Consider the following 144179-nt stretch of genomic DNA (forward strand, 5'->3'; position numbering starts at 1 on the left):
TCACCTCCTCAGAGCAGTCTCCCCGGATCTCCCTGCTACACTAGCTTCCCTCCAGCCCTATTCCTTACTTTGTTTTCTTGATCAGCCCTTGCCTGATGTAATATTCACATTTATCTGTGCATTGTCTCTTGCTCCTGGAATGTAAGCCTCATGAGCACAGGGACCTCTCCTGTCTCGCTCACTGATGTGACCCATCGCCTACGAAAACAACCGGCACAGAATATAACAAATCTTCATGGAATGAGAGAGTAAGCAAATTTCTTAGCACATACCTGACACTCTCAGGACCCAGTAAATGTTGGGGCTCTTGCGACTCTCAACATTATCATTATTGCTGTGGAAAGACAGTGGACTCCAAAGTAGAGTGCCTGGGTTTGAATCCCAGCCTTGCCTGTTTCCAGTGTAGCATGTAAGTATACCATGCAGCCCCCGGGCCTCGCCTTCACGGTGGTGAAGAGCCAATGGGTCGATCCGTGGGAAGCGCTAGGGCCGCGCCCGGACAGAGGAAGCCCACCATGTACGTGTTAGTCATCATTATGATGGCATCCGTGGCTCACACTTAGCCATAATCCACCAAAGCACTTAGGTTTTCAGATGAGCGGATGCCAAATTACATTTCTCCCCTCTTCTGCACTTTATGCTTTGTTTTTGCTTTTTCAAAAAACTGAGGTAAAGTTCCGGTAATTTAAAATCAACCGTTTTAAAGTGAACAATTCAGTGGGACTTAGTATATTCACAAAGTTGTGCAAGTGTCACCTCTATATAGTTTGAAAATAGTTTCATCAGCCCAAAAAGAAACCCTGTAATCCGTTAAGTAATCCCTCCCCAGACCCCTCTCCAGCCTTGTCCCTAGAAACCACTCATCTCTTTTCTCTTTCTATAGTTTGACCTATTCTGGAGATAGCGTATAAATGGAATCAGAGAATATAGGAACTTTTGCATTTTAGCCTCTTTCATTTAGTGCCTTCAAGGTTCGCCCACATTGTATCAACCACGTTATCAGTGGTTTATTTGTTTTTAATAGCTGAATAATATTCCATTGTAAGAATATAAGCATTTTGTTTGTTCATCTGTTGATGGACATTAAGTTGTTTCCACCTTTTGGCTGTCCTAAACAGAGCTTCTGTGAACATTCATGTACAACTGTGAACATTCATGTGCAAGTATCCGTTCGAATCACTATAAAAGGGCAGAGCTGGGATTCAGTGCTTTTGGGTGTATACCTACGAGAGGACTTGCTGGGTCATATGGTAACTTTATATCTAACTTTTTGACGGATTGCCAGACTGTTTTTCATCGCAGCCGCACCATTGTACATCCCCACCATCAGTGTACGAGGGTTCTCATTTCCCCACAGCCTCGCCAACACTTATTTTCTGTCTTTCTGATTCTAGCCGTCCTACAGGGTGTGAAGTGGTATCTCTTTGTGGTTTTGGTTTGCATTGCCCCAATGACTAATGACATTGAGCATCTTTTCCTTCCCTGGATGTTATTGAACCAGAGGCAGGACTTGGTTGGATCACTTCGTCTGGGGTTGTACTTCACAGGAAGATGCATCCAGAGAATGTGGTTCCTCCCCTTGGGACTGTGGTTCCCTCCCCAGGGCGCGGGGTTGGCTTCCTGCATCCTGTTTTACATCCCTGTGTGGCTGAGGAATCGGAGCCCACCTTCCTCTGTTAAACAGAGACATCAGTCCCTGACTCAGAGTGAGAGCAAGTGAGGAAGGGGAGTGGCTGGCAGTGTCGACTCTGAAACTCGCTTCCAGGTGTTTCAGTCCTGGCTCTGCGCCCCGGTGGATGTGACCTTGGGCTAAATGAGTCAATGTCTCTGTGCCTTCGTTTCTCATCTGTAACTGAGTTTATTAATAGTAACTGCCTCACAGGGTAGCTGTGAAGATTAGATGAGTTAATAAATGAAAGCCAGCATGCAGTAAGTGTCTGCTATTATTATCCTTAGCGTTCTGTATTTCGGCTTTAGCCGGACACGGGCTATCAAGCTCATGTTTGTTCTGCTCTGCTCACCAGCCTCCTCGGAGTTCTTTATGGACCGTCTTCCATTTGAACTACATAAGAACTTTCTCATCTGTTATTTGTCCGCCTCAGCCTTCAAAGCAAAAGGAGCATGGTCTCAGTTAATAGCTCCTCTTGGGTTCAAGCAACACTTGGCTGAAACACTTTACAATCTGTGTATCTCTGATCACCAGACTCGGGGCCAGGAATGGAAGAAGGAGAATCTGAAAAGGCAGTTTAGTCCCCCGGACCACAGCTGCCTGGGCACTGTGGGCAGAAAGGAAGACCAGCCTCTTCTTCCACCGTGGCCTCCCCACACCTCTGAATCCCACCCTGTCCCACCGGGGGACCTCAGTCCTTTTGGCATGAGACTTGGCCAACCTAACCCCAACACTCCAGAAAATCCTCCCAGGGAAATTCCCCTGGAACCTTTCCTCAGAATGGCTTCTTCTGCCTTATCTTCGATCCCTTCAGCTCCCTTGATTTTCTCATGCTCTCACTTCAAGTCTGAAAAAGCGTGAAATCTTGGCAAGAAATCTTACTTTGGGGGTGAGAAGAAAGTCACCTTGAATGACTTTATCCATTTTAAAGCCTTTCTTCCAGCACCACTGAGCAAAAGCTGTTTTAGATGGTGGAAGACAATTCTCACCTGGGGAGTGGGGGCCTGAGTGCAGGGTGGGCTGGAGGGCAGCGGGAGCCCCCGGGAGAGTGTCCCCTGTCCTGGTCTAAAGGGCGCATCTGGGCCCTCCATAGGAGCCATTCATGCTCATGGTGGGACAGCTTCCCCACTTAGGGATAACCCCTTCATCCAGCTGTAGGAACTCTAGGCAGGTCCTGAGAGCAAGGGCTCGGGTCCGAATCCCCGCTGCATACTTGGGGCTGAGCCCTCATCTGCACCGTGGATGAATGAATGCATTCTGTGATCAGCATGGCACCACCCCGGCTTTGACTGGCTTCACAAGATCCTGAAGCAGCCTGTGCCAACACTGACCCAAGAGAGTCCAGCCCAAGTTCTTAATTCAATGGATAGGTGTGGAAATCCAGCCTGGAGAACCCAAGCTCAAGGCAGGCTTGGCACATCTAGGGCAGGCTCAAGATTTGCATGGTACCCCCTACTCTACTCTCTGAGAAGTTCCAGAACTTCTTCCTGGGATGTTCCGCAGTGTCTATGCATCTCCAGTTTGGTAAATCGAGGGTGGGGTTTGCAAAGACTGGAAACCCTAGTTTCCCAGAGCTGTAAATTCAAGTTCTTCTACTAGGCCTCACCTCCAGCTACTTACTGGTTCAAACAAACGGATTATTCAGCCTGCTAGTCACTGCTCTTCTCACGTTGTCTACAAAAATTACCTGTGAGAGGCTGCAGGCAGAGGTGGGACAGGTAGATACCATCACTGAGGGGCTTCAGTACAGAATATTGTACTGCTGTATAATATTCCATTATATATATTTTATAAATATGTTTATTCATTCAACTGGTTATAGGTATTATTGTTGTTTCTAGTTTTTGCCTATCCAACTGATGCTTTCTTGAACCACATTCCAAGCAAGAATCATGTGTTGCACATCTCTTTATATTATCTTAATCTAGAATAGCCCTTCACCTTTATCATGACTTTCATAAGCTAATATACTTCCAGTGGCTAGGCCGGTTGTCTTGAAGAATGTCCCAAATTCTGAATTTGTCTATTTTTTTCTTCAAGACATTGTTTTAATCTGTTTGCTTCTCCCTGGTTTTCTTATAAAAAAGAAGTTAGGTCAAAACACTTATTTAAGTTCAAGTTAAATATTCTGGACAAAAATGCTTCATAGGTGATGCTGTATACTGAATATGCTTATCACATTAGGAGACATGTAATATCAGGTGGTCCCATTATAATTTGGTTAAGGTGGCAATGTGCTTGGTAACTGCCCGGAACAGAGCAAGCACAAAACAAATATTGTGTTTTATAACCCCATTTTACAGATGAGGAAACTGAGGCTCATACATTTTCGGCTAACATTCTCAGATAACCTCGCTTATGAGTGACAAAACTGGGACTCAAACCCAGGCCCTCTGATTCCAGATCCAGTCTTCTTTCCCTCTACTATCTAAATTCCCAGCTTCTTAGAGCTAAAAGGTACCTTACAAGTCATTCATTCTCTTATTAGTTCATTCAGCAAATAATTAACGAAATCGTACTATGAGATGTTCAGGCCCTGTCCCAGGTACTGGAGATATGTCGGTGACAAAGCAAATCCTCAGGGAGCTTACACTGTAGCACAGTGAGATGGGCAGTAAACACAAGCAGTAAGTAAAATCATCGAACATATTACATTATTTGGAGGAAAATAAAGCAGCACCAGGGGGATGGGGTGGGTCCAACTGAGAAGCTGACTTTTGGATTTATTTTGTTTTATTTGAGAGAGGGAGAGAGAGAGAGTGCATTCTCAAGCAGGGAGAGGGTCAGAGGGAGAGAATCTCAAGCCAACTCCCTATTAAGTGCAGAGCCTGACACAGGGATTGATCCCACGACCCACGAGATCATGACCTGAGCTGAATGAGAAGGTGACTTTTCACCAAAGACTTGCAGGAGGTGAGAGATTGATCCATGTATAAATCTGGGCAGTAGAGTGTTCTAAACAAAGGAAAGAGCTAGTACAAAGGCCCTAAGGGGGATGGATGGTAGACATATTTGAGGAATATTGAGGAATAGACCCTCCAGCCCCCAACCCTGAGCTTATCCAACAGAGGTGCCCCATCACAGCTATTCAATGGACAGATATGTAGATATATAAATATATTCCTTTGCTTCTTTAGTAGTCCATGTGTGGGTCTCCACTCAAACACCTGTAGATGCATTTGTGTGTCCCTCTTGCCAACCAAAGGGTCCCCTGAGGTCCAATCACAGAGTGTGATTCTCCCACATGATGATCAAAGAGGAAAAGAAGGAAGAGAACACCATGTCACAGAAAGCCAAGGGAGGTGGGCACAGATTTGGAGGTCAAAAGGTCAGAGCTTTAGGGCCAATGGCATCTTGAGATAAAGTGTCATGGTTGAAATGGTTCTGTAGGACAGACAGATGGATAGATAGACAGACAGATAGATGTAAATAAAACCAGTATAAAAAAAGGTTACAACTGTTGAAACTAGGTATATGGATGTTCAATGTACTATATGTTTTTCAACTTTTTGTGTATTTGCAATTTTTCATAATAAAAAGGTAGAAAAAAGATTCTATGGAGATTCTGTGCTTATGCAGTGGCAGGCGTTGTGGAGAGGAACATTTTGCCCTTGACGTCAGCATGTTCTGGTGTCTCTACATGTTGTCCCTCTCACTGCGTGGCCCTGGGCAGCCCCTTTGCCACTTCTGTAAAGCGCTATAGCTAGTGTGAGTTGCTCTTTGTAATGTCCTCGAGGGGAGCTTTGTGTGTAGAAGAGACACCATCTGTAGATACATTTAAAAAATTATACTTAATTTATTTAAGCAATATATTGAAAAAAACCCCTAATTTTCCTTAAGTTTTTGAGTTCAACCTGCAACTTTCATTATTTTACTTATAAATCTAGTAAATTTTAACAATCACTCTTAAAGGGGCTTTTTTTTTCATTTGGTTAATTAAATCCCCTTACATACTTTAAAGTGGATTTATAAATTTAATATATTTGGTTTTATTTATAAGCACTTCAAATACCTAACAATCAGAACATTCCCAAATGCTAAAACAATTCTAATAAGTATAATAAATTGAACTTAAAAATATAGTGCATCTCGGGCGCCTGGGTGGCTCAGTTGGTTAAGCAACTGCCTTCGGCTCAGGTCATGATCCTGGAGTCCCTGGATCGAGTCCCGCATCGGGCTCCCTGCTCGGCGGGGAGTCTGCTTCTCCCTCTGACCCTCCCCCCTCTCATGTGCTCTCTCTCATTCTCTCTCTCAAATAAATAAATAAAACCTTTAAAAAAAAATATAGTGCATCTCAAGTTCTCATAAACATTCCAATATTGTTTACAAACCTAGTAAAATCACAAATCTAAACAATTACTCAATTCCCCATTTTAAGTCAGAATCATGAGGCTGATAGATTAGATTCTTTAATGCCAGTTCCTCTTAACCATTACAAACACTCAGAATGCCCAGTATACACAAGTTGTTGCAAAATGTAACAGGAAAGTATTAATACTTAATTTGAACCCTTCCCAAGGTCAAAAGACAAGGTCAAAAGAAGCAGTAAAGTTGAACTAAGCAAGTTGTAGTTTGCATTCCAGCAGCCTGAGATGACACAGCAAAAAGGGATTTTTCTGTGGACACAGCATCCAGTTTTCCTTATGACACGCACCTCAAGTTGAACTACGGTCAGCAGGAACTCCATGCTTTTAGAGAGGTTGGAATCTCTGGGGTTGAAGGTAAGTGGTTGCCCCAGTATCCCACCTGATCTGATTCTGCAATGCCCCCTGCCCAGGTTGTTCCACCTTATTTATTTAATGCCTGATTCTGTTCAGAACCCCCCACCCCTGTATATTCTTTTGCCCTTAGAGCTATTTCATGACGCCTAATTGGATTCTATGCTTCTTCAATGGCATTGTCTAGCTCCATGGGCGGCCCACAGGGGTCCTGGTGGAGACTGACTGGGGCCCTGTCCCCACTTACAGCCACGGGTAAGGCGGTGGGAAGCCATACAACGTCCCTGGGAGAGGGACACAGGCCTCTTCTGCACTTAAATCCTAAAACACTGTCTTAACTGTTACCACTTCCCCAGGACTCTGCATGGGGGAGGAGGAAGAGGGATTCTTTATCCAGGGACCACAGAATCTACATTCTCTGTCATGGCTTCTCATCCATCTTTCTCCTATGTGTCCCCCAGCCCTGGGAGTATTTTCCTGGTGTAAGGGTAAGTGGGATCACTTTACCCTCTTAAACCCCCTGGTCCCAAAGACTTAGTCTATGCCTCTCTGTTCCTCTAAGGAATTTTTTTTAGGTTTGCAGGGTTTTAGAAGGCAAATACGGAAAGAGATCCATGCGTTTCTTTTCTCTTCTCTTTTATTCACCTTGGACTTTTAGAAAACTAAAGTATTTTAAGCATGGAGAAAAGAATAAAAGGCAAAATAGAGAACACCCAGGTATCTACTGCCTGTTTGTTAGAGCTTAGCACTTTTCTATACTTCATTCAGATACAGAGCCTTAGAAGGAAACGAAAACATGATACAATTTAAGCCCCTGTATCCTCAGACCCTATTCTTTTTCCTTCTCTGAAATGACCACCATCTTGAATTTGGTGCTTAACATTTCACGTATGTTTTTACACCTTTATTTAATATGTGCACCCAGGAAGGAACCTAAAATAGTTTTGCCTGTTTTTGAACTGCAAATTACGTCATATAATGTATCTTTCTGCAATTTACTTTTTGTATTCACCAGTACATTTTTTTTTAAAGATTTTATTTATTTATTTGAGAGAGTGAGAATGAGAGAGAGAGAGAGCATATGAGAGGGAGGAGGGTCAGAGGGAGAAGCAGACTCCCTGCTGAGCAGGAAGACCGATGCGGGACTCGATCCAGGGACTCCAGGATCATGACCTGAGCCAAAGGCAGTCGCTTAACCAACTGAGCCACCCAGGTGCCCCTCACCAGTACATTTTGAGATTTATCCTTGTGGGTGCAGATAGCAGTAGTTCATTCTTTTTTTTTTTTTCCACTGCTTTGTAATAATCCATTGAATGAACACATCACACTGTGTCCATTCTCCTCTTGATGGACATTTTGGTTGCTTCTAATTTGGTCATACAAACATCCTACAAGGGCATTCTTGTTCTGATTCTCTTGTGAGCACCTGTGAGAATTTCTCTAGGCTTTCTATCGAGGGTGGGGGTTGTGGGGTAACGCAGCAGGTATGACTTCAGTTTTGCCGGATGTATCAGAGTTTGTACATGCCCACCAGCGGTTATGAGAGTTCCTGTTGCTCCACACCCTGGACAACCACTTGTAGTGTCAGATTTGTTCCCTTTTTGCCAATCTGATAGACATGAAATGATATCTCTGGGGTGCCTGGGTGGCTCAGTTGATTAAGCATCTGCCTTCAGCTCAGGTCATGATTCTTGGAGTCCAGGGATCGAGCTCTGCATCGGGCTCCCTGCTCAGCAGGGAGTCTGCTTCTCCCTCTGCCCCTCACCCTACTTGTGTTCTCTCTCTGTCCCAAATAAATACATTAAAATCTTTTAAAAAAATTATTTAAAAAAAGAAAAGAAATGGTATCACTTTGCGGTTTAAATCGCTTTTCCCTGATTACCAGTGAGACTGAGCATTTGTTTACAGACCCTGGATGGCAAGGTAGTCTAGTCTGTGGCCTCCTTCCCCTGTGGCTGCAGGAAGATCCTATCACCACTGACATCATGTTGCCCCTTACATCTATCCCCACCCTACTAGCCCTGCACTGTCCCCACCAGCAAAGCTTCATTCTCCTGATCCTCCATCGCCAGCCTGGGAGCCTTAGGTGAGGCCCACTTACCTGGGCGATCCTTGACCCTGAAGGCTTGGTACTTGTATGGAAGGTCCTTTTATGTCCAGCCAGTGTGTTTTGTTTGGGTACGGATACCAGGCCGGAGCTGCCTTGGTGGAATGAACACTCCAAATCTAGACCCTCTGCTTCTAGATTTGTGGTGACTTCCTCCCTCTAAAAGCCAGGATTCCAAACTCACCAGACTCTCAGTATTTCCTGAGGAAACTCAGACTTCCTCATAAGTCTAATTAGTAGGCACCATCACATTTTCATACCTATTGACTTTATGGCTTCCCCTCCCCCTTGAGCAGGACCATTTTGCTCACAAAGAAACAGAATGGTATTAGAATTTCTACTATTTCTCTTTTATCTTCATGTATAAAGAACACTAATGCCACATGAGCGAAGGAATCGGGCTAGCCTCCGGTCTCCCAGTAGGCCCAAGGACTCCATCAGGTGTCCCAGCCAGCTTCTTGGCTTGTGGAATTGAAATTGGGCCCCAGCAAATTTGAAATGATGGTATGTCATGGACCACTGGGATAGTGCATGAATTTTGCAAACAAGAATGGAAAACTTGGATGTTAAAAGCTTATTAAAGACATTCATTTATTCTTTTTTTAAAAATATAATTTATATAGCATACAACTGACCCATTTAAAATGTGTAATTCAATGGTTTTTAGTATATTCAGAGTTGTGCAACCATCACCACAGTCAATTTTAGAACATTTTCATCATCCCAAAAAGAAACCCTGTACCCTTTAGCTATCACACCCCCATTTCCCACCCCTACCCCGTCTTAAGTAACTACTGATCAACTTTCCGTCTTTACAGATTTGTCTATTCTGGACATTTCATAGAAATAAAATCATAGAAGGTGCCTGGGTGGTTCAGTCGGTTAAGCCGGCTGCCTTTGGCTCAGGTCATGATCTAAGGGTCCTGGGATCGAGCCCCGCATCGGGCTCCCTGCTCAGCGGGGAGCCTGCTTCTCCCTCTGCCTGCAGTTCCCCCTGCTTGTGTGCGCGCTCTCTCTCTCTCTCAAATAAATGAATAAAATCTTTAAACAACAAAAAAGAGTCTGCTTCTTGGTCTTCCTCTCCCCTTTTTCTTCCATGATAGTTTGTTTTGTTTCTTAAATTCCACATATGAGTGAAACCATATGATATTTGCCTTTCTCTGACTGACTTATTTCACTTAGCATAATACTCTCTAGCTCCATCCCCACTGTGGCTGAGTAATATTCCAGTGTGTGTGTGTCTCTGTGTGTGTGTGCGCGCGCGTGTGCATGTGTGTGTATCTCACAACTTTACCCTATAATCCAGCAATTGCACTACTAGGTATTTACCCAGAGAATACAAAAATACTAATTCTAAGGGGTACATGCACCCCCATGTGAATTAGCAACAATAGCCAAATTATGGAAGGAACCCCAATGTCCATCAACTGATGAATGGATAAAGAAGATGTGATATATATATATTTATACACATACACAATGGAATATTGTTCATTTTTTAATTGGACTGTTTGGCTTTTTATTATTGAGTTGCATGCATTCTTTCAATAAACACTTTCTGAGCACAAATTGTGCACCAGGTGTGAGGTAATGGCATTTAGGAAGAGAAATACAAAGATGGATAAGGTAAGATCCTCGCTCTCCAATTGCTCTCAGGAGGGATGTGAATGGTGAGTGCCCCTAGCAAGAACTCGGGCCTTTGAGACCTCAGTGGCAGAAAAGAGACTGCATTTCTGGTGGGGCAATGATGGGGCCCCTGGGGGGAGTAAGACCCAAGGCAGGCCCAGGAGAAAGGGGGGTGAGTGAGCTCAGGAGCTGATGTTAGGGGTGGGAAAATAGTAGGAATGGCCCGGCCAGAGGTCAAAGATCTCCAGGGAGATAGTAAATCCGGGACAACGTTGGGAATGGAGGTGGGGAAGGCATGTGAGTGTGAGAAAAATGCAGGAATGAAATGATGCACAATCAAAAATGGACAAGGCCAAGCAAGAGGACGAGGAGGAGGAGGAGGAAGAATGGGAAGTTTCGCCCAGAGGTTCTCAGTGTGCAGAACCACAGGAGCGATCTGGCTAGAATCGTCCCTGGATGCAGCAACAGGTGGTTGTCGCAATCTGTCGTCAGGCTATGACTCGGGTGTGTGAGTGGCTGAGAAAAGGCAGCCTGAAGACGGGGGAGCCTAGGGCCAGCCTGTTCCTTACTAGATAACATCTGTGTTGGCCCCAGAGCCTGGGACTATCAGTCATTTGCCCTCTGCCACTGGGGTCTCCATTCAGTTTATCTGAGCCGACAGCCAGCAATGTGGACTGCTCATGGGCTGTCAGTCCCCCACCTCCCCCCCACCCCCCAGGACCTCAGCCTCGTGGTTTCTGGCTTTACCTCAGTCATCTACAACGGAGGTGAAGGATCAGATGACTTTTGGGAAAAGTCATTCTGATCTCCATTACTCTCTACCCCAATCCAGTTAGAGAGCTGGTTCCCCACTGGATCAACTCCTTCTTTTGCTCTGGCAGGAAGACAAGTGTCCAGTGCATTCACTCATGTGCCCTGACTGCCTCTGGGCGCCAAGCACTCCAGGAGGAGGGAAAAAACCAAGATGCAAGCCTGATTCAAGGAGAGCACCTGGTCTAGCCAGGATCAAACACACCATGAGGCATAAACAGCAGCTGCGTTCCCAGGGTTGCCCAGAACGGAGTACGCCTCGGGACTGAGGAGTGTTAATACTGACTGGGAACAGTCTGTGGCCACGGAGCACTTTTCTAGTGACATCTCGACATGGGGCTCAATCCTAGGACCCCGGGGTCAAGACCTGAGCTGAAGGCAGACGCTTAACCGACTGAGCCACCCAGGCACCCCTCTAGGCTTTTTTTTTTTAATTGTGGTAAAATACACATAACATAAAATTTATCATCTTGACGATTTTTAAGCATACCTCCCAAATTCTCCAGTGTGTAACTGGTTTGATTTCAAATGAATCTGATTTTAGGGGTCAGAGGCAATAAGAAAACACTAGAAACCCTAGGCTCATTAAGACATCGACGTCAGCCTACTGGCCTCCGCTGCCGGGGAGAGCCCGGTAAATCCTGACATTTTGCGCATTTTTCTCTAGTCCTCTTCCATAACCTCATCCTTTCCTCTTTAGCTGACACTGAACTGATCTTTAAAATTACGTGATTTTTCCTTCCCTCTCATACATAAAATACTACTTCTTCCCTTCTAAGAGAAATCATTTCGAATGGATAGCTCTTCATGGAAAATAGACCCAAAGTGCCCAAACTGCACAAACTTCTTCTTCTTGCGTGGCTCACTGAGCTAAAGCCTAGAGGCAAGCATGAAACTTGCTCCCAAACGCTGGGTCCCCGAGAGGGAAGCCTGGCCAATCCCTCTTCTCCAGAACATACTCTCCTGCATCTGTAGCAGGTAAGGGGGAATGGTTCCTGGGCTTTCAGCTGGCCGCGGGAATGTCTTTGGGGACAGACTCCAGGCGGTGGTGGAGCAGGAAGTCCGAGCAGCTGGAGGAACTGTGGTTAGGGAATCTCCCCCGGGGCTGCAGCTTTTGCTCCATCTAGTTCCTTCCGTGACAGCCGTATTCATTTCTTTACTCCCTGGCCAGGCTCTGCGTTTCCCAGCTCGCAGTCCTCGAGGGCCTCCCTCTGCTTCAGGAATGCTGAGGGCAGAGCACTGGGCTCCAGAGGCCGTCATGAGAAAGACATCTTAGGTCCACTTCCGGGATTATTGCAAAGACCCTTCAGTATCCATCCTGCAATAAATCCCCTAAAACCTGACAATGCCATTGCCAAAGTCAGAGCAAAGGGGTAGAAATTAAAAGGCAGCTTCTGGGGGCACCTGGGTGGCTCAGTCGTTGGGCGTCTGCCTTCAGCTCAGGTCATGATCCCAGGGTCCTGGGATCGAGCCCCACCTCGGGCTCCCTGCTCCACGGGAAGCCTGCTTCTCTCTCTCCCACTCCCCCAGCTTGTGTTCCCTCTCTTGCTCTGTCTCTCTCTGTCAGATAAATAAATAAAATCTTAAATAAAAAAATAAAGGGCAGCTTCTGGACAATAGAGACTTCTATGTATTTATTTTTATTTTATTTTATTTTCCCCAAAGGACAAGCTTTCCATTGTCAATTGAGCCAGAAGAAAATGGTGTTATAGGGGTCAGATTAAAGTTCTCTGTGTCTGCGTCAACGCTCATCCTTTTCAGGACCCAGCTAATTTTTGTTGTCTCTCTCGCTCCTTCTCTCCAAGACTGGCCAGATGTCCTGAAGGGCTGGAGGACCAGCATCTGTAGGGCTGCCTCACAGTTTTTTCTGGTCTTCAGTCACCTCTGCATACCGGTGAGGTTGGTCAGAGAAAAGATTCGAAGGGCACATAAATAGAAATTTCTTCTGTCCTCGCAGTTCCTTCAGAAGCAACAGAACAGGGAAAAAAAAATCCTTTCGAACACAGAAGACTTGGGAAAGTCCCTTTCTATTTCCCAGCTGAGACCAGCAGGTATTATGTGATGAGCACAAAGGTCATGCAGGTCAACATTTATTAAGCATCTATTGTGTGCTTAGTATTATATGAGGAGTAGGACTGGAACCACATGGGATGAATGAAATAGGACACTTGTCCTCAGATGTACAAATAAGTCATTGCAACACAGTAGGTGCTTGTGGTGTCATAAAAAATATGTATAACTGGTCTTTACCCCCAGTTCCTGGCACAGAGCTCCTAAAACCCTCGGAATTTCCTAAGTGATGGGAGTGTCTTTTGTTATTCATAAAAGCCTTTTTCTACCATACCTGAGTTCCTGCTACTGAGATGACACAGGGTGGGCATGTAGTTAGTTTCAAGGGAGGGGCTGGCCACACTTAGAGGGTTGGGATTTTCGACCACCCCTCTTCCCAACCTCCAGGGTAGGAAGAGGGGATGGAGATTATGAGTTCATTCACCAGTGGCCAATGGTGGCCAATCAAACAAGCCTAGGTAATAAAACCACCATAACAACTCTTGACCTCTGAGATTTGGAGAGCCTGTGGGTGGGTGAAGACATTAAGGTGCTGGGAGGGTAGTGTGTCCCCAGAAGGCATGGAAGATGTGTGCCTTGACCTACATACCTCTTCATCTGGCTAGTCATGTGTATCCTCTATAACAAACTGTAATCATAAGAATAGCGTTTACCTGAGTTCTGAGTTGTTCTAGCAAATTATCAAACCTGAGGTGGGGGTGGTGGAAAGCCCCCAATTTATAGTCAGCTGGGCAGATGTGTGGGAAGCCTGGGGCCCCCATTAGCAGTTGGCATATGAGGTGGGGGCAGTCTTACAGGACTGAGCCCTTAACCTGCGGGGTCTGTGCTGACTCTGAGTAGTGCCAGAATTGAATTGAATTGGTGGACACCCAGCCAGTGTCAGTGAATTGAGGACCGTTGGAAAAACCAAGCAGGACCATCCACAAGGACTCGGATAGCAGCACTGCCCCCCGCCACCGCCATGGCCCTCATTGCTGTTGGGCTCAACTGTTCAGTGGGGTATGGCTCTTGTTTAGGTCCAAGATGGCTGAATAACAGCAGGTTCGTGTGATTCCACCCCATGCCATCTCTTTGTGCTTTCTGTGCGTCCTCTCACAGGACGAGTTTCCCGGGGATAGCCCTCACAATAACCTTGAGATGGGGCCTGCTATCATCATTGCCCAGTTACACACCAGAGACTTCTGGAGGCAAGGCTGCAGGCCCCGGGTGTGTGTATTGCCTGGGGCTGCCCTCACGAAGTATGGCAAACTGGGGGCTTAAAGCAACAGAAACTTACTCTCTCACAGTCCCAGAGGCTGGAAATCTGGAATCAAGGCTTCCACAGGGTTGATTCCTTTTCAGAGGCCCCGAGGGAGAATCTGCTCTTTGCTTCCTCCTTGCGGGCACCCCTTGGTTCCCCTTGGCTTGTAGCTGCATCACTCCAGTCTCTGCCTCTCTCTTTACATGGTGTTCTCCCTGTGTGTGTCCGTCTCTCTTAGACAGATGCCGGCGCTGGACGCAGGGCCCATCCTAATTCAAAATGACCTCATCGTGATTACACAGCAAAGACCCTATTTCCAAATATGGTCATACTGCCAGGAACCGGGGGTTAGGACATCAGTGTTACCTCTTTGAGGAGGACGTGATTCAATCCACAACACTGAGCTCTCAAACGGGAACTCTACAACTGGGGGACACTATGTGAGGGTGTCGGGGCCAAGACCCCCACCTGCCCGCTAGTCTCTTGGACCAGGCAGGCCGTGCACAGAGCCAGGCTGGCCGGGGCCAGGGTGAGAGGAGCCCGGCGCCCCCGCCGTGAGGGAGGGGAGGCCTGCCGGGTGGCGTTCACGTGGACCACCCAGGACGTGCGGGCAAGGTGAGGGGGCATTTTTCATGGCTGCTCTGAACATTCAGCATGGTTTAAATCACCTTGTCAGGAAAACCTCAAACTTAGAATCTGGGCTGAAGATGCTTTGTTTTTCTTGCTAATCAATGCTCTTGCTTTTGGCTAGTAGGTTAGAAAGGTTTCAATAATTACAGCTAAAAAGCTTGTTGGGAGCTCCTGGAAGACACTATATACATGCTCTACAGAAACAGAGCGAGTGAGATAGAAATGATTACTCAGCAAGTAGGATTCTGGACGACGCAAGTGCACATTCCCAACAGTTCCCAAAAAGATAGTCAGGAAAGCGGTTCAGTGCTCTGAAATATCTGAGTGTGACGCAGGAACCGCGAGCACCCGGAGTCGTCCCAAAGAACACCTAGAACCGTGGTCGCCCACACAACTGTCTCGACCTTCCCAGGGAGAGCCGGGGAGAGCAGAGGGTGTCCATCCTGACCTAGGGACGTGCCCGGAGCAGGCTTGGCTTGTGCTGAGTTCAGTACTTGAGGGAAGCCCCTAGGAGACATAGGAGACTGTCCCGTTGAGCTCTCAGATGGAGGCAGGTCCTGTCCCATCTTTTTGGCAAGTAAAAAGAGTTCATTCGAGCTAACATGTATCCATTCGATGATACTGGAAATGTACTTTGTTTTTCCTCTAGGGTTCTCATGAAACGCTGCCTGCACATTTAAGCAAGTCATGCTTCCGAGGCCAAGCAAACAAAACTGCCCAACAACGGTTTCTAGGTTTCACCGAGGAAGAAATTTCCCTTTGGTCATTTAAACAATGGATTCAGTTACTAGAAACCCGAGTGCTCGTTTAAAGACTCCATGTGCTATCTGTTAACACTGCCCTTCACCTTTTGCGTCTCTGCCCCAGGGCTGGCCACACAGACGCTTTTCCTTGGGCCAGACTGAGCTTTCTTAAGTGTGACTCAGGCTGGAGATTAGGTCCAGGCAGAGGAGATAATTGTTTCTAGTCTGGATTCTTCTAACTTTTCTCCAACGTCACCTCTTAAGCCTTTTCCTTCGGCAGCTCCCTCATGTTCCCCAAGTTGTGGTCCCTGGCCCTTCTTATCCTATGCTTCCCCCTCCCCCACCAGCTCTACTGCATGGCACAGCCTCTTTGCAGATGTCTCCAGAATCTTAGCACCAGCCTCCTTCCCGAGGACCAGATCTGGATGTCCACCTGTGGGCCAGAGATCGTCACCCAGCATCTCCAAGATGCTTCTCAGATCAGGTTCACTGTTCTGCTGCTGCCACTTAAATACAAGCCGGCTCATGAGTCGTTATGAAGTCATTAGGCTCCAAAGTGGGACTCTAGCAGCCATCTCTTCCTTTTCATGCTCATCGCTTCTTACGCCTGACTTTTGCAATAGCCTCCCTCCTACCTCGTCTCCCAGCTTTCCTGTATTCCAAAAGTCTTGATAGCAACTGAATTGATTCTGTTAACTTCACAACTCTGCACATGTCCTTTCCTAGGGCTTCTCTCTTCTCCACCCTCAGCCTGGAATGGAGGCTATCCTCAAGATGGGATCCACTTAGGGAACGCATGGCATTCTCCTCGTGTGTCCTATGTCAGGCACAATGAGTATAATCTTTCTTTTTCACCCTCTGAGCCTTTCCTGACCTTCAGTTCCTTGGAACGCACAAGCTCCCATTCTCATCTCCATCTGCTACATCCTCAGTCTTCAAGGCTTCTCTCAAATGCCACCTTGCTGAGAACTCGTCACACGCTGAGGCTTCATTTGTAGCGTACTCACATAGTTACTGGTATTCGAATGGGTGAGTCAACAGCAAGCTACTCGAGTCCCTCAGCTAGGCCCTCAGGCTTAGTAGATGCCTCTTAACTGTGGGTGGCTGCTGACTATGCTCCTGGCCCCCTGGCCCCGTGTCCCAGCCTTTCTGGCTCAACACAGCCTCGCTTTCCCTCCTCCTCTTTTTAATCAGACACAGGCAATACATTTGGCATGGGAAGAACTACCCTCCTCCCCCAAACCCCACTGATTTTAAATTTTGTTGGAGGCAAAAGCAAATTTCCAAGATTCAGATCAACACCAATTTAGAATTATTTCTGCCAGTTGGAAAAGAAAACTTTGAAAACGACATTTGACTTTTTTAACTTGGAAAAAATTTGAAAGCTATAGTCTTTCAAGGAAACAGGATACACACACACACACACACACACATCCACATCCACCCCCCCCCCCCACCCCCCAAGGCTGGCTTTATGTAGTTCAATCCTGTCAAGCTAATCTAATCTTTTGTGACAGAGTGGCAGACCTGGTAGATCAAGGGGGAAAAAATAGTTGGAATTTATCTTTGCTGGCTTCACAACTTTTGATTCCACTCAATATGATTATCATTAAACTGGTTGAAAGGTTGGGGGGGGTGGGAAGGAGGGCACAAATCAGTTATAGGTGAGGGACAGAAGTGCTCCCTGGGTGCTAGCACAGTGGCCCTGAACGTTGGCCTGAAGGGGCCAGATGACAAAAAAGAGAACAGAGAGTCAGCATGAATGACGAGGTGGGGCGGGGGGCAGGGGGCGTAGTTTATTAATCAGCAAGAAAAGTAACTTCGGCAATTACTTATGTGATCAACACTAGTATGTAGGTTTGACGAGGGGAGAGTTCATGTTTAGAGAAAACAGCAATCATCGTCAAAGTAGCATTATATTTAGAATGTGATACTTTTTAGAGAAATTCAAACATAAATGAAGCTATTCCTTAAGACCAGCTTTGGGGACACTCGCAGTGAGCAGGACTTTCCTGTATGTGGTTACAGTGCTGATTTGCTCTGTGGGGCAAACTAACCGAGGTAATGAGACGGTATTTTCCCACTTTCAGGATAAACAAGCCCCTGATACAGCATCTCATCTAAGTAGATGGTAACAATGGGAATTTGAGTGTATGGCACCCTAAGTTGTTAATGGCTGTTCCCGAACATTACCCCATTTAAACATTTTTTTTCTTTAAGGTGTAATATGAAAAAAAGGGAACACAATGCTTTTCTCTACAATATTGGTGATCACTAAGAATCACACTGTCAGTGGCATGTAAGTTAATTCTTTAAATTTAATCAGTCCTTTATAAAACTTCCCAATTAATTAGTAAAAGGTGGCTTATTTTAATAGCCTTAAACATCGGTCGCTATTTAAACAAGACATTCTAAAAAAAAAAAAAAAGCAATCACATAATAGTTTATAGTAATTTACAAGTGGATGGTATACATTTAGATACAGAGGTAGAAGTCCACTTTAACAACATTTCACTAAAACACATTTACCAAATTCAAGGCACAAAATAGTTTGCTTTACAAAAAAATACTGTAAAAATGTCAATTGCTGTTCTACAATGTGAATAAAACTTTCAAAAGAATCTTTACAACCTTCCATACGTACTCCATAGAATATGATTTTTTCCCCCTCACTAATCATAGTTGGCACAAAAATGGGGACTTTTTTTTTTTAATGCAGAAGCTCCCATTTTTAGAAACTGTTCCTTTGCAGAGCTGCTATGTATTCTAGATAAAAGTCCATTCAAATAAATGAAGCACAGCAACTTCCTGAGGAAAGGGCACTTTCTGGATGCAGCAAAATTCACAGGTAGAAAATGTATGACCTTTGTGGATAACTAGGTCTCCAGAGGAATAGAGCCTTAAGGAAAGATTTCAGAGACAAAATTAAAAATTTGGCTAACACTTTAGTCCTTATGACTTTAAAAAAGAAACCTGATCCCTGTTAATGTAACAATCAAACATCATTTACTTCGAATTGATGGAGATTTCAAAATTCCTTTTTAAAAGAGCTGTACCCACAAACACCACAAACAGCCACACGGGCTTTGCAAAACTGAAACTTCGAAAACATGAGAAAATATAGCACTATCAGTCCTTGAAGTTGCAAGGGTGTCAATTGGCTAGAGTTTAATTACAGGAATTAATAAACTCTATGGAGATTAAAAAAAAAAACACCACACAGGTGAAACACACTGTCGTTATCATCTCTAGACTTTCTGCTCTTTAAGAAAAATAATGGTAGCCTGGAGACGTCACACAGTGCTTGTCTAAAAGATTTGACTCGTTTTAGGGTTCTGCCTCAAAGGACCCTGTTGGCAACAACGTAAGCTCACTTTTGCTGATCACATTTTCCAAGTATTCTAGTCGGTTAATTTGCACTTTATTTATTTTTTTAAAGTTGATTAAAAAAAAAAGTCAACATGGGTTTAGAATCCAGAGAATGTCAGTAATGCTGATGTGGATCAGACAAACACCTTGATCGTCTTCTGGTAGAAATGATATTCCGTACAAAAAAGATCCTTAGATGCCATTTTTCGCTTCATTATTGTTTGTGGCTTGTTTTCTTTGAGCAATAAACGGGTACATACACTTGTCTGCTCCTAGGAACCGATACATGCACACAACTGCTTCAAAAGGGAGGATGCTGAAAAAAGAAAGGGGTCTGTTAGTGAGTGCACTCCGGCTCTTGGTAGGTTCTGGGGGTGGGCACGGGGAGACCTGACCCAGGAGGGAACCCACAGAGTTACCTCTTCATGAAAGTCACGATGTACATGAGGCGGGGGGTGCAGATCATGGGCTGGTCGGTGAGGATGGCCTTCATGGCCTGCTTCACACAGTAATCAGGCTTCAGAGGGGGCAGAAAAGGCTCAATTTCTTTCCTGAAAGTTAAATATTAAAAAAATGAAATTAAGCGTAAACACAAAGCAGGGAAGACTGGAAATACACATCCAAACATTAACAGTGAGGTTATCTAAGTGTCAGGATCTTAGGTCCATTTTGTTTTCTGCATTGTATTTTTCTGTATTTTCCAAATTTTCCTACTATGAATATATTTTATTTGCATAGTCTAGAAAAGGGGTTAAAAAAAAAAAAAGCAAAATTGGTCTGCTTTTCTGTAAGGTGAGACAATGTTTTTATTTTATTTTTTTTAAGATTTTATTTATTTATTTGACAGACAGAGACACAGCGAGAGAGGGAACACAAGTGGGGGTGGGTGGGAAAGGGAGAAGCAGGCTTCCCGCCGAGCAGGGAGCCCGATGTGGGGCTCGATCCCAGGACCCTGGGACCATGACCTGAGCCGAAGGCAGACGCTTAACGACTGAGCCACCCAGGCGCCCCGAGACAGTATTTTTAAAATGCCTTAAAATGTATTTCATATTATTTTTCTATTTTTTTCAGTAGAAAAAGAAGAGGGTGTCTGGCATAACAAACACTAAACCCAAACACGATACCAAACTTTTAGTGCTGAGTGTTGTTAGAATGATGGCGTGTAACACTGGCGTAACTTTTCTGAGTGAAGTAAGTCAGCGATATACCTTCCTGGATGCCCCAAGAGGGAAAACCAAGGTATTTTCTCTCAGGGGTCTCTGAAATAAAGTGCATATAGACATCCTACCTTCAGCTGAATTCATTACATGACACGTTGAAATAACCTAATAGTATAATTTATTCCTTTCACTTTTCATTGTCCCACCACAGCTTTGGACACCTGTCATATGCTAAATAGGAAGCAACTAAATAGGAAACAGGGCTCCTTAGACCCTAGGCAATTGGCTCTTAAGTATACAAGATGAAGAGACAAACCAACACACACACACATGTGCGTGCGCTTGGGAAAAGCGGCAGAGCTCAAGTCCGTTCCCAGTCCAGACTTGGAGTCAGCCAGAGATTGGAATGACTCAAATGGAGCTCCACCTACTTCACAGTGTGGCCAGCTTCAGGATGTGTTAAGAACGGCCCTGACCAACGGGGAACTGGTTCGGTTATCTACCCTTGCCTTGCAAATTCATCCAAGCAAAGATCTCAAGTAAGCATGTCTTTACAAGTATCCTTTTAATGATTCGTGGTTTTGTTTACTCTGCTAGTTCAAGTCAGACGTGACCTGACATTTATATTCCCATATGCCTCCTTTCAAAGTGTGTGGGTATTTTATTTCGTTTTTAGTAAATCTAAATAGTTCTTCTCATTCTGTTACAGTGAATCTACCTACATATACTCTCTGTGAAAAGAAAGCTCCCAAATCTGGAGGGCAATATTCAAAGGGCTTTTTAGAAGAAAGGCTTACTCTTTTGTGACAGTCACATTGTTTCATATCCAAATCAAAGTCACATTCATTTACCAACACTAATACTAAAGAAACAAAATAACTCCTAAGGAAGTAGCTTCTAAGGGAAACCCTGGATATTTATGTTTCCTCCTTGAAGGTACAAAGAGGCCAATTCCTGACTGATGCTTCCAGATTGACTTCCTCACATTAGTATCAGCATGGTACCAGACCCTCACTCGTTAATCTTATTCACCTGAATTTTACAAACCTTGATCAATGAGGTTTGTAACAGGTTTAATTGTCAAATGATAAAGTGCAAGATCCAATTCTACGTATTCTCCCAATATGGAAAGATGGTTTCTAAAACAGCTTTTTATCAGTAATAAGACAGGTTCTCACTGACCTGATTCGGCAGCCTCGGAACATGCCCGTGTCTACAAGGTAAGGGCAAACCAACGTTGTTTTAATTCCATCCTTTTCAGCAGCCTTTAACTCATGGCTCAGGGATTCGTGAAAACCCACCACTCCAAATTTACTGGCACAATAATCCTGAGTTAGAGGGGGAGAGAACAGAAACACTGAGTATGTGCACAGATCTCCCACCAAACCGACCAAACCCAAGCTTCCCTGATCCTATTACTTTGGTTGCATGTTTGATACAGAAGGTTACAGGTGACTAAGCAAAGAAAAGGAAAGCATTTTCAAAGACAGATATCTGATGTGGTTCAGTGCAGAAATAATATTTTCAAAGCAACAGCAGAAACAGACGAACACTTTTTGCCACATTGACCAAGTATCGTATTACTTTGGGGAAGTTACCATAAAGGATTTTATAAAAGCTAACAAGCTGGAGCTAAAAATGGAGAGAGGTTCACTTTGAAGTGTCTGGAAAATTTACAAATGGTCTCTTGTTCAGTAAAGGAGAATGAAAATCCAGTTTGCTTCATTATCGCTAGGAGAGAAAGGCAAATCTAGCTTAGGTTATAAGTTATTATGATCTGATTTTCTCTTTAGGGTAAAGTAAAAATGGAAATGGTAAGTATACCTTGTAAACTTAAGCCAGACCTTAATCTAAGAGCACATGGTATAGAAAGTTCTTATCCCTTACCCCACCTTAAATGTAGGAATGGCAATGTAGAACGTGGAAGCCATCTATTCTGTGTCCTTTTGCCTATTTGCATGGGGGTGAGGTTTTCAATTTTATGCTAGAAGCACCCAGAGGACAAACAACACAGAACGATATACATACACATGCTTTACTATTGGAATATGGTAAAGAGTGGGGTTTGATTAAGCCCAGTTCTGCAAACTTAACAATGCAAGACACCTCACATCCACCATAACCATCTCCTCTGATGGACTGATACAAGATAGTTCACTTTTGGCAAGTTGACCCAAACAGGACGTCAACCTTTGGCCTCACGTATCTGTTTCCCGGGGTACTGCCACTGCCCTCCACGGTTTCATTCTTGACCCTGTGCCTCCCCGCCATCATCAAGCAAAACTGCTAAGGAAAGTGGGGCATACCGAGGACTAGCAGTTCTACTACTTTTCCTGCTGCTGAGGCTTTGTCAAACTAGGGTAAGTGATTTTATGGCAGCAGGTATTAGAGGTACGCTTCAGCAGCTGGCCCTGGGCTACTGCAGAACATTCCACACACAGCACACAGGTCGAGCAGAGTGCTCTCATGAATGTATGGGCAGCAGGCACTCTTCGGAGGACTTTGGTACACTCGACACAAGATAAACCGATTGAAGGAAGGAAATGCTTTATATCTCACAAACCTCAACTCCAGCAGTACTGAACAATCCCAAGGAACTTGCAACTGTCACAATATGACCATGATTAATCTCCAGCATGGTAGGAAGAAAAGCCTTTGTGGTCTGAAAGAAAAGTAAGAGTAAAGCTTTAGAACAGACACTGTGAATTTCATTTAAAAGCCAATCCTACCTAATGTTTTAGCGACATAACGAAATCAGTTTTACCCACATAATGGTACATTTTCCAATTTGTTTCAAGATCTTACACATCTACTAAAAGAGACGATCCTTTGATTGTCTGGTTAGCATAACACCATATCATTGGTGTGGCAGGCCTATTAGAAGCCGTGACCAACAAGACCCGTAACACAAGAGTTTTGGGGGACAATCGCCAGAGATGAAAAGAAAGCCATTAGTCGAAGGCTCTTTATCACCTTTCAAGTGATAGTTATCTGCTAATCTAAACTACTCCCAGGTCAGGGATCTTTTTATGCTCATGACACTTTAACACAGCTATCTCACGGTCTGTGAGGGGCCTCCAGCTTACCCACGAATAAGTGCCTTGTATTAATGTCTCCCTTATGGCTATGTCTAAACAGGAAGAGACCCCCGAATGAAGAGATCGTCCAGCATCATCTTCCAGCATCCGAAGTTTTACCGAAGTGTACTAACAGGAGGTAGAGTATTTCAGGATGTAAAAATGCAGGATAAAAGTACAGGATCATTATAATGAGAAATGTGTCCTATGCTAACAGACAGGAGCTTCCAGCATTCTGAATGACCACACTCCCCTGGGGGGCTTAGAGGGCAGTGACTTTCCCACAGAAGCAGGTACCCGGCCACTCAGTGTAGCTGAGCACGTGGCAGTTCCAGGGCAATAGACCCTTATTTCTTATTCACTAAACTCTTTCTTCCCCCTCTGGCTCTTTCACCTTCAAGACACAAGGCTGTATTTAAAAATAAAAAAAAAATTACTTCAAATTGCTTAAGATGATCTATTAACTACTCTACCAGGCTCCCAACAGTTTTATAACCTGCTTCTTAAAAGAAAGCAGCAAAGAGCAATCTGTCTACTGTTGAGTTATATCCCATTGCCAACACAGCTTCCCCATGATTTATGAAGTTAAAAAAACCCAAACAATACACAGTGGACTTAAAGAAGACTTGCATGCCCTTCTCTAAGGACTTCCTGGCTAAGGGATCACTGAAGTTTTGCATAAATATCTGATTTGTTACAATAACTTATGCATGTACAAGATCAAAAACAGTCACTCCATTTATTTTGAAGTTTCTCCGCATTCCAATCCATGATGCACACAGTTGCCAGATGAATGTCTGTGACGTGTCCCAAGGTCTTTCCCAGTCCGACTCCTGATCATCACGCAATCCCCCTCACCACCGACTCATACCCCATCTGTCTGGGCCTCCTCACTGTGGTTATCCAGGGCACACTTATTCTCACCTGTGAGGTTTTACCCATGAACTCTTCTCTTCTCTGACAATCTACTCCCAATGCCCTCATACGTAATTCAAAGTATAATATTAATCACATGTTTACAAAGCCTCTTACACTTTTCAATGTGCTTATGTTACAGGGGCTTCCAAATAATTCTTTACTGAAGGTGTTGAGCCTTTATGTAATTCTACACCACCTTGACTTTGTATTTCTTTAAGACATGGTCAGTACCATTTGCAATTATACGTTTTGTGGTATTTTGATTTTAATTGTTTATATTTATTTGCCCAGCTGCCTCAGACTAAGCTGGAAGATATTGACTATTTTTTCAAAGATTATGGGAGGACTACTACCCTGTGATGGGCACTGTGGAGGAGAGAATGTGAATAACATTCCTTGTGAACTTTGGAGAGCTGGCTTACTGCTGGAGTGTCTTTCTTCCAAGAGACATATGTTTCAGCTGGATTTTACTTCTTTGCAGAAGTGGGAATGGTTAGGGTAATTAGGATAGTAATTATTATTTTGGTGTGCTTGTTAGCCAAAAAAGGCAAGAACTGGTACTTTAGGTAATTATATGTTCAATTTAAAAAAAAAAATTTTTTTTATTGTTATGTTAACCCCCATACATTATATCATTAGTTTTAGATGTAGTGTTCCATGATTCATTGTTTGTGCATAACACCCAGTGCTCCATGCAGAACGTGCCCTCCTCAATACCCATCACCAGGCTAACCCATCCTCCCACCCCCCTCCCCTCTAGAACCCTCAGTTTGTTTTTCAGAGTCCATAGTCTCTCATGGTTCGTCTACCCCTCTGATTTCCGCCCCTTCATTCTTCCCCTCCTGCTACATTCTTCTTCTTTTTTTTTCTTTCTTAACATATATTGCATTATTTGTTTCAGAGGTACAGATCTGAGATTCAACAGTCTTGCACAATTCACAGCGCTTACCAGAGCACATACCCTCCCATTATATGTTCAATTTTAAGCTCTACATCTTATATATGGCCATCATATCACAAAACTGCAATAAAGTAACATCATAAAGAAGGATATATATTCCAATTTAAATAAGAAAACATATCCTTAAGTAATCAAGTCTATAAGTCCTCTTTTAAGTATCTGGTTAACTGTTCCCAGGTTAGCTAAAAAAAAGTATAAAATGTATTCTTGATGCGACTCAGAGATCATTTCTCAGTATTAAAAGTTTGCCTAGTCTTGAAAGACAGGGATAGATTTAGTACAAAGGATCCTACCGTTAAGTTCTTAAGTGGGGAGTCTCAATATTAAATCCCAAGAAATTACACACAATATAGAACACCAATAAGAACTTGCTGCTTAATTACCTGGCGAGTCCGCATCCCTGATCCTGCTTTTTCACATCGCCAGTGACCACTCGCTCTAGCTGGTGGCTGGCCCTGGCTGGAAACACATGGGCACCGAGCAGGTTGGTGCTAATGACTTCCCCGGACTCATGTGCGATGCTGCTGCCTGCAGGTGTTAAATGACTAATCCAGATCCCCAGTACTACATAAAGGTAGGTGATAGAAGATTAACAAGTTCTTAACTGTTTTTTAAGTTTAATTTGTTGCACGGTTCTGAAACTGATTAATGACCCCTCCCGTTTTCCTGAAATTAGTTTGTGGTATTAACTTACTCCTTCAACGATTATTTCTTGAACATCTATTACATGCAGGTACTGTTTTATGATCTGGCCAAGCAATGACGGCTAAAATGGGAGCTGATTCTGTGCTTGTCTCTAAGCAGAATTTACATTTACCAGCACTTAATTGTGTTAAATCAGTATATCAAGTATAATAGTTCTAGTTTATGCACAGGGTACTCTGGCTGCATATTCTAAAAAATGTGACTTGGGTCTGCTTTCCTCACTCCCTGCCCTCCCTCCAATTAGTTTGGAGGAACATTTAAGCTACTGGTTTTGTATTTAAAGGAAAAAAGAAACAAAGAGAAGGGAAACAAAAGAATCCAAATATGGCTTAGTGACCAAAATCTTCTCCAGTTGTGGGCTGTAAACATTTTTCCAGGAAATATGCTTCACTTTGAGTAACTAAGTAAAGTGTGACACAGTTTTGTTTTAATATAAAGCTTTCTTTAGAGAGGGAGAGTTAAAAAAAAAAAAAAAAAGGCAGTGGCAGGGCAGTGTCTAGTTTAAAATGTGATTTCTTTGCCTAATAAGGGACAAACACAGCTTTCTGTATAAATGAAATCCAACGTGTCACTGCATTTTCTACATCCTAAGACAAAGGCCTATATTCTTTGTTTAGGAAGTGCGCCGATCATAGGTCTAATACTACAATTACAACAACGGCTACCCATGTTGAGCACAACAAACAAGGTTCAGGAAACTAGGAGCTGAAAAAAGCCATCCAAGGCCAGGGTCAGCCTGGGAACGCAGACTCATTGTCTTCTAAGGCTGGGGTCAAACACTCAGCTCCTACTGTGTGCCAGGCAAGCCTGGGATAAGAGCATTCACATTAGGACATTCGGGTTTCTTTTTAAACTTGGGTTTTCAGGGCTCACCCTGGAGCCGGATCCACGTGACTGAGCACGAAGGCTGTTAATCATTTCCTTTGCTGCCTGAATGCAGGCGAGCAATTACTGCTCGCGCCGTATCTCCACAACCCCAAGTCCTGCCTTATGTCTGGGGCACATTACCAAATAAACTTTGATCAACACTCATTCTATCCCTTACTTTACAGGAAAAATGCTATAAATAGGTGGCTAGAAAAGCATCACATTTTCAGGAATTTTCCCAAGAAACCTGACTAGTTTTCTTTTCTAATTACTCTTGCCCTCAACAGTCTGGTAGATGACATCTGAGATACAGCATATTCCGTCCCTGACACAGTTTGACAGCACAAAGAAATCTGGCACTTTGCAATGAATTATTAATGCGCACAAATATTGCAGCATGTACGAGATGGGGACCAGCAAAAGGTGAAGTGCTAGTTGCCATGACACCAGTCAGTTCAAGCTAAGGTTCATGATCTTTAACTTTGTCTCAAAGAGTCATTAAAAGAACATCAAGGGCAAATCTAAGCGCACACCCAAATGGCTTAAGTAGAAATTCACGCGTGTGCTGCCATCAGTGAATCTGAGAGGGGCAACTCAGATCACTCACCGAACACCTGGACTGCCGTGTTATCTTCACTAGAAGGATGGATTACTTGGATCACAAGTGACCACCTAGTACAATGACCTCTAAAGTACAGAGTTAGTTGGTGCCAGAGGTGGCTGGCAAGGTTAGCTAGATGCTTAACCTAAGCCAGAGAACTGCACTCCATCGCTGTGTCCTTTTGTTCAAATGTCTGTGAAACAGAGGAGGCCTTACAGTTCTTCATCAGGAAAAAATGGCTGACTCTTGATCTAGGGGGGGGTCTCAGAGTCAGCAACCCATATGCACTAATTGGTATGGTCAGTGGGAGAATTTAAAGCTGGAATGGACCTAGGGATCACTTTATCTGCAAAAAGAGAGCACTCGTACTAATGAACTCTGGCTAAAAAGTGTGGAGATAGACCTTTGCACACCCATGAGTAATTTTATCACAAGACTCCCAATACCATAATCGGCCACCAGCTGACTGGGTTGCTATGTGACTAAAAAGAAAAAAAAGAAGGGGGGGGGAGGACATTGAAATGGACCCTGACATTCTTATGAAACATACTTAAGTCTAATGTCGCTATAGCTCCTCAGGGTTCCTCTTCAAAGCCCTGGGCACTTTGAAAGATAATGTAAAGGTCATATTTCTAATATGAACAAGAATTTCTTAAACAGAAGTGTGACTGGACATAGACATGACATGTCCTATCTCGAGAAATCTTTGAAAGTTAGGTTTACGCCAAATTAACTTCCAACAGTTCTAACCCTCTAGATCATTCTTGGTGCTCTTAATGACACACTGGGATGCAGGGCCTGCAGCTGCACTGTCAGGGCAAATTAGCCTAAAGTTAAACAAAAGAGAATGTGAAGAAATGTGGTATCCGGCAAAGTCTGGCTTTGAAATGTTTGAGACTGATGACATTTTAAAGGTGTAGCTAAAACACCCAGAATGTGTTCTCTGTATTTGTAAGCCATTCCAGGTTAATGGACACCAAGGAAAAAGCCAAGTTAATTTCTCGAAGAAGGAAAAGGCCCCATACCGTACTTTTGTGTGTTCATGTAACTGTCTTATGGTCAATTCCAGAAAAGGCATCTTTTAAAAAGAATCCTTTTAAAATGTTTAATTCTCATTTGAACACCCAAGAAACAGGAGACTTTTGTTTCTAAGGAGGGCCATAAATCATATTATGATGGGAAAAGGATTAATACCATCAGCACATGTATAATAGTTTTCTGATGTGTAAGTATTTTCAGAATCTCCAAATAAGAGCAGTATATAAACAATCTGAGAAAAAAGAAACCCAAAAACGACAATCAAGACTCCACTGAACAAAGAACATCTAACTGGACATCCTTATAGTACCCCTCCAAGTAATTCAATAATTCTACTTGGTGTTTTGCTCCTTCTGCCTCTGTTGCTACCAGAGTAACTTATCTTTATCAGAATCACAAAGGAACGTACTGTTTATTTACAAGGCTAAAATGACATCTGGTGGCACTCTTCTCTGAACACTCAAGTCACTGCTCCTGGAAAACTGTGATTCAGTAGTACACACTATTGAAGGCTCTGTGCAAATAGAGGGAACGGTGTTAAAAAGGCGAATAGGATAGGGGCACCTGGGTGGCTCAGTCATTAAGCATCTGCCTTCGGCTCAGGTCATGATTCCAGGGTCCTGGGATTGAGCCCCACATCGGGCTCCCTGCTCAGCGGGAAGCCTGCTTCTCCCTCCCCCACTCCCCCTGCTTGTGTTCCCTCTCTCGCTGTCTCTCTCTGTCAAATAAATAAATAAAATCTTAAAAAAAAAAAAAAGACAAATAGGATAAATCATTAGCGTGTTTAAAGATGGAAAAATGGTGACATACCCCCAAGCTAACCTGGGAAAGGAACATATGGCTAGATAAATCCTCTTAATTCTGTAGATCTAAAGGCTATCTGCTTAGTAAACATACTGACCACCAAACTAAGAAATTTCACTTTGACCACAGAATGTGATAGTTGAAATTTTTCACTAAAAAATTATCTTTAATTAGGAAGTAAAAACTAAATCTATACTTGCTAGCAATGTACTGACTTTAAATCTTTTAGTTGCATTTGACAGCACAAATTCTGAAATTCATGTAACTGAATGACAGCTTTTTTTCCCTCTTTCCTAGTTGGGTGTGTTTGTGGAGACAGAAAAGTCTCCCGACAAACTGTGCAACACAGCCCCAAGACAGTGAAGCCTGGAACTACTCTCTCAGACTTCACAAAATCTCCTATCAGATTGACACATACCGCTCTGTCTTTAGCCAAGAGGAGAGACTACAGAGTATGTCCTAACTATTGAATTCTTACCAATGTGACATCTACCATACTTTTATTATTTTGAGGCTACAGGGATTAGTGTAATACTTGAAGGCATCAGCAGTTAATGCTTAACACACATGCACTGGTATACTCCTACAGTTCCCCTACAACCAAGAAGCTAATAAAAGAGCTAGGCTTTTCAAAGGAACACCTAGATGATGACTCCATTAATTATCAGCAAAAATAAATGCTTCATTAACTTGCCTTCCCACTGCTAATGCATGGGATGAATCTAGCCCAACGCAGCCACTCAGACATCGACATTCCCTTGCATTTTAGGGTTTGCTAAGCAGAAATACCAGAAAGGAGGTGACTGAAAACTCAATCTGTCTGGAAAGGATACTGGTCTTTGGAGTCCAAAAACCACATGGTCCCAGCTGCCAATCAACTAACCATCCTTGTTACTTGACCTCTTTGAATCTTGATTTTAACTCATTTGTGAGACAAAAAGAGGAGGTTCTCCAAGGTTTCTTTGTTCAAAGATGTTATGACGACTTACGTCCAATAATTCTTTCTTCGATTCCTACCACGCATTGGAAATACAAGTTGTAACACTGAGGTGTACCTTGCATAAGACTCTCGTAAATGACTCAGCAAGGTATCAGGTCCATTAGTGCAGAGGCCAGCAGCTGGTGAACAGTAAAAATCTGTTCATTAAACATTTATATGATGTCATGACTCTGCCTTTTAAAATAAATTAACTTGAATTCATGCCTCTTACATATTAACGAAGTTACACATTCTCTGCAAAATAATCATTTTTCTGTGTTTTAGAGTTCATGGAAGTTCAGGATGTTAAAAGAAACTGAATGCTGAACACAGTTTCTGAAGTGCTGTTTTCCTGGACCCTCCCCCTGGCTGAGCCCTAGATCATCAAAGGAGTGTTCCATGATCTTCTTCAAGCTCAGGCCCCTTTCCCTATTTAATAACGCTTTATAGAATAATGAAAATAACCCACAAAATTGCAGCCAAATAGTCTGCTAAACATGTTGTCATTAATCCCTTTGCTTTGCCCCAAACTCAAATCACATCCCAGAAACTGTAATAAAGACAGATCTTCCAAAGGGCAGAGGCTCCGGTTCTGCTCTAGTGACTAGTAACCACTTCCATGAGGCATAAACACTGCACACAAGCTCAGCCACTGCTCAGGCCATCTGAAGGGGCAGGACTCCTTTGTCCCTTCTCCCCCATTCCAACAGCATAGCCCAACAGTGTCCTCAAGATCACCTTCCATCATCCTTTGTATTTTGTATGTCTGAACAGTTTAAATTCTCCCTCACTTCCTAGTTTGCTTACTGTGGAGTCTTTAAAAAAATTATAAGATTGCGGGGCACCTGGGTGGCTCAGTCGGTTAAGTGTCTGCCTTTGGCTTAGGTCATGATCCCCGGGTCCTGGGATCGAGTCCTGCATCGGGCTTCTTGCTCAGCGGGGAGCCTGCTTCTCTCCCTCTGCCTGCCGCTCCCCCTGTTCGTGCTCACTCTCTGTCTCTCTCTGACAAATAAATAACATCTTAAAAAAAAATAAAAATTAAAATCTTTACCTAAATGAAAGGTAAAATAATCAAGAGGTCACTCCTGAAAACTTATTTGATTCTTAAGCTTGCACGGTAGCAACACAGAATTTACTCATTATATATGAGAGTCTGAGGGGTACCTATATTGTATTAGGCACTGTTAAAGAGAAAACTTTGTGAACCTCTGAAAGAACATGCACAGTAGCAAATCAAGTTCCATGCAGTCCAGTGATGATTTTTTCTAAGCTTTGGTTCTCATAGCATAATGACATTTTTCTAGGTTCGGAAGGCATCCTGGGCTTTAAAAAAAACCTCACAACTTAAATTTGGGCTCAAAAGCCTATTAGTTTTGGTTTATATGTCCATACCTTCGAACTACCACTCCACTACTAAATTAAGAAATATCTTCAAGGACAGTAATTGCAGATCCAGCAACTGGTCTGGCATATTCTAGCTTCCTCATGGGAGAACAGTACTAAAGTGGAATAGAAGACAGCAGTAATCACTTGTCAATCACAATTCTGGCTAAACCACCTAAGACATTACTAAATTGTGAAAACTAAAAAGGAAGACTTCCCCTTAGGTATCGCAAGTGTATGAGACACCATGCCCTCTGTTATCCAATACTGGAAGCCAACGATACGCCAGGGGCCAGGAGTGGAGGAAGGGGGTATACACAACAGGCAAGGTGGTAACTTACTCCCTGGGTGGGAAGAATGTAGCTCTTCACTGCAGGGTCTTGACTTTGTTTCATGATGTTTATGGCTTTGGAAACTCCACCCTGGGGACAGCCACCAAGGGGAATAGTGAGCAAGATAGCACCTGCACTCTTCCTTTTAGATACCAGACCGGAATCCAAAAAAAAAAAAAAAAACCCTAGACTAGGATTGGAACACAGAGTGTGTGGTCTGGCATTTTTCTTGTCTATGAGATTCCTAAAGGGCTGATTAGCTCAGGAAAGAAAAACAAAAAGGCAGCAGGAAGAAGAATATTGAGAAAGTGGAAAGGAAAATGCATATTCAAGACCAGTTCCTCTTCAAACTCTGATGTGCCAAAGAATCACCTGGGATCTGGAATCAACTAGATTCTGATCCAGTAGGTCTGGGAGGGGGCCTGAGGGTCTGCTTTTCTAACGTGTAGCTTGCCTGGTGATGCTGTTGATGCCGCTGCCCTGGCCCACAGGCTGAGCACAAGGTTCTAGGGTGGGCTGGGGACTCTGTCTACTTGAAACCTTAAGTGGCCTCACATCAATTTCTCCTAGAAACTCAGCAAAACGGCAAGATTTCACTACCCTCTAGCCTACCCGTGTTCTCTGAACCAGCATATTAGAGGTTGGGAAGCCCCACTCTCCACACCCTTTCCCCAACAATGTTTATAAGCTAAGGGCTGGTTCAAACCAACGTCAAGCTCACCCAGAATCTTCTATGGACAACTATGAGAGTTTACGGACAGATTCTCTGTATATTTGCATTGGATCCATTTTTAGCACTAGCAAGCCCCTCTGCTGTGGTTTGAATGCTTGTGTCTCCAAAATTCATGTTGAAATCTAATGCTCATTGTGATGGGTTAGAAGGTGGGGCCTTAGGGACCCCTCAGGAATGGGACCAGTGTCCTTCTAATAGAGTCCCCAGAGAGGCCTCTCACCCCTTCTGCCGTGTGAGGTTTTAGCAGACAGTGGTCTACCAACCAAGTGGGTCCTCACCAGACTTGGAATCTGCTGGCACCCTCATCTTCTTGGACTTCCAACCTCCAGAATAGTGAGACATACATTCCTGTTGTCTGTAACACAGCCAGTGTCCAGCATTCTGTTCTAGCAGTGCAGATGGACTAAATGGACTAAGACACCCCAGAGCCATTAGAACAACCTCACAGATGCAGATCGAGGAGGCTTCAATGTCCTCTCCCCACATCCATAGAGGCTTTGAAGGCTCAGCTTTCAAGACAGGGCTTTCAGCCTTAGCCTTTACCTGTTCCGTTTTTCTCATTTACTTTCTGAAGCTTTCATGCTTTGGTAAGCCTGCGAGGAAATCATGCGTAGGAAAAACTTAGCCCTTTACAAATCAGATGCTTGGGCCATTAAGTTTGGACGCCATCAACTGGGCAAAAGTGCATCATTTTGAAAATCCATAATTAGTATTTCCAAAGGAAAAACTTATGGAGTTATCTGGAATTCTAATCCCATAAGATTATTATGTAACAGAATAAAGGTTTTATACATTCTAGGAGATAAGCTTTTACAAAAAAATAACAACAGCAAAAAACAAAAAACTAAAGCCATCCTGTTACTGACATTTTGGTAACAAGTATTTATAGAACTTTGTGCAGCCAATCCTTGTTGAAGTGCCCTGTTTATTCGCTTTTTGTGTCCAGCTTGTCAGTGTTGACATGTGAACTAGGAAAAGCAAGGAAGCTAAGTGACCAAGGATATCCTACAGTCTTCTCAATTAAGTAACCACCTCAGATGTGAACCATGGAAAATTACAGAAAAAGCATGGAAAAACACATGAATTGGCCTGTAGTAATAAAATTCTAATGTGGTATTGGCTCTTTAGTCTAGAATTTTACATTCTTGTCTAATTTATGGAGCAAACTTTCTGGTGGTATTAAGCTAGGTGTTCATTAGTCATTGCTAAATGAACTATGCTAGTAAAAAAAAAAAAAAAATCAACATTTGAAGGTGGATTCTTTCATTATACCAAAGAGCAAAAGCATAAGTGACTCATAGGAAAATCTACTAGGAGCTTTGAACATGTAACCCAGGTGAGTATTTGTAGAGATTCTAAACTACAGTCCTAGGATAAGGGACTGGGTCCTAGCTTCTTTCCCCAGGGGTGACCTTAGGCAATTCCTATAACCTCTCTCGTTTGTTTCCTCATCCATAAAAATGGGGATAATGGCTTTACTTAATTCAGAGTTGCTTTGAGGCTCAAATGAGAGAAGAGTGTTTATGAAAGGGTCTGTAAAATTTAAGTGCTATATAAAAGTACGGTAAATGCACTCCAGGCTCATTAAGCATATATTTATAGGCTCTTTTGGTTATAAGTGCTATCTATTTTTGGTTATATTGTTTCTTCAAGTTTCTGCAATACCTGGTTCTTCTTTTGTATGGCTCCCAGGCCTCCCTGCCCTCCAGGCAGTGCCAGACTACGCTTCCGGCAGAAACCCACTACCTGACCACCAGAAGAAGCCTCAAAACCATAGTGCTGAGCAGCTGCTTCGGCTGCCCAACCCCTTTCATCCAGAATCCTAGCCGATGCTGGGAAACAACGCTTTCCAGTAACACCTCTTCTCTAATCCTTTCCTTTAGTCCTCTTTTACTAGGAGCAGGCAACAACAGTTTTAAAATATAAATTATAACGCTCAACAGAGAAGAGTCCAGCAGACATAAAAATACTAAAAGCACAGAACTATTTTAAGGTAATTTATTATACCTGATGTTTCTTTTTCCCAAGAGACTGTAGAACTATCCCATTTTTAAAAATCCTTGAGAAATCAGTAGGGGGCAGTATGTTAAGTGCAATTTGCAGGTGGGAAAATTCAGGCTTTGAATTTTAAGTTTCACTTGTCCTCAAAATACCCATGTGCTTACATAAGTTACACCACAAATATTTTCCCACTTACACTGATTTGGGAAGTGTTATTTTGAGCCCCATTGTTTAGAATAACACTAAGAAGCTGAACCTTGTTAATATTTAAAAATTCCAGTACTAAGCTATTTGAAAGAAAGGCAAGAAACTCGTATTTTACGCAAGCAGCAAATGAGAAACACCACGGTTTCCCCAAACCAAAACCAAAACCAAAAAAACCACACACAACAAAATACAACCTTTACAATGTTAACACAGTTGCCATCTTTTCACACATAACTTTGTGTGATCTTTGAGTTTCACAGACCAAGTAATGTTTTGTTTCCAAATGTGAATTCATTGTAAGTGGCTTGTCAGTTGCGCTAATTTGACAGCACTCAAGGTTGCGGCAGTAATTGCCCTCACTTGTTAAATATTCTAGCAGCATTTGCTGCAGTGTTGAAAGTTTTATGATCATTATGAGAGGATATTCAATTTTTCCCCGTGGTTCACTTAATTTTAGTTTCAGAGCATTTAGGAAAATGGTCCCTGACAGGTGTGAACTTGAGTTTTAAGAGAATTGACAAATAAAGTAAAAAGAAAAAGGAATTCAAGAATGGGCCATGTTGGGTAAAATCAAGTAAACGATGTTAGCATTGCTCGTGTTGAAAGGCATACCCTCCAGTGCTGGGATGGCGTAAGCCTGCAAACCCAGGCGGACGGGGACTGACTGGCTGGCCAAAAGTGTCAGGGTAATCGTGATTAAATCCCAAGGCCATGCTCTGACAACCTTTACTCTGCACAATGGTATCTTAACAGTGTTAGGTCACAACACAGGGAAGTTCCCTAAGGCTGCCCTACCACAAGGACTGGCTGTATGCTCTACCTGTCCACCCAGTATTTTCAAAGAAAGAATTACAAGATTCCATTCTCTGGGTTATTTTCCCATTACGTTTACAAGAGGTCGCAGCCTAAAAGGAATTTTTTAGGTCAGTTAATAGAAACTATAAGAAAGGGTTAGTTCTGTGAATAGCTAACTCCTATAGTAAATTCTGAGATAAAAAAATCACTAATTAAACCAAGAGAGATTAACACATTTTAATCGGATCCCCAGAATTCCGGGCTCAAAACATCGGATTTAACTCATTCAGTTGATACAGGGAGTAGTTCCTTATTTCTTAAGGACTATCAGAGTTTGTCATACTCCAAAGATTAGCTACAAAAGGCCCTTTATCTTGGGAAAATTACTGCTTGTGAGTGCAGGAGGAAATAAGATACAAATCCACCCTGCCAGGACACCCCCTAGTGGAAATTCAGCATAGTACAATTTGGGGTTCCAAAAACATCCTGGGTATTTAGGACTTAAACAGTGGCTCAAATTGGCTTTTTCCAGTCTGTTGGCTATAACTGCACCATAGTAACGAGGCTTTTATTCACTGAGCATTCTAAAACAAGCAAACAAACATGTCATCTACACATCTATCCATATAGGCCGGTATCTGGATTAAATGGAGGCAAACTGGCTATTTATCATAAATGAATGAGGCTTAATTTTAGTTTCTGTTTCAGAAAGTTCAGATGAGTCTGCTATTAATATTCCTTAACTGAAGGAACTTAAAAAAAAGGGGTTTCCTACTTTATTTTTTTTAATTTAAATTTTAGCTAGTGAACATACAAGGCATTTCCTACTTCAAAAAATTATTCTAAGTCCCAAATGAGGTTATTAAACTTCTTGAAAATAATTTTATTCAAGTTAACTAGAGTCAATTCACTAGAATTTGCCAAAGATCTTAAAAATCTGAAAAATGGTTAGGGTAAAAACAAATTTAAGGGCAGAGAATAAATCGGGAGAATGTGAACAGTTCAGTATTTGGCCATGGGGCTTGTAGCTCTTCTCTAGGCCCCGGTCACCCAATCCTGCAATAAATGGCTGAGGACCCCACCTGGGGAACACTCCTCCATTCAGCCTTTCTGAAAAAACTATTCAATCAGTGTTAGCACAGGTTAAAGAATGCTTTCACTTTGACGTGTCCTATAGATTAATTTCTACTATGCTACCTACAGATAATGGATAAAGTCCTAGATGTAGAAATAACAAGGGAGAAAAGAACAAACACCAACTTCGCTTCTAGGAATCGAGATAAATAGCACACAATCAAACAAGAGTGGGCCATTCCCCGAACTGGGACTTTTAAACTTTTAAACTACTCTACAAGGACCGCCCCTTTAATCCATAAAGATACCATTAAGTCAACATGAAAGTATTTTGAATATTTTCTCCCTCTCCCAGAAGTAGTGATACATGTTTAAAATATTCAACTTCTTTTGTCTCCCAGTAAGACAGGTCTCAGGTGGCAGAACAGCCGAGTGCACAGGGCTCCATCAGGGCACAGTGAGGTGTCCAGCCCACCCGGAGTTTAGGGTTGACCAGGAGATATAATAGGCGATGAATTTGGAAGGCAGGTGGAAATCAGCTTTAGAAGATCTAAGCTGCCATGCTAATGAGCTTGGACTTCATGCTGTGAACAATATGGCTACCCAAAGGTTTGGAGTAGGTTCTTAGCATAATCCTTAAGCACGCATGTAATAAATTCGAGTCTGCTTAGATAACCATAGGTTGAAGAGCAAAAGCTGGGAACGGGGAAAGAAGTTCAGAGAACTTTCTTTCCAAAGTCCAGGCAAGAGGTGATGGAAGCACAGGGGAGGACACAGGACTGGGAAGGAGGGGATCAAGTACATGGTAGCAACACAACAGTCAGGACCCATGGATGTGGGTAGGATGGAGAATTAAAGATACTGCTGATGTTCCCAAGCCTGGTCCTGGCCATACCAGGGGATTCAAGAAGGGGCAAAAAGTTCTGAAACTTGTTGATTCTAGGGAATGAGTGAAACAGCCAAGATAGTTGTGTGAACTTGGGAACTATCTCAGAAATCAGACGAAGCCACTGAAATCAACAAATTACCCCGCTAGGGGTACACAGTGAGAAGAGGTTTGAGCATGTAGTACTAGTCATTCCATCTCAGAAGCAGGGAGGCCGAGAGGACTGGGAAGACAGAAGAGAAGCAGGAGAAAGTGGGCTTATCATGGAAACTAAAGGCTGGAGTTTCAGAGATGGTTAACAGGATCACATTCTGTAGCAAGATGAAGCTGCATACTGGGTTTGGCAGTGAGGGGGGCACTGCTATTTCTTCATATGATCTTGGTTACTTAGCAATATTTTCTAAACAACTGAGATAACCGGACACAAGTTCAAACACACATCAAAGATGTTGCAAAGATTTTTATAGGATGGTGCCCTGCTCATACCAGTTACGTAAAGTGACATTTTATCATGTCATAGATGTTGATTTCTAGTAGCAATAGAAGCAATTTGGGCCTACCATGTAACCTACCAAATTTAGAAACTCGATGTTTAAGGGGCAGGTGATCTTATTTTGTGTTAGGAAACAAGGCTATGAAAAGACCCTGTCAGGGATACAGTCCCAAGTATCCGAGTAGTTGCTACCTGAGAGATGTTTTTAAATGGTACCACAAGAATTAATAAGATAAAGCATGCTTACTCCATGTCAATTTACAGTTCAGTTCAAGACCTAGAAAGTCTTCCTGAAGCTTGATTATTATGCACATGATATTTATTTAACAACAGAAGCCAGTTCTAGTGTAGACTTAAAAACTGGCCGTGAATTCCAACTTTTTAGTAGCTATCCTAAGATAGGAAAATAATACTTCATAAAGTATATGGTATAACAGTTCTTAATATTATGGTTTGAAGGAGGAAGTACTGGCCAAGTAGTTTTATAGGAATACCTAATGATTTTTTTTTTTTTTTAAGATTCGAAATCTAAGAGGCCTCGAACAAAACTAGGTTTCTCTAACCAGAGAACAATACAGCATTTGAGATTAGAACCCAGTAAATCACACAGGAACTTAAACATTAATGATTAGGGACCATTCATGAGATCTTAGGTACCATAGCACTAATGTCTTTAAGTGCTACATTACTCAGATCTAGCTGGTGGGCTTTTACTTTTCCTGGATGGATTTTAACTAAAGAGACTTTAGACATTTGGATATAGATAAATGCCTAATTCAGTAATTAGTATTTTAAAACTGTGAAACCTTTTAAGTTAAGTGGTCTATTAATTAACTACCAATTATCTTGTCTGACTACCATATCAATAGAAGTAAATTACCGACTAGCTATTTGACAGATTTAGCCCTTTACCGTGCAAAATTTCTTCAGAACATAAAAGGCCTGGAGTTAAATGCTTTGGCTTCCCCCCTTTGGTTAATCAGGGATCAATCTGCTGCTCACGTATAAAGGCCAAATGCAGCTCTTTGGTCAAAAAGGATCTACAGATAAACTCTGTCTTGTAAAAGTAGCAAGGTAAGATTCTTAAAAAATAACAAGCAAAGCAATATTCATGTTTTGGGGAAAATACAGGCTTGCAATTCCTGTATGGAGGCCAACTTGCCACATTTCAAAGGAGACGAGCAAGGTATTTTCAAGCTTTTGTATCACACAGAGCCACAGAGAGCGCCTAAGTGAATGGGTGCTATGATTATGCCAACATTAAAGTGCATTGCATTGCATACATTCTTCTTGGTCTTGTGCTAACCCTGACGTGAATGTTGCACAACAGATTATACTAACTGGAGCCTACCCCAAACCTATCACTTCTTGACTGGTGACCAAGAGAAGGCTCCTAGGAGAGCTGCTGGTGATAGAGGAATCCTGGAAGGTGGAAGCATCACAGCAGACTGGAGGGCTGTGTAGAACAATGCTGAGCACAGCCAAAACTTTCAATGTGCAGGGAAAGAAATCGTATGAGGTTAAGAATCAAGGAGGGAATTGCAGTGGGAATCCTCTCCTTGAGGCCCAGCCATTGGGATGTATGAATGGTTGCCATACATTCGATTTGAGCTTGATTCCAACTGGGTTATCAACACCAGCCTTCTCAAAGTCGCTAGCCTCGCATCAATGAGCAGAGTTAATACACTACAGTAAATGTGAGCACGCGGGTGGGGCAGGGAGAATGGAAAAATTGTGTAGCAAAACAAAAGGAGATACAAACCATTATGAATGTGAGCCAGCCCCATTTTGAGATCTCCTCAGTCTTGCACGGCATTGAGTTAGTTCACCATAAGGCTTACCTTTTGATATTTCAGAAGACAGGCTTCTGTGAGCATCCTGAGTAGGTGATCTTCTGAATCTTTAAGCAGAAGTCTAGCCTATTGAACACTCGTTTATTGACTGTTCATTGAGTCTTAGGAGTGGAGTTCTATTCCAAGCAGGGGAAAACAAATAGGAAGAATAGAACAAACTGCCTTCAGACAGCTTGCCATCTATTTTGGAATTTCAGGGCACAATGCATAAAAAAAATTATACCAAAGAGCACATACTATGCCACAGAGGGTGAGAATGAACAGATGCTGCAAGAGATTAATGGCAAGAAGAGAGAAAGCTTTAGACAAGCCATTTAACTGCAGCTTCATCAGAAAACAAGGGATGCAACAAAATTAACTCTAAGGATCCTTGTAGCTCTAATATGCAACAATGCCAGACAAGGGCTGGAGTGGGGAGGGAAGACTGTATTAGGAAATGTGCTAGGCCTTAAAAGGTACAGGAGTGGAGGAAGAGGGTCTTGAAGGCAAAGGCAGTAGTAGAAGGGTTTGGAAGTAGGAGCGCCCTCAGCTTTTCAGTGGAAGTCCACATGGTTTTCTATGTCATTGCACAGGACTTTAACGCTGAGTCAGGATCAACATACCATTCAGTATTTTATGAAAACAGAGAGCAACTGCTACTTACAAGTCTGGCTCAAGACTACCCATTCAAATGACTAAATGACTCTTTGCTCAGCTGATCTACTTTTTAAATAAAATGTATGGGGCAACTTCTTCTTCCCACCCAGATACAGTAAAAAGACACACTGGTTATTTTCTTTGGAAGGAAAACAGCACATGCTAATGTATCTTTAGACAGTTGTTGCAGACATTTTTGCCTAAGAGGACTACTGGAAGGGAAGATGAATTCAGGTAGCTCTTACATCATTTAACACCCCCCCCAACCACCAAATCGCTGTAAAAATTATAGTAAGTCTTCTTCTAAATTTTAGTTGCTAGAACTCAATTTCTTTTTTTTCTTTTTTTTTTTTTATTCATGAGAGACAGAGCGAGAGAGAAAGGCAGAGGGAGAAGCAGGCTCCCAAGGAGCAGGGAGCCCGATGCGGGACTCGATCCCAGGACCCTGAGATCATGACCTGAGCCGAAGGCAGACGCTTAACCATCTGAGCCAACCAGGCGCCCTTTAGTTGCTAGAACTCAATTTCTTAAAGGGTTTGTCAGGCTCGGCAAGAAGTCAGAAATTCCAACTCTAAAATGAATTTTCTGACTCAATATTGAAAATAAATTCTTCAGTTTAGATGCTTAGGGGAAAAACAGCTGGAGAATTCAGGAGCCTCCCATATTTTAATATGAAGTGACGTCATTACTGTCAAGGCTTCCAAGAACTCCCTAAATTGTGTAGTTAAGCAACATCTCAAAGCAAAGTAAGGACTCTGGGAAGGTGGTATGTTCCTGCTTAGTATATAGATTCAATTCCACAATAATTTTTCTATTGGAGATTTGATTCAATTTTCTCCTTAGGTTTTAGAAAGTAGTCTAATGTTAAGATACAGTTTATCAACTGATGTGCATTTTCAAAGCCAAAGCTATGGATTTTCTGTGCTTAACACACTCTCAATTAGCTCTCATTTTACAGAATGTCTAGTGAAGAGAGGCTGCTTTCCTCTTAAGTCTTTAACTGCAGATGATTGTATGAGTTTCTTTAAAAGTGTGGTTACATTTGAAATTTTATAATTCAGCAAAATAATCATGCAGAAAAAGTAGACAAGATGGCTAAACTTTAGAGCATCGTTTATATTTCAGAAACCAAGGGTCATCTCAAAGATTATTGGAAAAAAAACAGTCCTGGTGTTGGTGGTCCGCAACTAGCCTGCCAATGGCTGTATATCTATTTAAAGATGACAGGTTGACTAAAATCAACTGGAGTTTCTAAGGCAGCTTCATCCTTACCATTCCACTATGAAAACTCCAAGTCCATCTGCAATTCACATATGTCTTATTTCAAATGGTGGTTGTTTTACTCAGAATTAAAAATACATAAGATTCTTGATAAACCATATTGCCAAGTTTATTCATTTGTACCGGCCTTTACTCACCTGATCCACCCCCTTGCCACTTGCTCTTATGGACCCCATGGCAGCAAGGACTTCTATTCAGTTCCCCACCCCCACTGCACACAACACACACACACACACACACACACTCTTTCTCTCTCTCACACACCTATGCACACGCCCACATGCACAAGCACACTTAAATGCCCCCAAACTGTATTTGGTAATCACCTTACTCATTTAAAACATCCATATGAGTTAGCTCATATCACTTGTGTGTTCATTTCTAGAGGTTTGGAAATGAATTAAATAAAGCTCATGTTTTAAAATAAAACATTAAGCTTCTTTCAGGATCAGAGAAATGGTTTGATGTTCAAGGAACAACATTTGAGTAAGTACTTCTAAAGCCAGATTAAGTTTTTAAGCAGTTGCTAAAAAATTAATGAGGTTTAATGTGACCTATTTAGAAGAAACAGTTCTTTGTTGTGTTCCATTAGAAGGCTAATCCGCCTATGGAAAATACAAAAACGAAAATCCTATCTCCTTACCCTTTCTTTATTGGCTCTTACCTATCTACAACAGTAAAGGGGAATTACTGTGGAGGAAGAAGAGAATAAAGAAGGTCAACAGGGTAGTTATAGGGGAGAACTTCACAGCTACCATTATTGGAGTTTAGCTGAAAAATTGGGGTCCCCAGAGCAAGAAGGCCCTCCTTCCCTCTCATCCTTAGATGTTGTAGTAGCTCTGATGGTTAGAAGCTGATGTGGTTTAAGTCCCTGGTTCCCCAAGTCTCACAGTCCTCCTGCCCCTTATATAGTGACTCTGTGGTCCTATCAGGGTGACCTCTGTTCTCCTAAGAGAGGCATCTTGTAAGCTGAGAAAATTCTGAGATGTACTCCATCAGGACAATGCCACAGACCCTGTGGATGGTCAGTGGATGTTAAGTGACTGCCAGGGTGGCCTGACCACTCCCAATGGACCACAAATGCTGATCTCAGAATCTCTGGCACTTTCTAAAATGTGGCTGAGCAGTAATTTGGAAGCCTAAACTCTGACTTCAGGAATTCATAAGAACAAGCAAGGTTTTACAAACTCAACGGAAAGTAAAATAAACAAGCCCAGGGTTTTATGCTCCCTCTTGTTATTTGTATGGCAATCTTTCAAAACTAGTTCAAAATGTTCAGTCCTTTACCCTCTTCAGAAAGACTGCATGGACAGGGCAGAAAATAATTATTTGACAGTAACTGGCCATACAGTGTAATTTACCACGAGGAAGTAACAAATGAGAAGGAGGCTGTCTCTCAGGCTGGTACTGAAGTCGGGCTCCTTCCCAACCTTCTCACTGAGGAGGGCCTAGTAATAAAAACAAGGATGTTTATATTTACCCAGAAGTGTGCGTGGCAATTGACCATCATGGTTCTCTCAATGAGCTCATCGGGACATTCCAGAAGGTGATGCCCAGAGACCACGCCGGCATTATTGACCAGGACTGAGACCTCGCCGACCTCCTTGCGGACTCTTTCCGCCGTTAGGTAGACATTTTCCCTCTTTCCCACATCACAGGTGTAGGTAAAAACCTGCAAGTTACAGTGGGGCAGAATTTCTTCCTCACCATTCCCAGCTGTCCTCAGAAGTCCAGATGAAGGGGAAAAAAAATGGAACAGAGAAGGGGGTGGGGGGTGCAAAATGTGAGTCACATGGCAATCAGTAGGACAAAGATCACACAAAACAAAAATACTACAGTGAGCTTCACATTTCTAACACCCTGAGGCTTGCCAATGACTGAACTTACAGCTGCCTTCCTCCCCCAAAAGTCTTTGGGAATTATAGCAATTTACTAGATAACTTTGCTTAGGGGAAAATCATGTAATTGTGACAAGCCCCATACAAGTCAGACCTCATGGGATCAGCTTCCTGGAGCTAAAGACACCTGGAAAGAACTGATCTCAGCCCAGAGAGTAACAACCCCCCCTCGCCCCAAACACAAACACTACACACTCCTCTCTTTTGAGGAATAGTGGCCAGAACCGGCTTTCACTCTTAGTACCAGCACCCTCAAAATGGAAACTCTCCTTAAGGCTCACAAATCAAAACTGTAGTTGACAATCTGAAGTCATCCAAAGCCAAGAAATGAACCTAAAGTTTCTCATGAAAGAATGGAGATCACTGGTTTGTTCTAACTGGAATAGCTGAGCTCTCCTAAGAAGCACCTCACATAAATCAAACTTAAAGGTAAATATGCAATTTTACCACATAAGATCTCAATTTAAAAACCAAAATTCTCTTTCCTGGTTTTTGAATACCTTTCTCTCTTAGGTTTTGGAAGGGAGCACAAAAATCTGTATTTGCTACCCCTCCATACCACTGTTGAAAATGTCACATTTTTGACCTTTGATTTTCTGACCTAAAAGGCAGGTGCCAATAGTTTTGGTGAAAAATGATCGATACAGGGCAGGGGTGGTGTCCCAAGTTAATCTTCTCAGTATAGTTCATATGTTTTCTCTGGAAATGAAAAATTTTATCAAAGAGTAAGAGCCATTATCAAATTTCTTAGACCAATATTTATGGCTGGTTATGGTCTCCGCTTTGGCTTTAAAAAAAAAATCTCAGATTCAGATTATTCAATAAATACACAGCGAGGCAGATTTCCTGAGGTTATCAAAAACATGAAATAAGTTTACAGTGAGGCTTAAATCTTCCAAGCGCTTTGAAAGAGGTAGGACATCTTTCAATCAGGCTGAGTATATAACTAGAGCACTTACTTGTCTCTGGTGAAACAATGTTAATTATTTTCTTGTGGCTAAAGTTATAGTGAAATCATCAATGCTGCCCGAGCCTCAGCGGTTCAGACCACAGTAACATAGATACAGGCATCAGTGGAGTGTGAGAACAACTTCCCAGACACTTCAGTTCCCCACCGCAAACGGGAGTGAGGCATTTCTTTAGGATTCAAACCTGTGCTAGCAAGTTCCCTCTGCCTTCCCTATCCTCAAAGCGTTTAGGAAACCCGACATTCGTCCCCAGAGAGACAGGACCTCCGTAAAGACGGTTCACCCCACCTTCCCGTGTTCTAAAACAGAGGTGACCGTGTTCCTTTCTCACGGGGCAAATTCCACTCGCAGGAGACGAGGGGGTGGTTCTCTTCCTCGAGAGCGGGGCTGACCCGGGCAGTGGGGTTTCGGGCCCTCCCGGGGTCGGCTCGGGGGTGGGGAGAGGCTTGATCCCGCGCAGGTCCGAGTTACCTTGCAGCGCCGCGGCGTCGGCCGCCTCCAGGTCGCGGTAGATGTGGCGCACCATGCCCGCGGTCTCCTCGTTGCTCTGAGTGTTGATGTCCCAGAGCACCAGCAGCGCCCGGCGCCGGGCGAACTCGAGCGCGAAGAGGCGGCCCAGGCCGCTGCCGGCGCCCGTGATGAGGCACACCTGGCCCGCCACGCTCTTCTCCTTGGGCCGCACCAGCCAGCGCGCCGCGGCCAGCACGAACGCCCAGAGCACTTTGAAAGTGACCACGAAGAACTCGACCACGATGTTCATCGCGACGCCCGGAACCCCGCGCGAGTCCAGCGTCCGCGCCCACCCCGCTCAGGGCAGCCCGGCTCCCGGCCCCCCGGGCGTCTGTCAGAGCCGCCGAGACCAGAGGGCTGCGCCCCGCGCCCTCCCTCGAGGTGCCCTCCGGGCTGGAGTGCGCGGCGCCGCTCCCTGCTTGCGCGGGGCCACTCCCGCCCGGGCTCGGCGCGGTGGCCCCGGGCTGTGCCCGCCGCGGCAGCCGCCCGGCTCGGCGCCTCCTGCCGGCGGCCGCCCGCCCGTCCCGCCGGTCGGTCGGTCGGTCCCGCTGCAGCGGCGGTGACAGCCGCGAGTTAGGCGGCGCGCGCTGCCCTCATGGCCAAGCCGCCGCCGCCCGAGCGTCCCCGGAGCCGGCGCGGCGGCTCCCTCTCACCCCGGGGGAGGGGCGCGCAGCGGAGACCGCACGGGCCCGCCGGCCGCCGCGGGAGTTGTCAACTTGACCCAAGTTGCGAAAGGGTGGGAGAGTGGGGTGCGGGGCAGCGGGAGCGCCAGGAAGGGGCGACTCCTCGCTCGGTGCAGTCGAGCGCTGCCCAACGGCTTGCAGCTGCCCCCGCGGTCTCGTGTCCCCTGCCCTGCACTCCCCACGGCTGTCACTTGGGCACTGGGCTCCGCAGCGCAGCGCCGCTTGCAAGTCGGAGCGCTCCCGGCCGCCTCTGAGCGGGCTCCACGCTCCGCGCTATATAACCCTCGACCGGGAAGAGCCGGCGGCGGCATCGGCCCTCCCTCCGCTCGGCCCTCCCCGCCCCCGGGCGCACCCCGCCCCCGGCCCAGCCCCCAGCCCGCCGTCCGCCGAACCGCGGCGGGGCAGCCCCTCTCACATGGCCGCGGCCGCAGCCTCCAGCCCTTGTCGCACCTCCCTTCACAGCTTACGCCCTTGCCGTGGGGTGTCCCGGCCTCCGCCTGCCAGGCCTGGCGGTCGGCAGTGTCCGGGCCATCCTCCTCCTGCCGTCGAGTCCTCGCTAGTCCCTATGTCGCCACTTTCGTTGAGCTTGGGACTCTGGACGGCCCCTTCTGCGATCAGGCGCTGAGGAAGACAGCCCTGCAGGCTGGAGGAGCCAAGAGAAGGACCTCGGCAGCGCGGCAGTAGGGTGCCGGTTTATGGCTAGGGCTGGCAGAGAGCCGAGAAGGCCGTCAAAAGCCGGGTCTTGGCAGCAACTTAGAATCGCAGCTAGCTCTCTGGAACGTGGGCCGAAAGGCTCTCATTTTTCCTGGCTGAAATCACCACCGCTGGGTGCCCACAGTCCCAGTCAAGCGTTGCCCTCCCTCCTGGCTGGCAATGAAAGTGCTGCATGCCGGGATTTGTAGTTCGCGCTGGTGCGGCGTGTCATTTGCGTACATTACTGGGTGGAATTCGAGGAGTACCCAGTCAACGCAGCCTAGGGACTAGGACCCCGAGTAGTCAAGGTGTCAGCACTCTTTGCTCTTGTGCTATTGATTAAAGAGTCTATTCAATGCATGCATTTTCTCATACAAATTTTACCCGAAACTTGATCGTAAGGGGCAGAATCCGGCAGTACTTAATTTTGCGTCTGCAAGACGAGTTCTCAGTTCCGAGTTCTTTTCTGGCTTATCCTGGGACACCTATGAATTATGGGGCTTCGCTCTTGTCGTCTTTAAGTGGACCGCGCGCATGCGCTGACTTCCTCTTTTTCCGGCTGGAACCATGGAGGGTGCTGAGTAAGTTGCTCTTCGTCCGCTTGAGAATCTTTCTCCATCCGCGAAACCAGAGATCTTTTGTCTCACTTTCCCTCGATCCGGCGGTAGCCTGTATCTTTACCCATTTGTTTGTGTGTTTGTGACGCTCTGTGACACTAGTGGGGGCGCCAGGCTAAGGTGGGATGCAGGCGGCCTTGGGGGGGGGGAGGTTTTGGAGATGAACCCGGAACGAGGTGTGAGAGCCGAATGTGTGCGGGACCGGTGGGTATTCCTGTCTTTCAAGAGAGGCGCAGAACGTCTCAGTTGGGTTCAACCTTAGTTGGTATTTGGTCCAGTCGTCCCTGTCGTCAGGCCTTTGCTTTTAGCATGTGGAACTTCAGACCTGAATCAGGGTGGTAGTTGGGAGGTGTTTTAAAATTTCTTTTCCTGAGAATTCTAAGCCCCCTTACACTCAGCCTCGTTAAGAGTCTAGACATAGTGTCTTGCAGCCGTTTCTGAGTCTGTACGTTTTGTTAACTTTGCTGTAGGTGTTTTAATTATCGGAGGCCGGGGCTGATCGTGCATTAGATGTGAACTTATTGTGGTCTCCGACTGCTATTTAAGTGAAGGGGTCAGTATTAAAAGGCGAGGATTCCTGGCATAGAAACTCCCTAAAATCTGCTAGAGCAGCTAAAGATACAAACTTTTAGAGCCAGTGACAGTAGTAGTGCTAAATGACAAAGCGTGCTCAGTACAGATTAGGAGTAATGTGGTGTTGTGTGCTTTTTGAACTATTAATAAAGTTCTGTTCATTGATGCCAGAGAGAAGAAAAAGAAGGTTCCTGCTGTGCCAGAAACCCTTAAGAAGAAGCGAAGGAATTTCGCAGAGTTGAAGATCAAGCGTCTGAGGAAAAAGTTTGCTCAGAAGATGGTAAGTAAACTTTTGAGGTACTTTCCATGTAAAGGCCTTGTGGTTGGATTGAAAACAGGTGTTCTTTCTCAGCAAGACTTGTTAACTTCACCCACTGTACCAGTGAGCTTGGTTATTAGCTCTTAAAAGTGATATTAAATGAAGGTAGTATCTGCACTTTGAAATATTAATGCATGCTGTGGCCAGGAAAAAGTTTCAAGGGAACATTTTTTAATAGAATTGGTGTTGCAATAAATAAGCTAAAAAACTGGAATTGCTGATTGGGTTTGGGAGCTAAAAATCAGATGAATAACTGGTATTGGTTTTCAGCTTCGAAAGGCAAGAAGGAAGCTTATCTATGAAAAAGCTAAGCATTACCACAAGGAATATAGGCAGATGTACAGAACTGAGATTCGAATGGCAAGGATGGCAAGAAAAGCTGGCAACTTCTATGTACCTGCGGAACCCAAATTGGCATTTGTCATTAGGATCAGAGGGTAAGTTCAGTTTTAACTGCACTCTGGTTTTGAAGGGAAAGCTACATGGTCTCAGCAAGACTTCACATTACTTCTAAAGGCTTTGGTTTTGAAGCGCTGGAATAAAGATATTTTGGGTATAGCTTGAACATGGACGGTGGTGTCTTAATGGTTTAGTTGCAAGGTCTGTGCCTAAAGCTCCTATCCATTCTCTAATTGAGCATTTGAATTTTAATTCAGTGTCCTGGAGATTAACTTCAAAAGAAGATGACATGTAGGCTCATAAGTGCTCTTACAAAGATGAATACAAAACGAGGAAGTGGTAAAAGGATCAGGGGATAAGACAGCAAGTTGTCAGTGTACAGAACATGGGTGTAGCTATGGTCAAAGCAAGAGCAGCTGAACCAAGCCAGAAACCCACAGAAATTGTATCTTTAAGCTAATAGAAATAGGTTCCAACGTTGAATTGTTACTCGGAATATCTGTTAGACAAGGTATTCACACAGACCACAGTACATTGAAATTGGTCCCTAGGAAAGAACTCCTTATAGAAAATGTGCCATATTGTGATGCACCAACTCAGAAGCAATGAGTTTTCTAGGATAAAATCAAGTCTTTGTAGTTTTTAATCTTAAATAAATTAAATCTAATCTTAAACCTTAAAAGTTTTGGAAGTGCAAATATTTCAGAACCAGCCTATTGAAAATGAATGAGTTAGGGCGCCTGGGTGGCTCAGTTGGTTAAGCGACTGCCTTCGGCTCAGGTCATGATCCCAGAGTCCTGGGATCGAGTCCCACATCGGGCTCCCGGCTCAGCGGGGAGCCTGCTTCTCCCTCTGACCCTATCCCCTCTCATGCTGTTTCTCTCTCTCTCTCTCTCTCTCAAATAAATAAAAAAAAAAAAATTAAAAAAAAAATGAATGAGTTAAAGTATCACTTCATAATTAAATTTCACACTGAAAGGACATTGCTGAAAACTGCAGAACATAGTTAAATATTTCTAGACAGCATTAGATAAGACATGTCATTTGCTTTGAAAATCAAACTTTATAAAATAAATGCTCAGGAGATCAAAAAAGGGGGGGTTGTAAGTTTTAAATGTCAGAGTAGCTAACTAAAGGAAAAATGCCAGTGGTCATTGTAACAGGAGATGATTTCTATTTATTTAGGTGAGACTTGGGTGGTTTTAGGTGGGACTTGTGTTGTCCAAAATTCATAATTGTTAGTTTCCTATTCTTAATAAAAATTCTGATAGCTAAGTAAATTTTGTCTTTTTTTCCCACTGCAGTATCAATGGTGTGAGCCCAAAGGTTCGAAAGGTGTTGCAGCTTCTTCGCCTTCGCCAGATCTTCAATGGCACCTTTGTTAAGCTCAACAAGGCTTCAGTTAACATGCTAAGGATTGTGGAACCTTATATAGCATGGGGGTAAGTCTGTCCTTTCCTAAGAGTTCCTTTTGAACTGGCTGTTAGCAAGATGGATTTTAGGTGTTCTGATGGTGATAACCCTATTCTTTGGTCATTCATGTCTGGTTTTTCCTATTTCAGGTACCCAAACCTGAAGTCGGTGAATGAATTGATCTACAAGCGTGGTTATGGCAAAATCAACAAGAAGCGAATTGCCCTGACAGATAACACATTGATTGCCCGATCTCTTGGTAGGTTCTGCCTATTTTAGGAGAAATTTGATATTAGACAAAGTTGACATTTTCTGGCATCTTGTGGCCTTATATTCATTCTATTACGAATTTTCCCATGGAAAATGTAAGTTATGATTTCATGGCTCAAGCCTCATCTTTGTAAAGACAGCCATGAATTTCCCTCTTTGTTGCTTTACTCTTGATTTAAAGTCTCATGGCCTGTAATTGTCCTTGCTGAATATCCTAAAATCTGTAAAAACAGTTAACGATTTTAATGATCTTAAAATGTTCAGGTAAATATGGCATCATCTGCATGGAGGATCTGATTCACGAGATCTATACTGTTGGAAAACGTTTCAAAGAAGCAAACAACTTTTTATGGCCCTTCAAATTATCTTCTCCACGAGGGGGAATGAAGAAAAAGACCACCCATTTTGTAGAAGGTGGAGATGCTGGTAACAGGGAAGACCAGATCAATAGGCTTATTAGAAGGATGAACTAAGGTGAGCGGCTAAGGCTTGATAGAATTTTACTTCATAATAAGAGTAAAAGTGGTGGTAATCTTTAAATATTGATAAGGGGTTGGGTTCTAATATTTTTTGGCGGGGGAGCCAGTCATCTGATTACAGCTGGTTTGATTACTCCTTTTGAGGGCGTTTATGGAGGAAAGAAAACCTGTGGGTTTTTTTCTTTTTCTTTTTTGTTTTAAGATTTTATTTATTTATTTATTTATTTGAGAGAGAGAAACAGCATGAGGGGGAGAGGGTCAGAGGGAGAAGCAGGCTCCCTGCTGAGCCGGGAGCCCGATGTGGGACTCGATCCCAGGACTCTGGGATCATGACCTGAGCTGAAAGCGGTCGCTTAACCAACTGAGTCACCTGGGCGCCCTGTGATTTTTTTCCTTAAGAATGGAAACTGAAGCACTTTCTTAAAATTTCTTGATTTATGTTAATTGTAATCTATTAAGGTGGTTTTTTTTTTTTCCCTTTTCAGGTATCTACCATGATTATTTTTGTAATCTGGTCAGTTAATAAATGGCTACTCTCAAATGGAAATGTGTTGTTGTCTTGGTGACTTTTTGCTAGCCTGACTCTGCTGTCCCTTAACTATTAAAGCAAATCTTGGTGTGTGATAAAAGTCATCAGCCTTTGCGTGCAAAACTAGGGTCTAGTTTGTATCTTGGTGGAAAACATTCCTTGGGTTTATTAAAGACTCTTCTGTACAAAGAATATGTCTTTAATTTTTCACTTTTGAATTGTGCCACTGAGTTAGCCAAGATGGGTCTGTTCTAAGAAAACCTATTTCATAGGCCTTTGTGCATGATTTACAAATAGAAATACTGTTGCTGAAATTCTATCCTGTGAGGCTTTGGCTTTTCTATAAAGTACTGTGTGAACATGTTTTCCTTGCATTTCCATTTTTGGTTTTTTGTTTTGCATCTTCTGTGCTTATTTAGGTGAGATTTTAATTATTCCATTATACATTGTGTATGTTATAAAGGAGGAAATGAAACTGGTGCCCATAGATGCAAGTTGTTTTGTAGCACCTATAGCAGTAGTGAGCAAAACATGAAACGTTTTGTAATTTTATAAATAACATTCCTATGTGTTGTATGTATCTCACTTAGATTAGTGAACTGATAGTTTTCAGGGTAGAACATAATACGAAGTATATATAAAAAGTTTTTGTAGTCCTCATTGATTGTGCCAGCGGTGTGATGCGGTATGAAACAGGTGCCCTGTTAATTCTTTTGACACTTGGACCAGAATCATTACAGTTAATATTTGAAAGCTGCTAGACAGATATGTTTAATAATTTTTTAAAATTCTCTAGTCTTAGAAACTATCTCTCTGGTTTAGTGAGTTTATGGTCAATGAATTCTGGAAATACAGAAGGTTCTTTATATAAAGTCAGTGTTACATGTTACACACTGAGTGTGCCAGTGTTTTGCAAGAAACTTGTTTTTAGTAAACGCCCACTCTCAGTAATTAGTGGTACATTTGTTTATAGCCCACGAATGGACACATTACCCAAAGAAGCAAAGCTTTTGAAGCTGGTGAGGGATAGGAACATCTTTGGGAATACGTAGGATAAACAGTGTATTGACAATACATGTCCTCTGTGGACGTGTTTGTTTTCAGTCTGGGAAATTCAGTTCTCCATATAAATTACTTTCCGAGTGGGGCCAGGGGCCCAGAGGATGGGGAAACAAATGGGTGAGAGTTTGGGGGTAGGGAGGAGTTGCAGACATTTAATATTGCCATAGAAAAGTCTAAAGCGCTTGCTTCAGAGTAAAGGAACCTAGGCAGTTTCAAAGAGTGGGAATAGAGGAAGGCATGTCAGAGTGATAATTTCTGCTGTTAGATTCTAGGGAATAAAGTAGGGTAATTGGTCTGCCTTCACAGGATTGTGAGGACTAAAAGGGTGTGAAAAGGTTTTGTGAACTGTTAGAACCTACTGAAGTGCAGGTTAACACCTTGTTTAGAAAACCCACCTCCTAAAAGATGGTGTCACCTATAAGGTACTGTCCCCTAGAAGGCTAACCAACCTTTGAAAGTCTGGGCCCCACCCAACTGGTTCTACAAAAATTCACCTCATGTAAATTTACATTTGTGCCCTTCAGTGTTCCAGCATTATAAGATCTTACACTAGCTACCCTGGTTTTCTTTTTCTTTTTTTTTTTTTAAGATTTTATTTATTTATTTGAGAGAGAATGACATAGAGATAGCATGAGAGGGGGGAGGGTCAGAGGGAGAAGCAGACTCCCCGCTGAGCAGGGACCCTGATGTGGGACTCGATCCCGGGACTCCAGGATCATGACCTGAGCCGAAGGCAGTCGCTTAACCAACTGAGCCACCCAGGCAGCCACTACCCCGGTTTTCAAGTCATGAAGCTTAGTTACTGCATTCACTGATCTTTAGCAGGTGTTACCTCATATTGCTTATCTTTGGAAGTTCCTTTACCATAGGCTGGATTGAGTGCTGACTCTGGAGCCAAAATGGGTTCGTATCCAGCCTTCACTTAATAGCTTGGGCCAGTGAATCTTTATCAGTAAAATGGGGGAGATTGTCATGCCTAATCTAGGATTTTGATGAAGATGTTAGGTGTTTAGAGCAGTTCTGGCTCAAAGTACAAGTAAATACTATTTACTACATATTGTAACTTGAGCACCTAGCAGGGTCGTACAAAGGAAAAGAGCCTATGCTTTCATGTGTCGGTCTAATTGGTAAGCTAGACATAACACAAATAGTGTGAGATAAGTGCTACAGGGATGTCTAGGATGTGTCAGCTTTTTGGGGTGTCTGGAAACCACCTGTAGGGGAAGACTGACAACATTCTGCCCCCACTGCTTTCCTTTATAGATCGGTATCGAACCAGGCAAAACATTGCTTTCATATGGTTGTCTCCCTTTGCTTGGGTAAAACTTTTTAAGGCCAACCTTTTAATCCTTTCAACCTAGTATTTTATATGGAGTAGGCAATAGATTTTTGTTTCCTATTGCTGTTTTAACAAATTACAAACTTGAGTGACTTAAAACACAGATTTATTGTCTTTAACAATTTCAGAGGTAAGGAGTCCTAAATTGGTTTCCCTGAGCTAAGTCAGGGTGTCATCAGGCCTGCCTTCCTGCTCTCTGAAGGCTCTACAGGAGAATCCTTTTTTTTTTTTTTTTTCCAGTTTCTGCAAACCACTTGTATTTCTTGGCTTATAGCCCCTTCTTCCATCTTTGAAGTCTTAAGGACCCTTGTGATCAAATTGAGCCACCCAGATAATCCAGGATAATCTCTCCATCTCAAATTCCTTAATTTAAGTACATCAGCAAAGTTCCTACCTAGTAGTCCCTACTGTAGGCAGCATATTCCAGGAATAATGGCAGGGAAATGTTAGGGAGGGCCATTCTTTGATCTTTAATTTATAGTTCCCAGCTATATTTGTTCTTGTTTCTCAAAAATGACAAGCTTCTAATGTAGGGTCTTGGCCCTTGTAATCTTGTGTCTGAAACACAAGGCCCTCGGGTCTGTGTATTTCACTTCTTAATTCTGGAAAAATGTCTTTTCTGACACATCTCTTAATATAACCCTGTATTTTTCACAGCATCTCTTACTTCTGGAAATACTTTTTCCATTTGTTCTTGTTGCTTTTCACAGCCACTCCTCAAGGTTTTGAGAATATGTACTGAAACTGCTATAAGGTTTGAGTGTTTGTCTTCTCTGTTCTAGCCCTAGAATAATGCGTGGTGCATTGCAGTCCTTATGTTTTTGATTGAGTGAATCAAGCCTCTTAAGAGCAATAGGAATTTAAATTTTTGATTTTCCAGTTGTTGGCACATTGTCCTTGGTGAATGGTGAGAGGAGTTGGCAGCACTGTGGTGGGTTCATGGAGACTGTATGTATGTATGTGTGTATACACACATATTACTGTAAAAGACTCAAAGATGAGTTTTATTGTGTAGGAATCTATTATGTGAAAATAGAACAGCATGTTAGGGGAATATAGGAGATGGTTCATGCTGTGCAGATTGGGAAATTTCACAAAGGAGGTAGAATTTGGACAACTGGTGATAGAACAGCTAGAGTCAAGAGTTGGGAGGCAGTGTCAGTGGCAGCTGTGATAGCTCAGGATATGATAGACTCAAAAGCAGACCATTTAATAATAAACATTTGATCACGCATTGACTGCTAGTGTACACTTAATCTACATAGTCCTTGGTTGGTTCTCCACTTTGAGAGCAATCCCAGAACCGATTGACTGGGGGGATGGGTCCCAGGCCTTTCTTTAAATTCTCCATGTCATTTTTAATGTGCAGCCTATTCTATTAGGTAAGTATACCACTATCTCCATTTTTTAGATGAGGGGTTAACTTTCCGTCCCCCAGGATCACACAAGTGGTGGGGCAAGTATTAGGTTCCAGATCTAATTTGAGTTTTCTTAACCAGAGAAGCTAGGAAATGTGAGTGTGGAGCTTGATGAAAACAGAAAGTGTGTTTGAGAGCAGCTTCAGTTTTGTCGGACCTGAAACCATCGTTCCTAGGGCTAAACTTGCAGCCCTATTTGGGGTCATGAAATGGAAGCAGAGGGTTTAGAACATAATTTGGCAAAAGTATAGATGCTAAGGTCCTACCGCACAAGTCAGGGTGCTAGGCTTATTTACTGGGGAGGGGACACGCACCTAACCTTTCACCAAAGAACCTAGACAAAGGAGACAGAACGTGGAATTCGGGCGGGCATGGTGAGGGAACTCGGGGATGACTATGTCACTTAACCTAAGATTGGGATAGGCAGGTATTGCTGGGCTGTTTGAAAGTTCCAGACTCATCAGTACTCTGGAGAACCTGGTTAGTTTGAATCTTAAAAATGCAATCCAGGGAATTGAACGTCAACCCTGTCTAACTGCCCACTACCCACCCTACAGGCGCATGGCGCAACTTTCGTGCCCCACTGAACTTGTGCCACGTCTGACTCCCGGACACCCAACCTCATTTCAGCACCCCCCCCGCCCCCCCCGTAGCAGTGACCCCAAAGGCGGTGGCACCTATACTAGTTGTCGAGTGAGTCCTAAGCGGCCTTCTAGCCGCCCAGGCGCCTTCCTGGCGCGGCACCCTAACCGTCGGTCCCTGCCGTGGGAAGACTGCGGCAGGTGACCGCGCGCGGAAGGCGGTCCGGAAGCTCCGGAAGCTCCCGGCGCCTGGCAACGCGCGCGCGTCGGGCGGGCAGGGCTGCAGCCACCGGAGCCGGTCGCCGGGCCGGGCGGGGCTGAGCGGCGGGCGTGCCGCGCTCTCGAGCGTCGCCGGGCTGCTGGCAGCCGAGCATGTTCGCCCCGAGAGCGGCGCCCGTACGAGCGCCAGGCCGCCCTCCCTGCCCTGCCCTGCCGCCGCGGCCAGCCCCGCGCCCCGGCCAGGCTGGGCCGGGGGCTCGGCTCGGCTGCGGGCCGCCCCTGGCTCCCGCGCTGTCCGCTGCCCCCGTTGACCCCGCTGCCGGAGCCTCAGACCTGGGCACCACCGCCACGGTCCAGGCACTCGAAGAAGCCCCTCTCCTCCGAGGTGGAGCTGCGGGGACAGTGAGTGCGGGTGGTCTCCGGAGGACCCCCGGCCTAGCGGGAGCGGGGTGGGGGGGTAGGGTGGGGCGGAGGCCAGGGGACCTTGCAGGGGCAGGGCTGAAGGGGAGGTGGGGCCGAGAGATCAGCTGGTCAGGCCCCCTTCCAGGCAGGGGGAACTAGCCCAGTGAGGCACATGGGTCACTCCAAGGATTCTCTTGACCCTGAGGGGAGCTGCCGGGCGGGGTCGGGTGAAGCAGAGAGATGGGAACGAGTCCCGGACTCGAGGACCTGCCTGCCGGATCTGTATGTTTCCGCACTCCTCAAGCTGGGTCAGGCTAGCACGCGCGTCCCTGCGTCAAGTGGACACGCCCTTACAGGGTCTCCCTCCAACCTGCCCAGGGTTTAAACTGAAGCGGGGTGTGGGCTAGGTGTTTCCCCTCTACCTTTGACTGCCACTGTACTTGCACCCAGCCATGTGGAGCAGGACTTGGGACACTGACCGTGTTAATTAGCTCTGGCTCCGTTTTCACAGCCAATTTAGCTTTGTGCCATTTCTGATTTACCTATAGTTTGTGTGTTTATTACTTTTTTCATGAGGGGTTACAAATACTAGAAAAGATTTGTGTAATACAGGTAGTCTGTTCTATTGTATGGGTCATTCTACCCCTACAGCTTTTGGGGTGCCATAGACATGAAAACTGGAGCCTCTGTCTAGAGAAATGCAACTTTGCAACCATTTTCAGGGTATTGTACTCTCTGAAGCACAAGAATCCCTGCTCTTCCATCTTCATTGGCTTTTTATCTACATTGCTAATGGTGAGTTTAAATCCTCTGTTACAGAGATGTTTCTTCAAAAATACTTTTGACATTTCTTTTTTTACATTTTTAAAATTACATTATAACACATTAGTAGTTCTCATTCAAACAGAAGAATATAGAGTTAGAAGTGAAAGCCCTCTCTTTACCTTTTTCTCCTTTCTTTCTAAATCTTCTTAGAGTTTATTTAGTGTTTATCCTTTTACTCTTTTTTCATTTTTTTAATCATCATTGGAATCATGTGGATTCTTTTGAGAAATTGTCTTTTTCACTTAAAAGGATGTGACAAATAACTTCATATCAGTTTACTTAGGTCTGCATTGATATGGTAGATGTATCATGCAGATGTATGACCATATGGTATGGATGTATTGTAATTTATGTAACCATTCCTCATTAAGATTGGTTCCAGTTTTTCCTTATTGCAAACAATGCAACAATGAACATTCTTATACATGGGAACAGTTCTATAAAATGAATTCCTTGAAGCAGAATTGCGGGGTCAGGTGTATGTATGTGAAAAATATTTGATAGAATCTTGTGTTCTGAAAAGTCTTTACTGATTTACATTTCCATCAACAGGCTGTGTTGAGAAAAATCTGTCTTTATTATTATTTAAAACAGCTTCCACTCACTGAGTATTTATTACATGTCCAGCACCATGCTGAATATTTTACATGCATTTTGAAATTGAATCCTCACTAACCCTGTGAGAATCGGAGGCACTGTTATTTTCTTCATGACCCTATGGTTATGCAGCTATTGAAGGGCAGAATCAAGATTAGAATCCAGGCTCATTTTACTCCGATGAATAAAATGTGTTCTTTGTTGGGTGGGAATTCCTGGTCAGTAATTGACTGGGAATTGTATTTCATTGGGTTCTTTGAGGATTAAATGAGATTGTGCTTTTGGTGTTGCTGTGTTATTAGTAGTTTCTTCCACTACCAACTTCTATAGAATTGGACACGGTCCAGTGCTTCCCGTAATTCTGGTTCCTCTGTATTCTCTGCCTCTCCAGTCACCTCTCAGCCTCTTCTTTATCTTCCTGCTTTGTGGACATTTTAAGGAAATCTGGCTTTCTTCTCCCTCTCAAGTCTTCTTTGGCAACTTTAATCCAGTCTCTGGCCTTAATTCTCACTAGTGAATAGATGACTCTTAAAATTTCTTCTCCCAAACGAAGCTACGGTCCTCAATTCCTACAGCTTAGATCCAGGTTCTATAGCTCCACCTGGATGTCCTCCATTCATTTTATCTAAAACCGAGCTTTTTGTTTCTCTCCACCCCCAGACTAGCAATTTCCCTTTGAATGTAATTCATCATTCTCTTAGTCACCCTAGTTCGCAGTCTCAGGCATCTTTGACTCTTTTTTCTTTGCTGAACCTCCTAAATTCAATCAACTGTTGGATTCTGACTGCTGCTACTCTAATTTAAGCACTCTGGACTATTAGTATTGTAGTGGCTTCTTAACTTGGTTCCAATCTCTGCCAGATTAATCTTCCTAAAGCATACCTGTGAATGTGCCACACCTCGGTTCCAAACCCGTGTCAGTGTCTTCCCGTTGCTCGAAGAAGTAAGTGCAAACCACTTTGGCTAGCATTCAGATTTGTCTGTGATCTCGCCCCAAACTGTCATTTCGTTATCTCTCACAGCGCCCTTATCTGAAGCCCGCTCCATTCTCCGTGGCAACTTTCACATCTGTATCTTTTCCTGGAATGCCTATACCCGCATTTCTGCCTGTCTAAATTCTATTCGTTATTTTCTGGCTTCTTCCAAGGCTTTTTTGAACTTCCCTGTGAAAATAACATCTGCCTTCTTTTAACTCCCCTGATGTGAGACATCGCTCCCTCCTTGGGCTGTAAGGTCGCACTTTGCCTTATATTACAGTTGTGTGAGTGGCTGCTCTTTTTCCTTTTGCATTGGAAATTCTGTAAAGGCAGAATCTCTGTTTAGTTCTTGACATCTTCATCTAAATCTCTGTTTAGTTCTTCAGATATGAAGATTTGCACATAGTACATGCTTAGTGAATGTATTTGAGTAAGTGAGTTAATAATCACCCTTGGGAATAAAAAATTGCATCTATTAGTCTGTTCCTAGCTGTAATGACAAATGGACCTCAACATCTTAGTGACTTAACATGTAACAGTTTCTTTCTTGCTCACATAACAATTCCAAAGCAGATAGTCCTGGTCAGCAGGGAGCTTTCTCCCAATTGGTTGTAGGACCAGGCTCTACCATTCATTAACACTTCCCTATTATCTTACTGTAGCAAGGAGAAGATCGGAAAAAGCAGACTTGCTTCTTAAAGGCGTTACACATTACACTCACTCACGTTCCAATCACGGGGAGGTAGGCATTTCTTAGGAACACTGTATTCTCTGGAGGAGCAAGAATTTTAGTAAACATTTAGCCTACTGACCGTCACAGTCAATTTCTACTTGTGAAAACCCATGGGACTTGGCTTGAACATCCGTCGCTGAAAAACAAAAGCAAAACTCCTACTTCCCCCATCTGGCTAGGTTAGCAAACCCTCTGTTATACACAGAATTAAAACATACCTTTATCACTAATATTTATCATAATGAACTCTAATTATTTGTTTACTTTGTTCCCCCCCAACATACTGTACGCTTTTGCATCTTCATCATTTTTGTATTTCAGCTCCTAGCACAATGATCTGCATTATGGATAAATAAATAACTAGCTTTCTCAATGAATCCACAACCTGTCTTTCTGTTCACTTGATAACTATTTTGCTTTAAACAAAGCTAAAAATAAAGATAATCTTACCAACTGCTCTTTGATGTTTGGGTTATTTTCAGCCTTTTTTCTTTTCTATTATAAAAAAATACAGGATTTGACATCCCTGAAGATAAATAATTGTATGTATCAATGATTATTCCATTGGGATAAATTCCTGGAAGTGGACCTGCTGGGTCAAAAGTATATAAAATTATTAGGACATATATATTGCCAAATTGCTTTCTGGACATATGATACTGATATATACACTGAAACCTTATTATGAGAGTGCCTATTTTCCTTGAACCTCATCTTACATTGTCTAGTATTAAAGAAAAATCCTTGCCATTTTGATTGGCAAAATCATAGCTCATTATATTATTTTGCTTTTATTTGAGAACTAGTGAGGATGAACTTTTATTGGTCATTTGTATTTTTTTTCTGGAATGAATTATCTGTCCTTTAATAAATACATTTTTCTATAGGGTTCATTCTCTTTTTTATTTTTAAGTATCTTTATATGTAAAAGGAATTAAAAGCATCAGTTTTTTATGTCCTCATTTGAAAAGTTATGGGAACTTCTGGATGGTGTGGCAGAAGAAGCTGACATGGATGGGACTCCATTCTACTTTGGTATATTTCATATGCCGGATAAAATATAATAAGATAATTTATGGAAATGTGGCTGAGCTAGGGACCAAGAGAAGGAAATCCCCAGGTGCCAGAAATGAAGGAACATTCACATAGGAAGCCACTGTTGAGCATCTGCCGAAAGCTGGAAGTCACAAAGGCGTACTGTTTCCAGTTACTATGACTGCATCACAAATTTCTCCAAAACTTAGTCGTGGCAAACAACCATTTATTGTGCTCTGTGGGTCAGGAATTCGGACAGTGCACAGCAAGGACAGCTTGGCTCTGCTTCATGATGTCTGGGGCCTTGGATGGAAGAATCACAAGCTTGGGGCTGGAATCACCTGCAGGCTCATTCATTCCCATGTCTGGTGGTTGATGCTGGCTGTGGACTGAGACCTTAGCTGTGGATGTCAGCTGGATCCTTTGTATGGGGTGGCTTCTTCCTGTCACCCGGCTTCCTCACAAAATGGTGGCTGGATTTCATAGGTGAGTATCCCAAGAGAGAGCCAATTGTATCGCCTTTTATGCCCTAGCCTTGGAAATCACACAGTGTCACTTCTAAGGCACTTTATTTACTCAGGAAGTTAGTTTCAGGGAGAGGGAACACAGACCTCACTTCTTGAAGGAGTGTCAATATCACATTGAAGGAAGAACGTGTAGGAATGGATATGTATTAGTGCATCCTTCTTTGAAAAATACAACCTGCTACAGACACTGAGGTGATAATAGAAAAATATGCCCCCATTGGCCTGAGGAGACTGCAAGGAAGCTTGCCATCCACTTGGACTATGGCAGGAAAAGGGTTAGCTGTTAAACCCGGCACATAGACTCTGCACAGCTTCATACACATACAGCTCAAGTCTGGGGTCTGAATTCACATGACTGCATGCTTTGGGGACCACCATCCAAGAAACTGACATACCAACTGCTCTGGCACCTCCAAAACCCAGGGCCAAGCGGAGACCAATAGAAAAGTCCGTATAGCAAAGTTTCCAGAGCTCAGGGAGTACTGGACTCCCATAGGTAGCAATCTCTCTGAAGATGAGCTCACAGTCAAAGTGTACAAATTATATGAGGAAATGAACACAAAGAAGGAGACTTGGCAGATGCAGTGAGTGGGGGATGAGTACCACAAAACTGAATAGAACATCATGGGAAAATATTTAAATTTGTACTATGCAAGGAGATGAAGGGTATGGAAAGCAAAAGGCAAGAACAGGTCAGTATGAAGAAAAACAGGAGAGTTCTAGGGGTGCACCTTTCCCCCGAAAGGAAAAGAGGAAGAGAGGAAAAGGCATTGAGTCAAGCTGTACCTCTCGTACCTAGCCATTAGCTGATTCTTGGCCTAGGGTAATAATCATGATGATTATAATAATAGCAGCCATCATTTGTCTCTGTGTGTAAAGCTACCTTACTGCAGTCTGAACTGAAGATTCTTGTTTGAGAATTAAAGCAGCATACTAGGCATTTAGCTAGATGTTTGTCTTAAATCACCTTCAAACTTCATAATAACTCTGTAAGACAGAGCTTATTAGTTCCCTAGGTAGGGAGACTGAGGCACAGAAAGGTTAACAAGAAAATAAATATTTTGTCCCACCCAGGAACGGGTGACAGGAAAGGGGAAGTAACAAAGGGCTCTGGGATGTATAGGTGGATGGGATGTATTGTAGGTGCCATTGCTCCTATATTTCTTCATTTCTCAATTCACAGCCTGGGGTTTCTTAACTTAGGGACTGCTTCCATGTAATTCTTCCTGTGAATTGAATATATAAACACAAACTGGCAAATTGGCTGCTTATGAATTTTAGGATATGGGAAGTCCCCTATTGTCCAGATGGGAAATTTGTCTATAGCTTTTAAAATTGTTTTTCCTAATATTTTACATGCTTAGTTTTAATTTTGTTAGAGCTCAATTTTAATACTTCTTTAATCACTTTCCTTTGTCCATTTCTCCTTTCCATTAAGAGAGTTTGATAAATTAATACTCTTGTTGTTCCTTGTTGTATAACATTAGAGGCAAACCATTTAATAACCCTGCTAGACCTTAGTTGTTTAATTAAAAAATTCAGAGATCAGTTCTCTTACAGGCCTATAAACCAGCAATTTCTGTTGTACTCAGGCATGAAAACAACATTAATCTCCTTGGCCATCTCCATCAGAGCTCTTGGGTGACCAGGTGCATTTTCAACGAGCAGTCATATTTTGAAAGGAATCTTTTTCCTGAGCAGTAGGTCTCAACAGTGGGCTTAAAATATTCAGTAAACCATGTTATACACAGGTGTGCTGTCATCCAGGCTTTGTTGTTTCACTTACAGAGCACAGGCAGAGTGGATTTTAGCATAAATCTGAAGGGCTCTAGGATTTGGGGGATGGTCAATGAGCATTGGCTTCCAATGAAAGTCACCAGCTGCATTAGTCCCTGATAACGGAGTCAGCCTGTCCTTTGAAGCTTTGAAGCCAGGCACTGATTTCTCTTCTCACCTCATCTAGTCCTAGATGGCATCTTCTCCCAGTAGAAGACTGTTTCATCTCCACTGAAGATCTGTTGTTTAGTGTAGCCACCCTCGTTAATTACCTTAGCTGGATCTTCTGGAGAACTTAACTGCAGTTTGTATATCAGCACTTGCTGCTTCACCTTGCATTTTCATGTTGCGGTGATGGCTTCTTTCCTTAGCGCTCACGAACCAGCCTCTGCCAGCTTTCGGCTTTTCTTCTGCAGCTTCCTCACCTCCCTCAGCCTTCATAGAATTGAAGAGAGTCAAGGCCTTGCTCTATATTTGGCTTAAGGGACTATTGTGGCTGGTTTGATCTTCTATCCAGACCTCTCAGACTTTCTCCATGTCAGCAATAAGACTATTTCACTTTCTTACCATAAGTGTGTTCACTGGATTAGCACTCTTAATTTCCTTCAGGAACTTCCCCTTGCATTTAAACTTGGCTGTTTGGCACACAAGGACTAGCTTTCAACCTGTCTCAGCTTTTGACTTGCCTTCCTTACTAAGTGTAATCATTTCTAATGAAAGACATGTGACTCTTCACTTGAAAAATTAGAGGCCATTGTAGGGTTATTAATTGGCTTAATTTTGGTATTGTTGTGTCTCAGGGAATAGAGAGGCCCGGGGAGAGGGAGAGGGGTGGAGGAACAGCTGGTCAGTGGAGCAGTGAGAATACACACAACACTTACTGATTAAGTTCGCTATCTTATATGGGCACTCTTCATTGCACATCAAAACAGTTACAGTAGTAACATCACAGACTACTGATCACAGATCACCATGACAAATATGACAAAGAAAAAGTTTGAAATATTGCAAGAATTAGCAAAATGTGACAGATGTGAAATGAACAAATGCTGTCAGAAAAATTGCACTAAGAGACTTGCTCCACGCAGGGTTGCCACAAACCTTCAATTTGTAAAAAAACAAAAAACCCAAAAAAACACACAAAGAAATCCTCAAACCACCCCCCCAAGCCACCAACAACAAAACAATTATCTGTGAAGTGCAATAAAGCAAAGCACAGTAAAACAAGGTATGCCTGTACATATATATATATACATATATATATATATTTAATATATTTCAATTCATTGCAGTTAATGTTTTTATTAATGTTTATAACTCTCATTATTGGTCAGCTTGGAGCCTTTTTAAGTTGATGACTACCATGGTTATAGTCTTCATTGATAGATTACTAGATCTCTGGAATGACAAAATGTTCTAGGCTCATCTTGGACATTTCCTTCGACAGACCTGGAATCAGCTATTTCTGGTTGGTTTTTGTGGTTTTCTTTTTCTTTCTTTCTTTTTTTTTAACTTTAGTTATTAGGTTTAGTAAACAGAGCTAGGAAACACTTTTTTTGGGGGGGGGGTCTTTTTTCTTTTTTAGATGAAAGTCTTATACTTCCAATTCATAGTTAGGACTTCAAAGTCTTTGTTTACTCTTTATTGCTGTGAAATCTGTATCTTTTTCTCTCTCAGTGAAAACTCTGGTTCCATCAATGCCAGTACGAATGTTCATTTACTCAATCAGCTATCTTGAACTATAGATAGTATGTGTTCAGGGCAATGGAGCAGTAGAGTAGAGAAGTAGGTGGGGTCTCTGATAGCTTAGAACCAGACTTGAGATGTCTGGCCAGGCTTTTATTTGAGGGCAAATCTTGTTTAAGCACATATTTTGGATTTTCTGTCCTTTGAAGCCCAAATAATACAGGGAAGTACCAGGGATTTCCAATTTTTAAATGATTAGTATATGGTAAATGCATTTAATACCAAAATCTTACTGAATTTATTATTGTCTTTGATACAGAAGGCTTTTCAGAATATTTTTCTCCCTCAAATATTACCCAGAATATCAATAGTTATTATTATGCTGTAGAATTGTGTAGGTCTCAATTGTTGTATATTATCCTTTTTTTGATTTTAGAAATTGGTTTTAAGAGAGTGAATAAATTTTTATCCCACTTATTTAAGTGGAATTTTAAAAATTACCTCCAACACATATTTTATTTAGGCTATGATGTAGTGTTATGTATTGAATTTTGCCCCCCCCAATTAATACATTGAAGTCCTAACCCCAACCTCAGAATGTGACCTTACTTGGAGATAATCGAGTTAATATGAGGTCATTAGAGTGGACCTTAACCTAATTTGACCAGTGGCAAATTAAGTAAAATACATAATTATTCTTCTGTGTCCATGTTTAGAATAAAAGTAATGGCTATCATGAGGACATATTTATTTCCCATGGGACATAGAAACTATCTTTTTTTTAGGCACAAATGCATATTATCATGGTAATAATTTTTAAAATTTTAATTTTTTTTGTGGCAAGAGCACTTACCATGAGATTTACCCTCTTAACATATGTTTAGGTGTACAATCCAGTATTGTTGTCTATAGGTACAATGTTGAAGAGCAGATCTCTAGAACTTGTCTTGAAACTTTATACTCACTAATTAGCAACTCCCTGTTTCCTCCTCCCTCCAGCCCCTGGAAACCACCATTTTATGCTTCTATGAGTTTGACTGTTTTGGATACCTCATATAAGTGGAATCTTCAGTATTTGTCCTTCTGTGATTGGCTTATTTCACTCAGCATAGTGTCCTCAAGGTGCATCCATGTCATTACATATTTCAGGATTGTGTTCTTTTTCTATAGATGATTAATATCTCACTGTATATCTATACCACATTTTCTTTATTCATTCATCTGTTGATGGACATTTAGATTATTTTCACATCTTGGCCATCATGAAAAGTGCCACAGTGAATATGGGTGTGCTGGTATCTTTTCGAGATTCTGATTTCAGTTCTTTTGGATAAATACCCAGAAGTGGGATTGCTGGATCATATGGTAGTTCTATTTTTACTTTTTTGAGGAACCTCCATACTTTTTTCCATAGTGCTGCACCATTTTGTATTTCCACCAATAGTGTACAAGAGTTCCAGTTTCTCTACCCTCATCAACACTTGTCTTTTTTTTGTGTGTGTGTGGTTTAGGTTTTATTTCATCATCATAAACTGAACTCTGCAATCCAGCTAGACCTGGGGATAAAGAACCTTGGAGCCCGCAGAACTGCAGCAAGAGCACAGAGATTCTGGGGTATTTCGAGCAGGTGGGGGTAGAGGGGCGCTTTCCCGAGCTACAGAAGGAATGGTCTGGTAGTTAAGATAAAACACAAGTCAGATTTATTAGATCTGTCCACAGTCAGCAATGGTGATCTTCTTGCTGGTCTTGCCATTCCTGGACCCAAAGCACTCCAAGGCCTCCACGATGTTCATGCCTTCTTTGACCTTGCCGAAGACCACATGCTTGCCATCCAACCACTCGGTCTTGGCAGTGCAGATGAAGAACTGGGAACCATTCGTGTTGGGTCCAGCATTGGCCAGGGACAGGATGCCAGGACCCATGTGCTTCAGGATGAAATTCTCATCATCAAACTTCTCCCCATAGATGGACTTGCCTCCAGTGCCCTTATGGCATGTGAAGTACCCCCCGCCCCGGCACATAAATCCTGGAATATTCCTGTGAAATCAGGAAACTTTATAACCAAATCCTTTCTCCCCAGTGCTCAGGGCAGGAAGTTCTCTGCTGTCTTTGGAACTTTGTCTGCAAACAGCTCGAAGGAGACGCGGCCCAAGGGCTTGCCGTCCACAGTGATGTCGAAGAACACGGTGGGATTGACCATGGCTGGGCATTGTGGGCAGCTCCAGGGCAGCCGCGTCTGCCCAACACTTGTCTTTTAAAAAAAATTTTATAAGAGCCATCATAACAGGTGTGAGGTGATATCTCACTGTGGTTTTGATTTGCATTGCCCCAATGGTTAATGACATTGAACATCTTTTTAAAAAATTTTTATTTAAATTCTAGTTAAACATATAGTGCAATAATTGGTTTTAGGAGTAGAATTCGGTGATTCATCACTTACATACAACACCCAGTGCTCATTACTTCAAGTGCCCTCCTTAATACCCATCACCCATCTAGCCCACCCCCCACCCACTTCCCTCCATCACCCCAGTTTGTTCTCTATCATTAAGAGTCTCTTATGGGTTGTTTCCCTCTCTCTTTTTACTCTCCCCCCATGTTCATCTATTTCATTTCTTAAATTCCACAGATGAGTGAAATCATATGGTATTTGTCTTTCTTTGACTTATTTCACTTAGCATAATACACTTTAGCTCCATTCACATTGTTACAAATGGCAAGATTTCATTCTTTTTGATATATTATAATATATTCCATTATATATATATATTCTCTCTCTCTATATATATACTCTATCTATCTATCTATCTATCTATCTATCTATCTATCTATCTACATCACATCTTCTTTATCCATTCATCAGTTGATGGACATTTGGGCTCTTTCCATAGTTTGGCTATCGTTGATAATGCTGCTATAAACATCGGGGTGCATGTACCCTTTTGAATCTGTATTTTGTATCTTTTGGGTAAATACCTAGTAGTAAAATTGCTGGAGCATAGGGTAGTTTTATTTTTAACTTTTTGAGGAACCTCCATACTGCTTTCCAAAGTGGCTGCCCCAGTTTGCATTCCCACCAACAGTGCAAGAGGTTTCCCCTTTCTCCACATCCTTGCCAACACCTGTTGTTTCTTTTGTTAATTTTAGCCATTCTGACAGTTGTGAGGTGGCATCTCATCATGGTTTTGGTTTGTATTTCCTGATGATGAGTGATGTTGAGCATCTTTTCAGGTGTCTGTTAGCCATCTGGATGTCTTCTTTGGAAAAGTGCCTATTCATGTCTTCTGCCCATTTCTTACCCAGATTATTTGTTTTTTGGGTGTTGAGTTTGATAAGTTCTTTATAGATTTTGGTTACTAGCCCTTTTTCAGATAAGTCATTTGCAAATATCTTCTCCCATTCCATAAGTTGCCTTTTAGTTTTGTTGATTGTTTCCTTCACTGTGCAAAAGCTTTTTATCTTGATGAAATCCCAATAGTTCATTTTTGCTTTTGTTTTCTTTGCCTCTGGTGGTGTGTCTAGTCAGTTAGAAGTAGACTTACTAGTCTAGTAAGAAGTTGAAGAAAAGTTAATACCTATTCTTCTCAAACTATTCCAAAAAGATAGAAATGGAAGGAAAACTTCCAAACTCCTTCTACAAGGCCAGCATTACTTTGATTCCAAAACCAGACAAAGACCCCACTAAAAAGGAGAACCACAGGCCAATATCCCTGATGAACATGGATGCAAAAATTCTCAAGAATATACTAGCAAATTGAATCCAACAATACATTAAAAGAATTCTTCACCACGACCAAGTGGGATTTATTCCTGGGCTGCAGGGTTGGTTCAGTATTCACAAATCAATCAACATGATACACCACATTAATAAAAGAAAAGGTAAGAACCCTATGATCCTCTCAATACATGCAGAGAAAGCATTTGACAAAATACAGCATCCATTCTTGATAAAAACCCTCAGCAAAGTAGGGATAGATGGAACATTTCTGTATACCAATAATGAAGCAGCAGAAAAAGAAATCAAGGAATCAATCCCATTTGTAATTGCACCAAAAATAATAAGATACCTGGGAATAAACCTAACCAAAGAGGTAAAAGATTTATACTGTAAAAACTATAGAACACTTATGAAAGAAATTGAAGAGGACACAAAGAAATGGAAAAACATTCCATACTCATGGATTGGAAGAACAAACATCGTCAAAATGTCTATACTACCCAAAACAATCTACACATTTAAAGCAATCTCTATCAAAATACCGTGAGCATTTTTCACAGAGCTAGAACAAACAATCCTAAAATTTGTATGGAACCATAAAAGACCCTGAATAGCCAAAGCAACCTTGAAAAAGAAATGCAAAGCTGGAGGCTTCACAATTCTGGACTTCAAGCTAAATTACAAAGCTGTAGTCATCAAGACAATATAGTACTGACACAAAAACAGACGCATAGATCAATGGAACAGAATAGAAAACCCAGAAATGAACCCACAACTATATGGTCAACTAACCTTCAACAAAGCAGGAAAGAATATCCAATGGAAAAGAGACAGTCTCTTCAACAAATGATGTTGGGAAAACTGGAGAGCAACATACAGAAGAATGAAACTGGACCACTTTCTTACACAAAAAGAAATTCAAAATGGATGAAAGACCTAAGTGTGAGACAGGAAACCTCAAAATCCTAGAGGAGAACACAGGCCTCTTTGACCTTGGCCAGAGTATCTTTTCATATACCTGTTGGCCATTTGTATGTCTTCTTTGGAGAAATGTCTATTCAAGTCTTTAAGCCTATTTTTAAACCAGGTTATTACGGTTTGTTTGTTTTGTTTTGTTTTGTTGTTGTTTTGTTTTTTGCTTTGGAGTTATATATTTTGGATATTAACCCCTTATCAGATATATGATTTGCAAATATTTTTCCCAGCCTATAGGTTTCCTTTTCACTCTGTTGATTGTTTTCTTTGCTGTGCAGAAGCTCTTTAGTTTGATGCAGGTCCCACTTGTCTATTTTTGCTTTTGTTTCCTGTGCTGTTGGTATCATATCCATAAAATCATCGCAAGACCAATGTCATGAAGCTTTTCCCCTATGTTTTCTTATAGGAGTTTTAACTTTTAGGTCTTAGGTTTAAGTCTTTAATCCATTTTGAGTTGATTTTTGTGTGTGGTGTAAGATAGGGTTCAGTTTCATTCTTTCACATCTGGATATCTAGTTTTTCCAATGCTATTTGTTAAAGAGACTATCCTTCCCCTATTGTGTTCTCCTTGGCATCCTTGTCAAAGGTCAGTTGACTGTGTATATGTCTATTTATTTCTGGATTCTATTCTTCCAGTTGTTTATGTGTCTGTTTTTATACCATTATCATATTGTTTTGGTTACCTTAGCTTTGTGATGTATTTTGAAATTAGCAAGTTTGTTGCCTTCCAGCTTTGATCTTCTTTGTCAAGATTGTTTTGGCTATCTGGGGTCCTTTGTGAATCCATATGAATTTTTGAAATTTTTTTACTATTTCTGTAAAAAAAAATGCCATTGGGATTTCAGTTGCATTGAGTCTGTAGATCATTTTTGGTAGTATGGTTATTTTGACAAAATTAAGTTTTCTAATTTGTGAACATAGGCTATCTTTCCATTTGTGTCTTCTTTAATTTTTCATTGTGTTTTTCAGTGTATAAGTTTTTCACTGCTTAGTTAAGTTTATTCCTAAGTATTTCATTCTTTCTGATGCTATTGTAAATTGGATTGCTTTCCTAATTTCCCTTTCAGGTAGTTTATTGTTAGTGTATAAAAGTGCAAGTGATTTTTTGGAGTCTGTAGGATTTTCCACATATTTAAGATCATGACATTTGTAAACAGGGACAGTTTTACTGCTGCTTTTCCAGTCTGGACTCCTTTTCTTTCCTAATTGCTCTGGCTAGGACTTATAGTTGAATAGAAGTGGTAAGAGTGGTCATCCTTGCCTTATTCCTTATCTTAAAGGGAAAACTTTTGATTCTTTACCATTGAGTATGACGTTAACTGTGGGATTTACATGCCTTTATTATGTTGAGATAATTTCTCTCTATTCCTAGTTTGCTGAGAGTTTTTATCATGAAAGAGTGTTGAATTTTATCAAATGCTTTTTCTGCATCTATTGAGATGATCATGTGACTTTTTAATCCTTTATTCTGTTAAAGTGGTATATCACATTAATTTTTGTGTGTTGAGCTAACCTTTCATCCCAGAGATAAGTCCCACTTGGTCATTGTGTGCAACGGTAATATATTTGAGAGAATCCTAAACATTTTCTTGTCTCGTGCACCATAACTTGCTGTTGGACTTTAATTTTTTTTTTTATATTCCTAAATATCTGTGACCAGGGATTTGAAAGAACTTATTAAAATATTTAAAAGAAAAAACTCTTACTACCAATTTTAGCTCTATTATTAACGGCCTCTTACTTTAAAATCCCAAGAATATGTATTTACATGTTGTAAGTGAACTTTCCATGTAAGCCTATGTTAGTATTTAATCTATATGATGGAAAACAAATTAGAAAAAATATCTATCTCTGAAATACTTTTTTTTTCATTTTGTGTCCTGAATCTGAAGCAGCATCTCACTTTCATCAGCACTGTTGAAAGAAGAAGAAAAAATGCCAGTCCTCTCTCCTGAAATCAAATTTGCTACTTCTAACGTCACCAGAAATTCCCTTGACAGTTGTTTTCTTTTTGAGAGTAGTTGGAGGAAAGCAGTTTTAGAAACACAAAAGATGAAGAAAGGTAACTTCATTTTTACAATTATTTTACTGAAGAAAATATAGAAATAGTGCCTTAAACAAACACATGTACTTTTTTAAGCAGTCAGGAGACATCTTATAATTTCTGTAACATTTATGGAAGGATAATATCCTAAGTTTATGGAAAATAAAAATGGAAGCAAATTAAAATTAATTTACTTTAATGTAATTCTGTAGCTCATGATGGAAACAAATTTTAAAGAACTACTTCTCTTGGTATCAGTGCAGTGCTATCTCTGTTGGGTCATATTACTTTTCACAAATTGTGTTTGTTTTTAAATACCTCAAGTTGGTTTTTATGTTTTAAGAAAGCCAAATCTTTAACAGCATCTTTTTGTATTCATAATTCTAACCAAAACATTATGTGGAAAGTATCTTATATTCTACCGTTGCTCAATGAAGACTAATCTGAGGACTTTTGACATGTGTATGAATATATTAATAGCTTAATCTCAATTTATATTTCAAATTTCAAATTATAATTGTATCTCTTGTTTATGCTGAATTCTGCCTTCAGCTTTATAAATAGAGATGTAATTCTTGAAAATAGTAAAATCCAAACTCCTCAACCCATTTCATTGCTCCTGGTTTTGAGTGTGTTGCTCTATTTTTTCAACTTTTCACTAGATTCCCATTAAAGATACTCAGAAGACATAAATTTATCTGTCCTTTACCCCCAAATACAATTGCGGAAAAGAGAATTTGTATGTTTTTTGATCAGGAGAAACTTTTTTTTTTTCCAGAAGAAGAAAAATTAAAGGTTGCAAAATAGCATTTGGAGCATTTAATATAACTCCAGTCCCATTAGATACTATTTTTATTGCTGTGTTAGACTTGCTTAGTAGAGAAAGCTTAAGAGACAATTCTCTACAATTAGTTTAATGATCACCTGAACCTTTAATTTCTTAATCTGTTTTTGCCCATTTATTGCCTTCATTTTGAAGTTTTGTTTTGTTTTTAAATAATTTGATAATCTCTTTTATGTGAGGTCAGTAGGAGAAGCAATCTTGATGCTTCAATATTAGTGTTTATAGATTTGTGTGAAATTTTGCAGAGAGAAAATTATTATTATTTTTTTAAGATTTTATTTATTTACTTATTTCACAGAGAGAGAGAACAAGCAGGGGGAGCAACAGAGAGAAAAGGAGAGAGGGAGAAGCAAACTCCCAACTGAGCAGGGAGCCCAATGCGGGGCTCCATCCCAGGACCTTGGGATCATGACCTGAGCTGAAGGCAGACACTTAAGCAACTGAGCCACCCAGGCACCCCTGAGAAAATTAAAATCAATGCCTGAAATAAAATTCTTTAATGTCTCATTGCTAACTCAATAATCAAGTATTTATACCTCTTATTTACATAAAAGCAGGAAGGTAGAAAGGTTTAAAATAGCAGATAACACAAGACTCTTAAAAGTGCTTTTAAACTCTTTCAATGTGAATTTCTTTAATATTCTGGAAATTCTAATTATATAAAATAATGAGGGTGGAGGACAGTGACAACTGTGGGAGATCTGTGAAGCTGTCCTTTTTCCTTGTTCTACTTCTGAATCAGCCCCTGAATCAACTCCTCCCTACAATCCCTATGGTAGGAATTGAAAGGTATTCTCTTGGGAAAGATACTAGATAAATTACAGTAGCTTTATTTTCTTTACTTAATGACTGATTAAGTATATTGTATTATGCATTTTAGTATGTGGTAAAAGAAGTTATATACATTTCATCAAGAATTAATACCATTGGGGTACCTGGGTGTCTCAGTCGTTAGGCGTCTGCCTTCAGCTCAGGATATGATCCTGGGGTCCTGGGATCGAGTCCCGCATCGGGCTCCCTGCTCGGCAGGAAGCCTGCTTCTCCCTCTCCCACTCCCCCTGCTTGTGTTCCCTCTCTCGCTGTCTCTCTCTCTGTTGAAAAATAAATTTAAAAAAATCTTAAAAAAAAAAGAATTAATACCATTGATTATGATACTATTTTTAATTAGAATATACCACAGCATTTGGTCTAGAAGAGTTCAAAGAATGTGTCAAAATGCCGTATTTACCAGGACTGCAGAGTTGCCCAAAAAGTGTAAGTTCACCTCCACTGGAAGTTCATCCAAGACTGCTTCATGCTGCTACCGAGATGCCTCCAGTCAGGTAGACCATTGCTCTTCAGTTCTCTTGTGTTCGACACGTATCTGTAGTAATACTGCTCAAGGTAGAGGTTTTCCTGCCTAGTGAATTGAAGGCTTTCTTGCCCACTGATATTTTTTTCATAAAGGATCTCACGTTTTAATCTAGGTAGCAATTTTATTTGGTTTGACAAGTACGCCCTTTTCTCAGTTTTCGAGGGACATTGCCAGAAAGGACTTAAGGACTTCCTTTTAAAAATATTTGTTGCCCTAGTATGGATTGCCCATGAGAATATTGGAATTTTTAGCAATAAAAATAAATGAACTCTCTGCAATATTAACAGATTTCCGTATGCTGAATATAGTGCCTTGGGTTTTGTTTCTAGTCTGACTGACGTAGTGTGAGGGGAGGTTCTAAATGAGATGACAGCCTGATGAAGAATTGCGCTGACAATTGGACAAGGAGTATGTCAAAGAAAAGTCCCACTCACTTTGAATATTGGCATTTAAAACCATTATCATAATTACCTTCCTTTTTATAAATCAGACTGGCTGACATACTGTTAAAAGAAAACCCCTTTCTCCAAAGGGATCTATAAGTTAGTAAGACAGTCTCATATTCTATTTGGTGGCTGCTTTGGTTTATCTATTTATCCATCAGGGATTTATCGAATGTCCAGGACTTGTTCACTTTGCCAGCCTAAAAAAAAAGATGATTCATTTATAGTAGTCTGAGTTGCTACTCTCCTTAGGGGAAAATTGGTATTTTCATATTCCCTGAGCTTTAAAGTCAGCCAGTTACACACAGCACACAAATATAGGAGTTTTAAAATATACTTATTGAGTTTCCTACTAGTATTATTGTTCTTGTTAATTACTCTTGAAATAAGTTTTGGTCATATGAAAATACACTAAAAATGAAAAGTTGTGCATAATTTACGAAATTATGAAAATAGATAAGAACTTCGCAGAAAATTTGGAGAAAAAAGATAAACAATATTTCGATAATTTACCCATCCTAAAATATCCATTTTTATTGTTAGGTGTTCATTCTCTTCTTTTCTTCTTCATTTTTGGGGACTTTTGTTTTCACTATGATTTTAGTGTACTTACAATTTTTTATTTTGCCTTTTTAACTTATTATTACACATAGTCATTCTTTTCATGTCACTGCATCATCTTCAAACAGTCTTTACCGGTTACATTGTATCTCATTAATGGATCCATAGTTTACTTAACCACACCTTATCATTCTTAATATTATCTGAGGACAGATTTCCAAGCTGTAAAAATATAAAAAGCAAAATCACTCTTTCTTCCATGAGATTATAATGAAATAAGGCAGAATCAGGGATGGTGGAAGAGAGCGAGCGAGTTGCTAGTGGAGTAGATGGTAATAGGTACAGAGGAGGGATGGCAGGGATGTAGAAAGAACAGAGACAGTTGGGAACATGAAGTATAAAACCTACTTAAGGACAGTGACTTTCCATCCTTACGGAGACACCCTTGTCCCTAACAGTCCCCTCACCCTTGTCATTTTAATCGGGAGTCTCAGGGCTCTCTGAGGAGGGTGTAGGGATGGGTCTGGCAATGGACTTGTCTCAGTACAGATCAGGCTTGTTACCCTTCTTTCATTGCATATGCTTATCTTTAAGAAACTGGAAACCCAGAAAGCACCCCCTAAATTAGCCCAGCTACCTCTTAATCTTCCTTTTGCTTCCTACTGTTTTCACTCTATTTCAGTTTTTTGGTTTTTTTCATTTGCAATTTGGCTGTTTGTGAAATGATTCCTCGCCATTTTACATCGACTTGAGTGTGAATTTACCTAGCCAGTGAAGGATAATTTGAATATATTAAATTCATGTTATGACAAGTGTTGTTCATATACAAAGTGGAAGAGTGGTGGCTATGTGCCATAATGTTTATGAAGTGCTTGGCAAACGTAAATGTTAGTTCTTTTCCCTGTTTTTGAAACAAGTGTCTTTATTTTAGCCAGTCTAGTGAGAACATGTTGAATTGCGTGCAAGTATTTTATTCTCCTCTGCATATTGCACAGCGCCCCGTGAATGAACAGCCATGGCAAACCAGGAAAGTAACGCATTTTTGTTTGTCTTGTGTACAACCCCTTACCCCCTCTTTTCCCTCCATATGTGAATATTTATTTTTAAAATGCTGATAAAAGTTTGTTTTTTCAAATTTCTTTTTTTTTAAAGATTTTTTATTTATTTATTTGACACAGAGAGAGAGAGAGAGCCCAAGCACGGGGAGTGGCAGGCAGAGAGAGAGGGAGAAGCAGGCTCCCTGCAGAGCAGAGATCCCAGGACCCCGGGATCATGACCTGAGCCAAAGGCAGTCGCTTAACCAACTGAGCCATCCAGGCGCCCCTCAAATTTAATTATAATCATACACTTTCAGTGACTCTCAAGGCACGCTCTGGTAATATAACTATAGTAGTAATCCTAGAAGTGAAGGGCATTTAAGAGTTCCGGCTGACTTCTAAAGTTTAATATAGTTACAGGAAATTTGCAATTCTTATAGATTATCTCACCTATAGCAGGTTCGGTCAAGACATACTTCCTCTAATAGCCCACTTGTTATGTAGGTCTGTTCCAGTAGGAACAGAAGTTAATTAAGATAAAGTTCAGATTGTGGTGGTTAATAGGTAAAATGTGCACAAGTAGGCAATAGTTGATATTGGCCTATCTAGATACCCTCTTAATCTAATCTTGATTCCCTTCCTCTTAGCATTCCCTGAATCAATCTTAGAGAAAGTTAAGATAAAGATAAATATGGGAAAAGTTAGACATAACACTTACCTACAGGTAAAATTTATTAGCAAAAACTGAAATGTTGAGTTGTTCCTGTCTGCTTCTGATTGGATTGGTTATGATGGAATGAGTTTACTTTAATGTTTATTTACTTTCCATGTGATGTCCTTCACCAAGTGAGTTTTGCTTAAAGCAGCTTCTTGTCTCTTATTGTATTTTTTAAATTAACGTACCCTGGGTTTATGTAAAAGTGATTTTATGATAATACGTAATTTTAGGATAAGGAAGACTAAGAAGGCCTGTACTGTGGTACCACTTCAGGAGAAACCAAAGAGTAAGTTGGCTCATTTTTTTCTCCTGCCACATGTCTTATGAGGTTGTTATTCTTTTTAACTTCCTTTCTTTCCACTGATTTAACTGCTTTGTTCTTTTTAAAGTTTCTTTTAAGCTTTGTTTATTTTATAAACGAAGTGCATGTTATGTTCACTATACACACACCTTTATTATCTCAGGACCTTGGGATAGTCCCTCATCATCTCTCATGTGGGCCATTGCATGGCCTGCATACTAGTCTTGCTTTGAGTTTCTGACCTTTGAAATTTTTGAAAGCTGTGGCAGCTTGATGCTGAGTGTAGTTCAGGAAGGAGCTTGATGGTGCCACCCTCACTGTTCAGGGTGCATGCTACCTCTATAATGGCTCGCTGCAAAACAAACACTGAACGCTATTTTCAGTTTTTACCTTTTTAAAATCAAAGTGAAAAATCTTTATTGGATTTCTTGGCAGTTAGCAAAAACAGATACTAATGTAGATCTTTCATAGAAGTAAAATGGCTTAACATGAACTTTTGAAAAGCTGGGATACCTATATTATATAGCAGTAAAAAAGGAAATCTGTTGTTTGTGACAATATGGTTAAACACACAGGGCATTATGCTTAGTGAAATAAGCCAGACAGAGAAAGACGAATGCTGCATGAGACTTTGTTCCTAATGGAATCAATCACTTATATGTGGAATCTTAAAAAAAAAAAAAAAAAGTCAAACATACAGAATAGAATGGTGGTTACCAGGGTTTTGAGTGGGGCAAATGGGGAGATGTTGATACAAAATTACAGTTCTAAGATGAATAAGTTCTGGGGATCCAATGTACAGCATGGTGACTATAGTTAATAATACTGAATTGTATACTGAAATCTGCTAAGAGAGTAGGTCTCAAGTGTTCTCATCTTCCCAGATGAGAACCCAGTTACTTTCCCAGAAAAGATAACTATGTGAGGTGATGGATGTGTTAATTAACTTAATTGTGGTAATCATTTCATAATATATACGTATACCAAGTCATTGTGTTGTAAACCTTAAATATATACAACTTTTATTTGTGAAATATACTGCAATAAAGTTGGGGGAGAAATGGAAAGCAACAGATGAAAGGATTTGTAAAATGAAAGATCATTAGAAAATACCCAATTAAAGTGAAGGGAGAAAAAAGATAATACAGAAGAGAGTGTGCAAGTCATTATGTGACAAGGTAAACCTGCTTCACACATGTGTAATTCTAATTCCAGTATAAACAAGGTAGGACAGAAACAATATTTACATACTGGCTGATAAGTTCCCAATTTTGATGAAAAATACAAAGCCAACAATACAAGAAGTTCTGTGAGCCCTCAGCAGGATAGAAACAAAGAAAACCATAGCTAGGCACATCATAATAAAAAGACTAAGTTAAAAAAACACACACAAAACAAGAAAACAGAGAAAAGATATGTTACCTTCAAAGGTGCAATGGTAAGACATACAACTGACTTTTTAAGTGTAGACAATGGAAGCAAGAAGAAAGTGGAATAGCATTTTCAAGGGCTAAAAAGAGATAACTGCCAAACTTGAATTGGATACCCAGTGAAAATACCCTTAAAAGTAAAAGTGAAACAAATACATTTTCATTCAAGTAGAAGTTGAGAGAGTTTATTGTCTGCAGAGCTTCACTAAAAAATATTAAGGAAGAAATTATACAAAAAGGAAGTACAACAACTTGGAAAACAATGAGAAGCAGTAACTGTAGTATTATGAAGTTTAAAATCTGTGTAGAAATAAAATACTTGACAATAGTAGCACACAGGTAGGATGGGGCATACGTGGAGTTAAAGTATTGTAAGATACTCGCATTATTTGAAAAATGGTAAAATAACTAATGTAAAGTAGATTGTAATGTGTCACAGAGACATGTGATAATCTGTATGGTAACCAATAAAAGAATAATAAAATAATACAAGTAGCAAGCTAATAGAGGGGAAATATAAAGTGAGAAAACACTTGATCATTTCAGAAGAGGACAAGAAAGGAGGAAAAAGGAAACATAAAACATATAGGACAAATAGAAAACAATTAGCAAGATTGAAGATTTAAAATTAAACATAACAACAATTACATTAGATATAAGCAGACTAAATATTTCAATGAAAAAACAAAGTATCAGAATGAGAAAAATAACTGTATGTTGTTTGCAAGAGGCATACCTTAAACTTAAGGGCAAGAAAGATCAAAAGTGTGAGGTTGGAAAAATACAAATCATGCAAACATTAATAAAAGAAAGATTGTGTAGCTACACTAACATCAAACAAAACAGACAGCAAGGCAAGAATTATTATTTTAATATTGATTCAATCATTTTAATTTTAGGATTTTTCAGGCATTCTAATTCTTCAATCAATTTTGGTAAGTTATATTTTCTAAAATTTTTTGCATTTTGTCTAAATTTTCAGATATATTGGCATAAAGTTTAGTTTTTGTTTTATCTGTACTTCTATCCCTCTTCTTTTTTTTAAAGATTTTGTTTATAAGTAATCTCTACACCCAATGTGGGGCTAGAACTCACAACCCTGAGATCAAGAGTCACATGCTCTATGTGTCCCTCTTCTTTTAGTGTTATTTATTTGTGCCTTCTGCCTTTTTTGCTTAATTAATCTCCCCAGAGACTTTTCTTTATTTTTATCTTCAATGAAGAACTCATCTTCTAAAAAATCTTTCTTATTGTAAATTTGTTTTCTACTTCATTGATTTCTTCTCTTTCCTGTATTATCTTTTTCTTCTATGTTCTTTGGGTTTATTATTTTCCTAATGTATATCTTATACCTAACTTATTAATTTTTAAGCCTTCTTTTCTAACATAGGAATTTGAGGTATAAACCTCTCTATGTATAACTTTTGCTGCGTCACAGAAGTTTTGTAATATTTTCATTATCATTTAGTTACAAATAATTTAATGTTTATTACGATTTCTTTTTTGACTGATGAATAATCTAAAATGTGTGTATAAATTTCTAACTATTTGAGGATTTTAAATTTATCTTATTGTTAACAACTTCCAACTTAATTGTATTGGTTTGTATAAAGTTTGAAGTTTTTTGAAACTTTTTGACATTTGGTTAATATCTAGAATCCAGTTAATTTGTAGCCAGAGAGTTTTTCTAAGTATCAGGGTCATTGTACTGCTAAGAACCAGTATCCCGATTATATTCTTTCCCTCTACCCTCTGTCTTTCTCTGAACTTCCTACTTATGTTATGCACTCAAATAACAAAACAAACCAAAAATAACCACACTGGAGAATTGTAGATAGCTTTTTTTGACACTTGACTGTTTTGAAATTAAATAATATTTTAAAACAGTTTGAATCAGTACATTATTTTCAAAGTTTTATATGTTTCAAAATAGAAGTATTTATACATCTTTACATATTTAGGGCAATATGTAGTGATTGCATGGGAAGTTTGAATTTGATGAATCTGGATTCAAATCCTTTGCCCTTGGGCAAGTTTTTTAGCCCCACTAAACCTTCTTTTTATATCTGTGGTCTAAGAGAGTACTAATTGCCTACTTCATAGTGTTGTGTGGGTGAAATAAATATAAGTACTTGGCACAGAGAGATCATTTGATATATGTTATCTATTACTATTATTACTACCACTCTATAATAGAAACTTGAGTATGCTGTTCAGTTAGTGAATGATTCATTTTCCTTTACAGTTTTACTATTTTACTAAACTTAGCATTTATGAGAAATGGTATATTTGGAGAAAATAACTTGATGAACATATAAGGTATGAAACAAGTTAATTATTTTTGGAGACTGTTTCTTTTGCTTTGGAATAAATTCCACAGCCATCCCATGTTTTAAAAAGTACATTATAGATTCAGATTTAGTTTTATATAATTAAATATGAGTATTATAGGATTTTTTAGTTACATTTTAAAAAAAGATTTATTTATTAGAGAGAGAGCATGAGTGGGGGGAGAGGCAGAGGGAGAGGGAGAGAGAATCTCAAGCAGACCCCTCCTGCCCCCTGCTGAGTGGAGCCCTATGCAGGGCTCGATCCCATGACCCTGAGATCATAATCTGAACCAAATCAAGAGTCAGACGCCCAACCGACTGAGCCGCCCAGGCACCCGTAGTTAAATATTTTTGAGATGACTTGACATCACAATCACTTTAGAAAGTAAATATTTTCTATTTTTACTTCAACTAATGTGATATATCAAGAACTAGCAGTGTTTAATGGTCATTTGAGGAAGAGAGATTTTGTTTGCCCTGTATTTTAGAGAATATCATTTCAGTGTGCTTAATTTTAATAGTTGATTTCTTTTTCTTCACAGGTTCTGGCTTCAGCGATCCTCTTGCTGGAGCATCATCTCAATACTTACAGAGACTTTCCAAAATGGCCATATTGGAGTATGATACCATTCGTCAAGAAACTACTAGAAAATCCAAAAAGAGCAAGAAACGAGACCCGTGAGACTGCTGATAAGTATCACATGGTGCAGTGCTTTCTTCACTGATGTCTAAGGTTTATATATCTTTTCCTTTCTTTTTGATATGTAATATTATGTGCAATGATTTACATAAAAATGGAAATGTAAATAAGAAATAAATATTTTATGTAATATACAGAATCATTTGCATTTCTTTAACATCTACAAAAAGACATTTAAGTTATGGTTTATGGGGACATGACATGGGAGAAATTACATTCCATGAATTTTAAACATATTGATTATACCCTTTGATTCAATTTGATACATGTGTTTTGAGTGCCTATCTTTACAGTGAATGACTTTGCTAGTTGCTGCAGAGGATTCAAGACAGAGTGAATCATTATTGGGCTTAGAGATGTCCAATGAGAACACCTCCTTTTCCCTGCTTGAGTTTGAAAACAGTTGTGAGATAAGTATTCAAGCAGATAAAAATATAGCTTTGTTTGCTGGTAAAACCTGGAAGGAAAATCCTGTCTTAGATGTGTGGCAACAGTGGGCCTCCTAATCCTGAACTTCAGAATTGGACAAATGTACACATTCAGTCATTACTGACAAGCTCACCCACCACATCAGGGCCTTTCCTGCCAAGTAGAGCAAGGCATTTCTACTGTGTGGACAGGAAGATCCCCAGAGGGGAGAGATGGAAACTTGCTCCATCTCTGTAGGGAGGAGGAAGGAAGGTCTAGGCCAAGAGGAAAACCCCTCTTTCAGAAAGCCTTGAGGAGTGGGGGACAAGCACCCATCAATACACCTCCCTGAGATATGGGAAGAAATCAAGGATACCAATGACTGATCCAGTGAAGAGTGGGATATAGGCCATAAGAGAACCACAAAGTGTTACAGAGTTTCAAAAACAGGGCAGTAACATCCATTGGGGTGGTCAAAGAAAGCTTCACAGAAGGTAACAGTGTTTGAAATGAACCTTAAAGACAGGAAAGATGGAGGGAGAGGGCATTTCTAGAAAGATGGAATAACATAAGCAGAGACATGCTGTGCATTTGGGAATGATGCATTTGGCTGGGGCACTAGGTAGTATAGGGCAAGTGTCATAAATTCACGTGCTTACAGGCACCCAGCCAGGACCAGATCGAGTGGTAGAGCACCCATCAGATGAAGGCTATGGTGAACCAGGGCATGTTTCTCCATTTAAGAGGCCACTCACTGCCTAGCTTTGTGTCATGTGGCAATGTGTAAAGTTAGCAACTAAGTGAAATAAGCAACTAATTCCAAATGTATAGAATCATGTGTGGGTCAAAGAAAATTACACGTGCAAACTAGATCTGCCTTTGTGGGGCCATTCATTTATACACCCTCAGAGTAAAAAGAATCAAAGACGATAGGGCTCAAAAGATAACCTGATGACACCTGGTAGGGAACCTCAGATGCCAAGCCTGAGTTTATATTTCCTGTTTCACAATGGCAGATTTTGAGAATGAAAGTAAATTATTGCGTTTGTGATTGAGGAAGTTTCACAATGTGTTGTGTATAATGTGTTGGTAGGCCAGGTTGTAACGGGAGGGGGCTGGAGTAGGGAAAGCATTTAGGAGGTTGTTATAAAAATTGAGGTAAGAATCTCTCAGTAGAAAGGTAGAAACGGGAATGGGAAGGAGAGACTAGGTAATTAAGACATCATGGCAAAGGACTTCAAATTAACTGATTAGCATAGGGTATCAGGAGAGGAAGAGTCAAAACCATCTCATTTCCAATCTTAAACATAAGATTCTCTGAAGGAGGTCCTATTTGGCGGGGGAATAAGATAATGAATGCAACTTTGGGTATAGTCAGTTTAGGGTGCCATCAGGATGGAGATGCCAAATAGGTGGTTGGAAGCAGGTGTGTAGTTCCAGAAAAAGATACTGACAAGACCTAGAACTTGGAGAAACATTTGCCTAGCAAGGCCTGTGTTTCTCCTGATAAAAAAAAGTAGAGAGAGAAGAGAGCCCAAATTCTTAAGGGATGGGAGGAAATAGGAAGAAAGCAAAAATAGATGCAGGAGAATGAACATGTTCCATGTCCTTGAATGCTTTATATTAATGTGTAAAATACATTATGAATATGTATGTGTTTGTATGCATTATCACAATGCATTCATTCCTGGAAGATAACCAAGTAAACGTATGTGGATATGTTTGTGCTTACTTCTGAATTTCAAAGGAGAATGACTTAGATATTACCTGTACTTTTTCTATCTTCTGACCAACTACTCCAAGTGTGGTCAGTGATTTGAGAAATGGGAAACAGGAGAAAAGTTACTCTCAACAAAAATTTGATGAACTCTTATTTGGATGAGCACTTCTAAACATCTTTGATTATCAAATGGATTTCATTTATTGAGCTCCTATTATGTACTCTCAACGTTTAATATTACTTTGCAAGCATTAGGAAAACCCTAAAAAGTAGGTAAGTGATGTTTTTGCTGTTTTATAAATGAAGTAAATAAAGGGTTTTTGTTTTACACTGGATCTCTAGCTAGAAAACAGGAGAGCTAGAATTCTATCCTACTAGGATTCAAAGCCCATATACATAAACTTAATGGAATAATAATTTTTTAAAAACTTAAATTTATTTGATACATCATGATTTAGTTACTTAAAAATTAGAGGAAGACAGTCCTTGCCCAGAGAAAAATATCCCCCGATCTTGAGTTGAATTTCTAAGTTATGACACTAACACATCCGGCAGCATTTATATTAGTGGAGTGGAAAATCTCTGCTCCTCACTCCCCCATGAAAGAGTTCAACCCAAGTCAATGCAAGAAAGGAGTGGAATGTTTATTTCTTTTTAATAAAGAAAGATATGAGATATACTGACAATAATTAATCACTTTATAAACCTTGGATTGAATTTAACTTATGTTTTTCATTAAATTTTTAAAAAGAAAAAAAGCCCCACAGGCTCTACTTCCTTACATTGCATGTACTCTTTTTGTTCCTCATGAACAGGATGTATTCAGTACCCAGAAGGCTCAAACAACCCCCTAGTGAGATAAACCCAAGGTTGCAGAGATAAATATGAAATGCCAACTTCTGATATCGTAGCTACCATGGATATTAAATTTAGGTTTGAGTTGAAGATGATCTTGTCAGAAATGACTTTTTTACATTTGTGATTTGGAAAGTCCTCCAGTGTAAGCAATATCAATCATAATCTTGGGAAACTGTACCTTATAGTAAATATTTAGGATGGGAAGATGGAGTCTTGATTTTAGGGTGAGAAAACAGTTCTTGACAAAGGATAATTGCTTCATTGAAGGACAAATCTTTAGCCAATGATAGTTTCAAAGAAATTCCCTAAAAAGATCAGACCTACTGCCTTTTCTCTAATTCTATGGTTTTCTATTAAGCAACCCTCTAATACGTAGTTCAGAATCCTGAGTAAATATAGTCCTGGAAAAGTCATCTCTGGATGACATATCTTAGATCTAGGATTGGGTATGTTAATTAATGTATTGCAATTCTGATTCACAGTCTCTGTGAACCTGGTTGGTGTGAGCTGGTACACAGATCCTGATTATCCTGGTCAAATTAATGAATTGAGGATTTGGGTTTGTTTTGTTTTGTTTACTAAAAAATCACTTCAGTATTTTTGGAAAAATAATTTACATTTTCAGGAATTTCAACAGTACAGGAGAAGAAAATTCAAAAAGTACCTCAAATCTCACCAGTCATAAATAACATCAAATGAACATCTTTCTCTGTATATTTGCAGATAGATACAGAACTACTTTTATTGTAATGGGATCATTCTATGCATGCTATACCCAAGTTAATCAACTTAATTTTACTCAGCTATAAGAAAAATAAACTTAAATGCGACTGAAGACATTGCTAAAATCCAAATATTATTAATTTTAAAATATTTTATTAATCTAGGGGCGCCTGGGTGGCTCAGTTGGTTAAGCGACTGCCTTCGGCTCAGGTCATGATCCTGGAGTCCCAGGATCGAGTCCCGCATCGGGCTCCCTGCTCAGCAAGGAACCTGCTTCTCCCTCTGACCCTCCCCCCTCTCATGTGCTCTCTCTCTCGTTCTCTCTGTCTCAAATAAAAAAAATTTTTTTTTAAATTAAAAAAAAATATTTTATTAATCTATATTTAGATCCATCTTTAGATTCATCTCGGAATCTAGATCTAAACCTTTTTTCCGAAAAGAGATATTCTTTCCTAAAAAATTCCTCTGCAAGAAACTTCTGGTTCTGATCTAAAACATTTGTCAACTTAGAAAAACCTACATGAAGTCTTCTAAAGACGAGTGAACAAACAAAAGCTTCCACATATGATCTTTGTTGCAGGGGAAACTTGAGCATAAGTCATAGCGAGACCTTGGGACTTGAATGGCATTCTCCACTAGCGTTGGCCTCTGCTTCATTCGGTCAATCACACAGAAGTTATTCCATGGTCTTCTAAGAGACAGTAAGTCACCACACCAAAAGATAACGAACCCTTTCACAGAACCACTGAATCTTTATAACAATAAAGTGAACAAAATGTTATGAGAGAGAGAGATTCTTCTTCAAGGCTTTTAAAACTTAAGCAGGCATCCAAATTTCCTGGAGAACTTGTTAAAGTACAGATAAATCTGTATTTATTTCTATAGGTCTAGGGGTGGGGGTTGACACTTGGCATTTCTATCGAGCTCCATGTTTGTTACCGCTGAACCAGGGTCCACACTTAGACCCTGCCTTAGAATCACTTGCACTTAGAGTCACCTGGTGAATTTTTGAGAAATACCCTTGTCCAAGCTCTATTCCCAGAGATTCTGATCTAGCTGGTTTGGGGAGGGGGGGTGGCTCTAAACATGGAACATTTAAAAAACTCTCCAGAGGGCGCCTGGGTGGCTCAGTTGGTTAAGCGACTGCCTTCGGCTCAGGTCATGATCCTGGAGTCCCTGGATCGAGTCCCGCATCGGGCTCCCTGCTCAGCAGGGAGTCTGCTTCTCCCTCTGACCCTCCTCCCTCTCATGCTCTCTGTCTCTCATTCTCTCTCTCTCAAATAAATAAAATCTTAAAAAAAACCCACAAAACTCCAGAGATCCCAATGTGCAGCTAGGTCTGAGAACTACTGTTGTGAGGTTGAAAGACTATGAAAAATATTAAGAATATTTTCTTCCCTTCAGTGCTTTATGAATATCATTCCATCTTGTCCTGGCATTACAATTCTTTTTTCATCCCTTGTGGATTATTTGCAATTTCTGCCTGGATGTCTGAAGATGTTCTTGATTCTTGAAACTGAATTAGAATATGACTCACTATGGGTTGTCCTAGATCAAGACTTCCTGGAACATGGTATGTTCTACACATTCAATTCTTTCTGCATTTTTGGAAATTTCTTGGATTATATCTTAATTCTTACTCTTTCTGTTCCATATTTTTGAATTTTCTACGTCAGGAACACCAAATATCCTTGAGATCATCTTCAGCTGTTCTAAATTTCTGGAGAGTTTGAGAATAAGATTTGTCAATATTTTTCTGTTTTCCTTCGGATTGCTTTAACCTGTGAGTTCTTTTTCTCCCCTAACTGCATTGGCTATTGATGATTTTAGCAGTTTCCTCTAGGTCAGCAATTCTGTTTCTAATGGTATCGCTTTTCTTCCTCACTGTTTCTAATGGATTCATTCTATAATGATATTATTTGGTCTCTAATTTGTTTTCTTAGGTCCACAGTCACTCATTATCTAATTCTGTTCAGGGATCAACAAACTTCTTTTGGTAAAAAGCTAGATAGTAAATATTTTAGTAGCAGGCCATTCAGTTTCTATTGCAAATACTTAACTCTGATGTTGTAGCATGAAAGCAGTTATAGACAATCTGTAAAAAAAAAAAAAAAAAAAAAAAAAAGGACTCATTAGGTTCCAATAAGGCTTTATTTACAAACAGGTCACCAGCTGGTTCATTCTCAGTAGCCGTACTATGTGTGGCACATAGTGTTCTTTGTTATATTGTTCCTTTTTTCCTCATTATGACCAACTCTCAATTCACAGCCTCTGGGGATAGCTCCCCAGCTTCCCTGGGAGGGGTACTTCCTCCATGTTCTGAAAGTACTTTGAGGGATATCATGGTCATCCCCCACCAGATTGACTTAATAATAACTATTTTTAAATATGTTCACTATGTACAGGGCATTGTGCTAAACACTTTTCTTTTATTATCTAATCAAATCATCCCAACAACCCAATTTACAAGCCCTAGTCAACTCTTTTGGCCTCCATTCCCCTGAGTGACTATGTACTTCTTTTCTGTTCAAATCACTAGTGCCTTTTCCCAAATTCTCTCACTCTTAGCTTATGACCATTCTCCTTATTTCATTGAGAAAATGGAAGCAATTAGAAGGGCAGCCTCTCATCTATGAACCTACTTGCCTCTGTCCTCCTACGTTTGGTCTCCATGTTCCTAAGAACAGCATCCTCACTTGTGCACCAGATACATCTCTCTCTCCTCTCACCCCAGCAACCGTATCCCCAAATCATTGAAATTTCTCCTCTTGATCATTTCACCAGTATAAAAACATGCTGCAAAATCTCCTGTCTTAAATGTACAAATAAACCTCTTATGATCTGCCACTGCATTGCTTTGCTTCCCTTTAAAGCAAAACTGTATCTCCACATCATTCACTCCATCTCCACATTACTGACTCCCTTTCCCTCTTGAACTACTCTACAGTTAAGCTGTTGCCCCACCATTCCACTAAAACTGTTCTTGTCAAGCTTTCTGGTAACCTCCATGTAGCCATAGCCATAACCAATGAAAATTCTTAGTCTTTATGTTGTTTGACCTATCAAGCAGCATTTGATACAACTGGTCTCTCCCTCCTTCCTGAAAAAGTTTCCAGAGCACCATTCTCTTTGAATCCTCCTCCTGCATTTCTAGTCACTTCTTCTCAGTCTCCTTAACAAAGTCATACATCTAGTAAAGTGGTATATCTGGGATTTGAATCTTCAAAGGCAGAAACTACTTCTTATCAATTTCTGTGTCCCTAGTACCTGGCACTGACCCAGCACATAGTGTGAACTTTATTATTTTATGAGAAAGAACATCAGCGCTAGAGGTCAGTTCGTGATGAGATGGTTCAAACCAGAGACACTGGACTCTCTAGTTACAGAGGGAGAAAGGACCAATTAATCGAATTTCTGAGGAGTGGGGAACAAGTGGGAGATCCAGACAGGTGAGTGGCAAACTGTGGTTAGGACTTGACAGAGGGAAATTTGGTCTAGTCTGGCAGGCACTGTTGTCAAAGGCTAGCAGCATGGAGCCGAGAGACCACTTCCTGGTCTTTAGTCAGGAACCCATTGTCTCAGGACAGGTTCTTAGGAAACAGACACTGTGATGGATATATATGCCCAAGAAGTTCACTGGGGAATCAGGAATAGCACTGATGAGGGGAAGCAGGCAGAATGAAGGGCAGAGGAGTTGAACAACAATGCAGTGTCATTGAAATCTTCAGCCGATCTCACATGGAGCGCTGGAGCTGGAAAGGCCTTTCAGGGTTGTACAACCCTGAAGCAAGGAGATTTCACTTTATAAACCTCACCCCTCTCCTTACTGATCAGCCATTGGATCACTGGATGTGAACCATGTTTGGCGAAGGGTATGGCCCTGGGCAAAGTGGCTCTCCTGAAGAAGGACATAGCCATGAGCACCGTCAGCCATGAGCACCACCAACACCCCTCCCCCCCAATAGGGGAGTGAATACCGCAGTCCTAAGAGAGAGCTCTGGGTGGTACAGTCCAGTACCCACTACCCCTTTCCCCAGAGACAACCAAAGTAACAGGTAGAGAATGAAGATGAGCACCTAAGAAGGGAGATGACTTGACCACACACTGGTAAGGATCCTCCTAGGAGAATGTTCGAATGAAGAGACTTCATGGTCAATGTCAAGGAAGCAGATAAGATCATGAAGTACCCAGAGATAACCAACCCTGGAAGGCTGTTACCACCCTTATGGCTGAAGGGCTAAGGGAGGGAAGTAGTAGACCTGAGACCAGTGGGAGCTGAGCTGCAGAAGAACAACTGTCTGGCAGGAACCACAGTCATGAGGGATGTCAGAAGGGTGCCATGGGAGCAGGTAAGTCCTCGACCTCTTTTTACTACCACTCTCCACCTCCTGCCAGTGCCTCCCATCAGTCAAACCCAGCTGAAAGTCATTTGGCAATGGAGCCTAGGTGAGGCATTCCAGAGGAGTCAGCTTCTTGGTACAGAGCAGGGTGGACAGAGAGTGGATTTGGGGTAAGCAAATGGGGAACAACCAACAAAGGCCACAAGTTAAAAACAGACCAGGGATTACAACCAGGGACAAAGGTTGAGAAGCATCCACCCTGCCTTCCAGACTTTTCTATTGATGAAGACTGAGGCTGACCTAGAGTCTGGGAGTGGGACTGAGTTTTGGCTGGGTTCTCTGATGTGAGGATTGGATCTAAAGCAAGGGAGCAGGGTTGAACAAAGGATGGTGGAAGGATTGAAGGACTGAGGGAAAGAAGGTATGGAGAGTAATGTAAAGCCCAAGAAATCAACAAACCTCACAGAATTCAGAGGCCATTTGACCTTGCCTCCACTCCCACCAAGCCCTGTTGTTTTTGTTTGGTCTCCAGCTAAGGTCTCCAACACAGGGATCATATGGAGGACCTTCCAGATGCATTTGAACAAGTGAACTTGGAGAGGGAAGCTTGAATATATCATGTAGCCTGAAAAATCTGAGCTGTAGAGAGGGGAAGGAAAAACTGTAGAGAGACAGGAAAGCTTTAACTGGATAGGGAGGGGACTCGGGGGTGCAGCTGCAGTCCATCATTATAAAAATACTTGCCAGCATCTCATAATGAACGCATATGAAGTCCAAATGATGGCAGCAAATATTTTTTCCTTTTCCTGCACAGTCAGCTTGAGTCAGGCATCTGGGGATTCCTCCCCGCTTGGTCTCCTCACTCTTTGTTTTAGCCCCTCTACCCTACTGCTCCCATCCCCATCTTGGCTCCGTCTTGGTAGTGGGAGGTCAAGGCTCTGCAGATGACTTTTCCTGAGAAAATGAGAAGGTGGTAGCTTATAAACAGTCCTCTTTAGAGGTAGACTTGGTCTTTTAGATTTGTCACGGTGGAACACCTACAAGACAAACACATCCCTCCTGGTAAATAAGGCCACTCCCATAACACTGCTTTGATGTGTTATTCAGGTTAGGCTCTCTTCCCACTGGGAGAGAGTCCAGGAAAGAAGGAAGGATGAGGTGAGGGTGACGAAAGCCCTGTTCTTCCACGCTGAGAATAGTAATAATAACTATTATTCTAGTGGCTAATTATTGAGCAGAGGCTTATATATCGAGTGGCTGCTCTGTGCTGGGTACATATTAGATGTTGTGGTGGATTAAATGGTATCTGCCCCCGGGCGCCTGGGTGGCTCAGTTGGTTAAGCGGCTGCCTTCGGCTCAGGTCATGATCCTGGAGTCCCTGGATCGAGTCCCACGTCGGGCTCCCTGCTCGGCGGGGAGCCTGCTTCTCCCTCTGACCCTCCCCCCATCTCATGTGCTCTCTCTCTCTCTCTCTCTCAAATAAATAAATAAAATCTTAAAAAAAAAAAAAAGATTAAATGGTGTCTGCCCCCTCACTCCTAAAGGTAGTCCATGTTCTAATCCCTGGAAGCTGTGAATATGACCTTATTTGGGAAAAGGGTCTTTGCAGATGCCATTAAATTAAGGATCTCCAGATGAGATTATCCTGGATTATCCAGGTGGACCCTAAATCCAATGACAAGTGTCCTTATAAAAGACACAAAGAGAGACACAGGAGAAGAGTGTGAGACCATGTGAAGATAGGAGCAGAGACTGGAGTTGTGTACCCACAAGCAAGAATGGCCTAGGACTCCTGGAAGCTGTAGGAAGCAAGGAGGGATTTTCCCCTAGGGCCTTTGGAGGGAAGGTGGCCCTCCAACACCTTGATTTTAATTTTCTGGCCTCTGAACTGAAAGGATAAATTCTTGCTGTTTTAAGTCACCCAGTTTGTGGTAATTTGTTTCAGTGGCCCTAGGAATCTGAACAAATGCTTTATATGCATCATTTCTAATCCCCACTATGACTGGCAAAGTGAAGGTATTGTTTTCTCATTTTATAGACAAAGAAATTGTGAGTTAGTAACTTACTCACGTTCCCACTGCTCATAAATTGCAGAGCTAGGGTTTGAACCTAGGCTCACCTGACTCCCAAGTCCCTGCTCTCTCCATCATATTACTTCCTCTTTGAACATTTTTGTTAATGTCCCTCCAGTTCAAAAAGTGCTCTTCTGTATTCCTGGCTCATGGGCAGGTCCTTGTTTCCTCCACTCAGACTCACTCATGAACAACATGTAATTGATGGGCCATTTGTGTTGATCACTGGATTAGAGCTGTGGATACAAATTTGATTATCACTAATTCCTCCTTCCTCACTCCATTTAGGGCTTGATGCATTAAGGGAGGGAAAGTCTAACTTCCCCATCTTGGAAAATAAATAGACATATTGTAGAAACCTAATTAATAATTTAAAAATTTAATAATAACTGGCTTCTGTACAGTGACTTATGGATTACAAAGCCCTTTCACTCACACGATTCCACTAGAGCTTTGGAAGATAAGGTCACACAGGGACATTACATATGGATGATTTCATGGATGAGGACAACAGAGGGTTTCCCAAGCCAATGGCTCCCTTACTGCCACACAGTTACTGAGAGGCAGCTCACCACAGTACTCTGTCATCAGGAACACTTTATAAATCTCCTTTAGGTCCATCATAGATTCATATAATGAGCCATCTAATCTTAAATACTTAACATTTATTTAGTTTTTCTATCTGGCTTTTTCTCTTTTAAATATAAGAAGGGAGGTGTTGCCTGGCTGGCTCAGTCAGTAGAGCATATAACTCTAGACCTCAGGGTTGTACGTTTAAACTCCATGTTGGGTGTAGAGATTACTTAAAAATAAAATCTTACTACACTGTGGAAGGAGGGGAACTAAGATGACAGCGTAGTAGGAGGACCCTAGGCTCATCTAGTCCCACAAACACAACTAGATAACTATAAAATCATTGTAAATATGCCAGAAATCAACCTGAAGACTGACAGAACAAACTCCACAACTAAAGGGAGAGAAGAAGCCACATCAAAGAAGGTAGGAAATGCAGAGACATGGTTTGGGGAAGAAATGGATCATGGGTGCTGTGGAGAGGGGGGAGCCCTGGTCATGGAGAAAGGTAAGAGAGAGTGGAGTGCACAGGGAAATGCACAAGGAGAACATTTCCCCAAAGCCACTGGCTGGGAAAATGAGACGGGCTGATTTTCATGAGTTCTTGCAACCAGCAGAAACTGGAGTTCTAAAGGTCAGTGGCGGGGAGGGGCGCCTGGGTGGCTCAGTCATTAAGTGTCTGCCTTCAGCTCATGATCCCAGGGTCCTGGGATGGAGCCCTGCATCGGGCTCTCTGCTCCGCGGGAAGCCTGCTTCTCCCTCTCCCACTCCCCCTGCTTGTGTTCCCTCTCTCGCTGTCTCTCTCTGTCAAGTAAATAAATAAAATCTTACAAACAACAATAAAGGTCAGTGGGCTTGGCTGGGATAGAGACCTGGGGCTCCTGCCCTACTCCTGAAGAGAAGGTAGGCAGGCAAGCAACACTGGGACAGATGATGTAGAGACAGCAATCTGAAGAATGCTTGGGGCACACAGCGGGGAGATTATTTGCTCTTCTTGGAGCATGTGCCTAAGAGGTAGTGTTCACAGAGATGCCTCTCTAGGGACAAAGGAGCCAGCAGGTGCCATTTCCCTCCCCTGTCCCTCAGCGCAAAGGTAGAGCCACCTGTGGGAAGCAGCACAGTGCTGACACTGGCTTACACCAAGTCCCACACCCCTGTACTCTGGTGGTGCTGACCTTTCTGGTCAAGTCTGCGTCAGTCCCAGCATGTCAGGCCCCTCCCCCAGAAGACCAGGAGGAACCCCTGCCCACACCATGTCTCCTGACCAGAGAGTTCGGCAAGGCTTCAGTTCTAGTGGAAGTAGTATCAGGTCTCATTTAATAAGCAGACCAGAGCACACCTAATTAAAACTTGCCACACTCTGGCCAAGAACCAAACACTGCCCACTATAGGCCAGGGGAGCCTCTGCAGATGACTGGTCTGACGGATAAAGCAGTCAAAACACAGCAGCAGAGTGCACGCAGCACACACCAAGACACTCCCTAAAGGGCCAGGCTCTGGACACATGACCTCTTTCATAAAGCCATTTCTTTCAGGAGCAGGAAACACAATGGACTTTTCCAACACACAGAAGAAGGCAGAGACTTAGGGCGCCTGGGTGGCTCAGTTGGTTAAGCGACTGCCTTCGGCTCAGGTCATGATCCTGGAGTCCCTGGATCGAGTCCCGCATCGGGGTCCCTGCTCGGCGGGGAGTCTGCTTCTCCCTCTGACCCTCCTCCCTCTCATGTGCTCTCTCTCATTCTCTCTCTCTCAAATAAATAAATAAAATCTTAAAAAAAAAAAAAAGGCAGAGACTTAGACATAATGCTAAGGTGGAGGAATTCATCTGAAATGAAAGAACAAAATAAGGTCACAGCCAGAGATCTAAGTGAAACAGATACAAGTAATGTGCCTGATGGAGAATTTAAAGCAACAATCATAACAATACTCACTGGGCTTGAGAAAAGAATGGAAGACTTCAGGGAAGCCCTTACTGCAGAGATAAAAGAGTTAAAAAACAGAAATGAAAAATATAGTAACTGAGATTCAAACAGGCTTCATGCAATGAAAACAAGAATGGAAGAAGCAAAGGGACAAACAGGTGATATAGAAGATAAAATGATGCAAAATAATGAAGCTGAACAAAAGAGAGAAAAAAGAATTATGCAACACGAGAATAGACTTAGGGAATAGACTTAGGGAATTCAGTGACTCCATCAAACATCATAACATTATAGGAGTCCCAGAAGAAGAGAGAGAAAGGGAGGGCAGAAAATTTATTTGAGGAAATTATAGGGGAAAACTTCCCTAATCTGGGGAAAGAAACAGACACCCAGATCCAAGAGGTACAGAGTGCTCCCATCAAAATCAACAAAAGCAGGCCAACACCAAGACATATTGTAGTTTAATTTGCAAAATATAGCGATAAAGAAAAAAATCTTAGAAGCAGCAAGACAAAAGAAGTCCCTAACTGACAAGGAAAGACCCATAAATTTAGCAGCAGACCTCTCCATAGAACCTTGGCAAGCCAGAATGGAGTGACATGATATATTCAACTTGCTGAATAGGAAAAATCTGTAGCCAAGAATAGTCTATCCAGCCAGGCTATCATTCAGAGTAGAAGTAGAGAGGAGAAGTAGAAAGAGAGATAAAGATTTTCCCAAACAAAAACTGAAGGAGTTCGTGACCATTAAACCAGCCCTGCAAGAAATATTAAAGAGGACTCTGAATGAAAAGGAAAGACCAAAAGTGACAAAGAGTAGAAGGAACAGAGAAAATCTCCAGAAACAATGACAAAACAAGTAATAAAATGGCACTAAATACATATCAATAATTACTCTGAAGGTAAGTGGACTAAATGCTTCAATCAAAAGACAGGTGGTGTCAGAATGGATAAAAAAAAAAAGACTCATCTATATGCTGCCTACAGGAGACTCATTTTAGACCTAAAGACACCTGCAGCTTGAAAATGAGGGGATGGAGAGACATTTATCATGGAAATGGATGACAAAAGAAACCTGGAGTAGCAATACTTATATCAGACAAACTAGACTTTAAGCCAAAGACTGTAACAAGAGATGAAGAAAGGCACTATATCATAATAAAAGGGACTATCCAACAAGAAGATGTAACAATTGTAAATATTCATGCCCCCAACATGGGAGAACCCAAATATATAAAACAATAATAAACATAAAGGAACTAATTGATAATAATACAATAAGAGTAGGGGACTTTAATATCACACTTACATCAATGGACAGATCATCTAAGCAGAAAATCAACAAGGAAACAATGGCTTTGAAAGACACACTGGACCAGATTGACTTCACAGATATATTCAGAACATTCTCCTAGGGTGCCTGTGTGGCTCAGTCAGTTAAGCATCTGTCTTCGACTCAGGTCATGATCCTAGGGTCCTCCCCCAGCCTGATTCTCCCTCTCCCTCTGCTGCTCCACCTGCTTGTGCTTGCTCTCCTCTCTCAAATAAATAAATAAAATCTTAAAAAAAAAAAGAACATTTTTCTAAAGCAGCAGAATACACATTCCTTTCAAGTGCACTTGGGACATTCTCCAGAATAGATTGCATACTAGGTCACAAATCAGGTCTCAACAAGTACAAAAGAATTGAGATCATACCATGCATATTTTCTGACCACAACACTATCAAGCTCAAAGTCAACCACAAGAAAAAATTTGGAAAGATCACAAATACATGGAGGTTGAACAACATCTTACTAAATAATTAATAGGTCAACTAGGAAATCAAAGAAGAAATAAAAAAATACATAGAAACAAATGAAAATGAAAACACAATGGTCTGAAACCTCTGGGATGCAGCAAAAGTGGTCTTGAGATGGAAGTCTATAGCAATACAGGCTTACCTCAAGAAGCAAGAAAAATCTCAAATAAACAACCTAACTTTACACCTAAAGGGGCTAGAAAAAGAAAAAAATGAAACCTAAAGCCTGCAGAAGAAGGGAAATAATGAAATTTAGAACAGAAATAAATGATATAGAAACTAAAAAAAAAAAAAAAAAAGCAATACAACAGATCAATGAAACCAGGAGCTGGTTCTTCAAAAACAATTAATAAGATGGATAAACCCCTAGCCAGACTTATCCAAAAGAAACAAGAAACCCAAATAAATAAAACTACAAATGAGAGAGGGGAAATAACAACTAACACCACAGAAATACAAACAATTTTACATGAATATTATGAAAAACTATACGCCAACAAATTGGACAATCTGTAAGAAATGGATAAATATAAATACATAAACTACCAAAACAAACAGGAAGAAAGAGAAAACTTGAACAGACCGATAACCAGCAAAGAAATTAAATCAGTAATCAAAAATCTCCCAACAAACAAAAGTCCAGAGCCAGACAGCTTCACAGGGGAATTCTACCAAAGATTTGAAGATCAGTTAATACCTATTCTTCTCAAACTATTCCAAAAAATAGAAATGGAAGGGAAAATTCCAAATTCATAATATGAGGCCAACATTACCCTGATATCAAAACCAGATAAAGACTCCACTAAAATAGAGAACTATGAGCCAATATCCCTGATGAAAATGGATGCAAAAATTCTCAATAAAATACTAGCAAACTGAATCCAACAGTACACTAAAAGAATCATTCACCATGGTCAGGTGGGATTTATTCCTGGGCTGCAAGAGTGGTTCAATATTTACAAATCGATCAACATGATCGATTAATTAATAAAAGAAAGGAAAAGACTATATGATCCTTTCAATAGATGCAGAAAAAACATTTGACAAAATACAACATCCATTCATGATAAAAATCCTCAACAAAGTAGGGTTAGAGGGAACATACCTCAACATCATAAAGGCCTTATGTGAAAAGCCCACAGCTAATATCATCCTCAAGGGGGAAAAACTGAGAGCTTTTCCTCTGTGGTGAGGAACGAGACAAGGATGTCCACTCTCACCACTGTTATTTAACATAGTACTAGAAGTCCTAGTCGCAGCAATCAGACAACAAAAGGAAATAACAGGCAGCCAAATCAGCAAGGAAGAAATCAAACTTTCACTATTTGCAGATGATATGATACCCAGAAGACTCCACCAAGATATTACTAGAACTGATACATGATTTCAGTAAAGTTGCAGAATACAAAATCAACATACAGGAATCTGTTGCATTTCTATACACCAATAATGAAACAGCAGAAAGAGAAATCAAGGAATCAATCCCATTTACAATTGTACCCAAAGCCACAAGATACCTAGGAATAAACCCAACTAAAAAGGTAAAAGATCTATGCTCTGAAAATTATAAAACACTTTGAAAGAAATTGAAGATGACACAAAGAAATGGAAAAACATTCCATGCTCATGGATTAGAAGAGCAAACATTGTCAAAATGTCTATACTACCCAAAGCAATCTACACATTTAATGTGATCCCTATCAAAATACCACCAGCGTTTTTCACAGAACTAGAACAAACAATCCTAAAATTTGTATGGAACTACAAAAGACCCTGAATAGCCAAAGCAACCTTGTAAAAGAAATGCAAAAGCTGGAGACATCACAGTTCTGGACTTCAAGTTATATTACAAAGCTGTAGTAATCAATGGGACAGAATAGAAAACCCAGAAATGAACCCACAATTATACGGTCAACTAAACTTCAACAAAGCAGGGAAGAATATCCATTGGATAAAAGACAATCTCTTCAACAAATGATGTCGGGAAAACTGGAGAGCAACATGCAGAAGAATGAAACTGGACTACTTTCTTACAGCATACACAAAAATAAGTTCAAAATGGTTGAAAGTCCTAAATGTGAGACAGTAAACCATTAAAATCCCAGAGACGAACACAGGCAGTAACCTCTTTGAGATCAGTCATAGCTTCTCCTTAGTAGATATGTCTCCTGAGGCAAGGGGAACCGAAACAAAAATGAACTATTGGGACTTCATCAAAATAAAAAACTTCCACTCAGTGAAGGAGATAATCAACAAAACTAAAATAAAAGGCAACCTATGGAATGGGAGAAGATATTTGTAAATGACATATCCGTTAAAGGGTTAGTATCCAAAATATTTAAAAACTTATAAAACTCAACACCCCAAAACCAAATAATCCAGTTAAAAAATAGGCAAAAGACACGAATAGACATTTTTCCAAAGAAGACATACAGATGGCCAACAGACACATGAAAAGATACTCAGCATCACTCATCATCAGGGAAATACAAATCAGAACCACAATGACATATCACCTCACACCAGTCAGAATGGCTAAAATTAACAACACAAGAAACAACAGGTGTTGGCAAGGATGTGGAGAAAGGGGAACTTGGTTTCAAAGTTGGTAGGAATACGAACTGGGGCAGCCACTCTGGAAAACAGTATGGAGGTTCCTCAAAAAGTTAAAAATAAAACTACCCTATCATCCAGCAATTGTGCTACTAAGTATTTACCCAAATGATACAAAAGTACAGATTCGAAGGGGTACATGCACCCCGATGTTTATAGCAGCATTATCAGCAATAGACAAACTATGGAAAGAGCTCCAATGTCCATCAACTGATGAATGGATAAAGAAGATGTGGTATATACATATATAGATACACACATGATGGAATATTAATCAGCCATAAAAAAGAATGAAATCTTGCCATTTGCAATGATGTGGATGGAGCTAGAGGGTATTATGCTAAGCGAAATAAGTCAGAAAAAGACAAATACCATATGATTTCACTCATGTAGCTTAAGAAACAAAACAAATGGACATGGGGGAAGGGAGGAAAAATAAAATAAGACAAAAACAGAGAGGGAGGCAAATCATAAGAGACTCTTAACTATAGGAACAAACTAAGGGTTGCTGGAGGGGAGGTGGATGGGGGGATGGGGTAACTGGGTGATGGACATTAAGGAATGCACTTGTGATGAGCATCAGGTGATATATGGAAGTGTTGAATCACTATATTGTACACCTGAAACGAACATTACACTGTATATTAAATAACTGGAATTTAAATAAAAACTAAAACTAAACTAAAATCTTAAAAAAAAAAAGTAAGAGAGGACTGCCAACTGGATTTAGGAGGAGCTAGTTCCTGTTTGAATGGGTTTGGGATGTTGAATAAATGGCTGATGTCAGCAGACAGCCTGAGTCAGAAGAAAGCTAAACTAAGACCTGCTTTAGAATAAATATTTGTGATTTCTCGAGCAGTTCTTTCCTCTTAATGTATGTCTTTTTCAAAGTGCTTATGGTCTGTACTCTGACTGATGCCTGTGTTTAAAGAAGTATAGAAATGGCCACTGGTACCTGGTGATTTAACCAAGGTATTTGGCGAAACACAGAAAGTGTGTGTGCGTGCCCAGCTGTGGGCACAATTCCTTTTCTGGGAATGCAAGTTGATCTCTACACAAAACAGACAGTAATGAGAGACATTAAGAGTGTTTTGCTTGTGCTATGTTTCTATCTGAAACTAAAGAGATGTCAGTGTGTAATTTTCAACAACGCTATAAGCCTCGGTGTAATCTGAGACAATGTGCACAATGAACAGAGATCAAAAACCTATCTTCCAAAAACTGGATCTGGTGAAATAATGCCTCAGGGGACCTCATCCTAAAAGTGATGATTTCTGAGGTAGGTGACAGACTTAAAATCTATGCTTATGGGGTGTTGTTTTGACACCAAAAACAAAAAGAAGAAAAGACAAGACACCTCTGGCTTATGACAAGTCAATTTCACTCAATGTCAATGTATTTTAGCGGATTAAATATATTCACAAGATGATTTACACATTAGAAGGAATGCCACACACACTTGAAACAATTTCTGACAACTATCCCTCCCGCACTACAGGTTTTGTTTGTATAATCCTTTTGTGTGTTGGGTGAAATACACATAACAGAACATTTACCACCTTAGTCATTTTTATGTGTACAATTCAGTGGCATTAAGTACATTCTCACTGACAGTCTTAAATTCTCTTGTTTTGTTCAGGACTAACTTCCTTTCTTCTCTCCTACTTTACTTTTCTCTTCTTGGCTTGACTCCTGCCATCTCAACACATAAGCAAAAAATTCTGAAGCTTTGTACAAAAGGGGAAAAAGAATGATCCACACGGCACCCACGGCAGGATGGCGCAGCAAAACCACAAGTCATGGAGTGAGCTGTGGAGGCCTTACTTGTGTATTATTTTCCACTGCCATGGTGTAAGAGGCCCCCTCTTCTGGGCAGGGATACAGTGATGGGCTGGCCAGTAGTGGAGAGGAGGGAAGATACTAACTTCCCAGGACAGAGTGGAAGGAATTTCTGTTTCTAAGGTCAGGTCTTCCTTAATCCTAGGGAGGCCAACCAGACCTATTTATGCATCAGGATCCTTCTGTTGCTAAACTCTAGCTGATGGGCTGTCAGGTTCTACGGTGGCAGAGGAGGAACGAGCTCGTTTGTGTTGTGGAGGACTCTGATCCAAACAGGTGGGAAGGAATTAAAAAAAGGTCTCTGTTTCCTGAGGATCAGATGCTTGAGCCCCAACAAGACGCCTGAGAGTCAGCATAGGTCTCAAGACATTTAGGGCTGGTGAATGCTTGTGCTGGTGCCTAGAAAGGGTGGTTTCCAGAAGATCCATCTATCTCAACTCCACAGCTCGTGGAAAGAGTAGAATTATCATGACGTCAACAACAGGGAAATTGGTCTTGGAGAAGGAGTTGCAAGCTCTCAGGGAAATATAGGGACTCTGGTATTGCTTGTATAGACTAGATAAGGCTAAGGACAAATAGAGTCCCAGTCATATACTGAAATGAAAATTCAACCCAAGTGGTACGATGTGGCAAGCCTATGCTTTGGACACGGGGCCCCCTAAGTGGGGAACAAAAGATATTCCTGTTACAATGTAGTTGAACTCTTGTGAATTCCTATGAAAGCCGTAATAGCTCAAGGAGTTTTTCTTGTAATTTGGCAAAATTAGAGAGACGCCTACTCTTAAATTCTTTTTTTTCTTTAAGATTTTATTTATTTGAGAGAGAGTGAGAGCAAGAGAGATCACAGAGGGAGAGGGAGAAGCAGACTTGCCACTGAGCGGAGAGCCCGATGTGGGACTCCATCCCAGGACACTGGGATCATGACCTGAGCTGAAGGCAGACACTTAATCAACTGAGCCACCCAGGGGCCCCTCCTGAATTCTTTAGTAGAAGTTGTAGATGGCCTTGGGTGAGTATCTCCATCTAAGTTTATAGTTTCTGCTTATAGAGAGATTTCTTTTTTTAGAGAGAGATTATTTAAATCAACTCAACAACCACTGAGTCAACCATATGCAAGGTAATGCAGCGGACATTTAAAGGTAAGGAGGATACAGTTCTTGCCTGTGGGCAAGCTGCCTGGGGCCAAATCCCCACTCTGACGCTCGCTAGCTCTTTCACTGTTGTCTGGTTTCTTTGCCTCCCCAAGTATCATCTAGAAACTGGAGTTGTAAAAACACCAAAGTAATAACAACATCTACTACTTTGGGAATATGGGGAGAGTTAAGTAAAATAACGTATGTAAAGTTTTTAACACAGTGGCCACCACATGGTGTTTGATTGTGTTATTTTAATCCTTCAGGATGGTTCCCACCTCTCGGGGGTTGAGCAAAACCCTTGGAGTGTCGGGGTGGTGTGGGAAATGGAAGCATGGTGTGAATGGTAAGGTAACCCGAGAAGGACAGATCAGCCACGTCCCCCTTCTGTACCCTTCTCCTGGAAGGGGTTGACTGGGATACAATTACCAATTCCTGGTTTTCTTTTCTATCTTAGCAGAAAGGGTGTAATTTTAATAAGATGAAAGAAGGCTTGCAGGCTCCTTACAACAAAGAAAATCACAAGCCGCCGCTGTGATTTCTCTGCATCCTTTTAAGGATCAGATTAAGGAATCTGAGGTGGAGGGCTGACACTGATGCCCTCCACTGAGACTCAGCATTCCCTCTCGGGGGCACGGGATGGGAGGGGAACCCAGCTCGAGTCCTTTTCCCAGAACTGCTGTTGTTAAGGTAGGGGTGGGAGTGCGAGTGTGTTTAGCTACACATTTCTGAGCATTCCTGAACTCTGTTCCACCAGGGTAGAAGCTCTGATTCCTTAAATTACCTGGTGACAGTTGGCAATTCTGACTTAGGGAAAAATGAGGATGTTTTTGAAAGATAATAAGTACATGCTCGTATCAGAGTTTAAATGTTGATGCATATTCTCTTAAATAAACTTTTACACTGGCCCCTTCTTTTCCACCTTTACTTTCCAAGTGATGGACACCAATATCCAATATTTGATTCAAGAAAAGAGCACACAATCTAGGATTCCCTTCCACACACTCACCCCTGTCAGCCCCGTAATGGTTTTCTCCTCCCTCCCAGTGGTTTTATCTTTATTCACAGCCGCATTGTCCAATGCTCAACACTGGCACAGGAAAAGACATTTATGAATCATGCACTTGAAATCATCCGTGAGTGAGTGGCTTACTGTATCATGCCTCCGTCTTGAAAACAGCAACTTTCACTGTCCCCTCCCTACCTCTGCCCCCTGGTTGTCAAGGAAGTAGTACCCAAAGTCAGAACACTAAATCGTAAGAGTTGTTAGGTTGCTAAGAGGGAGTATGACATCTCCATGGAGACCCGTGAGACGAGGATAGACCAAAGCAGAGAATGTTTAGGGGGTGCTCAGGTTAGTAACGATCATTGTCGTCTGCCCAGTCTGTGTCAGGTCCTGTACCAAGTACTTAGCAAACATTATTTTATTTCATTGATTCTTCACAATGACCCAATGATCCAGGTATTGTTATTATTATTCTATCTATGTTTTGATGAGGCGCAAGCGTTTAAGTAACTTTCTTGAGTTCCCATAGCTAGTTAATGGTAGAACTGAGATTTGAGCCCATGTCTGTCCTGTGCCAAAGCCCATGCTCTCAATCACTCTGCTGCACTCCAGGACATGGGACCCTGTGTGAGATGGTAGAAAAGACAGGCTGCTCTTCTCAAGCAGCATATAGCCTAGAATGAGCTGCAACATGTGTAATTATATCTTGATGCGGTATTTGAACTTATATTCACTATTTGTTTATCAAAAAGGACAAATGGAGGGACACCTGGGTGGCTCAGTTGGTTAAGTGTCTGCCTTTGGCTCAGGTCATGATCCCAGGGTCCTGGGATTGAGCCCTGCATCGGGCTCCCTGCTCAGCAGGGAGCCTGCTTCTCCCTCTGCCTGCCACTCTCCCTGCTTGTGTTCTCTCTTGCTCTCTTTCTGACAAATAAATAAATAAAATCTTAAAAAAAAGAATAATTGGAGCATCTGATTTTGCCACGTGAGGGAAGTCACACTGATCGATTCGCATCCCAGTGTGTGGTTTAGACTCCCTTTCCCCAGCACCAATCGTATAGAGATGTGAATATTTATTCTGTAGGCACAAATGGCAAATTCAGTACAGTCCCACTAGGTGAGGATGAGGCTGGGGACTGGAGTGGGCTGAGTATGATGGAATGATTTGGCAATGATTATGAAGTGTTGCAGACAAATCCAGTATTTTTTTTTTTATAATTTTTTTAAAAAATATTTTATTTATTTATTGGACAGAGAGAGACACAGCGAGAGAGGGAACACAAGCAGGCAGAGTGGGAGAGGGAGAAGCAGGCTCCCCGCTGAGCAGGGAGCCCGATGCAGGGCTCGATCCCAGGACCCTGGGATCATGACCTGAGCCGAAGGCAGCCGCTTAACGACTGAGCCACCAGGGCACCCCCAAATCCAGTATTTTTATTGAATGAAAAGTACAGTCTTCTCCAGGAGTGTCAAAGTTTGGGCCCATAGTGTGACAGAAAGACGGGTTCCCCTAATTATCACTGATTTACTTTTGTCAGGGAATGATTTAGCACTAGCTATGTTGTGGAAGGGAAAAGGATAGGGACTGGGATAGAAATTAGGAACACAGAGATTATTTGTCTCTTTAGTTCTTCACTGAGGAAAATACAGACCCACAAGCCACCAGTTCTAACACTGAGTTTCAAGTGCAGAAATGGAAGTGTGTGTACAGTTCTGCATGAGCACAGAAGTTAGAGGGGCTAATTCTGCTTGTGAGCCTACAGGAGATTCTCAACATTGGGAGGAGGATTTACCAGGCAGAGGAGAGAAAAGAAGGTCAAGTCAAGGAAACGGTCTATTCAATGGCTTGGAGGTATGAGCGTGTACGTTGTTATTATGGGGGAATGAGGAATTTGTGACAAAGGCATGAGATGTGTATGGGGAGGTGAGGAAGACAGGACCCCCATAAATAGGGTTTATGACAAAGATATGCAGCAAAACTCTTCCTGTTATATTTTAGGGCCAGCTTCATATCTATAAAAGGGGGGAAAGAAAGCTTTGCAATATAATTTTCATGATTGCTCTTTTTAGAAAAAGATCCACATTTTCACACATTCAACAGCATAATAATTCCTTTGGGTCATGGTCAATTTTTGGCCACTGAGTTTCCCATTCAAGTAGAACTCTAGAAAAGTACAGTTACTCCTCTTATAATTACAGAGGACAAGACTGAGGATAACTTATTATGCCTTAAGAGATGTCTCTGGCAGATGGGGGTGGGACTTTTGAATATTTTCTTGATCTTGCAAGGAAAGAAATTAAAAAAAAAAAACACTTCATGATAAAATAAGACAGAGTAAACCCATAGCAGTTTTCTTCTTTACTCTTATCATCCAAGTGTAAGTGCAAATAATCCACTGGAGAATTATTTGTAGCTATTTATAACATTGCTCTAATATATATGATTGCTCTATTTCATTGTTGTAAGCTTTCACATGCACATTGATAATGAACTCCAAATACCAACTTAAAGAACTTGATGCGTATCATGATTCACACGGGGCTTCCAGGCCATTCCAGTCTTTACATCTGCTACACAATTAATGGTGATACTTAAGCCAGTTAGAAACTGAAGTGAAAAGGGAATTTACTTTGAGAATGCTCTGTAAGATAATGCTGAGGCCGTCAAAACTCCCTAGGTGGAATTCCTGAAAGCCCCAGGACACCTCCTCACAGAGCTTGAGGGATTTGGTGCTTTAATTTCAGGTTTGGGTCTCTGAGCCTCTCCCAGAGGATGAGTTCCAACCAGTCCTGGCTCCTGATCCACTCAGAAAAGTCCTCAGAGAAGAAGTTTCTGAAACACCAGAGACTATTCCAATTCAACCTTTCTTCTTCAGTTACCCAGAGAGAGGTAGAACACAATAATCGTAACAAAATTTTCAATGATAAATTTTAAATTATTAAAGGAGAGCATGAACAATAAATATAAAAACAAAATTCAAATTCCACAGAGGGAAGAAAAGGAGCAGCAATTTCCCACTTCCAAGCTTTGTGTGATGATGGAGTCTATACGACCCATGGCATCACAGGGCTGCCCATTATTTTAGAAAAGGAATTTGTTATTAGCATATCGATGAGTCTTCTCAAGCATTTTGTGGATTTTATTTTTCAATGCCCCTCTTTCATGTTTGTGAGTGTTTCTGGGACAAGATCCCTCCATCATGCAGGATTACACATGGTCAAATTCATTTTATATTGGATGACAAATTGCATTTGAATTTGTAGGGTTGAAGGTCAAGGCTGTTCTCTATTAGTCAGCCAGGCTCCCTCAAAGTGTCTCAGTCATGAAAATGTGTTGGAATCCCCTCTATGCTGCTGCCCGCTCAAATCCTCATGAATACTGAATTCTGCACTGACTTGGATGCTTAATAGCTGACTGCATCCAAAGGAGGAGATCATGTCAGGGGACTGACAAAATGAACAGCATCGTGCCCAGCACCATATTATTCATCCTGGGGCAGTCTATAGTTAACGATAACCCAGAACTCTGAAAAGGATCCATTTCCTGAGCCCTAAATAAGAGACATATCTTGAGGGCTCAGCTCCAACCTGTCAACCAGAGAAATGTTCTGCGCCAGAGATATGTCCGGAATTGTCAGAAGGGGTAACAAGAACATAGTTCTACACTCCTAAAACGCGAAATAACAAAGAATTTAGAAGTTGCCAGTCGTAAAATGGATGAAGGATGTTTCTAATCTGAGTAGCCCACAGGCCCACCAGCCTTTCACACGTGCCTTTACCTAGTGGAGGTTTTTCTTGCGCTAAGTTTCCACTAATTTGATTAAAAGTGACTGAACCCCAATGCTTGGATTTCCTGTGAGCACTCTTGTTCACATCTCTGTGTGTACTATAGATAAATGTCATGCTGCACGCTTACAAACACACGTAAGGAGAAAACCCCACATTAGTTCAGACTGCTCATTTTCAATTTTGTGCCATCCACACAGATACTAGTTAGAATTTAATTTTGTAGTCTCTGTAATAAAATGAGTTTTCATAGACCTTTAGTAGCATATACTTATGTACAAGTAAAAGATTATTTTACTTAGGAAAATATTTTTCCAGGTACTTATAAGCTCTAGCTGACATACAAACAACTAAAATGTTAATTCAAGTCATTTTTACATAGTCATTTAAAGACATCCTTTCAAGATCTTTACTAGGTTATACTAAGACCTATCTCTTCAACTAAATAATTATTTACCCCTTCTTTTCTCTAGCCCAGGGCACTGAGTGCCCTGAATTAAATAGGTTTTCAGGGGTGCCTGGGTGGCTCAGTCGTTAAGCGTCTGCCTTCGGCTCAGGTCACGGTCCCAGGGTCCTGGGATCAAGCCCCGCATCGGGCTCCCTGCTCCATGGGAAGGCTGCTTCTCCCTCTCCCACTCCGCCTGCTTGTGTTCCCTCTCTCCTGTCTCTCTCTCTCTCTCTCTGTCAAATAAATAAATAAAATCTTTAAAAAAAAAATAGGTTTTCAGAAATGTCTTTTGAGGGTCACCTGGGTGGCTCAGTTGGTTGAACGTCTGACTCTTGGTTTCGGCTCAGGTCATGATTTTGGTGTCTTGGGATCCAGCCCTGCGTCAGGCTCCTGCTCAGCAGGGGATTCTCTCTTCTCCCTCTGCCCCTTCCCCTGCTCTCTCTCTCTCAAATAAATAAATCTTAAAAAAGAAAAGAAATGTCTGTTGATAATTATGTCAAAAATTATGCTAATTAGACATGGTGTGTAATTTAGTTACTAAATGTATATTTTTTAAGATGATTATTTATTTATTTATTAGAGAGAGCAAGAGTGAACACAAGCAGTGGGAAGAGGCCAGGGAAGAGGGAGAAGCAAACTCCCCACTGAGCAGGGAGCCTGATGTGGGGCTCTATCCCAGGACCCTGAAATCATGACTGAAGCCGAAGGCAGACACTTAACCAACTGAGCCACCCAGGCACCCCATTACTAAATGTATATTAAAGTAATAAATCTGTAATAAAAATTTTATAATTCAAACTTCTCCCTTCATGAAGTATTTAATCATAGCTATCATTTATTAAACCCTTATTTTATTAGGACGCTAAATGGTTTATATCCACTACCTTATTTAATTTTCTCGCAGCCCTATGAAGCAAGTATAAATATGATATTTACATTGCAGATGACATTCAGAGAGGTTAAGTAACTTGCCCCAGCTCACACAGCAGGTGAATGGTAGAACTGGGATTCAAATTCGAATCCTTCTGATTCTAAACCCAAAACATTTAGCCACTATGATGTACTGTATTCATGCCGTGGTTAAATTTATTCCCCATGTGTCTGAATTGGGTGAGATTTTTACTGGCCTTCTCTTTGGCGAGGCCTGGCCTTCATGTAGTCATTTAGTGAGCATTTGTCCTGCCCTTGTGCACACGTTAGAATGAATGGTCAAGGTTAAAGACAAAACAATAGGTGATACCTACGACAGGAAAGGTTTGCTAGCAAAATCATAAAATTTGATATTCTCGTATAAAACAAAACTCCAGATCCTGCTTGGTTTTTTTTGAAACATGAATAGCTGTCTTTATTCATACTTTTGTAGAAAGCAAAAGACTTTAATGAAATGATCACTGATGCTAAAATAGAAAGTGCATACATCTTACTTATTCATTTTTTTAAATGTACACTTTAGTTCTTTCAAAGTGAAAGAACCTAAATCTTCCCTAAAAAGTTTTCAAGTGACAGAAACTAATAAATGAATTTTTATTGATTATAATTTGTTCATTAGTCTTTAGATACATTCCGTACTTAAGGATGTTGGAAAAATGGTTCAGTTCTCCACATATTTATCGATAGCCTCCATATGGCATTCTCTGAGATGAATGTTGGAAACGCTTTTCTTTAGGGACTCGTAGATAGCAAGTCAGGCAAACGTATGTGCCACAAGTATGGAAGTGAAGCTTTAAAATTATGGTTAGGAATATTACAAATCACATAAAAATACTGGCCTAAGCACTACCTCCCCAATATTTAGTACAAGCAAAAAGAGAGTAACAATAAAATCATGAAGCAATTTCAAGAGAGAAGCAGAAGCGTGGTTCAAACACCACCAGTATGCTTGAAATGTAATCAAAGTATTCTCAGCTAACACCTTTGGATTTGTCTAAACTAGAAATTAGATTTTCTCCACATCTTAACTGACCAATTTAATCTTTCTTGCAAAGGATCAGGCTAATTTTACCTGGGCAAACAGTTGCCGAATAAATTAGCCTGATGTTTCACATTCGAAATTGGTTACATTGATACTTTTATGGGTCTTAAGTTTCTGGTACACATGAGCTTTAGATTTCACCAAATGAGGAGTGACATTTTGCTTTAAAAATTAGAGTATCAGTCAAAAATACCAGTGGGCCATTCAGTCTGATGCACATGCAAAATGTTGATTGGGAGATTAGATAGGCTGTTGTTCACAGGGCTTTCTCACAGGTCAAGGATGGACCCCGAGGTCCCTAGTTTTCTTTCAATAGTCCATTATACATCTGTTACCCAGAGTGAAGAGGCGTGGTACGTGGCCTCTGAGTCAGACAGATCAGACAGACTTGGGGTTGGCCCCTGATTTTGCTACCTTGTATCTATTTGTTATGGGCTGAATTGTGTCCCCCCCCCAAACGTATATGTGAAAGTCCTAACCCCCATACCTCAGAATGTGACCTTATTTGGAAATAGAGTCAGGCATATATAATTATTTAAGATGAGGTCATACTGCAGTAGTGTGGGCCCCTAATCCATTATGGCTGGTGTCCTTATAAAAGAGGGAAATTTGGACATAGACACGCACCCACCCAGAGAACACCCCGTGAATGAAGATGAAGGCAGAGATCGGGGTGATGTTTCTACAAGCCAAGGGCTGCATAGATTGCAAGGAAACCAGAAGCTCAGACAGAGACATGGAACAGATTCTCTCTTAAACCCTCAGAAGTAACCAACCCTGTTGACACCTTGACATTGGACTTCTAGCCTTCAAAACTGTGAGACAATGGGTTTCTGTTGTTCAGGCCACCTAGTCTGTGGTACTTTGTTACGGGAGCCCTGGCAAACTGGTCTATTATATAATTCTGAGCTAACTCCTTAATTTCAATACATTTTGGCTCATTCACCTATAAAAGAGTGATAACATCGCCTACCCCATTGGGTTATGGTGAATTTAATAGTGCTTATCACGTGTGTTAGAATGACTTCTTCTGATTTCTCCACTTATTTGTTCACTGCAAACTCCTTGAGGGCAGGGACCGAGGCTGTTGTCCTTCGCTCTGTTCCCAGTGGCTGCACAGTAGATGTGTACCATTTATTGACGATGAAGTGAGCTATTAAATGAGGAAAGGTATGCAAAGTATGAAGCACACGATGGTAATAATAGTGCATGCTGATGTGATACCAGCGTGCAATCTCATCTTCCTGGTCCACACAGTTTTTCAATTTAGTCCCCCAGCATCTCCACGAGTTAGGTGCTATTTTACCTCTTTCATTTTCCTAAAGAAGAAACCGAGACAAAAAGAGATTAAGAAACTTGCCAAGAACAATATTACCCACAAGCTGAGCTCCGAACCAAGACAACCTGGTTTCAAGTGCTGGTATTTTAACATCTACACTGGGCTGCTTTTTGGTGGTTGCTGTGGTGTGGCTGTGACTATTAGGTTCCTCCGTGACCTTTTCCTAGTCACTGGGATGGCTCTGTGGTGGGAGAGAGACTGGCTGGGCTAACCTACAACCATATCCAGAATTCCTTCTCTAGGATGCTTCTAGTAGAGCAGGTTACAAGAGATATTCTCTCACGAGAGCTGGAAAATAGAAGGGAAACTTCTGTAACACACACACACACACTGCTCCCCAGTTATTCAACCAAACCTAATCAAGATGCTACTGTGAAGAGATTTGTTTTTTTAATTTAATTAAAAAAATTTTTCTTTTGGTGCACAAAGGTGGTTTTACTACAGCATGGGGATAGGACCTGTGGGCAGAAAGAGCTGCTGTGACGAGGTTTTAAAGATGCAATTAAAGTACCTCATCAGTTGCCTTCAAGTTAGAGTATCCTGGGTGGGTCTGACCTAATCAGTTGGAAGGCTTTTAAAGAGAGACCTGAGAGAGATAGAGAGAGAGACCAGAGAGAGAAAGAGGGAGAGGGAGGGAGAGGGAGGAAGGGAGAGGGGGAGAGACACTGAGGAGCCTGGTGATACTCTCTCTCTGTGACGGTCTCCGGCTTCACATGTGTGCACAGGTGTGACCCATGACTTCTCTCAAGGGTAACTATGTATTTTCTGCGTGGTTTCCTAATGTTCACCTCAGTTTGGTTCAATACCATTTATGAAGTTCTTGTTATACGTCTGTACTGAGATGGGCCTGAGATTTGATACAAATCCTCAAAAAGATAAATCCGTAAAATTGGAAGGAATTTTAACCAGCACCTTGCCTGATCCTTTTGCTCCGTATATCGATGAGTGGTTTTCTCAAGGTCATACAGCTTGTTAATTATGGAGCCAAACCTAAAACCCAAGTCGTCTGATTCCTAATGTTGTTACCAAATTACCTCTCCGTTGTCATTAGTTTTTAAAGGTAGTCTTTTAGACATTAATAATTTCATCAGATATGATGAGGCCTTCCTTTTTAGATCATCTTATCCTTTATACTTATTTAGATTTCACAAATCCTGGTTAGAAATGACATCAATTCACTGTTGCCCATTGTCTTGTTGGTCCACACATCAGGAAGTAAAGTTCAGATGAGTTAGATCCCTATTTTATGAAAGGGCTGCAACACATTTATCAGCAACATTATCAAAGCATTAGGATTAAATTTAACTGTGAATCAAAGACCAAGAGGAAAGTAATGTGATTCTCGCTCTCACTGGACAGTGCTCCCTCCCTTGGGTTGAGGTGTCTCTAAGTACACTGGGAACACAGGAACAAAGCTTCTGGTAAGGACTTCTGGTCATCTTACGAGCTATGGGCTGGGTTCTCAGAAGCCCTGACTGAATTTCTCCTGCAGCATCCCCAGTTCCTCAGCCTCTTGTCCCTTATACCCCTTGCAAGCGGCTAACCTGGAGTCAATCCCACCCTCGTCCATTGTATTCTTTGGGAAATGTGGGGCGTACGATGTGACAAGTTTGATGAGTGTACATACGTCACATAATATATCACCACAACTAAGAGATATATTTCCATTGCCACAAAAAGTTCCCTTGTGACCCTCTGTAGTCAATCCCCTCTCCCCAACTTCACCCTTGCAACCACTGTAATCTGGCTTTTTAGTTTTTCTTTTTCCAGAAAGTCCTATAAATGGAATCCTACAGGATGTCACCCTTTGTGTCTGGCTTCTTTGACTTAGCATAATGCTTTTCATCCATGTTGTTGCATGCTTGCCCCTTTTGATTGCCAAGTGGTATTCCATTGTATGGATAGGGCACAATTTGTTTATCTGTTCACCAGTTGATGGGCATTTCTGTTACTTTCAGTTTTTGTTGGTTGTGACTAAAGCTGCTATAACATAACTCAGATTTTTTCGTGAACATGTGCTCTCCATTCTCTAGGATAAATACCTAGGACTGGGATTGCTTGGGCATATTGTAAGAGTTCGTTTAACCTTATAAGAAACTACCAAACTTTTCCAAAGTGGCTGTACCATTTTTCATACCTACCAGCAAGTAAGAAAATTCCAGGTGCTCACATTCTCACCAGCAGTTGATAATCACAACATTTTAGATGCACTTGGTAAGATCTTTCGTGTAAGATTTTTAATTTTAGCCATTCTGATAGGTATATAGTGGTATCTAATTGTGTTTTTAACTTGCATTTCTCTAATGACTAATGTTACTGAGCATATTTTCATGTGCTTCTATGATGTCCATATTTGTTCTTTGGCAAACTGGGTCTTCAACTCTCTTGCCCATTTTTTTTTTTTTTAAGCTGGATTGTTTCCTTTTTATAAGGTGTTGAGAATTCTTTATATATTCTGCATACAATTCTTTTATCAGGTGTAGATTTTTCCCAGTCCATGGTTTATCTTTTAATTTTTATTCCCAGTGTCTTTTGAAAAGCCGTTCCTAATTTTGATAACATTCAACATACCATTTTTTTTTTTTCTTTTATGGATTGAGATTTTGGTATCATATCTAAGAACTCTTTACCTAGTTCAGGGTTGTGAAAATTTTCCTCTATGTTTTCTTCTAGGAGTATTATAGTCTTAGGTTTTACATTTTGATCCATAATCCATTTTGAGTTAATTTTTGTATATGATCTGAGGTGTGAATCTAAGTACATTTTTGCATATGGATATCCATTTGTTGAAAAGACTATCTTTTCTCCACAGAATTGCCTTAGCACTTTTGTCAAAAATCAGTTAAACATATATAGCGGCCTATATCTGGAACTTGTATTCAGTTTCATTGATCTATTTGTCCATGTTGGCATGATACCACACTGTCTTGATTATTGTAGCTTTATAAAAAGTCTTGAGGTCAGATAGTGTTAGTCCTCCAACTTCGTTCTTTTTCAAAGTTGTTTTCTAAGTACTTCAAATCTCCATATAGATTTTAGAATCAGCTTGTTAATTTCTACAAAAGAAATCTGCTGGAATTTTGAACGAGATTGCATCAAATCTATAGATAATTTGGGATGAATTGACATCAACTTTTTTTTCAATCCATAGACATATGTCTCTCCATTGGTTTATATCTTTTGAAATTTCTCTCAGCAATACTTTGTAATTTTGAGGCTACAAGTTTTACACGTTTTGTCACTTTTATCCCTAAATATTTCATTTTGGGGGATGCGATTATGAATGATTTTGTTCTTTATAATTCCGATTTCTGATTATTCGTTGCTAGGATATAGAAATACAATTGACTTTTGCATATTGACCTTGCACCTGCCACATTGCTAAACTCACTTATTCTAATAACATTTTTGCAAAAGGACTTTGCTCCTTCTTTTCCAATCTTTTATATTTTGTCTTGTTTTATTGAACTGGCTACAGTACATCGGTGTGAGAAGACATTCTTGCCTGTTCCTGACCTTATGGGGAGAGCATTCAGTCTTCCATCATCCATTTTGGTGTTAGCTGTAGGTCTTTCACTGATACCCTTTATCAGAATGTGGAAGTTCCCTTCTATTCCTGGATTGTTGAGATCTTTTCTCAGGAGTGAGTATTGGATTTTGTAAAGTGCTCGTCCCCTTTTTTGGGTGCATCTATTAAGATAATCATAGATTTGTTTTAGTTTCAGTTTTCTTTTTAATATTGCATTGATTAAGTTGATTGATGTTTTTATTGTTGGACCATTCCCTTTAACTAAGGATAAACCTTAGTTGATCATGATATATTATCCCTTTTATATATTTTTGGATTTGATTTGCTAAAATTTTGGATTTATCTTCATGAGGGATACTGGCCTGTAGCTTTCTTTTCTTGTAATATCTTTGTCTAGGTTAGTATCAGGGTAATTCCGGCTTCATAAAATGGTTTGGGAAATATTCTTTCCACTTCCATTTTTTTTTTTTTTAAGATTTTACTTATTTATTTGAGAGAACGCACGTGAGAGAGAGCAGGAGGAGAGGGAGAAGCAGACTTCCCGCGGAGCAGGGAGCCCGATGCAGGGCTCGATCCCAGGACCCCAGGATCATGACCTGAGACGAAGGCAGATGCTTAACAGACTGAGCCACCCAGGTGCCCCTCAAGGACTTTATCAGACTTTTTGATATATAGTTCACAATATTTTATTATCTTTTTAATATATGTAAGATCTACAGTGATCTCTCCTTCCTGATATTAGCAGTTTGTGTTGTCTTTCAAAATTTCTCTGTTTTCTCTTAATTGGACTGGTTCAAAGTTTATCAATTTTATTGATCTTCTCAAAAAGCCAGCTGTTGGTTTCATTGATGATTTGTATTGATTTTCATTTTACTTGATATATGCTCTTATTGTTTCCTTTCTTCTGCTTGCTTGAGCTTGATTTGCTCTCCTTTCTTTACTCTCTCAAGGTCAAAACTTACATTATTGATTTGAGATCATTTTTCTTTTCTTTTTTTAAACCTTTTTTTTTTTTTTTTTTTAGAAAGAGTGCGCGTGGGTGCGGAGAGGGGGATGGAGAAGGGCAGGAGAGAGGGAAAGAGAGAATCTTGAGCAGGGTCCACACTCAGTGTGGAGCTGACACAGGGCTCAACTTGACAACTCTGAGATCATGACTTGAGCCAAAATCTAGAGTCGGTTGCTTAATGGACTGAGCCACCCAGGCGCCCGTCTTTTTTATTTCTTAATGTAAGCATTTAATGTTATAAATTCCCCTCTAAGAATGACTTTAACTGCATCCCTTCAATTTTGATATGTTTTCTTTTTAATCTTATTAAAACATTTTCTAACATTTCTTGTGAATTCCTCTTTTAACCAAGGATTATTTAGAAGGATATTGTTTAATATAATGTGTTGTGTGATTTTTCTAAATATGTTTCTGTTATTGATTTCTACTTTTAATTCACTGTGGTCAGAGAACAGACAGTTATGTGATTTTAATTTAAAAAAAATTGTTGAGGCTTTTTTTATGACTTCGAATATGGTCTGTCTTGGTGAATATTTCCTAAGCACATCAAGTGAATATGCATTCAGATGTTGTTAGTTTAAGTGTTCTCTAAATGTAATTAGGCCAATTTATTTAGTAGCATTCGTTATAGCCTTACTGATTTTCTGTCTACTTTTTCTATCAATTATTGAGAGAGGAATGTCAAAATCTCCAAGTATAATTGTATACTTACCTATTTTTTTCTTTTTGTTCAATCAGCTTATGTATTTTGAAGCTTTGTGAGGTGCATGCACATGTGGGATTGTTATATCTTTTTGATGAATTGACCACTTTGTCATTATGCAATGTGTTTCCTTATTCCAGGTTAGTTTCTTTTGCTTCTGAAATACTGATATTCTAATAGTAATGTAACCACTTCTGATTATTTTGAGTAGTAATTTTATGGTATATCTTTTTTTCCATCCTTTCACTTTTAATCAGTTTGTATTTCCCTATTTTTAAAGTGGGTTTCTTATAGACAGCATATAGTTTTCTTATCTTTTTGGTTGGGACTTCAGCTATTCTCATACGACAAAGAGGGTCTGTTTCTGGTCCCTTGCTCTTCCCCCAGTTTTCCTCATGAACCCCGTGTGGAGACCAGTGGTAAAGACCTTGTGAGGGAGTGCCAACTTTCCTTGTGTCTGGTGATCCTACTTATTCCAAACTGACGTGCTAGCCCACACTGGCTTTTAAGAATATGTCACAATTTTAGATCTTTTTTTCCACATACTTATAAGGCAGCCACCTCCTCCATCCTTGCTCTGTCGAATGTGAAACAGTATTTGTGTCTCGTCTTTCCTCACAGGGCTTGTCACTCTTTAGGATTTTGTTTATTTGATTGCCTTGTGACCTCAGCTCCTTGATGGGTTCAAGAATATTATGATTGTGTGGATTATCTGCTATGTGAGCATTGTTAGGGGACCTCAGTTCTCCCGTGGCTTTCTACAACCTCAGTGGGAACAGAGCTTCCCCGGAGGGTTGTAAGCAACAGAGTGTTATGATCTCATTTACATGTTTAAAAACTCCCTCCGACTGCTTTGTGGAGAATGCATTTTAGGGTGGGTAAGAGTGGAAGTGGGGAGACCATTGAGGAGGCTAGCAAGGCGGTTTAGTCAGGAAAGCATGCTGGTCTGGACTCAGGTGGCACCAGAGGGAAAGGAGGGATTTGGGACACATTTTAGAAGTGAGCCGAGAGGATCTGAGGATGGACTAGATGAAGACAGGGAGGGAAAGGGAGGACTCGAGGATGCCTCCCAGGCTTAGTCTGAGCAATGGAATGAATGCTGATGTCACCTCCTGATAGGAGAACAGATCTGGAGGCAAAGTCAAGAGTTCTGTGTTGGACATGTGAAGTTCTACAACAAGTGGAGGTATCAAGTCAGAAGCTGGATACTCACAGCCAAAGTCAGAGGAGAGTCCTGGTCTGACAATTCACCTGTGGGAGTTAACAGTGCAGAAATGATATTTAAGGTCTCAGGCCTGGATGGGGTTACCTAGGAAAAGGATGGCGATAGAAGAGGTCACCCATTTGACATAAGATGGAGGAGGTGGAGGGAGCATAAAGAAGACAGAGAAGCTGTGGCCAGGAACACAGAGGAAAGACTTCAGTGATCCCTTGGAGGAAGATTTTAGATTTGGTAAGAATCTGTAAGTCACAAAAACACTATTTCATTCCACAGAAACTTGAGATAATAAAACTGTATTAACTCTTTTGATTATTAGGCAAATGACTGCCAATTGCTTCTGGACTCTCGGGCGCAGGACTTTTCATGGTACCAAGCAGAAGTCTACCATCGCTGAGGGGAGGCCCAGAGTCTCTCTCTTTCCAAGACCAACTGTAGACAAAGTCTAGTTGGTTCTTGAAAGAAACCCTGCTCCAACTCCCACAGGATCAGAATGAGCCCTTCGTTTGGAGCTCGGTACAAGCTCACCTGTAGTTCCATGTAAGGGTACCTTGTTGAAACTTTATTTATTTATTTTTAAAAGATTTTATTTATTCATTTGAGACACAGAGATACAGAGAGAGAGAGAGAACATGAGCAGGGGGAGAGGCAGGGGGAGAGGGAGAAGCAGGCTTCCCGCGGAGCAGGGAGCCCGATGCGGGGCTCGATCCCAGGACCTTGGGATCATGACCTGAGCCGAAGGCAGACGCTTAACGACTGAGCCCCCCAGGCGCCCCTTGCTGAAACTTTATTAAGCTTGGTGGGTAGGTGCACATGTCAGAGGCTTGAAGCTCCTTTTTAAACATTTGCCTCTCCTTCTTCTCCCTCTGAGGCAGAAGCTCCCTGGGCTGATGGGTCCTGGCTGCATCACAGAGATTCTTCCTCGGGTCTTTGCATGTGTTATTGTGAAATCCGGTTCTTCAGGGGAGACATGCTCTATTGAGTAAGAGAAATGTGGCTAAAGGAACATACTAATGAGACTGATTAGATGCTTTTATTGGTTGTGACCTTTCTACTTAACCCTGAGAATGTGCTGTTTGGGGTTTTAAAAATAAGTCATAAATCTCCCATTTCTTTCATTTGGCCTCTGAGTCACATACAGACTTACTCTGTGTAACAAGGTTTAGAGAAAGAAAAAAAAATATTAGTGTGAGGTTGGATTTAATTTCAGGCAGTTAAGAATGGTGTTCCGCCCCTCTCAAACTTCCGGATGGAGAGAATGATGCGACAAGCTGTATGGAGGAGGGCGAGTTTTTGTCTGAGAGCACCAAACACCATCATTTCTACTTTGGTTTCCTAGCAACTAGAAAAGGCCACTGTTGTGGTAGGCACCTGGCATACTGCAAACTGAGCCACGCACCTGTCAAGACACACTTTGGAAATGAATTCTGTTGGACTAGAGAGCACTGTTCAGTCCCCAGGTGACTGTTTCTTCCTCCCTTAAGATACATACATTCTTTTTTAAAGATTTTATTTATTTATTTGAGAGAGAGAGAGAGAATGAGAGAGAGAGCATGAGGGGGGGAGGGTCAGAGGGAGAAGCAGACTCCCCGCCGAGCAGGGAGCCCGATGCGGGACTCGATCCCGGGACTCCAGGATCATGACCTGAGCCAAAGGCAGCCGCTTAACCAACTGAGCCACCAAGGCGCCCAAGATACATACATTTGAAGTTCATCCTGATCTGTGCCCTTCCCCTTGACACCTACAGTGTCATTTTTTTCAGATAATTACTTTTAGTTAGTTTGGGCATCTCTGTTGTCTCATGCCGCCTTAAGGACCTTGGTCCTCTCTGCTAACCCCAGGGAATGGGCCCCCATGCTAGCCCTGTGGTGGGTGGCCCCCATACCAGCAATATCCAAGATGGCTCTTCCTCTCCTTCCATCCCTGCCTGGGCCAGGGGGCCACTGAGGTGTCCAGCAGGAACGCAGCATTCACAGTGAGGTGCTCAGGACCATAGTGGGAGGCGTTTTTCACTTTCCTCTTTTACAGAATCAAGATGCTTTACTCATTCTTTTTGGCACATTGCCTTTCTTCGTGTTTTATTTCACTTGTTTGATTTATCTGGTGTGTTTCCCCCTTAATCTCAGAGAGGAGTATGAATAATTAGAAGCAAGCTGTGGTCACTAGCGACGTTTTATCACCTAGCTTTGCTTCTTAGCATGTTAGCTGAAGATGATTAACATGAAAGTAGTCTGAATTTAAAAGCAAAAAATGTTTTGGTTTTTATGGAACACAGATGTCCAGATTGGTGGAGGCGGAGGGAGGGGCAATTTTCTTGCGCCATCTTTTAAGAGCTCCTTGAGTTTGGCTGAACATTGTGGACCTATTGCTCTCCCTGAAGGTACGAAAATTCCTGCCGAGACAAAAGAAAGGCTCTTTCTCATGGAGTCTTCTGGTTTCACATTCTTGCTTTTCCTGAACTGGTTCAGGTTGAGGGTCGTCTTGCCATCTGTCAGGTGTTATTTTTGTTCTATGCTACGACAACCCAGACACAGAACTTAGATCATTCCTTTGGGTCACACACATGCACAAATACGTGCACACACACACAAATACACACAAAACCACTTGAACAAGGCATGCGGGTGGGTTGGTGGGTTGCAGACTGAATGTGTTTGAGAAAATGGAGTGGAGATAGACTTCACAGCAGCACAACTTCACATGTAATATTATACATCTGGTTCTTCAGAGAAACAAAACTAGTAGGATCAATTGATCTATCGAGAGAAATTTATTTTAAGGAATTGGCTCATATGATTACAGAGGTTGGCAAGTCCAGAATCTGCAGTTTAAGGCTGAAGGCCATCAGACTGGAGATTCAGGAAGGAACTAAGGTTGCAGTTCAAGTCCAAAGGCCACCTGCTGGCGGAATTCTCTCTGGCTGGGGTGGGGGAGGGACTGTCAGTCTTTTGTTCTATTCAGATCTTCAACTGATAAAAAGAGAGCCACCCACATTACCGTGGGCAATGTACTTTACTCAAAGCCCATTGACTTTAATGTTAATCTATCCAAAACACCATCACGGAAACATCCAGAATAATGTTTGACCACCTATCTGGGAATCCAATTGCCCAGGCAAGTTGACACATAAAATTAACCATCACCCCTACTATTCCTACTACACCGAGTTGCTCAACAACCCCAGAGTCCCTGCTCTTCTCCTACCTCCAAATGCCTGCTTATTAGTTATTTATTTTTATTTTTTATTTTTTTATTTTTTTGAGAGAGAGAGAGAGCACGCACAGGAGCGGCGGGAAAGGCAGAGAGAGAGGGAGAGAGAGAATCTTAAGCAGGCTCCACACGCAGCACGGAGCCCAACATGGGGCTCGATCTCACGACCCTGAGATCATGACCTGAGCTGAAATCAAGAGTCGGACGCTTAACCGACTGAGCCACCCAGGAGCCCCTTATGCCTGCTTATTTTTAACCCTGTGAAATTTTTTGGTTGAATCTTCTGAGTCTAGTTTTGTGTCCCAAAGTGGCTTCCATTGTGTTTTCCTGAGCAAAAATGTTTCCTCCGTAGGAGTACTGGGTCCAGATGTTAAGATGATCATTTTCCCCACTCAGTTACATCTATAAGAATGCTATCAATGTAGTGGCAATTTAAAAAATCTTTCAGGACATCCTCTCTTAAAGAAATGGAACAATCACTTGCATTTAATAAACTTATTCATAATATATATTATAAAAAGACTAACTGGAAAGAGGCTCTTAAAAAATGGAAAAATCCTTTGTGAGTTTAAAATATGGTTGTGTGTAAAGTTTGCTTTCCCTGCAATCTCTCAGGATGCATCATCGATAATGAAAAGGCAGGTACAACTCACGTTTGCCTTTTATCCAGCGAGTTTATCACGTGCAGCCTAGAAAGCTGGCAAGAATGCCCTGTAGTACTTTGCTTCTGCCCTGGCTCAGTTCTGCCTCCTGCCCCCAGCTCAAAATACCTCACTCCTGGCCAACCCTAGAGGGGCCGAGGACAGTGACTGCTGAGAGGCAGAGAAGTTTTTCCTATGATTTTGCTCTCATCAGCATTATCAGCATGTGCTTATTAAGACGGCGACACCTAACATTTTTGCGGGCCCACCATGTGCTGGCACCATGTATCAAGCCCAGTATATGCTTATCTCCCTGGATTTGTACAAATCTCTCTCACTAGGCATTCTTATCAGCTTCTTTTTAAGGCTGGGGAATTGGAGATTTGAGTGCTATCCACAAGGTCACCCAGCTGTCTGATCCCGAGGCTGCGATTTTCATCCTCTTGGAAGGATGAAACCTAGCCAATATGCCAGGCTCTCTCTGAGCAGCTGCGGGATATTGTGCGGGATGCCTTCCACAGCAAGCCTCTTGGTCTTGTAAAATCTTAGCGATTCAATCACATGACATACGCAGCCCCTTTGTAGCACTTTACAATAAAATTGAGAAGCCCTTTCTTTTTCTCAGTTCCTTTTTGCAAATTAAGTTTTAGTGGGTGCGAGAGGAGCCCTGGCAGGGGCGGCGAAGGAAGAGCTCAGCCTCTTCAGGCTCTGGCCGGCAGTGTCCCATAGACTAACATTCTGGCTCATTTTGCAGCGCTACGGCCTGGTGCTGGTGTTGGTGTCAACAGGGCGTTGTGGGCACAGGGCAAAGGCCGAAGCATCATCCTCCAAGACCACCAGCTGTCCTGATGTCCCAGAGGGGGTGATCTGTCTTGTTCTGAGCGACTGCTAGAAAAGAGGATTCTTGGACAATTCCCTAAGAAGTTGTTCCCAAACCTGAGAACTATCAAAGTCGGGAAGAATAGAAAAATGTTAAGACCGAACAGTAACTAGAACATCCTGAATTTCACACCAGGAGGGCCTGGTGATACTACCCACAGTATCGACGGAGAGAAGAAAACGAGAATTGTCATTTGCTGTCACTCTGGTCACTCCCGCAGTCCGGGGCAGGCAGTGATCCCGCTGGCGTGGCACAGAGCTCCCCCTGAGCTCTTGGAGACCAAGAGGAGGTGTCTGGTTAATAAGTTGCACACAAAGTGTCTAGGCTGGAAGTGAATGATCCCACTGAAAGGGGTTGAGAGCCTTCCTGCCCTGCCCTGCTCTGCCCTGACAACAGAGCCCTGGCCACCATGGGGGTGGGGACCTAGACACACAGAGAAATGCAGCAGCTAGAGCATGATACCATGCCTAGAAAGCAGGGCAGGCAGCTGGAGAAGCGCAGGACACATGGAAGGGCGAGATGACCTTCAACTCAGCACTTAGGGGACGGATCAAGTGCAAACGGAGCCTGTGGCAGACCCCCCAGCCCGAGGGTGGAGGGAAGCTGTGAGAGCCCAGCCCAACCATGTCTCTCCCTGCCCCGGTGCAGACTTTAGTGGGGGAAGCTAACAGCCATGTGGGGGTGATTAACGTTGTTGACATTGCTCTTAATCATTTCTTTCCCTTGTTATGCAGGTGATATATGGTGATTGTAAAGGAGAGAAAGGAGGAAGGAAGGCGGGGGCGGGGGGGAAGGGGGACAAAGAGAAGGGAAGAAAAGAAAGGTAAGCAAAGAGAAGGGGGTACCATTGAGGGAAACCTAGTGAAGGGTACGTGGGACATCTCTGTGCCATTTTTGCAACTTCCTCCGAATCTATAATCATTTCCAAATACAAGTAAAAGAAAGAAGAAATCCCCTAACTCCACCGCACAGAAATCTTGCCATTGATAGCGCAGCGTGTGCCTTTGGTTCCGTGTGTGTCTGTGTAATTCACTGGAATTAACAAAGCACGATACATTAAATGAGAGCTAACTATAGAGCAGGACTAAGTCATTCTCATCAAACGTGTTGCATCTTAATGAAGTTCCCACAATTCCTCCACGTAAAGCTATATTTAGCTCTGACTCGCAAGGGCCTTACCTGACATTAGAGTAAAGATTCTGTTGCTTCAAGCTGGCGAAACTCCAGCACGCAGCCCCCTTGTGGAATTCTGCCTTAAAGGTGTTTTTTTGTCTCTGGGTGTACCATCTGTCTCAGTTTCTCCTAGAAAATACTCCTGCCCCGAGGGCTTGGCATCCTGCCATTTAGGAAACAATTTTCATACAAGAGTGACTGGTATAGCCCATGAACAATGACATCGCACAAGCAACAGGATATAGAAAGAGGTATCAGAGAAATCCATCTCCTGAACCCAGAAGACGGAAGGGAAGGAGACGAGGTGAAGGTGTGTGCTATGGGCCTCAGAGTCAGCCCACTGCTATGTGCTGTCCTGACCTCTGAAACCAGAAGGCCCTTGAACGGCCCAACCACAAGTTCCCGTCCCCACTCCGCTCCTGTGGCTAAGCTGCCTTCGCGCAACAGCCCCGTGCGTCACCGTCACCGTCGCCCGCGCGGCGCAGTGCCTGCTTAGCCTTGACTACCAGGCTTTGGTTCCCACGGAATTACGCCAACAAGCCAATGGCATCCTCCCTTGGGATCCGGGGACAGCCCACCCTCTTGATAGTACAAAGCCCGCCTCCACGGGCCCACGCCCCCACCCCCCGCTGGTCCACCGCGCCTGAAGGCAGCCCCTGCAAGGCTCTGTTTGGCAGGCGGAGTCGTCTTCCCCTGCGCGGAGGAGAACACTGGACCAACAAGCGGGCCGATCTCAGCCGTCTAGGGTCGCGGGCGAGCGCGTGGCCATCCCCCGAGCCCTAGGGCGGGACTCCCTCCTTCACCCGCAGGGTGAAGAGGAGGCGACCACAGGGCGGGGTGCCGCATCAGCCGCCCGAGCCCTGCCCCTCCAAGGGGCCGCGTGGCCTTCGAAGTGCTTCATCTCGCGTGGCTTCAGCTTTGTGCGGTCCCGGTCATAAAATAGCTGTTCGAGCTGAGTCAATTCTGCTCGCTTGATTGACTTACGTTTCCACCCTTTGTAGAGTAAATGTCAACAAACCCAGGGCTTGCCTTCGGCGGGGGTGGGGGTGGGGGGGTGGCGGGGGGGCTCTGCCAGCGTGGGAAGAACTACCCCCGCAGGGCTGGGCACCCCCAGGCAGCTGCCGAACAGCTGGGCGGCAGAGCTGGGAGGGACAGTGGCGCACCCCGCGCTCGCTCGCGGGGGGAAGGAAGCTCGTGGTCTCCGCGCCGTCCTATCTTCTTGTTAGTGAGGTTTTTCCACATTAAATGTGTGAAAGGGCATAATCAGAAGCATGCTTCTGAGTTCTAGGCATATTTGGGTAATTCAGAACAGGCGTCTGCTATCCAAAGGGGCAAAAAGAAGGAAAGGCGAGGAAAACAATCTCCTGCGATTATCTTTCCTGCAAGAACCAAAGGAATGAGGGTAAATAACTTCATTAAAGAATAAAGTGTCCTGGGCTGTGTTTTGGGATCATTAGTCATATCTGTCCTTTCGAAGACCTTCATACTTTGTGGGGAGGGGGCAGTTCTCCCTTTAATGGTTCAAAATAATCCCACAAGGTGTAGCAGGAACTTAATATTTATTGTAGACGGGAGGAGGCGATGTAGACGGTATTATTCCCGGACACCAAAGAAGTCTCTTGTTTAGCGGGTGCTGATCACGGCCTCCTGCACAGTCAGCAGACAGCAATGTCAGTGGGAGAAAGGGCTGGCTGGTGCGCCGGCAGAATCTCACAGCCTGGTGGTGCCTTGGGGTCCCATGCTCTAAGAGCTCCAGGTGTGCAGGTCTGGAGACCTTCCGGGCCACCGCCTGTGTGCTTGGCTCTTCGCAGAGGGGCCGCAAGAGTGGGGCCTGCTGTCTCCGCACCTACGGGTTGACTTCTAGCCCCTTGTACTGGCTCCATGTTTTCTTGACCCTGCTGAGGTGCTTCTGTGACACCTTCCATAGACGTGTGGACGCTGTACTGTCTTCCTTGAGACAGGACCAGGAAACCGCACAGTGGGAGATTAAATAGCAGTCACTAACTACACTGCTCGCGAGTCTGACTTCGCATCGACAAATCTCAACCTGGGTCTGTCTTCCTTGATACCAGTGTGTGTTCAGTGCCCTTCTGTGGTTACCAGGAGCGGAGGCACACTCGCTCAGCTTCACAGGGCACTGTTGTCAGAATGCCATAGAAACAAGGACAAAGAGCCCGGCCTTAGAGAGCTAGGGCTCACCCAGATTGAAGTGGTTTGGGAACGGAAAGGTCTAGTGGCTAGGTTATTCTGGGGCCCCCTCAGTAGCAGGGGAGCCCTGTAACCGTGACCGGATAGTCTCAGTCTTTATTTTTGTAAATTGGTTCAACTTCTGCTCCTTCAGCCACTGCCTGGGAGGGGTCCCAGGCAGTGGTAAGGCACCTACAGGGAAAACCCTTTGGCACCCCCTGAGGATATGTGGGTCTCAGGAGGGTTTGCCGGCTCAGTATACCTTATTTCTTCTTCCTATAAAGGATGTCTAATGAAGTCAATATTTATGAAAACTATTTTAACTGGAGAAACAGGCCATTTCTTTTTTGAAATCACTATGAATTTTACTCCTTCCCCTTTCAATTCAAGCTCCACATTACTGCGAAAGTTGTCTGTAAGTAGATATTAAATCACATCAAGATAAAATCTTTCAGTGACTTTCCATTACCTTCAGGCTGAAATTTTAACTCCTTACTTAGCATGGCATTCAAGACCCTTATGATCTGGCTGCAAACATCTCATCTCCTCTTCCATTCCACATTACTTCTTTCCCCACACAGTGCACACCAACACATACACACACACACAATGTGCATACAGACACCCTATGCTCTAACCATGTCCAGACTTTTCAATCTTCTGCATTTATCATATTCTCCCAAGTCTGGAGGCCTTTCTAGAACACCATTCCCTCTCTCTTCTAATTGACTCCTAGTCACCCTTTGGGATTCAGAGTCAAGTGTCTTAATGAAGACTTCCCCTACCCTAGACAGCTGACTTGGATGACCTCTGTCCTGTACTCAGAGCATATGACCCACCTAGAGAGCTCACCACACTGCTTTGTAACTGTTGATTTGTTTGTTTATTTCTCTACTGGATGACACATTCACTGTGAGCAAGGGTGATATTTTATTCACTGTGGTATCTTTACATTTTGTAGAAGCTCAAAATTTTTTGAATGAATGAAGAATATATGAATGAATGAACCCCTTCCAGGATGGGTTCCGATTGCAGGAGCAATGAAATGAAGTTATTTACATGAACTTTAGAATCTTGAACTGCAGCTCTGCCACTCACTAGCTGAGTGACCCTGATTTCTCTGGGGCCTGCATTCTTTGTTGAGTGGGCTGAAGGATTAGGGGTTGGAGGGTATGTGGCCTGAAGTTCTGCTTTCTTAGCTCTAGACTCTTAAGGACCTGCATCCACATAGTGCCATCAGAGGACCTAAACAGGGCTTCCTGGCTCAGGATGGCTAGTCACCAAAGAGATGGGGCAAGACGTCCTCCCTCCTGTAAACCTTTGCAGTTTACAGAACTGTTTAGTAGCCTTTTTATGTTTCTTTAGCATTTTTAAAAATGGTGCTTTGACTTAGTTTATTTTCTCTAATAGATCTTTAAAAAGAACGATACTTTGGGGCGCCTGGCTAACTCAGTCAGAAGACCATGCCTTGCTTGAACTCGGGGTCGTGACTTTGAACCCCATGTGGGTGTAGAGATTACTTAAATAAATGAAAAAAAAACTTTAAAATTAAATAAAATAAATTTAAAAGGGACAGTGCTTTGATTCTATAAATTTGGAACTAACCAAAAGAGAATGTAATTAGAATCTACCTACGTGTCTAGACTTTCTCCCTGCACTATAACTCCCACTCCAAGCTCCCTTTAAACACACACACACACACACACACACCAAAAACTTTTATTTTAAAATATTTAAAAATCTTTCCTACTTAAATCTTCTTGATTTGGACTTTTTCTTTTCATCAGAATGGTGTTCTGGGACAAATAGTGTCCCAGAGACTTTCTTCTAACAATGGTATAAAATTTTTGAAGGACCATGAAACAAATGGATTACCCAAAGAACTTCCATTCTGGGCAAGATGCAGCTAAATTCACCCATTGCCAACTTACTGGTTAATATTTCTGTTGCCGGAATGTGCCGAATGTGCCCAAGCAAGTGATTTCAGTTAGTTGTTGATTCCAAACCCATTGTCTTTCAAGTTTAATATTGGTCCGCCCCGTCACTGTGGCCAAGAACTTTGAATGGAAAATAAAGACGAGGTGGATTATTGGCCCCCAAGCACACCTCAAAGGCAAACCTTGCCTTTGATTGGGTTTTTATGTGGATACTCTCTCCCCGTTATGGTGTTCAGTACCCCTTGCTCTGCATGCCAGAGCTGAGTTATTGGCGGGGGAGTGTTTACTTGCCTTCTGGGGATAAGCTTTTAATCACCTACAAAGAGCAGTTGGCCTCCCCTAAAAACATTTCAATAAAGTGGGATTCAGCCCTCAGTCGGTTCAGCCCTCGTCAGCCCCAGATTTCCTTGTGCCAATATGCACCGAAGCCAGAAACGGAGGTCAAAAAGTTACTAAGCATTGGCATACTTTGCTGGCCGGTTTGTTTGGTAGCTCCTTATTAAAACATAGGGGAATGCTGGCTAGCTTTTTTCTCACTTGTATAAATACTGATGTGTCCATTTTCAGCCCTTTCTTCTCGCCTGCTTTTTGCAAAGATGGCTGTTATGGCTGATGGACAAGCTGAATTCATCGGTAGGGCTGTCAGCTTATAGGAGATTCCCGGCGTCCCAGATGATTAGTGCTGATGATGCACATCAAGGGGGTTGTGTGATGAGATCACCCAGGAGCTGGCCAGATGGACCAGAACAGTTATGGTTAAACCCTTCACCGGGATCCAGCTCCTCTGAGAGGGATTCGAAGGGCGGCTGAGCTCTATGTCCACTAGATGGCACAGTGACACTGGGCTCACACATCATGGCGCGCTCTGGTTCTCCTGCACTCACTGCTCCTGGCTTGAATGAAAACTGAAGGACAGTAAAGGCAGGGAGCTGGGGATAAACTCCCTGAAGTTCTATATCTTGGGTCTATTTCTCTAAATTTTCATGTACGCGTCATGCAAACTGTGTGGGTTTTGTAAAACCCTGGGCAATAACTAATGACGAGGAACCATAGAAATACAAAACTGCTTGATTATGTAGGAGATGTGTCTTTTCAAGTGCATCCAATCATCTCTGATACTTAGAAAATGCATTCTGCTATTTTGGGGAAAACACGTGACTTACTTAGCTCTTACATTATGCCACATTGTCTTAAGTGCTTTATATGCATTAATTCATGTAATCCTTAGAATAATTTATGAGATAGGTGCTATTAACATATAAATTTTGAAAACAGGGAAACTGAGGCACAGAAAGGAAAGCTTGCAATCCCAGAGCTATTAAGTGCTGGAGCTGAGACGGAAACCTTTAGAGTTTGGTCTCCAAAGTTCATGTTCTTAGTGACTATGCAATCCACAAAAGAAAGGTCTGGGGAACTCTGCAAAATAAGCTTTTTTTGCTTCCTCAATACAAAGGAAAAACCTTACATTTTAAACATCTTCCTCCTTAATATCCCCCCTTTTAACATTACTGCGTGGGAGACATCATGCTAGACGTCGTGTATCCACGTTCTCATGTTCTAGTTCGACAGCAAATGTCATCGTCCTTACAGAAATAATGCTGGGATACCATAATTTTTTGTCCTTCTATTTAGAAGAATATATCAGGCTGCTGATTCTCATTATCATTTTTATTTACAGATAGGGAAATTCATATGCTAAGTCATTTATCCATTTAAGGATACTAAGGCCATGGCTAGAGAATTTATTCTTCCATTTATTCAGTGACGTTACAGAGCACCTGCAATGCACCTGGTCCTGAGGTTGGAGAGAGAGCTCAGGCAGGTTAGCCACTTTCACATCAGTGACCTTTGAGAGAGGAGACAAACACGTGAACACGCCACGGACAACAATGCTGTTGGCGTTGTAGAAGAGCTTTGGACACTTGTTGGGCAGAGGTTTGCCTAGCTCTTCGGGGGCTGGGGATAGGAACCCTGGGCTGAATCGTGATGGACAAGCAGGGGTCCCCTAGGTAAACACAGTGTTCCCAGGGAAAAAGGACGTTCAGAGTTTGGACACTGTGGGCGATGAACATGGAAAATTCCCAGAAGCCGGTCACCACATTCTTCCTGAGTCAGTCAAGTTGGAACTTTATTCTGTAACCCATGGAAAGTCACAGTGGGCTTTCCAGGAAGGGAATGATACCATTAGGCTTGTGTTTTAGGAAGTGGACTCTGGTCTGAAGGACAGACTGTGGGTGGGTGGGTCGGGGGGACAGTAGCTAAACTGGTTGCAGGGCCTGGTTAGGAGGTTTTGGCAATAGTAGAGATGAGCTGAGACAATTAGGGTGGGGCACGCTAAGGGGTGTGGAGGAAGGGAGTTTTAGGGACATTTCAGAGACACTATAAGTAGGACCTTTATTTATATATGTAGGTATGAATAATTTATAGAGAACTTTCTCCTGCAAAGGATTTGAAGTTGCACTGCTGGACTTGATGATCAGATGAGTGCAGGGGCTGAGGGAGAAGAAAGCACCCAATAAGATTCCCAGTCTCTGGATTGGATGATGGGGTGAAGAGAGGGCAATTCATCAATACAGGAAATGAAGGGACAGGAGCCCACGCTCAGGGGCTTGTCCAACGTTTGATTTCAAACATATGGCATCTGAAGTGTTACGCACCATCAAGTGGCTACCAGGAACCTGCACTTTGTGAGCAAAGCTGAGGTCGGAAATGCAGAATTTGGAATTCTCAGCATATTCGTGGAGGGTAGATGTCATTACAGACTCTGATAAAAAGATGAACCATTAAGTTGTTTACAGATGTTTACAAATAGCCTTGGCTATTTGGCTCTTGATGACCAGTATCTCATAGATCTCTCTGCAGTTTTTCACCTTTCTTCAAAAGTTTAAATACCATAGAGAAAGCTTCAGGGGGTAATAACAGAACTGAGCAAGGAATACAGTGTCTCCAGGATTTTCCTCAGTCTGCTTTTTCTTGTGCCTAAAGTCCCATGCACATTATATACTCAAAGTTCTTCCCAAAATAAATAGAAGACGGGTGCAGAAGGAGAAGCCCTGGAGATTTCACCCAGATCATCTGCAGATTCTAGACAGCATTCCGCATCAGAGCCTGAGTAGCACTCTGGCTTTTTGAAGAACTGGAAGAACAGGCTTCCATGGCAGGTAAAGAAAGGGAGAGGGTTGGAGCTGGCTTCAGGCTTGTATTTATTTTAAAACCGTGTAAATGTTTAAAATATGATATGTAAACTTTCTTTTACAAAGTAGCCTTGATGGTTAAACCATTAGGTTTCTCGAGGAGGGAGGAAACCCTGTGTGTTCTTTTGGAAAAGCGGAAGCAGAAAGATCACTTGCTAGATAGTACAGGGGGCAAGGCAAATGGGTTTGCCATCTGCTCTCAGTTTTGGCAAAAAAGAGAAATCGAAGGCAGCTGTGCCAGCACTTAGGTGAAAGTAAATGACATACCTATTCCTCTAATCTCAGGGCTTTTGCCATGGTAATAGACAACTTCCCAATCCAAGTGGCTTACACCAGCAAACATTCATTTCTCCATAATGCAACACCAGAGCGGTGGATTGACCGTGGCTCTTTTCAAGGATGTGGGCTGACTCTGGGTTAGCATCTCACATTTTCTTCTGGGGCTCAGGCCACAAAAGCAGTCCCCACCTGCAACATGCAGCCTTGTGGCAGAGTGCCGAAGCACAAGGCTGAGCCAAGCCATGCAATCCCACTTCCATCGCCCGTTCAGAAGTGGCTTGTGTCACGCCCACTTGCACTCCATTGGCAAAAGCAGGTCACATGGCCAAGCCCAAAGGGATGTGTTGTAGGAAAGGAGGAAGTGAATACTTGAGCACAGTAATACCATCGGATACAGTTATTCATTCTTTTGTCGAATATTTATTGAGTGTCAGCATTGTACTGGAAATTGATCTATAGAATTAGATCTGTTCCCTGCCCCCATGGAGTTTATAATCCAGTGTGGGACACCAATGATAAAGCCAGTAATTTCAATAAAGCCAGAGCCCAGTCTCAGATTTCAGACCTCTTTCAAGGGCAGTGGAAGCTGCAGAGCATAGAACGCTCTGTTACCACATCAAGGCCTAAATAGTACTTTTCCATGGATGGGGTGGGAAATGGTGGAGAGAGTTTGTTCTCGACAATTCTACTCAGGTCACTGGCTTCCTGGGACTCCTTATGGCCTTCTTTATTGAGAAGGCCTAAAATGTTACCTATCTTGACATTTTTTGTCCCACTTGCCACTTGCAAACCCAAACCCATCTCACTTCCCTGTCTAGTCATGTCCTGAAGCAGTAAGGACTTAAACAGATCCAGCTCTGTGTTTGGGACTGAGGATGAAATTACCCTTGGCTATTTGTCTCTTGATGACCAGCTGCCCGAACTTGGAAAACTTAATTCCTGCCTATTCCTAGGCCTTCTCTATTACCCTCAATGTTCTTCTATACCCTCATGCCCATACTTTGACCCAACCTCCCAAGGTTCCCACCCAGTGATTCCCTTTATACCTGTGGACCCCCCCAGTTCCAGGGTTAATAGGCCCAACTACTCCCTCAGCATCTTCACAGAAAGCTATCTCTCAGAAGACTCTTGTGGGTGCCATTTCTCCAGCCCTCTTGAAGTCAGGACCAGGAGACTCAAGAATGTTCTCCTTATTCCCCAGTATGGTTTCCTATACCCAGCTGTGACATTCTGTGCTCCTTTGAATGGTGAAATTATTGGTGACATATATGTAGACAGCTCCTCAGACGAGGCCCTGGCAGAGGGTGACTGCTGCTTTTCTTCATACTCACTGCTTGGTGCAACCAAAATGTTATGCAACTATCAAGGGGTAGGCCCATGCACACAGCAAGCAGGCAATGCCCAAGAAGGGCTTTGCAATATGGCAGACCAAGAGTTTCCATCAATGGCTCATTCAAATTTACCTTTTATATGAGCTCTGGCTTCAAGAACAGTGACCCTGGACATTGGGATATAAATACACCCAGAGGTTCTAGAGAAGTTTACACAGGACTAGTTAAGGCTGAAAGCAAGCCAGCCAAGGGGGGAAATAGCTCAAGTGCCCTGTCTGCAAAGCTTTACTAAGATTTATTTGGAAAGTTATGGTCTCTCCCAAAATGAATCCACAGCTTGCCTTGTTCTGATTGTAAGAAGAACGTGGAGATCTTTATTAACCGTCATCATTGGATTCCTTCCCTCCTTAAGGAGATTAATTAGGTAAATTTCATTACAGTAACACCAACTTTCTTGGAAAGAAACCATGCAACTTCAGAATGACTTTGAGTTTATATCTGAAAACGAAGCAATGTTAATGTTTACAGTTGAGAATGTGAAACATTAGGTTTTAACAGATGTTGATGTCATTCTTGGCATCCTGAAATGATATAAACTACTCTGTGAAGAGGTAACACATTGTTAAATATAATCAAAATGCAAAGAAAGAAGTTGAAATCTACACACACTCACTGTTCAACCCTGCCTCCCACTTACCCACCCTCCATTTGCCATCTGAGCTGAACCAGAAAATGGCACTTGACATACCCTCATTTATTACAAATGTCCAGATAAAGAGATGAAAGAATTTCTCCCATTCTATTTAGTGGTTTGATGCTGTAGTATTTTCAGAGAAGGCCAAAATGGCCAAGGAAAGAGAGGTCAATTTTAGCCCTGGTTTTGCCATTACTTGTTGCCTGACCATGGACCAAGCACCCTGTCTGAGCCTCAGTTTCCCCATACATAGTGGAAGTCTAGACTCACTGGCCTCCAACAATCAGCATAAAACTGTTTAGAGAGTACTTTTCTTGTTATTTGGGTAGACTGTCCAATATACAGCCATCTGACAACCACCATCCCCTTCAACCCGTGGTGGTGGTTGCGGGGGGCAGGTATCTCAGAACTTAGGGCCCAATTCTAAATCTGCCAGGTGGTTTATTGAGGTGCTGAACTAGCCTCATGACAGTTAGGTGCTGGGACACTTCTGAGACTGCCTCAAACAGGACTTTGTGAAAACTTGCTCTTAAAATCCTCTACCTCCAGTTCCCTGTGTCGTCTTTCTGTTTTTATGGTTTTCAGAGTGATTGATTCATATGTGATAGTATTCTCACATTACTGCAAGATGGGCAGGATAAGGGCGCCTGGGTGGCTCAGTCGTTAAGCGGCTGCCTTCGGCTCAGGTCATGATCCCAGGGTTCTGGGATCGAGTCCCACATCGGGCCCCTTGCTCGGCAGGAAGCCTGCTTCTCCCTCTCCCACTCCCCCTGCTTGTGTTCCTGCTCTCGCTCTCTCTCTCTCTGTCAAAAAAAAAAAAAAAAAAAAAAAGATGGGCAGGACAAGAGTATTACACAAAACTGCTAAATGAAGCTCAAATGCATTAGGTAAATTGAAATTTTCAGGCACAGTGTAGAATTCTTCCCGTGGTACTGGGGAGAGAGACATCTCTCGGTGATTTCTTAGTGTGCCTAGAATCATTCCACATAGCAGCCTTAGATAAGTAGGTTACTTTGGTAGGAATTTGACAAGCCCCAGATTGACCTGTATGCCTGATTTCCCCTAACAGTGAGTTTGGTTCTCTACAGGGGCTTTAGGACCTGGCCAACCTTTCAGTTGTCCTTTAGACCAGGATCCTAGTAATAAACAGAACTTTCCATGTATGAAGTTATAGAGTAGGTCTAAATTTCCTCCCATACCATCTTTCACCTAAAACGTTGTGTGGATGGAACTTGAATAACCAAAGGTACTTTTAGGACTCCAAGGGTCCCAGAATAGATTTGTTGGGGTCTGGAGAGTCCAAGGGTTCCCTGCATACCCTGGAGGTTTGGGCCTCCCAAGGAAGCAGGAATGTTGGGCTTTTTTGCACTGACTGAACACACCCTCAAAATACTGTGCTCTGTTCTGGACTCCACAACTTCAGAGTGATAGGAAAAAACAACAGGAAAGCACAGAGGTGAGCCATGATGATGAGTGGATGGGAAAATGGAAAAACTGGGTGAGTTCACATCGGGGAGAGATAGTCAAAGGGAGGATTGGTAATCATCTTCAAACACACAATGATTATATTGCAAAGACTGAGGTCATTTACTCTCCACAACAGAGTTAACGAGGAGATGCAGACACACACTCGTGCTCAGATGGATTCAGTTAGTGGGAGGAAGGCAGTCCTGCCAGTCAGAGCAATAAAGCCTGGAATGATTCTAAGGAAGCTGTCAAATGCCCTCCTCTGGCACCCTTGTAAGCAGAGGACTTCTCTTCTAGTGAGATCAGAATTCCCTGACGGTAGCAAAAGGACTAGATCAGACATACACATTAGCACTCACTATGGTAGCTCAAATTTTTTGTGGAAGGACAAATAAAACATTAGAGAAAAAGGAAATAGTTTGTCGACTACAGGAATTTTAAGTGTGAGAGTTGGGATATAAGGTCACCACCTCAGGACATATGAATGCCCAGCTTTGCTTCCCTCAACTAGTCCTAAAATTATTAATAAGATTGAACTAGCTGTTCTTTCAAGCTTCCAGGATTCCAGGATCATACCTGTACAGGGTTTTTTTTTTTTTTTTTTTTTTTTTAAAGAGTGTTTTGAAGTTGTCTATAAACTCTATAGGAACAACTCACTCTGCTTCATTGATCACTTGGGAAATTAGAAAAGAAGAAACAAGACTGTTTCAATGTCAAAGGTCTAAGCCAATAGTGAGGGTTGCTTTTGCTATGAGTGCCTAATTTGCAAAATGGCGACCTAGTTTGTGTGGATGGTGTGAGTATGTGTAGATAACGTATCTATGTGTGTTGTGTCTTGAGGTGTGTTTCTTATTGTAGGGTTGGCACTCTTGTGTCTCTAGTCACACAGCAATGGGCTGTGGTAGAATGGGCGATAGCCAGGAGAGCTCTCGAGTCTGTGTTCCCGCCCCGTTGTCATCACAAGGGACTGTGTGATCTAAGACAAGCCACCTAGCTTCCAGAGTTGCAGGTTCCCTTCTATAAAACCAGGCCATTAGAATAAAGCAGTGTTTCCTAAACATCAGCAAATTTGTGATTAAATATCATATCTTTACCCTACAAACGCTACCTGCATTTTTATATTCATGTCTTTCTTTACATGAACTCATTTTTAATTATATAAATTTATTTTAAAGGGTATTTTCTATCTTACCATATAAGGAAAGCTACCTGACTTGCCATAGATCAAAAGTAAATAAAATGAAAACAAAATTATGCAATTAAATTCTAGCTAATAGCTACTGCTTGCCAAAGACTGAGCCCGAGGCTTGCTCTCTCTTTATTTTATTTATTTATATATGTATGTATGTATGTATGTGTGTATGTAAAGAAGTAAGTAAGCTCCATGCCCAACATGGGGCTTGAACTCAAGACCCTGAGATCAAGCATAATGTGCTCTACCAACCGTGCCAGCCAGGCACCCCTACTTGCCAGGCACCCCTGTTCTCTATTCAGTAAAGAGGGAGATTAGCAGGTGTTAGAAAAATGTTAAAGATATATTAGTTCCAAACTGATACTTTCTCTTTGACATAATCACAAGGGTTGAAAGAAACTTGAAAGACTGGCTAACTCTTTTGTAAGAAAACTTTTTATTTTTAAATAATTTCAAACTTACATAAAACGTGTAAGAATAGTACAAAAGGACTCCAGTAGATCTTTTGTCTGGATCTGCCGGTTTTGAACACTGGCCACATTTGCTTTATCATTCCCTCTCTTTCCGTCTATATACTTAGAATTCTTGCCTGAGTCACTGAGTAGGTTGCATACACCACGCCCTTAATACCCCAGTATGTACTTCCGAAGAACAAAGATATTCTCTTCTATAACCACAGTATAATGATCATAGTCAGGAAATTTAGCGTCACTGCAATACTTCTACCTAACTGCTGGCTGTGCTTCACTTTTGTCAGTTGACCCAAGAATGTCACTTACAGTTGTTTCCCTAGTACAGGAATTGGTTCAGATCATAGGTTGCATGTAGCGGTTGTGTCTCTTTAATCTGGAGCCATTCCTCACCTTTCTTTTTATTCCATGACGTAGATATTCTGGAAGGATGCAGGCTAGTTCCTTTGTAGACTGACCCTCAATTCCTGGTTGTCTGTTGTTTCCTCTTGATTAGACTCAGGAGAGACTGGCGTACTTCCGGTTTAGCATTATGTAATGCCGTGTCCAGGTTCCTATGAAATCATCTTTTGTATAACAGAGAGGGCCACCCACATTTGACTGACACTGAGAGAGATTATCTCCATGGTTCCATTTAGGACCTTTTAGTTTATATTTCTAAAGAAACCCAAACACTGGTGTTAACCTAATCACACTATTTATAATAAGCCACATGATCCAAAGTATTTCACGTTGTTTCTAGAATTTAAAGAGAAGCTCCTCCTTCATACCTTTCTCTGTCTCTGACAGGGATTAAAAATGCCTTTTATTTGAGAGTTGGGCACGGCCAGGGACAGAAGGTAAAGAGAAAGAAGAATTCATGAATTACATGTAGAGTGAGTGAGTGGTTGTAGCAGTAATCCCTGCTCAATGTGACCTCCATTGTGAACAGAAGTGGAAAATAAATAACGGGAGAGATGTAGTCCCTTGTGAGGAGCTATTTGGGTCAAAGAAGAAGTCTCCACAAGCAGTTATAGAGGCAGGTAGCAGGCAGTGGCCAAAAAGTATAGCAACTCTGCTGTCCCTTCTGCTGTGGGAAGAATCTTCGTAGTGTTTTTGTTGTTATTGTTGTTGTTTTAATGTTTAGGGACAGAAAACCAACTCGAACTAGCATAGGTAAAAAGAAGAATTTATTGGATCGCTTAGAAGCTTCAGGAATGCCTAGATCCAGTGGCTTGAGTGACATCATCAGAGTGTCTCTCAACTCAGCTTTATTCTGTTAGCTTCTTGCTCCATTTGGATAGAAAAAAATGGTCCCAGTTAACTTACATGATGATTGTAAGCTCAGGAAGAGAGACCCAATTTCCCAGCATGTGTACCTCCAAAGTGGACTCGGAATGACCTTGTCTGGGTCAAGAGTCCACCACCAGGCCCATCATTGTGTTTTGAAAGATGGGATACTCTGACTGGCCCGGGCTGTTCACATACCTCCCATTTACTGGGTAATTAGGGCCTGTGGTTGACAATACCACCAAGTGTAGAAGAGGTAGTTCCCCCTAGGGAAAGATGTTATCCAAGGAAAAAAATGAGCAGATATTCAGCATGAAGTTACGATGCAGTGTAGAGGATGATTTCTTGAGCTCTCTGATGTAGTATGAAGAAGAATTGGTGCAGTATGATGGCTGAGTCCAGGCTTTGGGTCTGAATTCTGTACTGTATCGTTCATTAGTTCCACGGACATAGGCAACTTCTCTTGAAACCTAGTTTCTTCATCTGTAGAAAAATGAAAATACTCCATTTTGCAAATATTCCAATCTGTAAAATGGGTAAAATGACCATATCATCAGGGTTCTTACTTGCAAACTTGACCTAGTTTAAACAGAAAGATTTACTGGAGAAGTGGATGGCTCATAGGACCCCAGAGGATTTAGAGAAATGAGCTCGGGGGTACATTTCCAGGAATAACTCCCGGTACTATTCTGCCTCACTGGCTTAATCAAGGCCTTGCTGGGGCCCCTGGGGGGCTCAGTCGTTAAGTGTCTGCCTTCGGCTCAGGTCATGATCCCAGAGTCCTGGGATCGAGTCCTGCGCCGGGCTCCCTGCTCCACGGGGAGCCTGCTTCTCCCTCTCCCACTCCCCCTGCTTGTGTTCCCTCTCTCGCTGTGTCTCTCTCTGTCAAATAAATAAATAAAATCTTAAAAAAAAAAAAAATCAAGGCCTTGCTGCCTCCACCCACTATTCGAGTTGCAGTAGTGTGAGAACTAGGTCTACCCCAGAAACATACTGCGTCCATGGGCCACCGTGTCGGCAAGACAGAACCGGCCCCTGCCACACCCGTCTCTCTGCACATCTCACTTCTGAATCAGACTCTCAGGCCTGTGTCTGATCACTAGACCTGTGTTTACCTGCAGGGTGGCTTTGTGGCATGCAGCCTGTGCAGATAAACAGGGATCCTCTCTCAGAAGGGGCCTGTGCTTGGCTTACTGGTCTACCGCCATTGCTGTCTTGAAATTCTTTTTTTTTTAAGATTTTATTTATTTGCGAGAGAGAGAATGAGAGACAGAGAGCATGAGAGGGAGGAGGGTCAGAGGGAGAAGCGGACTCCCTGCTGAGCAGGGAGCCCGATGTGGGACTCGATCCCAGGACTCCAGGATCACGACCTGAGCCAAAGGCAGTCACTTAACCAACTGAGCCACCCAGGCGCCCGCTGTCTTGAAATTCTTAAAAATTTGATCTTTTAACTTGTGTTTTTCCTGGGCAGTGTGATGGGACAGTAGAGCACGTGCACGGACAGAGGAGATGCACTGGGCAGCGGTGCATCCACATGCACTCGGGCCCGTAAGGTTTGAGGATGCCCAGTGCCGACGTCCTCAGCTGTGACAGTCCAAGGCACCCGGAAGTTCCCAAGTGGTGGCTGGGCCGGGACCTGGGCCCAGACTGGTGGTGGTGATGGCAGCAGCCGCAGCTGTGCTGGGAGTGGCTGCTCCCCGGAGAGAGAAAGGGCTCTGGAGAGGGTAAAGCAGGGACCCGAAGGGGAAGCCAGGTTGTGCATCCTCGCAACCTCTATCCAAATATGAGCACAGTGACTCTAATCTAACTTATACTCTCCAGCCCGACAGCCAGAATGGAAACTGCTGGTGCTTAGTGAATTATTACAAAATAAATGCATACACACGGACATTGCAATAAACATGTTAGGGAATCATTAGAATTCTTCAAAGAGTTTGGACTCTCTGGTTTTTAAAACTGTGCAACATCACAAAGCAAATATCCACAAAGCAAATATCAAATTTTGATATTGTCACATTTGATGGAAAAGAAACTGTTTCCAGATAAAGCTTTAGATGAACCAATTATGAACAAGGAAAATCGTTTTAAGGTTAATTTTTCTTTGTCACTGAAGATACAGTGATGTAATGCATAAATAGTCCTTTTGAATCATGTACAAATCCTGACCATACTTTCAGCTTCCTGTATGGCCTCAACAAATTATAGGAAGTACCAGAGGAAACATCAAAATGTCATTGTATATATTTGCATTTAAAATTAGATTCAGACCTACACCAAACTGATTTGTATGAGGAGTTAAATCTTTTTAGAAAAGTTATTCTGCAAGAATTATCTACTCTAGAGGTACTAAAATTTGTTATTTCGAAGTAACTCATCAAAAATGTTGTCAGAGACTATAAAATATTCTTAACAATCCCAGTAACAGTAGCATCAGAAAAGTCCTTCTCAAAATAAAAAATTATGAAAAATTATTTGTGATCTTACTTTGATAAGAACAATTGACATCACTTTTGATTATATTGTTTGAAAATCATGTTGCTAAAAGCATAAATTTTGAGGACCTAATAAATGGATTTTTGGAAAAGCAAGTTAGAATAATCTTAATATCAGTCAAGATAGCACATTAATAAAGTATTGTTCCTTATTATCTGATTTAAAATTATGACACAATTTTTTGCAATTTGTAAACATATCTCTATTATGCCATAGTACATTTTATGAGTAATAAATTTTTTAATTAATTAATTAATTAATTTTTAAAGATTTTATTTATTTATTTGAGAGAGAGAGAATGAGATAAAGCATGAGAGGGGGGAGGGTCAGAGGGAGAAGCAGACTCCCCGCTGAGCAGGGAGCCCGATGCGGGACTTGATCCCAGGACTCCAGCAGGATCATGACCTGAGCCGAAGGCAGTTGCTTAACCAACTGAGCCACCCAGGCGCCCAGTAATAAATTTTTTTTAAAGATTTATTTATTTATTTGACAGAGAGACAGAGACAGCAAGAGAAGGAACACAAGCAGAGGGAGTGGCAGAGGGAGAAGCAGGCTTCCCACTGAGCGGGACCCGATGTGGGGCTCGATCCCAGGACCCTGGGATCACGACCTGAACCGAAGGCAGACGCTTAATGACTGAGCCACCCAGGTGTCCCAGTAATAAAATATTTTTAAGGAAAAATGGATCATATTGTAGTACCTTTAACTGCACCTTTCCCTCCTACTTTCTGAATAATGGACCCCACATTTTCAATTTTTACTGGGCCCCACAAATTATATAGCTGGACTTGGTTACATGCTTATACCAAGCATGTATGAGTGAAGCTGGGTTTCTACCTTGGGAAGAAGGGTTTCATAAAGCAAGAAATCAGCAAGTCAGGAATGACAAAATATTGGTACGCCACCCGCTTTACTGGCTGCCAAGCCACTAACCATATTTATTTTCTCTCTTCCTTTGGGTAGTCCCAGCAAAGTCTGAAAGAGGATTAGATTCAGTGCATTAATCCCAACATTCTAAGGAAAGATCAGCAAATTCCAATGGCCAGGGTGGTGCATCAAAGTAAAGGAGCTCTCCCCTACCTCTGTGGGGGGTGGTTTCCCTAACTACACGTGACCCCTAGGTGCTAACTCAGCTTTCTCAGTGCCTCTGGGCACCTGCCTGCCTCCCAGGAGCTATTTTTGTTCTTTGGTGCTTTCCTAATGCTGTAAAATGCACAGAATGGATAAACTGCAAATATTTATCTTTCTCAAAAGTATTGACTTAAAAAGATTATTCATTTAGTCTCATGCCATTTTTATTTTCACTGAACAACTACGAGTGATTCTAAAATTCTCCTCTGCAAATATCCTGAAAAGAGAGGAAGAAGAGCAAGTCGTTCTGAATTGAGGAATACATTTGATCCTGTAAATCAGAAAGCTCCCCTGCAAGACTTGGCAAAGATGCATTCGCTGTCAGTGTTGGGGTCTTGCTTTCTTACGCCCCAAAGGACACCATGAACACTTGTGTGGATGGCCAATTTCCTCAAATAAATCTCCTTGTGTCTCATTCCTGCTCCCAGGATAGACCACCAAGCTGCCTGGGCAAGAATGATGGCTACAAAAAGAAGAATCACCAGTCTGGCACCCCTGGAAAGAGACGACTGAAACACAATTTGTTAATGTTTCAGAGATAGCGGATGCCAATTTCTTGTTTCGAGATAAGAACCCTGTGCCCAGGAGGCTGCCTTGTTGGTTGGAGGTAGAACTGGGGTGTCCCGAGGCCTGATGCAGAGCTCTTCAGCTTCCTCTCCACGTGGCTCCATCACTGTCAAGATCAAAGAAACGGGTGTCCAGGGGCAGCCACTGAGTGGGCATAGAATGCCTATTAATCCTAGTATGTGGTGACTTCTCGGTCCAGAGCTTTCACAGCAAGTAACATAATGAAGGAAAGGTCAAGACTGGAATACAGCTGTTTAGATTTGCAGCTGGAATGTTGGAGTGAGATGGAACAGGAATAGAGGCCAGAAAGTTGGCTCTGGCAGGGATCGTGGAAGTAAGAAAGTGAGTGTGCATGTCATTTCTGTGTAAGGCATCTGACTTTAACACCCCAGAATCTGTGTGTGTGTGTGTGTGTGTGTATGTGTGTAGCATATCATTTAAGAGTGACCGTTGTGGGACCAATTCCTACCTCTATCACTTACTAGTTGTGCACTTGGCAAATTAAGTCATGTCATCTCTCTAGGCCTCAGATTCCGTAGTTCTAAAGTAGGGAGAATTTTCGTAATTACTTCATAGGGACATTGTGAGCATTAAATGAGATTATCTATGCAAAGCACTTGGAACAGTGCCTGGTTATTGGTAAGTGACCCATAAATATGTGCGTTATCACATCAGACAACATCTATGACCCATACTTTTTAGGCTGTTGATTTTCTGGGACGCTGCCCACCAGGTATGCTTCTCACCTGTACACAAAACTAACACCTTCCATATAGACTGCATGTCAGCACTTTTGTGCCTAGAAAGGGACAAGTTCACCTAACAGGCCTACTCCTCTGTGGGGCAAAGCCCGGTCCTCTAACCCCCACCTCAAACCTGCTTCTGACAGGGGTTGACGTGATCAGATGTCTACCAACCACAGCTTCTATCCCCATCCCTACATAAAATCATAGTCTCTTTCCTTCACTTAGAAATTTTGTGTCTGAATTTTCCTATGAAATACATGAGATTTAGAACTTATTCCTTGTAGTAGATCTTTCATTAAAAACAAGACAAAACCCTTTTGCATGACTAGAACAAGATCACCACATTGAATAGAAGATTTTTATTCATTATAAAAAAAAAAAACAACTTGCTCCTTGTTCCTTCTTTCAAATCACTTTATGGGCCTCTGGAATTCCCTGGCCTTTGTGCCTTGGTGACCACAGCTATTGAAATGTCTCTAACTAAGCCAGGCAGTTCTGAACTGACTGGGCACCCAGAGTTCTGCCCTTCTGAGGCTCCAGAGGGGGCTGGAATATGGGCAGGTCAGAGGATCTGGGGCTCTGTGGTTTCAGGAAAGATTCTAGCCCAAGCAAGTTTGAACTAATCAGTAAAACAAGAAACCCAGAGGCAACAAACACCCACATCGAAAAATGGAAGAGGACTCTGTGGTGGCTGGAGAAACTGCATACTCTCAGCAGGGGCTGAGGCAGCAAGGGCCGCTGTCTGGCTGTAGGTCACTGGGACCTGCCTGGACTGAGGCAAACGAGGCTGTTTAGTGAGGACTATACTCAGGCACCCCTGGAGGGGCCATATCTCAGGCCTTACAGGACTTGTGCCTCCCACTGATTATTGTTCACTCAAGGCAACATCACTGAGAGGGACTGTGTATCCTTAGTAGCTTCTGGGCTCAGGGCAAGTTTCTGGTAGGTCTAGAAATGTGGGTAGAGTAGGGTAAATCATGGGTTTGGGGTAATCATGGCGGCCAGGACCTGCCCTTATGGTGTGGTATGGCTTCCTCTGAAGGCAGGCCAGGTCCCAGGCTAAGGGAACTTGACTGTAGATTGTGACATTCTGGATTGATAATTTAGTAATATTGTTGCCTATCCTTTTAGTAATTTGCTCCCCTTGCTCACCGACACACTCATCCAACATCTGCTGCACATCTACCATGAGCCAGACCTGCGCTGAGTGACAGAGGGATGCAGAGGAGGAGACAGAGCTGCTGTCTCCAAATGGTTGCATCTACAGTGAGAAATCTTTAGTTATGGGATTGTGATAGTTAATTTTGTGTCAGCTTAGCTAGGCCACAGTAACTAGGTATTTGGTCAAACATTATTCTGATGTTTCTGTGAAGGTCTTTTTTAGATGAGATTAAGATTTAAGTCAGTAGACATTGAATAAAACAGGTGAGCCTCCACAATGTGAGTGGGGCCCATTCAGTCAGTTGAAGGCCTTACTAGAAAAAAAACTGACCTCTGAATAAGACAGAATTCAACCAGCAAACTGCCTTTGGACTCAAACTGCAGCATCAACTCTTCTCTGGGTTTCCAGCCCGCTGCTTACCCTAAAGAGTTTGAACTTGCTGGCTTCCTTAATCATCACATGAGCTGATTCCTTACAACAAATCAATCTCTCTCACTCATTCTGTTTCTGTTACTCTGGACACCCTGATGAATACAAGAATCCAGTCTCCATTTTATTGCCCTCTTGATGACTTTTGCATTCCATAAATGATATTTATTTATTTATTTATTTATTTATTTATTTATTTATTTTTCTGTTGGTAAAATGCACACTGTGGCAAACAGGCAATTTGAACAAAGATCATCAAGATGGCTGCGGTGAGCATCTTGCTGAAAGCCCTTCTTTTTCCTCTGCGTATCGTGGCATGTATACCCAACAAAATTGGAATCATGGGTCTTTATCCTGTCCTTTTTTTTTTTTTAATAGCATTAATTGTAAGCATTTAAAAAATGTCATTAAAATATATGGAAAGATGTTTAGGGCCTGCCTACTAGTCTGTTTTTGTTGGGTATTTAGGTTGTTTCCTATTTTTTGTTATTATAAATAGTTCAGCTAGGAAAGTTTTCGTACATAAATTTGTGTCTGCCTCTCTGATTATTTCCTTAGGGAAGATTCCAGGAAGGGGAATTACTAAGAACTCTGGCCTCGTAAATGAGAGAATTATGAAAAATGGAAGGGGAAAATGCAATAAATTAAATGAATTGCGTGGCTCAGCTCATTTTAACTGAGAAAATAAGAAACACCTGACCTCCTCCGGGGCCGAAATCACGTTACTTAGGGAGACCAGGAGGCACAATAGAAAGAGCACCAGATTGGGATCCAGAGCTTGAGTTCTGGGCCCACTTCATTTCTCTTGACAGCCAGGAGCTCCTGGACCTCACACTCTGACATGTTCTGCTCCCAGTTCTTCGTGTAAAAAGTGGAGATACAGTAAGTGCCCTACCGACTTTGCAAGAGATCCTGAAGAGCCATTGGTGGAATGTGTGTGAACCACTCCTTCACCCACGTGGCCTTTCCTCTCCCTTTAGAGCTAGGTGGGACGCTGCTTCTTCTGTGAAGTCTTTCCAAGAAGAAATCAGAAGCTTCTACCCTACCACTTGCTCCAAGCTTTTTTTCTAACATATATGATGTTGAATTATAATGATTTGCTCACACTTCTCTTCCTCCAGTGGCCCCTGAGTCCGAGTTTTATTCATCTTATCTCCCCACTCGTGCTTAGTATAGTGCAAGGCCTGCAGGAGATGCCCAATGAATGTTGACCAAAGAAATTGTCAAGTACTCAACGAATATGGTATCACCCACAAGCATTTATTAGGCACCATAGATGTGTCTCTGAACTCAAGGCACTCACCTTACAGTAGAATAAACGTAAACCCATTGAAGGTAGCATTTGCCAAGTGCCCAATTGGTTGTGCAGATTCAAGACATCGCAGGAGCTTGGAGCAGAGCAGGGAACCAAGGCTGAGGGCTGTGGAGGTCAGAGAAGCCTTCTCGGCCCAAACCTGGGCCTCAGAGACACATTGGCCCTCGACAAGGGAGAATAAAAGATGTTATCCCAGAAGGGGGAGTCGTGTCAGCAAGGTGGTCCCATGTTGCTCTGTAGTCTGGTATGCAGTAGGACCTCCACGGAAACGTGCTGAGTGAGTGAATGAAGAAGACAGTGCTGCACCATTCATTCTGAGAACATAATGGCCAGGTGTACCTTCCCAAACAGGCTGTTTATTTTGTCCGTACAAAAATACCATGTTGCCCAATAAATATTAATGGATTGTCTAATCACCTCGTCGGTTTCCAAATACAGGTATAAATGCTGTTTAGCTAGATTTCCTTGGTGCTGTGCACAAAATTACAGGCCCATGTACTTACATGTGCTCACCTACCTCACTCCACATGCCACCCTGGATCTTCACCAGACCCGTGTCAAGGGATGAGGTGCTGCTCTGTCAGATCAGCCTCCATGAGCAAGTGACATGCAACTCCACAGTGACCTGCTTAAGTCACTGTTCTTTCAGACAGATTTT

At 41.9% G+C, this 144179-nt stretch overlaps 3 protein-coding genes and 1 pseudogene across 19 annotated transcripts; 2 read left to right on the plus strand and 2 right to left on the minus strand.

The window, feature by feature from the left end:
* Nucleotides 1–12626: 12626 nt before the first annotated feature.
* RDH10 (retinol dehydrogenase 10) lies at nucleotides 12627–46165 on the minus strand. 5 transcript variants are annotated; one of them, XR_010410640.1, is made up of 8 exons: nucleotides 45104–46165; nucleotides 43247–43482; nucleotides 22706–22804; nucleotides 21325–21470; nucleotides 19402–19533; nucleotides 19243–19298; nucleotides 14277–14509; nucleotides 12627–12890 (listed from the first exon to the last, which is right to left on the minus strand). XR_010410640.1 is itself a non-coding variant. In XM_064588200.1 (7 exons), exons 1-7 carry the CDS (start codon nucleotides 45390–45392, stop codon nucleotides 18490–18492), a joined length of 981 nt encoding a protein of 326 aa, XP_064444270.1. In that variant the 5' UTR covers nucleotides 45393–46165; the 3' UTR covers nucleotides 17914–18489. The 5 variants fall into 5 exon arrangements, 3 of the variants coding, with proteins under 3 accessions (XP_064444270.1, XP_045752348.1, XP_045752347.1); XR_010410638.1 differs by having other exon boundaries at nucleotides 12631–12890; nucleotides 19129–19298; nucleotides 45104–46163; XM_064588200.1 differs by lacking the exons at nucleotides 12627–12890; nucleotides 14277–14509 and adding an exon at nucleotides 17914–18512.
* Nucleotides 46166–46948: 783 nt separating this feature from the next.
* RPL7 (ribosomal protein L7) lies at nucleotides 46949–51129 on the plus strand. Its single transcript, XM_045896393.3, has 7 exons — nucleotides 46949–47099; nucleotides 47880–47988; nucleotides 48298–48464; nucleotides 49731–49868; nucleotides 49989–50098; nucleotides 50374–50583; nucleotides 51074–51129. The coding sequence occupies exons 1-6, from the start codon at nucleotides 47086–47088 to the stop codon at nucleotides 50580–50582; spliced, it is 747 nt and encodes a 248-aa protein (XP_045752349.1). The 5' UTR covers nucleotides 46949–47085; the 3' UTR covers nucleotide 50583; nucleotides 51074–51129.
* A 148-nt stretch (nucleotides 51130–51277) lies between these two features.
* On the plus strand, nucleotides 51278–80879 carry CUNH8orf89 (chromosome unknown C8orf89 homolog). Of its 12 annotated transcripts, none has more exons than XM_064588207.1 (7): nucleotides 51278–56933; nucleotides 70880–71049; nucleotides 73044–73197; nucleotides 75165–75258; nucleotides 76217–76274; nucleotides 78619–78654; nucleotides 80592–80879. In XM_064588207.1, exons 2-7 carry the CDS (start codon nucleotides 70923–70925, stop codon nucleotides 80729–80731), a joined length of 609 nt encoding a protein of 202 aa, XP_064444277.1. In that variant the 5' UTR covers nucleotides 51278–56933; nucleotides 70880–70922; the 3' UTR covers nucleotides 80732–80879. The 12 variants fall into 12 exon arrangements, 11 of the variants coding, with proteins under 11 accessions (XP_064444277.1, XP_064444271.1, XP_064444272.1 ...); XM_064588201.1 differs by lacking the exon at nucleotides 51278–56933 and adding an exon at nucleotides 60061–60791; XM_064588202.1 differs by lacking the exon at nucleotides 51278–56933 and adding an exon at nucleotides 60061–60791 and having other exon boundaries at nucleotides 70883–71049.
* LOC123858983 (peptidyl-prolyl cis-trans isomerase A-like) lies at nucleotides 65796–66518 on the minus strand (annotated as a pseudogene). The gene has a single exon (XR_006794327.2). The product of XR_006794327.2 is annotated as a peptidyl-prolyl cis-trans isomerase A-like (transcript).
* Nucleotides 80880–144179: the final 63300 nt, after the last annotated feature.

The sequence above is a fragment of the Mirounga angustirostris genome, unplaced genomic scaffold, assembly GCF_029215605.1.
Source record: "Mirounga angustirostris isolate CCGP_5_RB_7025 unplaced genomic scaffold, mMirAng1.0.hap1 SCAF_4, whole genome shotgun sequence".
NCBI lineage: Eukaryota > Metazoa > Chordata > Mammalia > Carnivora > Phocidae > Mirounga > Mirounga angustirostris.

Bases quoted from the DNA above. Each gene is read 5' to 3' on its own strand.
- CUNH8orf89 (XM_064588201.1), top strand. From the start codon at position 60,733: ATGGGGTGGCTTCTTCCTGTCACCCGGCTTCCTCACAAAATGGTGGCT. The intron at 71,050-73,043 runs GTAACTTCATTT...ATTTTTAATTAG, and splicing joins AACACAAAAGATGAAGAAAG to AATATACCACAGCATTTGGT. The intron at 73,198-75,164 runs GTAGACCATTGC...TCTTTATTTTAG, and splicing joins ACCGAGATGCCTCCAGTCAG to CCAGTCTAGTGAGAACATGT.
- RPL7 (XM_045896393.3), top strand. The intron at 48,465-49,730 runs GTAAGTTCAGTT...TTCCCACTGCAG, and splicing joins TTTGTCATTAGGATCAGAGG to TATCAATGGTGTGAGCCCAA. The intron at 50,099-50,373 runs GTAGGTTCTGCC...TAAAATGTTCAG, and splicing joins ATTGATTGCCCGATCTCTTG to GTAAATATGGCATCATCTGC.
- RDH10 (XM_045896392.3), bottom strand. From the start codon at position 45,392: ATGAACATCGTGGTCGAGTTCTTCGTGGTCACTTTCAAAGTGCTCTGG. The intron at 43,483-45,103 runs GTAACTCGGACC...TTCTGAGGACAG, and splicing joins CGACGCCGCGGCGCTGCAAG to CTGGGAATGGTGAGGAAGAA. The intron at 19,534-21,324 runs GTCAGTGAGAAC...TTTAACTTTCAG, and splicing joins TTCCGAGGCTGCCGAATCAG to GAAAGAAATTGAGCCTTTTC.